At 38.2% G+C, this 144179-nt stretch overlaps 4 protein-coding genes, 3 long non-coding RNA genes and 2 other non-coding genes across 12 annotated transcripts; 5 read left to right on the forward strand and 4 right to left on the reverse strand.

The window, feature by feature from the left end:
* Positions 1-7309: 7309 nt before the first annotated feature.
* On the forward strand, positions 7310-13836 carry LOC107799798 (uncharacterized). 2 transcript variants are annotated; one of them, XM_075250852.1, is made up of 7 exons: positions 7310-7678; positions 10279-11177; positions 11471-11830; positions 11923-12141; positions 12661-12871; positions 12999-13140; positions 13219-13836. In XM_075250852.1, the coding sequence occupies exons 2-6, from the start codon at positions 11007-11009 to the stop codon at positions 13088-13090; spliced, it is 1053 nt and encodes a 350-aa protein (XP_075106953.1). In that variant the 5' UTR covers positions 7310-7678; positions 10279-11006; the 3' UTR covers positions 13091-13140; positions 13219-13836. The 2 variants fall into 2 exon arrangements, with proteins under 2 accessions (XP_075106953.1, XP_016478432.2); XM_016622946.2 differs by lacking the exon at positions 10279-11177.
* Positions 8232-8333, forward strand: LOC142165277 (small nucleolar RNA R24). The gene has a single exon (XR_012696138.1). It is a non-coding gene; the product is annotated as a small nucleolar RNA R24 (small nucleolar RNA).
* LOC142165343 (small nucleolar RNA snoR74) lies at positions 8381-8514 on the forward strand. Its single transcript, XR_012696158.1, has one exon. It is a non-coding gene; the product is annotated as a small nucleolar RNA snoR74 (small nucleolar RNA).
* A 20210-nt stretch (positions 13837-34046) lies between the features above and the next one.
* On the forward strand, positions 34047-36524 carry LOC142180550 (uncharacterized). The gene is made up of 3 exons (XR_012709183.1): positions 34047-35004; positions 35894-36048; positions 36346-36524. It is a non-coding gene; the product is annotated as an uncharacterized LOC142180550 (long non-coding RNA).
* Positions 36525-43346: 6822 nt separating this feature from the next.
* On the reverse strand, positions 43347-49580 carry LOC107799799 (serine hydroxymethyltransferase 3, chloroplastic-like). 2 transcript variants are annotated; one of them, XM_075250860.1, is made up of 12 exons: positions 49443-49580; positions 49115-49347; positions 46496-46691; positions 46221-46395; positions 46017-46134; positions 45687-45799; positions 45466-45588; positions 44704-44808; positions 44446-44532; positions 44254-44361; positions 43910-43982; positions 43347-43827 (listed from the first exon to the last, which is right to left on the reverse strand). In XM_075250860.1, exons 2-12 carry the CDS (start codon positions 49317-49319, stop codon positions 43553-43555), a joined length of 1578 nt encoding a protein of 525 aa, XP_075106961.1. In that variant the 5' UTR covers positions 49320-49347; positions 49443-49580; the 3' UTR covers positions 43347-43552. The 2 variants fall into 2 exon arrangements, with proteins under 2 accessions (XP_075106961.1, XP_075106958.1); XM_075250857.1 differs by having other exon boundaries at positions 49115-49342; positions 49443-49572.
* A 6955-nt stretch (positions 49581-56535) lies between these two features.
* Positions 56536-72914, reverse strand: LOC142179959 (uncharacterized). The gene is made up of 2 exons (XR_012708323.1): positions 72303-72914; positions 56536-56783 (listed from the first exon to the last, which is right to left on the reverse strand). It is a non-coding gene; the product is annotated as an uncharacterized LOC142179959 (long non-coding RNA).
* An 8077-nt stretch (positions 72915-80991) lies between these two features.
* LOC142179963 (uncharacterized) lies at positions 80992-84279 on the reverse strand. Its single transcript, XR_012708324.1, has 2 exons — positions 83802-84279; positions 80992-81235 (listed from the first exon to the last, which is right to left on the reverse strand). It is a non-coding gene; the product is annotated as an uncharacterized LOC142179963 (long non-coding RNA).
* A 16633-nt stretch (positions 84280-100912) lies between these two features.
* Positions 100913-105805, forward strand: LOC142162738 (uncharacterized). The gene is made up of 11 exons (XM_075219384.1): positions 100913-101341; positions 101689-101874; positions 101983-102180; positions 102521-102691; positions 102840-103054; positions 103214-103462; positions 103559-103610; positions 103986-104258; positions 104357-104616; positions 104728-105168; positions 105652-105805. The coding sequence occupies exons 1-11, from the start codon at positions 100913-100915 to the stop codon at positions 105803-105805; spliced, it is 2628 nt and encodes an 875-aa protein (XP_075075485.1).
* A 5031-nt stretch (positions 105806-110836) lies between these two features.
* LOC107781023 (uncharacterized) lies at positions 110837-117238 on the reverse strand. 2 transcript variants are annotated; one of them, XM_016601650.2, is made up of 9 exons: positions 117081-117238; positions 116127-116207; positions 114811-114860; positions 113417-113494; positions 113179-113236; positions 112981-113030; positions 112619-112727; positions 112472-112533; positions 110837-110998 (listed from the first exon to the last, which is right to left on the reverse strand). In XM_016601650.2, the coding sequence occupies exons 1-9, from the start codon at positions 117162-117164 to the stop codon at positions 110956-110958; spliced, it is 615 nt and encodes a 204-aa protein (XP_016457136.2). In that variant the 5' UTR covers positions 117165-117238; the 3' UTR covers positions 110837-110955. The 2 variants fall into 2 exon arrangements, with proteins under 2 accessions (XP_016457136.2, XP_075106977.1); XM_075250876.1 differs by lacking the exon at positions 110837-110998 and adding an exon at positions 111338-111486.
* Positions 117239-144179: the final 26941 nt, after the last annotated feature.

Raw genomic sequence — 144179 nt, forward strand, 5'->3', positions numbered from 1 at the left:
GGGACGTATTTACTTATACTGTCGATTCCCTTACCGGAATAGTGTTGTTTCTTTATTGATCCCTTGCCGGGACTCTTGTTGTGATTGGTGTTGAACTGTATATGTGGATCGGGTTGCACTCCACAACAATATTATAATTGGATCGGCTTGCACGCCGCTGTTGATACCCAATTTTTCTCTCTATATATATATATTTAATATGCAAAATACCTTCAAAACAGCATATGTATGCATATATAAGTAGGTCCAAATGTTTTATTAGTTTTTCTTACTTTTTAAAGGTTTTTAAATCAATTTATTTCCCTATTTTATCCATAAAAACTCAATAATTATTTCCAAAATTATCATTTTTGGTAATTTATTTATTGTACTTTTACATTTATGCTAAAATATAGCTAAGGAAATTTTTACATATTTTTACAAAATTATTAGTATTTTTAGAGGCTAAATTGTATAATTGCAATATTAGCCTCCTTTAGGATTTAATTGCGTTTATGAAAATTAAGTCCAGTATTTTTTTTAAATTGATAATTATATGTCATAAATCATTTTAGTACTTTTAATTTATTTCTAGAAATTAATTTGCTATTTTTATAAAATAAATAGGGAAAAATGGCTATTTAGAATCTAGCCAGATTTCATTTCAATTATAGCCCAAATTGACCCCAATTTGAACCCAATTTCCCCTGGCCCAATTCCTTTTAAATTTGACCCTTTACCCATTTAAATGACCCAACCCGGACTCCCCACCTAACCCCTTTAATTCTAGTCGTTGATCGTTTAGATCAACGGTTCCCATTATCCCTTTCTTTTTTAACCCAAACGACCCATTCACCCTACCTCATTTTCTCACCAATCGCTGCCTTTGAATCCCTCTTCTCTCTCAACTCTCTCTGAAACTCCTACAAACCCTAGCCGTTGCCATCAAGCTACACCCTAATCCACCCTAACACCTACCTGATCCATGGCCTTTCGTGGTCATTTGAGGCTTGTACTAGCCTTCCATGGCTTCTATGTGTTTGGTTTTATGGTTTCACGACCAGACTTCAAAGGAGTTTGGGTCCAGTCCTTGCTCGACTGGTGTTCATGGCTTTTCTCCGACCATCCACGACCTTTTTCGGCCATTCATGGCCTTTCGAGGCGGGTCCTTGACCTTTTCTAGTTAGATCGTTAACTTTCGAGATCTTTCTCGTTTCTTTTAGGTTTGATGAAACCCTAATCTCTAAGATCTTTCGATTTATTTCAGATCTACCTTAGATATGTGCTTACCATGAATTTTTATTTTTCTCGAAGGTTCTTTAACTTTGCTTTCAAAACGACTCTTTATATTTTCTAATTAGGTTTTTTCTTTTAAGTTATTTCAAAAATCTCTTCTCTGATTTTAACGTGTTTCTGATCTTGCTATGTTTTGCTCATGTTGTTCTTCTATCCGAGTTAGCATGTTTAAGACCCTAATTTCTTTTGGGCCTTAGTCGAGTTTTGAAGTTGTTTGTTAAATGTGTACATGTTTGTTTAAGTTCTTGCTTGACTCATCTGTTCACCATCTTTTGAACTCGTTTGTTGTTGAAAACCCTAGGTCTTTTGGGTTTGAAATTGTTGTCTGAACACTTGACTCGATTGAAAGTTCTTGTTTCAGACTCTCTTTTCTCTATGTGACTTATCTGATTTTTACTATCTTTCTAACTCAACTTTTATCGAAAACCCTAACCTCTCAAAGGGTTTCCTCACCTGCTACTGTGAAACCTTTGCATGTTTCTGATAATCTATTTTCTTCCCTGTTGATTCAATGTGACTTGACCTACTTGATTACTATGTTTCGAATGTTTGCTTTACTACTGAACCCTAACTTATTTCTGCCACTACTACATGTTTGTGATTATCTCTTTTGCCAATGTGTTTGGCCTCACATGTCTGATGACCCTGTTTACTTTATTTATATGCTGAAGCCTCCTCTTTGATTGATCTTGGTCTTGTGACTGATTTTTAAAGTTTCCCTTTTATGAACCTTGATTTCACTCGCCCGTTCAAAATTGATTGATTCTTTTCCCTTTACTGTAACATTTACCTTGCTGAATCTATTTCCAGAATAAACATATTTCTATACTTAGACTCGATTGCTTAATTTATGTTTTTACTACTTCTTTTATGGAAATAATCAGTCTGTCTCTAAACTGATTTCTTTCCTTATTTGAATCCATTACTACCCATTAAACAGCGATTCCTTAATTAAAGGGGAATCACTCGGTTAATTAATTCTGACTTGTGATTGTTTCCATGTTTGTGGTAGAACTTTACTTATTACTTTATTCCTTACCTGTTTTCAAAAGCTATAAATATCATGCACCTTTTTTTCTTTCAAACATATGAAACACTTGAGTTCAGAACATACACTTCACTCAAAACTCTCTCTCTTTTCTCTGTTACTACTTGTGTTGTTGCCTTACCTATCCGGCTCAAAGCCAAGGCTAGGCTGTGGGAAATTTGCTTACTTTTCTTTCTGCATTTGCTTCTTTACTGGTATGTTCTAATTAATTTTCCAGCATCAACAACAACATGTTTCTTTACTATTTTCTTCACTCTTTCCTGTTTCCTGCTTATGTTTAGTCAAGTTACATTACCAAGCATGCTGTAATCTGCCCCTTTCCCTTTTGAATTAATGTTGTTCCTTATGTATGAACTCTATCAGTCACTTATTATGACTTATGAATCCCAAACCCCCATGTCCCCTATGTGTTTATATTCTTTGGTTGGTTTGAGGGCATGTCAGCATTAGACATTGTTGTGCATGACCCAAACCTGACCCTCCCTGGGGTCATATGCTTTATATACCCTCTATGTGTTGTATTCTCTGGCTAGTTTATGGGCATGCCAGCACCATCTATTGTTGTGCATGTCCAAAACCTGACCCCATCCTAGGGTCATATGCTCCCTGTAATGAATTCCCAAACTCCTGACCCCTTGTATAAAAATGTTGATTCTGTGTAGTGTTAGCTTCACTACTACTATTTCAAGCTACCCTTACCCCTTACTATTCTCAACTCAGTTAAATCTCTGTTTCTACACTTCCACTATACTCTTAGACTTAGGTTCTGCCCCTCTTGTGTGAGCCTTGCCTTGGGACCCGTGAGCTCCCTCTGAACTTGGACACATAAGGGCTGGCCCTTCTACACTGCACTCATCTCTATCTGATTTTGCAAACTTAGGTGTAAGCATTGCCCGGGGTCCCTTGAGACCCATAGGGAACTTTGACACACTCAAGTCAGAGAAACCTTTGGAACAAATAGCATTTGAGGTGGTTTATTCCATAACTCAGAGAGAAAGTCAAGAATCGGGCTTCCTCTGGTTGTAACTTCTTCTTTTATACTTTTCTGATGTAATTCATCATTCAGTTTGTAATAATGTATAATGAACATTGGGGTTAGCTAGTGAAAAGGGTTGGGTAATTGTGCATGCTTAAAGGTAGATATCATGCCTATAAGATCTGTTGTTTTAAATTCTGCATGTTTAACTCTGCATTTACATGTCATGCCTATAAGATCTGTTGTTTTAAATTCTGCACGTTTAACTCTGCATTTAGATATCATGCCTATAAGATCTGTGTTCTTTAAAATTTTGCATGTTCTACATCTAGAGAATATGCCTATAGGACCTGTTTTCTGCATTTAGAGAACCTGTCTATAGGACTGGTTTAAATTCTGCATGTCTAACTCTACATTTAGATAACATGCCTATAGGGTTTGTCTTCAATTCTGCATGTTTATTACCACACTTAGACACCATGTTCTTAGGATCTAAGTGGTTACAATCCGACATCATTAAAATCAGTACCTTTATAGAAATCATACATATAGGAATTTCAAGTAAATACTGCCTGCTTCATTTCACGTTCGACTAGATATCATGTCTATAGGAATTAAAATTAGCAATAATAGATATCCCGCCTACAGGATCTGAAACCAGTCTAGTTTAAAATCAGCGTAACTCGTATTGTTCTGAATTAGTTTTAAAACAGCCTTACTCTTTTATTTAACGCGGTTTAGAAAGCATATCTATAGTATCTCAAGTCGTTTGTTTTAGAGTTGTTACTGCTTTGCCACATTCTGAGTCAGTAATAGGTATCATATTTATAGGATCTCACCCAAACACTTAGGCAACCCTTAGGTGATAACAACCAATAAAATCTGAACCCGCTTGTGTTAATCAGTAATTGCTACAACCAGCAGGCAGACCTGATTCGAACTTCTTATCTGAGTTATGTAATAAACTGGTCTGCCTCAACAATTAAAATTCTCCTTGCCTTAGTACTTTAAATTCAGACCCTAACTGTGTTTAAGTCATGCTATTTATGTGCTTTGTTTGAGGAGGTATACATGAGCCTTTTAGTTGTTTACATGTTTCTCCTAATATGCAGTCCTATGTGTTTTTGTATGTCGCCTTAGATTTTTCACCTTTTGAAACCTAAAAGTCAGCCTAATATCCCTCCTCTTTAACAATAGTAGTCCTAAGTACCTGCGGGACCGATAGGAGTGGGATGGGCAATAGCATGCAATAGTGGTCGAGATCAATCCGCGCTTTAATACCTCGACGGGGTGGGAATGGCAGATATGGATATGATGACCGATGCATTAATACCACGTGTATCCCTTATTCTGAAGAATGTCATACCGGGTATCGCATTGATGTGATCCATATTATAAATAAACCCAGGACCTCCCCTCCCCTCTCCTCTCCTTTCCTTTTATATTCCCAAGTATCTGTGAAAATGTGACTCATTTTTCCAAAGTTCGCCTTTAATTGTTCTTTCAAACTCTTACGTGTTTAAACCTAAATCTCCTACTATTTGAGCCTATATTTGTCTATTTGCTAATTGTACAAATTCACAAAACTATCTGGCCGGGAACCATACTAGTGGATCCTGGGGGATGTCTAACACCTTCTTCTTAGGATAATTTCAAGCTCTTACCCTATCTTTGGTTATCAAGCAAACTTAGAAATGAACCCTATAGGTGTCCTAATGCACCTTAAATCATTAGGTGGCGACTCTTCAAATGCAAAACCCAGTTCTCAAAAGGAATGAGTTGTCCTACACCCAGAATGTCACAAACCCGATTTTCCGATGCAAAGAGGGAAAAAGGGGGCGCGACAGCATGGCGACTCTGCTGGGGATGTTAGGTTGCACGCCGCAACAATAATATAATTGGATTGGGTTCACGCTGCAACAGTGATATATGGATCGGGTTACACGCCGCAACAGTGGTGTTATATTTTGGGATCGGGTTGTGCGCCGCAACAATTGATAATACAAAGTGGTTGTGGATTGGTTACGAGTTCCTTATTATTTGCTGTAAATTCTAGGTTGTCTATGCCTTTCTTTTAATTTATTGTTGGTATTGATATTCCCCCGCAGCATGTACCCCCTCCCATCTTTAATTGTTTATTCCTGTTTTATTTTCCGCTGCATATTATATAACTGCACATGTTTATTTGGTAGTCTTGTCCTAGTCTCGTCACTACTTCGTCGGGGTTAGGCCAGACACTTACTAGCACATGGGGTCGGTTGTGCTGATACTACACTCTGCACTATGTGCAGATCCCCGAGCGGCAGGTTTTGGACCGTAGCATTGGGTGGCTGCCTTCAGTCCAGTTAGAGATCCCGAGTTAGTCCTGCAGGCCCCGCGTTCTCTTCTATATTTATATGTATTCTGTTTTCATTTACTTCAGAGACAGATTGTACCTTTCTTTCTAGACATTTGTATGTAGTATTCGTAGTTGGTCTGTGATATTGTGACATCGGATTCCGGGTAGAGATATATGTTGGTACTATCGTATTGGTTTTGGCTAAGTTATCAGATTAAGTCTTCCGCATGTGTTTATTTATCGTTAATATTTCATTGCCAATCGCATGTTAATTTAAATTATTAAAAAGGCTAAATAAAAGAGTTAGTGATTCTATATTACACGGCTTGCCTAACTTTCACGAGTATGCGCCATCACAATTCCCGATGGTTAGAAATCCGGGTCGTGACAAATATACACAAAAAATAAGATCCTACAACATGAATTTCTAAACAAGCAGAACCCTTTGAGCAAAAGAATTAAATAAGTAAAAGAGGAGTCGGATTCACCTTCCACGAGGCAGTAAACGAGGCTTGGGTGATGGCTAATTGCTTGGTCTGAGCTATTGAACAGTGGGCTTTGACTAATCTTAATGGGATAAATCAATTGAAAGAGATCTGGTGGATTACTAATGGACTGGTTAGAGTGACATCTGGGCTAGATTTTCATGGTCTTTTTTTTTTTTTTTTTTAAAAATTAACTTAAATCGGCTTCCATGTCTCTCAATAAAAATACTTGAGCATATATAATAATACATATTAAACTAAGTGATTAACTCAATAATAGTCATAATGAAAGTATTAACAGTGATAGTAATAGTAGTAATTACTCCAATAGTTATAATTATAATAATGGTTGTAATAATAATCATAAATAATTAAGAAACTGAGTCTTAGATTATTAATAACTAGGGAGCATCAGAAAATTAATCAAAAGAAAAGTAGGATAAAATTGGATATCAGCATTACTCATATGTCCTAATTGATCTCATGATTTTAGTACAAATTATCATAACTTTGAAAAAATAGTTCACTAATCCTAACTGATCGCCACAAGGTGTGATGGACGGATCGTCATAACTTTTACATATAAAAGTTTTACCAACATGTTTTTATTTAAAATTGATTAAAATAAACTCCAAATACTTCAAAGTTGATATTCAACTTTCTATTATCAATTTCAGTATTTTCATTGGTTAGGACAAGAGGGGTTGCTCTGATGGTAAGCAACCTTCACTTCCAATCAAGAGGTTGTGAGTTCGAGTCACCCCAAGAGTAAAGTGAGGAGTTTTTGGAGGGAAGGATGCCGAAGGTCTATTTGAAAACAACCTCTCCACCCCAGGGTAGGGGTAAGATCTGCGTACACACTACTCTCCCCAGACCCCACTAGTAGAATTATACTGGATCGTTGTTGTTGTGTTTTTCATTGGTTACATTCAACCCAAAACGAAAATAATAGATCTACTTCTTCTTCGTCATATTTTTCAAGTTCACTAAAATCCAACAATGATTATCTTTAAATTTTCTCAACCAAACCAACATAAATCATTAAGGATAGATAATATAAGCACAATAAAACATTACCCGCTCAATTTCAACCACAAGCAATAACTTTTAAATTTTCTACGCACATAATTCATTCTTTTCGATTTTAAGATAATATAATTGCTCTTTAGCCCACAGAAACAATTTATTAGCAAAACTTGGAAAAGAGGAGTTCTTCGCATGAAACACTCGAGTAAAAATGAGGACTTATTCACGAACTTACAAAAGTTCAGGGTCATTTGCTCAATTTCTTCTTTCGTACGTGACCACTCCACACATAACAGCTATATCGATGTGCAAGACTTGCAAAAGTTTTGTCCTTCATTGCAATTATGAGACCTTCTCCGTATTAGGGTTTTCTCTGTAAACGCTATATATACAGTAGTAAGCCTATCTGAAATAAGCACCAGTCCACCAATGCCACCCCACTTCACTTGGCTGCTGCCGTTTCTTCTCCTTTGCTCCGCCTGAGCAACCTATCTGCTAAGTTTGCTCGTCTTCAGATTTTGATGTTGTTGGTAACTAGTTTTCCTCTTGTTCTTTATTTAGTCTTTCTGTATTTCCCCTAATTTTATATTTTTCGAATAATATTAGGTGACTAGACGAATAGAGTTTAAGAAAATCAGCTCGTACAGTTGATTTTTTCAACTAAATATATGCAAAATGAATTATATTTGTGATATTACTATATGATTTTGATTGTAATGTAAAAAAATGGCTTCACAAAAGAGTCAGCAGCAAGTACCAGTTAATGGTAACCCGTCTGCCGCATGAAGCCTAAATAAACCAATTTCCAAAATGAAGACCCATGAGAATCATTGTTTTCTCATGACACAATATTTTTTGGTATATACTAAATTTATATTCAGAAATTTCTATATAATTTAGATTGTTGGAGGAGATACAGGCATTTCTCAGACAACGGGGGTTTATTTATTTCTATAAAAAACTACCTTTTGCACGGTGCCTATAAAAAGCTGCTTATCACGATTGGAGGGTGTTCTGCTTTTTGCTAAGCATTCCTTCAAATTAATAGTAGCCAAATTATTTGTGTTAATTTTCCTCCATTATTTGGCGATGATGAGTTGCTAACACGTAAGAAGATCTAATTTAAGCTTGGATCAGCTTGGATCTTCGATGAAATTCACTTGTTACGCTTGGCTTCTGAGCTTTATCTATTAAAATTGTTATTTTTTTAGTCTGAGTTACAAAACCTGATGATAAAAGCAGGGATCAATTGACTTTATTTGTGAATTGGTCTCTCGTAAACGTCAGGGAAATCGGAATTGCATTGTTATTGGGTGAACCACTTGACCCCTCATGATGGAATGGTTCAGTAAACGATGATACATATTTTTCTGTTAGACACATTTACATTGAATAATAATTTTAGGATGATAGTGTGCAGCAATTTCCAGTTTTCCTGAAGTAATGAAGTCTTAGAGGAATGTTGACATCCTGGCGTGAGATATGAATCTTCTATGAATTCCAATTCCAAGTGTGATTACTTGCTTAAAATTTCTGCAGAAAATACTAATTGGCTTTGCGATGTGATTTTTCTAATCCTAGGCACTCTTCAAGGATATGTTATTGTGATAAAGTTAAACAGAAAAATAGCTCTAAAAAGAAAGAAAAAAGAAATCTGTTATGAATATATAAGTAGGTAATGAGAATAATAAAGAATGAGCCAAGAATAAAGATTTTCGTATAAGAATTAATTTGCTCATATAAATAAATTTGGTAATAGCAATCAAAAATCAAGCACAAATGGGAATAATGGTGAAAGCAATTACTCCCTCCGTTAGTGGTCTTAAGTTAGTCAAAAATGGGTTAGTGTATTTGTGTGGTTATAAAAATTTCTCATTAAGGTTAGAATTATAAGTTTAATTAAATTGTTTCCAAATTTGAAAAGGTATCCTTCTTTTTTGAATGGATCAAAAAGAAAATAAGGTTTACATAAGTTGGAAGGAGTATTAATTATATCATTAGTGTACATTGTACAGAATAATTATTGCAATTTGAGTTAAATTTTATTACAGATTTTTAATCATTTCTTATTTATATGCTTGTAAGTTGTAATGAATGTTGGATTATGGTTTAAAAATAGGGTATACAAACCTAGATAGTTCAATTGTTTAATTCACTTTGTTGAATAAGAGTAAGGTTCAACTTATATACGTTCCCTTGAAAATATTCATGAAACATTCAAACATCAAATTTTATATAGGCTAAAGAGAGTACTTAAAGCACTAAATGATATCTATCACAAAAAAATGGAATCAATATGTCTAATAAATTGGTGAAAGGATTGTTCTCAGATTTTAAATGAACTTATGTTACCATTTAGAGTAAAATATAATATATCCCCAAGTTCGGATTAATTATCCCAGCATTAAATAATCCCAAATGGGACTCAGATAATGATCAATTGCACCATCAAGTTGAATTTCTACTTATATTGGAACTCTATAAACACAATTTCATCACCAATCCTTCTTAGATCATCATTAATGGTAATGTCACAGCTTCACATTAACTTGATAATGCTAAAATAAACATAAGCACACTAATTTAGCTTCTAAATTAGTTACTGTAGTATTGTAGCAATCAAAGTGGGATTACAATCGTTTATGGCTGGTGGTCTTACAATAGATGTAAAATAGTGATAGGTTAAAGTGATAAAAATGAATGTGATGGTTTTGCGTGTGTTGTCTACGAGTATTGACGGGGGATGAAGTGGCGGTGCAGTAAAGGTGATCTTCAGTGGTATTTTTTGATAGTGCAGAGAATCGGTTATTATAGTGGATACAGAGAATTGTTTGATGTTGGCCGAGAAAAATGAAAGGAATTTTTACCAAAGGTTAATATTTTATTTATTTTAAATAAATATTATTTTAAAAAATTATATTCTATAGATACCTTTTAATGTTTATAATAAATATTTAATTTTGGTTACCTCCTATTCCTAAACCACTAAATACGCTATTCAGTTACGCTATTTTTTCCCCCTCTATTTTGATATATGCTATTCTCTTTTTCCATTCGCTGAAAACACGATGTTTAATCTCAAAATTCCACCCACATCACCTACCATTAGTTTACTAAATATATTTTTCAGGTACCTAACCCCACATGCGGTGGTAACAGCTGCGACTTCAACCTAACCTACGTCTTCTCTAGCATAGAAGCAAGTCTCTCACAAGACACTTTGACACTCTCCACTTACGCCATGCCTTCATATACCTTTGGTTGTGTACATAAGGTCATCGGCCGCTCCACTCCACCCTAGGGGCTATTAGGTTTGGGCCGAGGCCCATTGCAGTTTGGAACTCAAGGACGATGCCTTATTGGATGGCTTGCAAGAAGACATATTTGATTAGATTCGACGGATGACTATGTTCTTGTAGCGGCTAAATCTGTTAACTACTATGTACAGTTTGGTGAGTAGAGATGTTAATAAGGGAGTTTGCGCTTGTGACTGGACTCAAATGTGTTGGTAACGATGCTGATTTTGAGTTCAGTGAAAAAGTTCCTAACCGGCTTATTGAGACTTACTTTGGAGGTGCCAATCTTGTCAAGAAGAAACATTTGATTAAATGTTTTGCTGACAAGAATTGGGGTCACGACAACGATGGTGATGCCTTGAAGATAGCTTTGTTGTATTTCATACACACCTTTATTTTTTTATCCGAGAAGAACAACACAACCATACCAAGGCTACATTTTGACTTGGCCGAGATTGGGCGCTATTCTGAATATCCATGGGGTTTAAAAGCATTTGAAACACTGACAAAATCTATTGGCAAGAAGATGGATACTTAGAAGAAGTATTACTGGATAGTTGGGATGCCCCTAGCTATGCAAGTGTGGTTTTATGAGTGTTGTTCAAATGTTGATCCCAAAATTGCACTCCAAGTTGATAACGTGGTCCCCAGAATACTCAATTGGAGAACCACCGAAAATCAACCAAACTTTGCTTATCTGATGAACAACATGTTCAATGACAAGGGAAACATGGTAATATATAATTTGTCTCGTGTCTAGTTTACTAATCATTAATGCTGCATACAGTTGCATACAGTTGCTACATACAGCTGAATACAGTTGCTGCTGCCTTCATTAGTACTGCTGCATATTTGGTTAATTGAAACTTCAATACAGTTGTTGCTGCCTTCATTAATACAATTGAATATAGTTGCATATAATTTACTAATCATTACTACTGCCTTCATTTGAGTACAAATTACATTTTGATTCCAGATTTGCATACATCCATTGTAGTAAGACTTTGATTATATTTCGTTTTTCAGATTATTTACAAGGACATCCATCCAAATGATATAGAGCTTGCCGTTATTCAGATTCCTCTAGTAGACGTTGCTGTTGAGAATAATCCTACTCCTACTCACTCAGACAAGTCGGCAGAGGATTCATATGACTTTTCTCCTACACCTGATATCCAGTGTAAGAAGAAACATGATGCAAGTGTTGGTCCATCTTCATCACCGCCCCATAAAAAGCGCAAGGAACAGAATATTCATCCCTCAAATACAGCTCCAGTTGGTGTATCTGAAATTGCACAAAATATTTTGCATCACAATCAACTGGCAGATTTAAAAAATGATGAAGTATCTTCTTTGAGGAAAGACCTAAATTCATTCAAAGAATACGTGAGTTTTTTATCACATTAAACATTACAATTTAGTGCTTAACATTCGTATGTGTACAAATGCACCTTTATAATTATTTCTGTCTTGCTAAGGTTGTGGGCGAGTTCAAGTCTCTGAGATCATTAATCAATGATAACTTTAAGATGCTTGCTGACCATCTTCAACACAATCAGCAAAAAGAAAGCTTACACCAGAGAAAGAAAACCACAGGAAGACGTGATGATGGTATTGAAATGCCATATGAAGCCAACTTGCAAGATATTCCAAAACGTCACAGACAGATTGATACACTAGTCGGCGATAATATTAAGGTTTAACATTTTTAACCTCTTTAGTACATGTTTATATCTCCTGTTTGCTCTTGTTAGGATTAATCATATATAAAACAATTTTATAACATTGTGAAATACAAGTATATATAGAATAATTCAGTATTTTTAATTATCTTAATCCTATATGTATTTGTATTTTCCTGACTTTATTTCTACATAATTATTGTGCTCTTCGCATGTTGTACATACATAACTATATGCATCTATATTTCTGTTGTAATGTATTTATATATATTACAACATGATATTTGTATTCATTTAAGCTTCCTCTATATAGTAATGTTATAACTTCCAGTTAGACGCATTTACATTCTGCCCAGAATATATAATGTAGTTAAATGTATTCAGATGTATTCTTAAGGAGATTTATTGAACATACTTCTAACATGTATTCATATGTATTCTTAAGACATGTATTCTGATGTATTCACTGAACATAATTCTAACAATGATGCATACGACTAACATAATGCAGTGGTTAATGCTCTTTGTGTGTAGTCAAGAGTGTTGGGGAATACTACATCAGAGGTGTCGTACAACACACCACATATAGACCAAGAGGGTGTATCTACAGATTACTATGTATCTCAATTTGAGCTGGACGACAAGTTTCTTCCCAGTCAAATTCCAGAAACTAGAATTGTGATACACAACAGTGCAAAAAAAGTTGCATCAACCCCATTACCATCTCATAAGAATCGGCGACCAAGTAAATAGTTTTCTTCCCTTACGAGTCTAACTTCGACTCCGTATGTTAGTGTTTTATAAACTAATTATCTATTTCCCCATGGTTTTTATAATTAAAATTCTCTATACATGAATTCAATGAACAACAGGTACTTCAGTAAAGTTGACCCCCATTTTTGAAAAAAGACACCCATTTGAGGATGATTCAATAACGGGGCCGCACCCTACATTAATCATTTAGGAATACGACAAATGGGTTCGTGATGGTCTTCTTGTTAGACATGAGCAGAAGTGAGTTTTTTCCCGGTATGTCTATTACGTATTTATATTTTTAAAAATGGATATAACGTTTTTATATCATACTTGTAGAAGTAATTTGGAAGACCATTACAAGAAGAACAAGTCAACACTTCATATACCATTGGATTTTGAAGTTGATCAAGTCAATTAAAAAAATTGATTTTACCTTCTATTGTTTGACAGTAAACTATGGGATGACAATGTAAGTTTTACCCCTTCCAACTCCACTATAATTCATTTCTTTAGTATTGGTTTGTCTTATTGTATAATTCAAAAATTGAGTTCTAACCCAAATTTATCTTACATTACTTTGATGTACTTAATTGTATGCAGATGTTACTAATAAATCTGTTGTATTTAATTGTATTTAGATGTATTTTAACAACTTTTATTAGCTTAAAATGCAATATGTTTTTAACTGAATCTGTATGATGTATTTAATGGCATCATTATTCCTTAATAACTACCATATTTTAATGTATTCTAATGTATTTTCAAAGTTATTAGTAGTTGTAAGTAACAGATGTATTACAGTACTATGTATTTAATTGACTCATTAGTTTTGAACAACAGCATGTATTTAAATGTATTCAGATGTATTTTAACATTAATGAGTAGTTGTAAATATCAGATGTATTTAACTAAATCTCTATGATGTATTTAATTGCCTCTTTATTCTTGAATATCTGATGTAATTCAGTGTATTCAGATGTATTAATCTATAATCTGTGTGATGTATTTAACTGAGTTTTCACTTGTCATATTCTTTTTTTTCTTAGTTTGATTAATTGGACTAACACATGTAATTAAATTTGTGTATAACATATTGACGACATATTCTACTATCTCGGAAAGAAGGGAAAGTACAACCAAACAAGCAACTTCAAGTATACAACTGTTGATTGTATATTCAAGACAAGAATCGTTGAAATCTTCGCCAGATATGCTGATACAGAAAGTAATGCTAATGTAGCCAAGAAGAGGATGTGGTATGTGAGTACATAAGGGGCTATAGATTGCTAGCTAATGTAGCTTGGCATAGTTTTGACAATGTCTTCATTCTAGTCAACTTGAAGGACAAACTACACTGGATATTTGTCACGACCCTATATTCGGACCCGGTCGTGATGTCGCCTTTCGTGCAGACAAGGCCAACCAACTAGTCCCAATTAAATTTTAAAACAGTTAAACATCTATAAACAGTCTAAGCATGAGTAAATAAGCCAAAGACTAAGCAAAAGATTTTATAATGTGCGGAATACAGACCAAACACAACCCGACATGGGGGTGTCACAAGTCACGAGCATCTACTAAAGTCTAATAAACAACCAAGTTCTGAAACAGGCTAAATGGAGTCCAAGGACATCAAGAGGGAGAAAAGCAGTGTTGCGAATGCTGGTAGCTATCTTGCTAAACTCCGATAACTCTGCCTCCGATCAGCTAATACCCGCTACCGGATTCAGAAATACCTAAATCTGCACACAAGGTACAGGGAGTAAAGTGAGTACTCCAACTCATTGAGTAATAATCATAACTAAAGTCCGAATGGTAAGAAATCACGAAAAGTGTATCAACATGCTGTATAGAAGCAGTACAAAAATCAGTAAGAAAGCAATAAAGCTGAAAAATTTCTTAAAATATCTTAGCTCAGTTTAAACTTCTTTGAAAATGATTTTTCAACAGTTACGCAAATGAATGCCAAACAATTAGTGTAGATCAGCGCAGAAAATCTGCCCCTCGGGCACAAATACACAATTAAACAGTTAATGATAGGCAAATAAGAAAGATAAGAACATAATGTTCGCCCCTCGGGCATAGTGTCAACAATTCGCCCCTCGGGCAATATCTCAGAATAGTACCAGCCCCTGGGGCACAATCACATGGAATAATACCAGCCCCTCGAGCTATCACATAGAACAATATCAGTTCCTCGGGCTATATCTCACATCACAATGGGTACCCGCGCTCACTGGGGGTGTGCAGACTCTGGGAGGGGCCCCTTACGGCCCAAGTGCAATATCAAGTCACCTCATGGCATCATAAACAGGCTCTCGGTCTCATATAAATATCAACAAGCCACCTCGTGGCGTACATATCTCAGGCCCTCGGCTTCATAATCAAATCTGTGTATGTCCGCTATGGCGTGCAACCCGACCCAAAAGTATCCTCACAACACAGGCCCTCGGCCTTACTCAGTCAAAAATCACATAAGCCACTCGGGTAACAGTAAAACATGATGCTCAACCCAAAATATGATTTAAAATATCATTTCAAGTGTTAAAACAGAGTAAACATGGCTGAGTTTTGAAAACAGTGGAAAATAACATGACTGAGTTCAAGTATAAAGTCAAAACAGTGAGAAAATAGCAATGAAAATCCCCGAAGGTTTCAAATAGTTGGCACGAAGCCCAAATATGGCATTCAGCCCAAATAATGTTGATAACAAATAGTTTTCAGCCAAATACGCGGTAAAATCATCAACCAGGACAAACCAAGTCACAATCCCTAATAGTACACGACCCCACGCTCGTCATCAAGTGTGTGTCTCACCTCAACATAGCATTACGATGTGCAATCCGGGGTTTCAAACTCTCAGAACAACATTTACAATAATTACTCACCTCGATCCGGTCCAAACTCTAGCCCGCTATGCCTTGCCCGCATGAATCAACCTCCGGATGCTCCAAATCTAGCCACAATCAGTACATAATCATTAAATATGCAAAGGGAACGAAGCCCACTCGAAAATATCCAATTTACATCAAAAATCTCAAAATTGCTCAAACCCGGCCCCACATCTTGGAATCCAACGAAATTAACATCAATGGAATCCTCATCCTCATACGAGTCTATACATACCAAGAACATTAAAATCGGACCTCAAATGGCCCCTCAAATCCCAAATTTACACTCTCCAAATTCAAGCCCTAATTCCTTAATTTTAGGCTTAATTTCATGATTAATTAGGTGGAATTCACACAAGAATCGAGTTCTGAGTTCAAAAATCTTACCTCCAATGAATCTTCTTGAATTCCCTCTTCAATTAGCACTCCCAAGCTTCAAAATCGCCCAACAATGGAGGTTCATAGCCTCAAAATCGCGGAATAGCCCTTTTAAAACATTCTGCCCAGGCATAAAAATCCTTCTTCGCGAATGCGGTCAAAGCCTCGCGTTCGCGAAGCACAAAAAATCCGCTGACCAAAAATTCCCTCGTGCGAACGTGACCTACAGCTCGCGAACGCGAAGCATCCGCTTTCCAAACCATCGCGAACGCGACCTCTTTACGCGAACGCGAAGCACAAAAAGGCTGGGACCCCATCTGTTTCTACTTACTCTATGCGAACGCGACACAGGCCTCGCGAACGCGGAGAATCAAACGTCACAACATCGCGAACGCGACACTCGAAATGCGAACGTGAAGGCAAAAACTCGCGCCTCAGAAGAATACCCTTCGTGAACGCGGGTCCCTGAACGCGAACGCGAAGAACAAATTGTGTGCAACACTTCAGCTAGTTTTCTGCAATTTCACACAACATGAAATGGTCCGATAGACCACTCGAAACTCACCCGAGGCCCTCGGGACCTCAACCAAACATGCCAACATATCCCATAATCTCATTCAAACTTGTTCCAACCTTCAGAATGCTCAAAACAACATTAAAACACCAAATTTGCATCGAATTCAAGCCTAAGAATTCCAAAATCTTCCGAATTACGCTTTTGATAAAAAATCCGACCAAACCACGTCTGAATGACCTGAAATTTTGCACACACATCAAAAATGACATAACGAAGCTACTGCAACTTCTGGAATTCCATTACAACCCCTATATCAAAATCTCACCTATCAACCAGAAAATGCCGAAATCTCAATTTCGCCAATTCAAGCCTAAACCTTCCACGAACTTCCAAAATGCATTCCGATCACGCTCCTAAGTATTAAATCACCTAACGGAGCTAAATAAATCATAAAAATTCTGATCCGAGATCATACACCAACAAGTCAAATCTTGGTCAAACCTTTCAAATTTCAAGCTTCAAATGAGAATTGTTCTTCCAAATTCATCCCGATTACCCTAAAAACCAAAACCAACGATTTACATAAGTCATAATACATCACACAGGGCAAGTCATGCCCGAGAACTGGCGAGCAAAGTGCAAAAGCTCAAAACGACCGGTCAGGTCGCTACATCCTCCCCCACTTAAACATACGTTCATCCTCGAACATGCTCAGAGTTGTTCCAAAAGCCAACGAATCGCTGAATAACCTTACCATGCATATACCCGGGGGTGATCCCACGTCACCCTATCTCATATAGGTCCGATAACACAATATAACTGAAATTTCACAATCCATCCTAGCCCATAAATCTTAGAACCACATTTCCATTACCGAAATCATCCACAAGATCAAAATCTCGCATCTATACTCCCAATAAACCCGAACAAGCTGTAATAGCCCATACCTGCAACCTCGGGTGCAATTACAAGATATACCACATAACTCAAACACTGGTAGTGATAACTTCTAATCACAGTAGCTGCACACAACAATCGAATACCGATAGAAAACCTCTTATCAATTAAAGTCTCATTCCAACACTTTCATATACTGCCAATGATAAACGAACATGCAGCAAACCATAACCATTTCTCAGACCAGCCATTCATGAAGCCACTTCTCTTTTGACAAGGACCATAACAAATTTCTGAGCCGAACCTTGATGTTATCCTTCCAACATGCTGAAATCAAATCCGTTCGTATTCATTAATGATCCCAACGATCTCATCTAATCCAACACACTACTCTGTTGACATGACACATCAATACAGGCCTAAGCCACAACTTGCACAATACGCGCACTAATAAGCAACAGTCCAAACATACTCAAATCATGAAAATGACTCAAATGAAAGAGCTGTACCTCAGGCTTACTAGTACCACCACAACACAAGGCTGAGAACCCGTCTCACATCATAGGGACAGAACACACAAATCTAACCCGCAAGGTCATACCCCCACATAACTTCACTACGATGCGATACACGATCCTATCCAAACACTGCTCCACAGGAAACACCTCAGGACACTATGCTCGAAATGGACAACCACGCACAATTTGATGTCTGGAACCAAAGCAAATCATCATACCTACGACGAAGAAAATATCATACACCACACAAACCCGAAAGAGCATAACCGATACGCCATTCACCGAGCAACACCCAAATACTCTTCCCGCTCGACTTCCACTATGAAACCCCAATAGAACCGCACTATTTGTGCCTATAACCAACAAATCATAACACCTCGCAACACAGAGAGGTAACTCATAGATCTCCATAGATTACTAATAAGCTCAATAACAATCGAATCAACACATCCCTCAACAATACAAATTCGGAGCCAACCAAGACGACTCAAGTTAGAACACGCATCCATATTGACCTGCCAATGGACTCCTTATCCAGGAAATCCTGAAGCTACTCCTCCAACTCCTTTAACTCTGCCGGTGCCATACAATATGGTTCCCGACATCAAATCAATACTGAAATCAACAACCTTGCTCGGCGACATGCTCGGCCACAAGAAACACATCCGAAAAGTCCCTCACCACCAGAACTGAATCAATGGTAGGAGTCTCTACACTGACATCCATCACGAAATCCCAAATAAGAAAGACAATCCTTCCCAACCGTCCGCTGGGTCTTCGAAATATAACACCACCCCACTAGGACATAATCCGTCGAACCTCTCCACTCAATCCGTAGCATTTTCGGCATAGCCAACAGCACCGCCTTAACGCAATAGTCCAGAATGACACAACATGGAGACAACAAGTCTGAACCCAATATCACATCTAAAATCTAACATACCAAGCACGAAAGATCCGCTCGAGTCTCCAAACCCCAATAGTCACTAAACAGTGCCGATACACACGACTCACAACTACAACATAGACTGAATGTGAGAACTTCCCTATCTCCAAATTCATATGGCACACGAATCAACATACCTGATCCCAATTCCGCTGTCTGAAGGCATACCACACCTCTAATATCCAATCCTTCCACGAGAGATACCCTAAAATTCTTCTATGCCACCAAGCGAACTCAAATATCAGCAGTCGATCTATCAAGAAAGCGCCACAATACTACTGAATACCATCAACTTAATCACATTGCCTTTCCTGAAACATATATCCTCATCAAATTACTCCAATTAGCAATGCCATTTCCTTAGTCAACTGCAGATCATCCCCCTATTCATCTGGAGCTCATTTCTCTAATCATCTGAAACTGCCCCTGCTGCCTAAGAATTTTATGACTTTCCGTTCAGAACTGAACCGTAACCTTACACACGCAAATCTCAATCCTCCACAACATACCGCATATGTCATACCATCCTAGGATAACATGAGAACTTCATATCCCTTCCGAGCCACAAGCAACTATATACTCAACCAACCAACAACTTCCATTTATCCCATTCAGAAGAGAATCACTACACATCCCATGCTTCTCATACTTGAAGAAAATACGCATCTCTAATTGCAGTAGAAATCATCAAGAACTCTCCGACTCCCTTTTGCACAAGAACCAAACCTGACATGACTGAATCCTTCTCACTCAACCAAGCTACTTCGGTCACTAAAACCCAAGAGAATTGACTCTAAACGCCTGCAAAAACTCATTACCTCGTAAGCATCCAAAAAACTAATCATATCCTTACCATACTGACTCGGCCTACTACCAAGCTATCCCATCTATCCAAGTTTCCTTCTAATTTACCTTCAACTTGATTCTCCTTCTTGCTATAACATCACAATTCCTCAACCCAGACTTACCACACGAGACCCAAGCATGAAGCCACACCGTCTAATGCTCATAAGCCGCAGAATACTTCCTCAGATATTCCCACGGGCACCACGTTCAAAATGCTTTACTCTGAAGAGACTTCCTACGAATCTAAATACGTTACCTTTACCTTTCTGATACTGATACGTAGAATCCATAATTAATATAGAAGTTACCACAAGTATTGACATCTTCCAATGACAATTCAGTTTCTAGCCACATATACACTTTAAAATACCCAATTGTTACATGTAGAATCTTGAATACATTAGAACCATTCTCGAGAGTCATTCACTTTATTCAAATTGCAATCAACCTGATCAAACGAACAGAACTCCCCGTGCCTCACTAACACTCCGACACCGCAGAGTGTAACCTCATCCTAGAACAACCAAGCCACTTCTTGCTCTATGCGCCGAGCATCCATTACCAACAACAACTCAAGACATTCTGTGATTCTCATCACCTATGAAACATGACCTAACCTTTGTCAAAAAATTTCTTTACTCGAGACGTCCTCGGTCTCAATCTCCGTAAGCCATAACTGATTCACCAGTACACCTCAAACTGGAACCGACATAGCACATAACCGTGCAATCAACTAAGCAATAGCAGACTCCCCCACTTGGGCTCGAAGCCATAGATCAAAACACACTCAATAACTCATAACACATATACTCTATTGCTGCCATAATACCATAGTGAGATTCAAACTCAATCCTTCATAAGCTCGTGAAATACAGACCATCTGGTACTTTGAACCTTCTGCAATTTCGCATTCACCTCGCAACAGTCAAGCCCACTCTCTTAAGCGGCCCATATTTAAATTTCAACACATATAATTCACTTGTAACTGAGATCTTCTAACAGACAACATGAGGATCATACAACCTCAAACACTCCGCAGGGGATAACCCACCTGCTTTACCTCCAACTAACATTCTTGTATACCTTCCACTATCATAAATGTTACGCTGTCACTTAGTCCTCCTAAGTCTGAACTCATACCGCAACATAAAAGATTCTTCACATATCCATAACTCGGGGCTATACCTCAAATCAAGACAGAAATTAAGCACCTAATTGTTCTTCTATCATCCAACAGACCCTTCTCGTCGCTTCCAATCATATGGATACATCTCGCAGTACTAACATACTCATCACATAGCCATCTAGCCGTCACTTCCACTAATAGGGACAATACCAAACATATAAGTTCAAAAATACTTGCTCACACAATCAACACCTTGGTGTTCAAGCTATAGGCAAAAATCTGGCCTCAAGCCCTCCAGACTAGCCCAACATCAACTCACAGAGATCACATCTCGCCCCTCGATCAGGGAATCACAAGCCATCGATGCACATCAGATATTGAGCGTTCATGCACTCATACAAACGCATGGAAGGAATTCAAAGAGTTACATCTCAAGCTGAATCAAGGACGCACGATAAGAATTCAAGAATATGAAGTTTTTCCTAAAGGTTCTGCAGCCTCTCGGGGATAAATACAGACGTCTCTATACTGATCCGCGAGACTCTACTAAACCTGCTCATGACTCGTGAAACCTATGTAACCTAGGCTCTGATACCAACTTGTCACGACCCTATACCCGGACCTGGTTGTGATGGCGCCTCTCGTGAAGACAAGGCCATCCAACTAGACCCAATTCAATTTTTAAAACAGTTAAACATCTATAAACAGTCTAAGCATGAGTAAATAAGCCAAAGACCAAGCAAAATTTTTTATAATGTGTGGAATACAGCCCAAACACAGCCCGACATCGGGGTGTCACAAGTCACGAGCATCTACTAAGGTCTAATATACAACAAGTTCTGAAACATGCTAAATACAATCCAAGGACATCAGGAGGGAGAAAAGCAGTGCTGCGAACGCTCGCAACTACCTTGCTAAACTCCGATGACTCTGCCTCCGATCAGCCAATACCCGCTACCGGGTTCAAAAATACCTGAATCTGCACACAAGGTGCATGGAGTAAAGTAAGTACTCCAACTCAGTGAGTAATAATCATAACTAAAGTCTGAATGGTAAGAAGTCACGAAAAGTGCATCAACATGCTGTATAGAAGCAGTACAACAACCAGTAAGAAAGCAATGAAGTTGAAAAATCTCTTAAAATCTCTTAGCTCAGTTTAAACTTCTTTGAAAATGACTTTTCAATAGTTACGCAAATGAATGCCAAACAATTAGTGCAGATCAACACAGAAAGTTCACCCATCAGGCACAAATACACAATTAAACAGGTAATGACAGGCAAATAAGAAAGATAAGCATATAATGTTCGCCCCTCGGGCACAGTGTCAACAATTCGCCCCTCGGGCAATATCTCAGAACAGTACCAGCCCCTCGGGCACAATCACATGGAACAATACTAGCCCCTCGGGCTATCACATAGAACAATATCAGCCCCTCGGGCTATATCTCACATCACAATAGGTACCCGCGCTCACTGGGGGTGTGCAGACTCCGGGAGGGACACCTTACGGCCCAAGCACAATATCAAGCCACCTCGTGGCATCATAAACACGCTCTCGGCCTCATATCAATATCAACAAGCCACCTCGTGGCGTACATATCTCAGACCCTCGGCCTTATAATCAAATTCGTGTATCTCTACTGTGGCGTGAAGTCCTACCCAAAAGTATCCTCACAACACAGGCCCTCGGCCTTACTCAGTCAAAATTCACATAAGCCACTCGGGCAATAGTAAAACATAATGCTCAGCCTAAAATATGATTTAAAATATCATTTCAAGTGCTAAAACAGAGTAAACATGGATGAGTTTTGAAAATAGTGGAAAATAACATGACTGAGTTCAAGTATAAAATCAAAACAGTGAGGAAATAGCAATGAAAATCCCCGAAGGGTTCAAATAGTTGGCACGAAGCCCAAATATGGCATTCAACCCAAATAATGATGATAGCAAATAGTTTTCAGTCAAATACGAGGTAAAATCATCAATTGGGACGGACTAAGTCACAATCCCCAATAGTACACGACCCCACGCTCATCATCAAGTGTGTGTCTCACCTCAACATAGCACTACGATGTGCAATCCGAGGTTTCAAACCCTCAGAACATCATTTACAATCATTATTTACCTCGATCCGATCCAAACTCTAGCCCGCGATGCCTTGCCCGCACGAATCGACCTCTGGATGCTCCAAATATAGCCACAATCAGTACATAATCATTAAAATATGCAAATGGAACGAAGCCCACTCGAAAATATTCAATTTACATCGAAAATCTCAAAATTGCTCAAACCCGGCTCCCGGGCCCACATCTCGAAACCCGACGAAATTAAGATCAATGGAAAACTCATCTTCATACGAGTCTATACATACTAAGAACATTAAAATCGGACCTCAAATGGCCCCTCAAATCCCAAATTTACACTCTCCAAATTCAAGCTCTAATTCCTTAAGTTTAGGCTTAATTCCATGATTAATTAGGTGGAATTCACACAAGAATCGAGTTTTGAGTTCAAAAATATTACCTCCAAGAAATCTTCTTGAATTCCCTCTTCAATTAGCTCTCCCAAGCTTCAAAATCGCCCAACAATGGAGGTTCTTAGCCTTAAAATCGCGGAATAGCCCTTTTAAAACATTCTGCCCAGGCATAGAAATCCTTCTTCGTGAACGCGGTCAAAGCCTCGCGTTCGCGAAGCACAAAAAATCTGCTGACAAAAAATTCCCTTACGCGAATGGGACCTACAGCTCGCGAACGCGAAGCATCTGCTTTCCAAACCATCGCGAACGCGACCTCTTTACGCGAACGCGAAGCACAAAAAGACTGGGACCCCATCTGTTTCTACTTACTCTATGCGAACGCGACACAAGCCTCGTGAACGCGGAGAATCAAACGTCACAACATAGTGAACGCGACACTCGAAACGCGAATGCGAAGGCAAAAACTCGTGCCTCAGAAGAATACCCTTCGCGAACTCGGGTCCCTGACCGCGAACGTGAAGAACAAATTGTCTGCAACACTTCAGCTGGTTTTCTGCAGTTTCACACAACATGAAATGGTCTGATAGACCACCCGAAACTCACCCGAGGCTCTCGGGACCTCAACCAAACATGCCAACATATCTCATAATCTCATTCAAACTTGTTCCAACCTTCGGAATGCTCAAAACAACATTAAAACACCAAATTCGCATCGAATTCAAGCCTAAGAATTCCAAAATCTTCCGAATTACGCTTTTGATCAAAAACCCAATAAAACCACGTCCGAATGACTGAAAATTTTGTAAACACGTCACAAATGACATAACAAAGCTACTGCAACTTCCAGAATTCCATTCCGACCCCTATATCAAAATCTCACCTATCAACTTGAAAACGCCGAAATCTCAATTTCGCCATTTCAAGCCTAAACCTTCCACGGACTTCCAAAATGCATTCCGATCACTCTCCTAAGTCCCAAATTACCTAACGGATCTAACCAAATCATAAAAATTCCGATCCGAGATCATATACCAACAAGTCAAATCTTGGTCAAACATTTCAAATTTCAAGCTTCAAATGAGAACTGTTTTTCCAAATTCATTCTGATTACCCTGAAAACCAAAACCAACAATTTACATAAGTCATAATACATCACATGGGGCAAGTCATGCCCGAGAACTAGCAAGCAAAGTGCAAAAGCTCAAAACGATCGGTCGGGTTGTTACAATATTGGCTGTTGTCTCATTCAAGGAGAGATGTATCAAAGTGTATGACTCATACAGAAGGTCATGATGCCTATGTAGCTTTTGAGATAGATAAACTAGCTAAGCTTGTACCTCTGTATCTATCAATCAGTGGCTTTTATAGAGATAGTCAAGGCATAGATTGGTCTACTTACTCAGCATACACTGACAAGTCACATACCGATCCCTTTGAAGTTGTTTCATATCAAATCTGCCTCAACAGAAAGATGGGAGCATGCACGTATTCAATCATCATTCTTGTATCATTTTAAAAATCTAATTGTATGAATTATTTTTAATTGTTTCAATCAACATTTTTCAGGGATTGTGGGGTGCATGTTGCGGCATACGCAGAGTTTCCGAGCACTCTTGGTGAGATTTCACAAACAATATTTGATTCCAATCTACTCCGTCAAAGATATGGTGCTCTCCTCTGGGACTATGCTATGTGGAAGATAGACGCTGATGCCATAAGCGAGACTGAAGCACCCTCAAAGATTGCTAGGCAAATCACGGAGTCAGATTCAAAGTTGCAGATAGTGTTAGAGTAGCTTTAGGTGAATGTAGTTTTGGAATGTTATTTTTAGGTGAATACTGTTTTTTTGAATAGTTTTTTTGGTGAAGATGGTATTCAGTTAGAAAAAACCATGTTTTAATCACTTTATCAACAGTGTTCATGTATGACAATTACAACTTTTCAATCTATGTTTCATTGTTTTCTTCATAAGTATTCATGCTTAATCTTCAGTTTATATTCATATGAATCTTACATGATATATTCATACGTATTCAACAAGGCATATAAGTATGTATTAATATTAAGTCACTTCGCTTGTATATCAAAGTCAGAAACTGTATGCTTCTGGTTTATACATATGTACCCAACTTGATGTATTTATTTTACTTACTCAGGTTATACGTATTTATTGAAATTATTATATTATAGCTGAGTATATAGATGTATTCCGATGTATTCTAACTAGTTATGTATATTCAACTCAGACAATGTCTATAATTGTATGTCTAAGTATATGTGGACAAGGTTGTATTCGATTGTATTCAACATAATACTGCAACTAAATGTATCCAGAATCTAATCAGGTTATATGTATTTATTGAATTTGTTATATTATAGCTGAGTATATAGTTGTATTCCGATGTATTTTGACTAGTTATGTATATAAACTCAGGCACTGTCTATAATAAATTGTCAAACTATATGTGGACAAGGTTGTATTCGAATGTATCCAACACAGTACTGCAACTAAATGTATCCAGAATCTAATCAGGTTATATGTATTTATTGAATTTGTTATATTATAGCTGAGTATATAGTTGTATTCCGATGTATTTTGACTAGTTATGTATATAACTCAGGCACTGTTTATAATAAATTGTCAAAGTATATGTGGACAAGGTTGTATTCGAATGTATCTAACACAGTACTGTAACTAAATGTATCCAGAATCTATTCACGAAAGACATTTCAGAATTTATTACTTGACAATGTCATCATAAGTAATGACAAACCGTTGGAGCACTAATACATTTCAGAGTGTTAACTAAATCCTACGTGGAGCATTTCTACACGTTCACTTGTTATGTCCTCCCTGCCCACATATGCTACATGAATGTTGATTTTTCGGCTGCAACAATTCACTTAAAGGTTTATCGCACTTCTTCTTTGGCCTTCCAGGAGGTCTTTTCCATTTGGGTGGTAATAAAACCTGCTCTACAACATGTGCTGGTATATTCTAGTCATTTCTGTCCGGTAGCGGGTACACATGTACATCGTATGTCATTACAACAGAATTTGGTTTGTAATAGTTAGAGCAATATTCTTCTGGCATTAGAAACTTGCTCTTCAATACAGCCCAAGCATGTGGGAATGGTAATTTATCAACTTGGAACCTCCCACAAACACATTTTCTCTCTAACAGGCAGACGGTATAATGCCTCCCTCCATCGTTAACCGTATGTAAGTATTCAGTTGATGGTACCACCTACATTTAAACATATACCTATAAGTTTTGAGCACATATAACTGAATTACCATATGTATAATGCTGAATTATTCAGTTACATACAACTGAAATGTTTGAATACAGAAGAATACATCATATATTTAGACCGGCAGACTATGAACTATAATTACGTCTTTGCTTATGAATACAATGACATACATCAAAAATCTGCTAGACATTAGGCAACTAAAAAAAACAAAAACATTATAAGGCTACTGCATGATAATACGTCTATCTAAAAAATTATGTACAAGTTATTTCAGAAAATAATTAAGCTATATAATACAATAACATTATAAAACTTACAGTCATACGTGTAGACATTGCCTCATTCAAAGTCAGCATCTCCTGATATTTTTTTTCCAAGCGTTGTGTATGTCTATGTAGCTTCTTTGCGGTTACTACAATTCCAACATTCAAACATCTTCCTAACGTCTTCGAGGAAGTCGTATATTGGCAATTCCCTTGTTGACACTAGTGCGACATTGATTGACTCAGCAATATTTGACGTCATGGTCCATCCCTTGTTAACAGGTGCAAACAACCTAGCCCACTTTTCGTATCTAGCTAACTCCAAGTATTCTTTCACCCAAATATCTACCTTCTCCACCTTCTCCATCAGACTGTCAAATTCAGCTTGTGTGTATGCTTTTGCCATCGAGAAGTATATCTCGCTTAACTTTGCATGGCTCCTTTTGAATTTCTTATATACGTTATTCCATAGATGCCATATACAGGCAAAATACGATACATATGGATACACTCTCGATACAGATTTAATGATACTCTCATTTCTATCTATAACGATGCACATATCTTTCCTGTCACTGTATGCTATCTTGAATTGCTCAAAGAACCACGTCCAAGCAGCATCGTTCTCTGAATCAATAACACCATATGCTAGTGGCAATATATGACCTGTAAAGACAATTGAATACATATTTTTAAAACATGTATTTCAACCTTTAAAATATTAACAGATTTTATTATAATTCACGTACTCACCTGCACCATCCAACGTGCTTGCCGAAACGAATGTCTCGGTGTAGTAAAATTTTAGGTGACTTCCATCCACAATCACAATGGGTCTACAATGATCAAACCCCTTTATAAAGGCATACAAAGATATATACACGTACATGAATTCATTTTTGGGCGATTTTACCATTCTGATGTGGGAACCTGGATATGTATCAATTTTATATAAGTATCCTGGTAATTTTTTGTATGAATCAGTCGGTTCACCTCTTAAAAAATTCATTGCCTTTTCTTTAGCCCGCCATGCCAACATGTAGCTAACATCTACACCTAAATCTGATTTCACATCATCAATAATATCCTTTGGGTGTATTTCCTCTTATGAATAGTAGGTTTATGCCTAATCATACTACCTATAAGGCTGCTACTTGCCTGTCGCTGCTCATACACCTTGTCCTTCAGCGGACATGTATGGTTATCAATAAACTCTCTCACTTTGAATAGTTCTGATTTGTTAATGCTTGAAGCCTTAAACCTCTATTCACAATCTTCTGACATACATAATAATGCATAGCTGCAAAGACTTTATCATTATACATATGATTAACATAAATGTTTACAAAAAATGCACTCATAGACACATGAATACAATCTGACATGAATACATTTGACATCTATATATATAAATTATTATACAAGTGAATTCAATTATAGTTATATGCATTTAAATACAATGAATACAACTGAATACAATTATTGTTATATGCATAGACTTAAAAAGGACAGTAAACAAAACACAAAAATAATTAGAGATACTGTAATGTAATTATACTAGTGAAATACATATGAATACATGTATTTAAGGACCATAAACAAACATATGTTAAACACATCAGTGATGATCAAGTGGAAATCCACAAAATACGCATAAATACATCAACGTTTAACTTACAGCTCCAACCAATAATACAAAATACAAAAAAAAAAAAAAATTAAATACATGCAAACCTAACAGCATTAGACCTATCAACCCGGAATTGAAACCTTTGAGATATAGCATAATTCTCCATCATCTCTTTCAATGTAGCCTTATCCTTATATACTTGTCCAACAATAACCTCCATTTGATTAGTTTTTGAAATTATCAAATCCTTGTCCAGTTCAAACACTCCAATTGCTTCTCCTGAATTGACAAAATCTAGAGCAAGCGTATCATCTGTACCGGAATCATAAATTTGAAGTGATTCGTCTATTTGCACAATATTGCCTTGACTTAAACTACCACCGGATACAAGTTCTTTTTCAATCGTTGTTATGCACAAAGGATACATCCCGAATTCTCTGTTCTATTTTTTCTACTCTACATACACCCTGTAACCCATGTCATTATGTATTTCCATTGGCGTGTTATTCCCTTCTACTTTGTATTGAATTTTAATGGACTTTTTGCTCAAATCTATGCCCAGTTGATTAGAAATCGACGCAACCAAATCATTATACGACGCGTACTCCTTTATCAGTATTCTCTCAATTGAAAAAGCGACGTAATTGCTCTCATCATTCCACTTGCCAGAATGACGCAACAACACTGTTAAACTTGCCATATGTATAGTGGAATTATACCGTATTTGTATACAATTGTATCAATCATACTTTTCCGTGGATGAATTGAGAACTGGGAACAGAGAAAAGGGAGAAGTGAAATTCAAGATGTTGCTCTTGTTTTTGCTATTTTTCTCGTTGAATCGTGAATGGAAGAATACAGATTAATGGGTAATAGTTTTTGTTCGTTGAGTTAAATTAGGAGAATATCAGGTGATTTGATTTCCTTTCCGTTTTTAACAAGCTTAACCTTCCAGGTATTACGCAAATACGTTATTGTATTCACGATAAGGCCGCGTGAATACAGTCGAATACATATCAACCATAGGTGGAATTCCTTTTTTCACGCCTATTTTTGCTATTGTATCAATGAATACAATAGCTTAAATACATCAAATACATCGTATAACCATATAAAACATATCTATAACACGTAATATAGCAAAAGGTATCTATAAATAACTAATTACACCTAAAAGATAGTGCTTTGTTAAAAATTCTCTTTTTTTAACCCCAACTATTAACAAAGGCAAATTTGGACTTTTTCCTACTTATTAAGTAGACAACATAAAAAGGGGATTGGAAATGTCAAAGGGGCAAAATAGATGTCACAGAATTTGAGGAAAGAAAATATATACTAATTGTCGCGGTCATAAAAAATAAACTGATCTAAAACTTTGTTTTAAAAGGCAGAATTGGAACTCGCCCCAGATCGGAGCACTCGTAAAAGGCCTATGGGCTTATGTGTGGGGCTTAGTTCCGTGAGACTTACGCCTCGGCCTTCGGGGCTTACGCCCTGGACACGCCCAATGCCCAGCGTACTGGGCTCGCCTAATAAAACTTTATGCAATTGTGTGTAACTAACATTGTAAATCCTCAAATTTTCTTAATAAACCATTGACTATTCAAAATTACTTTTTTCTTAATTATAAATAATTAAGTTGAGAGTATTTTATGTCATAATTAAAATAAAAATTATTGTACGTTATCCACAAAGACTGTCACGATAGTAAATTTTAAATAAATCTTTCATTTAAAAAGTATTTATTTATTAAATTTTGTTATGTCTTTATTATATATATATATATATATATATATATATATATATATATATATATATATATATATATATTAGTCCATAATTTTTTTTTATAATTATTTTCCTAAATATTATTTTTTTTACGTTTACGAGATACAATACTTATTAATTTAATATCTCAGTATCAGCTAATAACTATTTACAAATAATTAGTTATCATAGTATAATATGGTGAATTATGTGTCACTTTATTAACTTGTTGAAACTTAAAAATAAATTGTGACGACCCGACCAGTCGTCTCATGAGTTACCATTCCGTTTTTCCTATTTCTACTTCTTTATGCTTCGTTATCCGTGTTTTATGGTATCGAATTGGTCGAATCGAATTCGAAATGATTTTGGTAAGGTTTGAGACACTGAGTCTCTTTTAAGGGAGTTTGAGTTGGAAAAGTCAACCGGATGTTGACTTATATGTTACAGGGCTTGGATGCGAGTTCCGATGGTTCGGTTAGCTTCGGGAGGTGATTTATGGCTTAGGACTATGATCGGAATGGGTTTTGGAGGGTTGGAGTAGTTTTAAACTTGAATTGGCAAAGTTGATATTTTGGTGATTTCCGGTTGGTAGGCGAGATTTTGATATAGGGGTCGGAATGGGATTCCGAGAGTTGCAGTAGTTCCATTGTGTGATTTGGGATTTGTGTGCAAAATTTCAGGTCATTCGGACATGATTTGGTTGGGTTTTTGATCGAAAGCGTAATTTGGAAGATTTTAGAAAGCTTGGCTTGAATCCGAGGTGGTATGATTGGAACAAGTTTATATAAGGTATTGGGTTATGTTTGTGCTTTTGGTTGAGGTCCCGGGGGCCTCGGGGTGATTTTGGATGGTTACCGGAGAGATTGGAATCTTGTTGCAGCAGCTGATATTGTTGCCGCATAAGCGGAGATTTGGTCGCAGAAGCGAGAGAGGCTTGAGGAACAGGAAACCGCAGAAGCGGCTAATGGGATCGCATCTGCGGAATCGTAGATGCGGAGGGAGGCTCGCAGATGCGGAATGGTGAGGTAGAATTAGGAACCGCAGATGCGGTAGAGGACCGCACTTGCGGAGTCGCAGATGCGGCTAGTGGACCGCATATACGGTATTTGGTCCGGTAAGTGAATTCCGCAGAAGCGGAGGATTAGACCGCATATGCAGTACCATAGAAGCATGTTTTGGACCGTAGATGCGGAAAGGCCTAGGTAGAACATATAAGTTATTTCATTTCGCGAAATTGAGCTATTCCACCATTTTTGACTTCGGCTTGAGAGCTTTTGGACGATTTGGAAGAGGGATTTCAAGGGACCTTCATTAAGGTAAGGATTTTGGACCTAAAACACATTTCTATGGTAGTATTTCATGGATTAAGGCTGTAATTAAAGGAATTAAAGGGCTAAAAATGAGGAATTAGAGCTTGAGTTAAAGTGACCTTAAAATGAGGATTTGAGGGGTCATTTGAACTCCGATTCTGGTATTCTTGATATGCATAGACTCATGGGGAGATGAGGAATCTATTGATGTAAAAATTTCTAATTTTTGAGACGTGGGCCCGGGGGTCGGGTTTTTGTAATTTTGGGAGTTGTGCCCTTTGTTGATTGTTTTCGCTTGGGCTTTGTTCGCTTAGCATATGTTGACATACTCGTTCTGATTTTGGATAGATGCGGCACGCGTGGAAGCCGATTTGAGGGGCAAAGGCGTCACGAGCTAGAGATTTAGCCGGTTCGAGGTGAGTAATGATTGTAAATGATGTCCTGAGAGTTTGAAACCTCGGATTGCACATCGTAGTGCTATATTAAGGTGAGGCACAGGCTCGATGACGAGTGTGGGGTCGTGCACTATTGGAGGATTGTGACTTGGTCCGTCCCGATTGATGATTTTACCGCGTATTTGATTGAAAACTATTTGCTATCATCTTTATTTGGGCTGAATGCCATACTTGGGCCTAGTGCCAACTATTTGAACCCTTAGGGGATTTTTATTGACATTTCCTCATTGTTTTGACTTTATACTTGAACTCAGTCATGTTAATTTCCATTGTTTTACTACTCAGCCATGTTTACTCAGTTTTAAGACTTAAGTGATATTTTAAATGATATTTTGGCTGAGAAACACTATTTTACTATAGCCCGAGAGGCTTGTGATGATTTTTGACTGAGTAAGGCCGGGGGCCTACATTGTGAGTAAACACTGATACTGATTTGGAGGCCGAGGGCCTGAGATATGTACGCCACGAGGTGGCTTGATTGATATGAGGCCGAAGGCCTAGTTTTGATGCCACGAGATGGCTTGTTATTGCGCTTGGGCCGTAAGGGGCACCTCCAGGAGTCTGCACACCTCCAGTGAGCGCGGGTACCTATTGTGATGTGAGATTGAGCCCGAGTGGCTGGTATTGTTCTGAGATGTTGCACGAGGGGCGGATTTGTTGATACTGTGCCCGAGGGGCGAACTTCTATTTGTTTACTTTACCTTAATTACCTGTCAATTACTTGTTTACTTGTTGGAAGAGGATTTTACTTGACTTTTCACTGTCTTACTGCTTTTAAATGGTTTTACTGCTTCATTATAGAATGCATTGTGCCTTACGTGTTTTCTTACTTTCAATCGTTATTTACATTTGTTACTCACTGAGTTGGAGTACTCACTTTACTCCTTGCACCCTTGTATGCAGATTCAGGCATAGCTGGTACCGCTCCCAAGTGCTGATCCTCTAGTTTTAGGCAAGCGTTCGGAGACTACGAGGTAGTTGTTGACGTCCGCAGCCCCGTGTCTCTACTCTTTTATCATTTCTATTTCCCTTCAAACATTTGTACTAGTTTATGGATTTAGCATACTTGTATTATGGCCTATAGACGCTCATGACTTGTGACACCCCGGTTAGGGTTGTGTCGGGTTGTATTTCCGCTACTTATTATCATTAAATCATGTTTTAGACTGCTTTCATATTGTTTAGCTGCTTTAACAAGTGAATTGGGTTTAGTTCTAGCCTTGTCTTCACGAGAGGTGTCATCACGACCGGGTTCGGGGTTAGGGTCGTGACATAAATGATGCTAGAGAATCATATTTTTAAATTGAGAATTATGTTTTTATATAAATTCTCTTTCAAATAGAAAGAATATTAAATAAAAGCAGTATTTTAAAAAATATATTCATTACTCCTTAAGAGGTACATATAAAATTTCGCATCGAATACATTACTTTTGATGTTTGAGTTGTAACGACATTGCAGCTAATTTGCATATTATGATATATGTCATACTTTTTCGTATTATTCATAGTTGAATTAAGATAATTTTGCTATTTTAATATAATTTTTATAGTTATTTTTATTTTATACTATCTTTAATTCCTGAAATTAGTAAAATTTAAAGATCTGTGGGACTTACTCCCCATGTCTCAAGGCTTACGCCTTGCCTCGTCAGAGGTAAAACGCCTCGCCTCACATCCCCGCCTTTTAAAACATTGATCTAAAATACTTGTTACTTTATAAAATCAAGATCTAATTGATTGTTTATTTTCTATTTTGCCTTTAGTATTAATTGTTCTTGAAAGTAAAAAATCTATATATATATAGAGAGAGAGAGTAAGGAAATGAAGGAGTGCCTAGAATACTATTTATTTATCTTTTTTGTCATTTTTGTTTTGCCTTTTTTCCTAAGTTTTTTCATTAAACTTAATACTCCTGTGAAAGTCCAAAAGTCACGACTAATTAAAACCAACGTTTCAGCCGTTCCATTCAACATCGATAACCGAAGAGCCTCATTATTTCTCTACAACGCTTCATAATTCACGCGGAAATCCACGGGTTATGAAATTTCAGGTTTGATTGTGTCAGTTGTAGGAGCAAATCTTTACAGCGTAACAAACGATGAGTCCAAGCAGATATACTGCTGAAGCTTCTCACCTTCTCCTTTTCATCTTATTTTCGTACTAACTTTTGAAATTAATTAGGGCTCTTTAGTCAATGTTGCATATTGTTTGAAAGTCGTGCCCGATAGTTTGCTTTTTATTGCATTTTGTGTTGCTAAAGTTTGCAAATATTTTAAATTATTAGAAGTAGAGTTTCCTACAAAATTATCATGATGCTCGCAGGAACCTTAGGATTTTTCTGCCATGTGTTTTAATGGTTGACTATAAAAATTTTGTGTATGGTAAATAAGGGGAGTTAGGTTATTCACAAATTCTTTATGTGTATATGGAGTTTTATTAAGATCTGTGAATACATTCATTTTTACTATATGGTTCTCCATTTGATTTTTGGATAATAATGAGTTTTTTTCACAATTTTCTGTATGAATTATTTTTTGTTTTTGGGGTAACTCTATCTGCTTATTGTTTGAGAATAATTAAAATAGTTGTTGTAGATTTTGTCGATGCAAAGCAATGGGATTCTATACAACCATGTTCCTTTTCCCATTAAATTCCATCACTTGGTTGATTTATTTCCCTATTTTTATTACTGTAAGTCTAACATAAATATCATAGATGGCAAAGGAATTCTTGAGGAGAAATAACTGATTCCCCCAACACAGAAGAGAGGCAGACCCTCCAAAGGTCAGGCAGTAAAATAACTCGCCAGTCCCAAAAATTCACAGGAAGAGTGCTGTCGAGTGAGTTTTGGTTCTCATAACGGTTAAAATAATGTCAAGAATTTGGTTCTTTTCTATATTATTCTTTACGTATCCTAATGATGTTGGCTGCAAAATAAATGTGTATACCTCTTTATTTTAATAGAATGAATAATACTCTACTTTCATACTTCGGTATGATTTTGTATATTCTTGATTTCCTCTGGTGTGCTTGTATAGTGACGTCCATTGTTTTCTTTTTCTCTTTGATTTATTTGAGGAGCTAATAAAGGAAAAGATATTTTTTGATATTTGTTTGTCAAACTTAAGAGGAGAAGTATGTTAATTTTACAGAATTAATCATAGAAGTAAGAATGGAGTTTCGACCGGCATGAAAATGGGTGTTATTTAAAAAGAAGAGTATTTTTTTTATAATTTCCTTTTTGTATTAGCTGATCATTTTGTTGAAAAAAAATGATGTGCTGATTAGGGAAAAAAATAAAAAGGAAAACATAAGAATAGATAACTGAGAAAAACAGAGATGAAACAAAAAGGGAAAAGAAGATGGATGTGTGGCCGATTGTCCATTTGCTTCTGCTTTCCATTGTTTTAAAAGTAATAAAAGTAGGAGAAATTTTACACTATCTTTTGTGGGTAGAAGATCAAATATATAAAAGTTAATTCAAACACCAATACTTGCTAACTAATGTTTATCCGAGTCCAAAGGTAAATCTTTTAAATTTGAGACTACATTGTTTTGAACCAAATCTAATATATGACGACTGGCGTAATACCATATATTATATATATGTAGATGAACATTCGAAAAGGAGCAATTGCTCAAGGAGATAAGCATATATGAAAAAGCAGAAAGTTAATAAGATTATGCTCGGTGAATGATGTTTTTTTTCATTCTAATTTCTTTTAACAGAGTCAAATTGGATCCGAGATTCGAAGAGAGTTACTTCAAATTTTACTTGGAGTTATCAACAACAAGGCACAAGAGATACACAAGACCTGTTATATAGCAACTTGCTTCCAGTTTCGGATGCCTGCACCAAAAGCATCTGATCGATTAGAATGCAGGTGCATTCCAGAAAAAACTATTTCAACCTTGCATTTGATGTGCATATTACACATTGTTTTTGGTTCTATATATATTTACGTTTCGATAGAGTCTTTGGATATGATGAGAACTCTTTCATGTTTCCTTTTCCCTGCCTTATTTATCTTGATAAATATTCTGTATTCAGTATTGAGTTAAAGAAGATCTTTTGGCATTGTGATTATTAATTGGAAGACGGACATAGAGCATATTTATATTGCAGTCTTGGGTGTTTGATACTGTAGCTTTGCAATAATACATGTATGATGTTTGTATAGGGTTACATAACACTCTAGAGCGACAACAAATTATTCAAATGTAAGGGATCGGCAAAATGAGGAAGAGTCCTACAAAAATGTTGCAGAAGATTATGAAAGATTTTCATATAGTGTGACAAGGAATGAAGGTCTTGTAAATTTTGTCCAAAAAATACTCATATATTACCATTTGAAGCAAACTCAATAGTATTACGGTGAAAAAATATTATGTGAAAAGCTTGTAAGCATCACATAGTCTAAGCAAATCTATATCCTTCTTTTTTTTATAAGTGAATGCGCATCGTTTTTTATTTAACACTCGAAAAGAATATGCAATATTCATGATATCTATTTACAGTAATCATTAATTCTATCGGCAAAGTGGGAAATTAATCATTTATATTGCTCTAAAAATGCATAATCACCAATTAGTCATTTATATTAGAAAGAAGTTCAGAGATCATATCATGTTACAGACCTATATAAAGTGTTAAGATATCATCTATGATTATACATGATATTGCAGTACCTTCCTCAATTGACCATGGTACCAGAGTTTTCATGATGTTAGATGATAAACTTAGCTCTCAATTTCAAATTTTCTGTTTTATCTTTCTGTTGAATTTTATTTCTTCTATCTCAACTATACTTACAAAAAGTTATTTATAAATTCATTGATGTTTTTAACGACCGCACAAAACGCAGGCAAATTGACTAGTCTTATTATATAGCCAAAAAAACCTAAATGTGAGAAGTAAATAAAGATATAGTAGTCAAAAGTCATTTGGAGGGGTTACTTCAAAGGTTAGAGGGAGAGCTTGATTTTAAAACGAACATTATTGGGGAAAAATAATTTTCACCCATTTAAAATATAGGCAAATCTTAAATGGGGATTCAATCCATATTCATCTAACTCGTTCCAAGAAACAAGTATCATTCTGTAGTCAAAACACTTTGTTACTTTCCTGTACACATCACGCGACAATCCTTTCGGGGTTTCCTTAGGGATCGATTTACTCTGTGTAAGAAATTGAAAGAAAAACTTGGTTGAGGAAAAACTTTCGTGTTTTCATTTCTTTCTCTTGTCCATGTTTATACTATACACTTACATATATATTTATTCCCTCATACTAACACACTAACTTTTGTCTCCTAATAATATAATCTTCTTACTAACCCTCATTAATTTATGTCCCCCACGCCCACTAATTGATGTTTCCTAACCCATTAATTTATGCACGTTGGTCTTCTTCTTCACCCTTCTTCTTCTTCACCTTCTTCTCTATCAAGTTCACTAAATCTCAATGAGTATTAGAATTAGGATATGGCTTCTTCTTCCCAACATCCCCCTCAAGTTGGAGGGTAACTTTGTGACCCCTAACTTGCTCAAAATTTTGGAGTGAGAAACCCCAGAAAGTGGTTTTGTGAAGAGATCCGCTAGTTGGTCTATAGACGGAACAAAAGAAACGGTAATTAAACCGGAAAGGAACTGTTGACGCACAAAATGACAGTCAAGTTCTACATGTTTTGTGCGCTCGTGGAAGACGGGATTACAGATGATGTGAATGGCTGCCTTGCTGTCAGAATGAAGAGGTATGGGAAGACTTATTGGTGTAGAGATATCTTCAAGGAGTCGAACTAACCATGTAAGTTCTGCAGTTACTCTTCTCATAGATCTGTATTCTGCCTCTGCAGAAGATAAAGAGATTGAAACTTGTTTCTTTGATTTCTAGGAAATGGGTGCTCCTCCTAGTGTGATGAAGAATCCACTTACGGACCTCCTAGAATCCTTGCAAGAGGCCCAATTAGCATCGCAAAATGCAAGTAAGGAGAATGAGTGTTCTGCTGAGAGAAGAATTCCTTGTCCTGGATCGCAGCTCAAATATTTGAGCACTCTTAAGGCAGCAGAGAAATGAGACTTACATGGTCTCTGCATGTATTGACTGAGGGTAAGGACTGCAAAAGAAAGGTCTGGGTGCGTGTTAGTAAGATAGTTCAACTTCCCAATCAGATAACGAAATACTGTTGGATTTTGCAAAGGGTGCCCATCATCAGCTTGAAGCTTGGAGGAAGAATCAAGAGGAGAACTGACTCGGGGCAAATGAGATATATCAAATTCCTGTAGCATATCCAAAGTAAATCTCCTTTGGCTTACAATAAAACCTTCCTTTTCTCGCAGAATTTCCATCCCTAAAAAATAATGTATGTCTCCTAGATTTTTGACCTTGAATTCACTGTTTAGAAAACTCTTAATATGTTGAATTTCTTCCAAGTCATCTCCAATAAGCAGTATGTCATCTACATAGACAGCTAGGATTGAAATCAAGTTTTTTGTCCGTTTAAAAAATAATGAGTAATCGTTTAATGATGAAGAATACCCCTTAAAACTCAAAGCTCCTGCAAGCCTAGCATACCATTGCCTGGAAGCTTACTTTAAACCATACAATGACTTCCTTAGTAAACAAATATGCTTAGGACTAGGAGGTGTTACCCCTGCTGGAAACCTCATGTACACCTCCTTTTGTAGATCACCATGCAAAAATGCATTGTTGACATCTAATTGACACACACTCCAATCTCTTTTGGCTGCAATAATGAGTAAACACCGTATGGTTGTCATTTTTACTACTCGTGAAAAAGTCTCACTATAATCTATTCCTTCTCTTTGGATATCCCCCCTAACCACCAGTCTTGCCTTCAACCTTTCAACCCTTCCATCCGATAAATGTTTTATCTTGCACACCCATTTGCAAGGTAAAGCCTTCTCTCCTTTAGGTAATTCAACCACATCCCATGTGTGGTTGTCTTCTAGAGCTTTAATCTCTGAATTCATAGCTTCTATCCAACATGGATGTTGACAAGCCTGTCCAAAATTGTTAGGTTATGTGAGAATAGAGAGGGATTGCAACACATATTGATTGTTGGGTGACAGAGAAAAGAAACAAAATTCCCTAGGCTTACTTGATTGAGTGAAACAAGTTGCTGCTACATTTGTGAATATGATATTACTGCATACATAATCCTTCAAGTAGGCTGGTTGATTGGAAATTCTTCCTGACTTTCTCAATGGTGTTGGTTGCTTGGGTATAGAAACATGTGAGGTAGTGTGTGGTGTATCTAGGATAGACTGAAAAGGAATTGGGCTAGTAGACAATTGGTGATGAGAGGGAGTGTATGAAGAACTTGGTGATGGTGAGGAGAAAGTCTCACAAACTTCAGGTTCTAAAGAGACAGGTGAGGATTGATCCTGTGATGAAGGTGAATAGGTAGGTTCTGTAGTAAATATTGAGCTAGGGAATATAGGATGTTGTGATGTGCTGGTTTTAACAAAAGCGAAATGCGATTCATGAAATTTCACATCCCTTGACACAAATACTCTTCCTGTGGAAAATTCCAATAGCTTATATCCCTTCTGATCAAGTGTATAACCAAGCAAAACACAAGCTATTGCCCTATCATCGAACTTGCCTCTTCCCTGGGCTACTGTTGAGGCATAACAGAGTCATCCAAAATTCCTTAAATGATCATACTTATGTTTCTTTTGAAATAAAACCCCATGTGGTGTCTTTCCTTTAAGAACACTAGAAGGTATCCTATTAATAAGATGTGTGGCAGTTAGGATAGATTCACCCCAATAGGACATATGTAGCTTGGATTGAAACATTAACCCTCTTGCAATCTCTAAAAGGTGTCTATACTTCCTTTCAACAATTTCATTCTGTTGAGGAGTTGCTACACAAGATAGTTGGTGTAGAATTCCTTCTGAAGCTAAGAAAGCTACCTCTTGCGTACCTTTTCCCAATTCTAATGCGTTGTCAGATCTTATCATTCTGACTTTCACATTGAATTGCCTTTCAACCATACACAGAAAAGATTTAAGCATTGGAAAAGCATTGTATTTTGCACTTAATAAAAATGTCCATATTTCTCTACTATAGTCATCTACTATAGTAAGGAAATGTCTCAATCCATTGTACGTATTTGACTTATAAGGTCCCCATGTGTCACATGTATAAGTTCAAATATATGATTGGATTTATTCTACTGACAGGAAAAGGATTTCTGGTTTGCTTAGCCTTATGACAAACATCACATATAAACTCAGATTTGGCTTACAATGAAGAAAATCTAAATGTTTCATTACTGAAAATGGGAGGTGTCCTAATCTTACATGCCAAAGTTTAACATTAGGAATACCATTAACTTGAACTGCACTAGAAAAAGAAACAAACTCTGAAACATGATTTCCTTCTTTTGGAATTGAAAGTACATTACTACTGAATAGCCCCTTAGACTTAAGGCTACTTGGTTCCAACAAGTAGAGACCCTCCCTAACTTCAACAAAAACTTGTGGACTCTTCATTAAAAGGCCCTACAATACACACCCAATAGATATGAATAGGACATCATACTTGAACTGAACACAAAACCTATTAACTAATAATAAGTTATATTTGAAATTTGGAACATGTAACACATGGTTAAGGATATGACCTGGTAGAATAGAAATACTCCATATATGAGTAACAATCACCTTGAAAGAATTAGGTAGACTGATATTCAAAGGTACAGGAAGTGGAGTTAGAAACAGGAATGAATTAGAATCAAAACACATATGCTCTGAGGCACCTGAATCAATGATCCAGGTGTCTAATTTTAGACTAGTAAACACTGAACCTGAGAATTTTAGAATAGTACCAGCAACTGCATTAGCATTGATTCCTGTATTTCCTGCATGTGCTAACTTTGCCTGCTTATACATGTGCATCATTTCTGCAATTTGTTCCTTACTGAGTTGCTGTCCAAAATTACTGTTGTTGAGCTCAGTGTTTTGTCCTGCTAAATTCTCGCGTTCCTCAAGTGCTAGGACTGCATTTCCTTTAATTTGAGTCTGACAACCTTTGTGATTGGTGAACTCAAAATCTTCTGGAAATCCAATAATTCTATAGCAGTCCTCTTGTGTATGCCTTATTTTTCCACAATAAGTACAAGACACATTTGGATTGTACTTCTTTTTCCTTTTAAACCTTTGTTGAAGTTTAACAAACTTTTGCCCTGAGTTGTTGTATTTGGGTGATATGCCTGCTCATCTTTGTATTTGGCTTCTAAGTTTCTGATAATTCTTCCTTTGTCTTGTGATTATAAAAGCTGCAAAATCAGCTAGAAGTTGTGCATTAGGCTGCTTGGCCTCTCCAGCTGCCATGAATGATACTGATTCAGAATTAAAATGTGCATTTGCATAAACTTCTCTTTGATTTTCATCCTGCAAGAGAAGTGAATAAGCAACATCTATGCTAGGCAAATGGTTCATCATGAGAATATTTCCTCTTGCTTGCGCATGGATGTCATTTAATCCCATTAGGAATTGGATCAATCTCTGATCTTCAAGAGACTTAGTCAACTTTGCCTTTGCTTCACAAACACAAACACATTAACAACATATGATAACATTTAAAGCATCTTATTCATCCCACAGTCGTTTGAGCTTAGTGAAGTATGCTGCAATGTCACTGTTTCCATGTACTAAACCTTTTAATTCCTTATACAGATGATAAAACTTGGCTCCATTTGATCTCCCAAATCTCTGCTCCAAACTGTCCCAAAGTTCTTTTGCAGTTTTGGAATATATCACAGTGTCTGCAATATCCTTTGAGAGAGCATTTAAAATCCAAGAGATGACCATGTCATTCACACAACTCCATTGTTCATGGTCTGGAGATATCAGATCTGGAGATTGACATGCTCCATTGATGAAACCAAGTTTCTTCTTGGCTAACAAAGACAAGAGAATAGATCTCCTCCAACCTAGATATCCTCTTCCATCAAACACAGTGTTGACTAGAGTCATTCCAGGTGAATCAGAGTTGTTGAGATGATAAGGGTGATTGACATCATAGCTGACTGGTTTTACAGTATTGCTCGTATCACCAGTAGAGATGATGGTTGTTTCAGACATTTTAGGTTACTGACTATGATGATGAATCTGATGTAAATGGATTTGATGATTGGATTGTTGGATCGAGCTTATTGCTCTGATACCATGTAAGAAATTGAAAGAGAAACTTGGTTGAGGAAAAACTTTCGTGTTTTCATTTCTTGCTCTTGTCCATGTTTATACTATACACTTACATATATATTTATTCCCCTATACTAACACACTAACTTTTGTCTCCTAATATTATAATCTTCTTACTAACCCCCATTAATTTATGTTCCCCATACCCACTAATTGATGTTCCCTAACCCGTTAATTTTGTTCCCCACTATCTAAGGACTTAACACGCACGACCAATTCACCCTTCTTCTTCTTTAGGTGAATCTCCATGACTGTTAGAATTAGGACATGGTTTCTTCTTCCCAACACTCTGCGTAGATTATCTAAAGTCTGCGTAGATTAACTAAACGTAAAAATTCTTTGTTGAATGGATTAGAAAGTGTCCCTTATTTACAAATGAGCATCTCGTTTTGTGCAACTTCGAGCAAACAAATTGTAGATGATTGAAGAACACAACTTTGAAATCTCAACAGGGATAACGGGTATAGCTGCTGTGTCTGAGTTATTTTACATTCAAAATATACGCTACTATTAAATAGAGATCCTTTAAATTGCGCTTCTTACTGTGTTTAATTCGCGAGTTGCGACTCACATTTTCAATCCAGACGAGTTCGTATCAACAGTGAATTCTTTAGTTATAAAATCAAACCACGTCCATGTTATTACTATAGCAATAATATTTTAATCTAGGTTATTAATCTGTCAATAAGTTTTTGCATTATTAATCTTATACAGTACCACTTATCCAGATGCATTTTTCATTAGATATATTCTGGTTGTCTCTTACTTTTGAATAATCAAAGTTTTATTTCAAGTTGAAATCAACTATGTAACTTTGATTTGTGACCACATAAGAGCGCAACTCCATAAAATATGTGCAATGGATGCAAAATTTTGATGGGCAGACCATCACAAACCGCATTTAAAATGCACTCTTATGTACGTAGGCATTAAATCAGATACGTAACACACCAACACCTATTTTTGGCTTCAACACAGATTATAAATCTACTGCATTTTTCCAGGAGAACATAGATGATTTTCAGAGCGCAAAATAGTATACGTATGAACGCATTGAATCATCCTAAACAACACATTGCAAAATTCTGGGTGTCATGAAATAGGAGCGGCAAGCTGTATTATCATCAGGCAATTCGGCCTTCCAATACCACTTCATAAACCAGGCAATGGGTACTGGCTAGTGAAAGCTTCGACCCTTTTTTGCAAGTCCAACACCCTATCAATCAAATTAAAATCCGGGGCAGTAACAAACTTCATGAAATCTTGGAGTTTGGTACTAGAGACAGACTTCTTGGCTTCAAGAGTAATTTGCACGCCCTCGTGAATGAAATCTGCAACTGCTACAAATTCCGTCTCTGTAAAACCTCGAGTGGTCATGGCCGGTGAGCCTATTCGGATGCCACCAGGTACTAGTGCACTTTTATCACCTATAGTTTCGATTTATTTGACGGTGTAAATACAAAGGGAACTTCCAAAAATGACAATTAACTGTATAAGCTTAACACTCACCAGGTACTGAATTCTTGTTGAGAGTGATTGATGCCATGTCAAGTATTTTCTCCACTCTAGCACCATCAGTTCCCTAAGTGACATATGAACACTGTTAATCTATGCAAGTTTATCAGATAAGATAGGAAGGATTCTGGTGCTTACAGCCAGCCGTGCAGAAAGATTAATAGTAACCATAATTTTTCTGAAAATTAACTTTAACCAGACTAGTATTTAAATTGCCGTTGATGTTACAAATTTAATCTGATAGTTTTTTAATTACCATCAAAATATAAGTCCATCCTAATAATTGAGTATTTATGCAAAGGAAAATGGACAAGAAAGGTATAACCCGGAAAACTCACTAGAGGCCTCAAATCCACAAGAACCAAATGATTATCACTCCCTCCTGAGACCAGCTTGTAGCCTAATTCCGTTAACCGGCTTGCAAGAGCTCTACAGTTGGAGACCACCTACAAGATAAATAAATAATAAATGGAGTGACATTTCCACTAGAGATGGAGACCGTGTTGGGTAAAGAGGCCAAAAATTCTTACCTGGTTCTGATAAGCCTTAAATTCAGGTGATTTCGCATGTTTCAAACAAACGGCTAGTCCTCCAATTGTGTGATTATGGGGACCACCCTGCAGACACAAACAATAATATTGCTAGCTCAATTCAAAGAATCCAGATAATATAATATAGAGTTCAAAGGGAAAAGTTGTTCTTATCTTTGGTAAGGTATTAGCAACCATGAAACTTATTCCAAAAGGGAAAAATAAAAGGATGGATAGTCAAAAGAAAATTGAACTTACCTGCAAACCAGGAAAAACAGCATTATTTATGGCAGATTCCAGATCCACACCAAGAACTGGATCTTTTTTGAAGAAGATCATTCCACCTCTAGGACCTCTAAGAGACTGAACAGGCAAGCCCAAGTTAGGCCATAGTTAATCAGATATTAACATATATTAGCACACAAGAAACTGTCTGTGACTACTAAAATATAGGAGTTTAAAGATGGAGTAAGTAGTCTTCCCAAAAAATTTCAATCTATAAGTTAATTTAGACTGCATGATGCAGCACACATTCCTCAGACACAACACGACTTAACATCTTTCATTTTCCTTTCCTATGCAAACCGATCTAGTTCACTGTACAATTTGGATTTTGATCATTTATTCGCAAGAAGAAACACTACAGTTCCACCAATAATAAGAGCATATTCCACACATAGACTTCTGTACACAGTTTTGTAAGCTGTAATACTCAGAGCACGCTTGTCCGGAGGGCCTAATTCTCCGCCTTATTGTATAACTTTAAAACCAGGCTAATCTCATATATCTTACTTTAAAGAATTTTTTTTATTGTTATATCTTACTTTAAGAATTGAAAAGAGAAAAACCAGACTTAACACATTTTTGGAAATCTAACAGCAGAAGTGCATTGGAGAAAGAAAGAGAGAAAAGCCAAATGAAAATATAACTGATTTAACTATTTAACATTTCTTTTAAGGAGCGGGGAAGAGAGGGATGTGCTGAGTACAAAACTATTAGCTCGGCAAGGAATCACAGTACCTTGTGAGTAGTAGTAGTAACAATGTCACAGTATTCAAATGGATTAGCAAGCACAGAGGCAGCAACAAGCCCACTGATATGAGCCATATCCATCATCAGGAAAGCTCCGACAGCATCTGCTATCTTTCAGGACATATCAGAAGCTTAATATTAGATGCCAAATAAAAAGAGAACAAGAAGTTGTTATGGATATAACAAATCCAATTATTATAGAATTGTACCTTTCTCAGACGAGGATAATCAAAATCACGCGGATACGCACTAGCACCAGCTATAATAAGTTTCGGCCGAAAAAGATTCGCCGTTTTCTCAAGCATTTCATAATCGAGAATGCCTGTTTAGAGTTGAGACATACTTCCATCAGCTAATAATTCTAGTTAACAGTCCAAATCCAATATGTTAAAGTCTATGTTGCGGGGACTCTCCAAAGTACTGCCACACCCGTGTCGGATTCTTCAAAAAATACACTGCTTTTGGAGAATTCGACACACACCACCCGACGACATTTTCGAAGAGTCCGAGCAACATAGGTTAAAGTAGCACACTGTTACCTGTAGATTCATCAAGTCGATAAGGCATGGACTCAAAGTAAACAGAGGTGGCTGAAACTCGTCGTTTAGGAGTCATAAATCCATGGGACAAGTGGCCACCATGAGGTAAGTCCAATCCCTAAGGTACAATCGCACAATATAAATGTCATTCCATGCAGCAACTAAAAACTAGTAATAAAAAACTGCTTACTATTTAAAACTAACCATAATCCGGTCATGTGGATTAAGAACAGCTGTGTAGACTGCAAAATTCGCTGGCGAACCAGATAATGGTTGAACGTTCACACCCCATTGCTTTCCATCTAAACTAAAGGCAACCAATGCTCTTTCTTGACAGAGAGTTTCCAACTCATCAATGTATTCATTCCCACCATAATATCTGACACAAATTAAGAACTAGAAATTTGTCATTAAAACAGCTACATAAAAGAAGACAAGTTTTCTGTAAGGAAGAAATGTATGATTAAAATCAGGTTCACCTTTTGCCTGGAAGCCCTTCAGAGTATTTGTTTGTAAGGCAGGAACCAACTGCTTCCATCACTGCTCGAGATGTGAAATTCTCAGATGCAATAAGTTCTAAGCTCCTAAATTGACGTTTCTTCTCTTTGTCAATTATAGCACGAACATCAGGATCAGCTTCACTCAATCCATAGTCTTCGAAGCTGCTCCCAGCACCTAAAAAATAGCAGTTGACATCCATGAGTAGATGAATAAAGTCTAAGAAAGTAAATATCATCATACAAATTCATGAGGGATATCTAACCACCGGAAATGGCTTTAGTCCCTATTAGTTTTTGCGTTCCTTGCAAAGAAATGAAAAAGCAAACTAATATGTTCAATGAAAATCTCTTCTGACACCACTAATAGTCTCTGCGTCAATTTAAGAGAGATGATAAAAAAGATGGAGAACCTATTCATATATGCCATTTGTAAACAAGAAAAAGACACTTCCAAGTCCCAACCCAAGTAAATTGGCAAGTCACCAACTACTCCAATTTCAGAAGCCTACTGAGAAAATTCAGGCCCAACAGATACCAGATTCCAGCTTTAAGTGATCTAACAAGTTCATCACATAAGGCAATTGGTGTACAAAAAATGAATTTAAGAGTCCACATCTTTTTTATGATAAATAAGAGAAGTCTACATTTATAACTTGTCATAAGAATGAAACCTCATATCAGGATTACAACAACAAACCCAGTATAATCCCACAAAGTGGGGTCTAGGAGGGTAGTGTGTACGCAGACCTTAACCCTAACTTGTGAAGATAGAGAGGCTGTTTCTGATAAACCATCAGTTCAAGGAGTGATAAAAAAAGAAGCCGAAACAACAATTAACAACATCAAGAGCCAATGTTAAAAAAAGCGTCCGCTTCCTCGCTTTAAGCGAGAAGCGAAGCGGAGCGATGGGTTGGTTGCTACCCCAACTAAAAGCGGCGCAGGTACAAAAAAGCGACTGCTTCTCTCTAAAAAGCGAGAAGCGGTGAAGCGGTGAAGCGGTGAAGCGGTCGGTAGCGGAAGAAGCGATCGCTTCTTGAATTAAAAGGCCCAAACGAGTCTTTTTCAATTAAAAGACCCAAATTGTTGAGTCTTATGATTTAGACACTTCTTCAGCAACAAACTAGGATTCTAAACCAGCCTTTTCTTCCTCAAAAAACCAGCGATTTCTTTCTCACATGAAGCAACGATTTGTTCAAGCAAACTAGGGTTCTTCTTCTTCTTCAACATTACAACAACAGCTTTCAAGTTTCAACAGGTATGTTTTTATTTTCATTTTTCTTCTTCTTCTTCTTTCTTCTTCTTTTTCTTTTTCTTTTTCTTTCTAAACGTCCAAAAAGCGCCGAAATGCTGGCGAATTTTTTCAGAAAAATTCTGCCCCGTTTCTGCCCAGATTCTACCCAATTTCTGCCCAATTGATGTTACTCTTGACAATCTTGTAGAAGAATAGGATGCTCATTTTGTGCTTTAATTGATGCTACTCTTTAGTTTTTTAATTCAAGTATTGAACATTTGCTTACAATACATGTGTTGTCTATGCCGTATTTTCGTGAAATGGGGGTTGCCGCTTTTCCTCGCTTCACGCTATTTTTAACACTGGCAAGAGATGATTAAAGAGCAAGAGGATTCTTCACTCAAATGCAAAACAATCAGCATCATATCTTAGCCAATCAAACCCCAAAATGTCAACCAAAAACAAAAACTATCAACACATGTTGCTATACACTTCCACATATATAGTTCAATGCAGAGAAGAACAATAAACCCCATAAAAGAAAGATTCAATTTTTAGGAGCCTTTGACCAAATGTGATTTAATCCAATACCAATTGATAAACAAGGAATTAAATAAATAAATTAGAGAATAAAGTAACTCAAACCAGTATGCAAGCCAAATCTCGACCTCAACCTATGATAGTCTCGAGGTGTGATAATAGGAATAGGAAATTATAAAGCAACTCTGATGAACAATAAATGAAATAGCAAGAAAGTAATGAGCATATATTTTCTTATCAGTGAACAATGTGTCCCTACAAATGGATGGATCTCCCTTTATATAATAGGTACACTTCTAATTATAATAGGAAATCATATTTGACAACTGATTAACCGCCAAAGACCAATCCATTCCAAAATTCACGCCGTGATCTCCGGCCCGTTGCAGGTATCTCGCTCTTTCTGTTACTGAGTCATACCGGCATCATCTCGAAGCATGCCTTCTTCTGACCTCGGTAAGTGATATCGACCTCAACCTTGTGAAGGAAACTTCGACCCCGAGCTCGACGTCCTGGCCTTCCGTATCACTTTTTCCATCGAAGAACGAAATGGGGTAGCCCCGATTTCCACGGTATACATTACCACATAACTAAAACCTATTGACAAATAACTCCTGAAAAAACATATCTCCTAGACACTTCACGAAAACACACAACAATGGTCCATCAAACCCCATTTGATACCTGTTAGTGAAATTCCTGGCACTGCCACTGCCCCTCCCCCCAAATAGAGATTAAATTTTATGCAAAAAAGACAAACCAAAATACTTGAACATAATTTCATATGCATACTATGTAGGAAAAACAAATAAAAATTTCAAGATTACCTACAGAAACAGAAGAAGTAGGACTTCCTGTTAGCAAGCTCCCTTCAATTGGAGATGCTCTGCAGGGTTTTACAGAGCATAATTTAACCCGACTCAAATTTACAGTAATAGCACTAGTAGCCCCTTTTGAAGGAAAAGATGACCCTTTAACCCAAACAGGCTGCTGAATAGAACCCATGATTGCAGCTCCGCAACAAGCTTCCATGTTACAATCAACCAGCAAAACCCCTTCACTTCAAAAAGCTCAAAAATTCAGTTATTATGCAAAAGAAAAAAGAGAGTTTAACTTTGAAACAGTAAGAACTAGATGAAATGTAAATAGTTTAACCTTATTAAGATTCTGTTCTGTTTTCAGCTTTGGGGTTTTTCGTGCTGTTGGAGAACTGGGAATATATATGAAGGAACACGAGAACCCTAGCTTGGAAATTTGCGCGCCGCTCATGCACTGGTCCTGTCCTAAATAAAGTCACCACTAATATTATATCCCTTGCAATTGAGTGGAATAATATTATTTTTTTCTGAAAAATAAAAACTTCACTAATATTGAATAATACTAGTATATATAAACGTGCAAATAATATACGTGATGATTTAAATATTTATTTATGTGAAGGAACAATAAAATTTAATTAATGAGAGAAATTTTATGTATAATAATACAACAATCATTTAAATGCCGAAAAATATTATTACATTAACATAATACATGAATTTAAAATAAAAGGACATCATCAAAACTTACACAAATGATCAATTTTGTCATGTTAGTTAGATAATTATGTATTATAGTTTAAAAGTATTTAATGTGATGGTATCTTAACAAACACTTCTTTATGGACAATATTTTTTTTTGTGTGTTTCCTCTTAATGCTTTGATTGCTCTACCTTAACCAAAACTCTTGTTGTCGATCTCGATATTCCTCTTGAAAATGCAATATACAGTTGTTCGTGCAAGAAAATATATTGCGGTAAAAATAGTTCAATATTTAGGATGTTTGTCCTTGTGCTTTATTTGTTATATTTGCAAAACACAAACATACTAAAAATTATTTTCACACAAATTTAAGAGGATATCCATTAGTTTCGGAAGATGAAAGTTGAATTTAGGGATAAGAATATACTTAGAAGCACATTGACCAGTATCATAATTTTTGCATGTATGACGTTATTGTCAAAACTTCTATATACCATATGTGTGCTATTACATAAGCTATTCGGTATATCTAAATTTTTCGGTAGCATGACGGGCATATTTTTTTTTCTTCAAAATTAACCTATATACAATGGAAGATCAATTTTAACTTAGTCTATTATATATATATATATATATATATATATATATATATATAGTGATACTAACATACGTAAGAAATAATAAACTTGACAACAAACATTTATGGTAGAAGGTCATTTGGTATTAAAATATTTAAGTATTCTTCTTGGTAGTAATTATTGGTATCATTTTCTACTGAGTCAAAAACTGAAAAATATTTTATTTTTTATAAAATTTTGCAATCAATCTTCTATTTAGTTGATCAACATATTCATTTTTGCTCGTTATTGTCAAAACTTCTATATACCATATGTGTGCTATTACATAAGCTATTCGGTATATCTAAATTTTTCGGTAGCATGACGGGTATATTTTTTTTTTCTTCAAAATTAACCTATATACAATGGAAGATCAATTTTAACTTAGTCTATTATATATATATAGTGATACTAACATACGTAAGAAATAATAAACTTGACAACAAACATTTATGGTAGAAGGTCATTTGGTATTAAAATATTTAAGTATTCTTCTTGGTAGTAATTATTGGTATCATTTTCTACTGAGTCAAAAACTGAAAAATATTTTATTTTTTTATAAAATTTTGCAATCAATCTTTTATTTAGTTGATCAACATATTCATTTTTGCTAGCTAATATATCTTTTTAATTCTATTATGCGATTTGTACAAATTGCATTTTAATCTAATGATAGAATTATTTCTCTAATTAAATGCACTACTATTACCATTAGGATTGATAACCAAATGTTCATGAAAAATCAAATCATCTTTTATTGGATGCTCTTCTTCGTTTTGACACGAAGCAAGAAGATACTGAATACTGGATCTGTTCTTACTTTATATTTCTTGTCAATTGAATCTTTTTTATTTGAGGCAGAAGTATAACTTTGGCAAGCTAGCTTTTACAATCTCTGTTTTGTCGATTTTGGAACTACTGGTAGTACTTAACAGAAATTATCTCTCAAACCATTAATTTTTCACCAACGGCTCATTAATAAGAACTCCAGACAATTATTTCGATCGTTTGACACTTTGCCATATATGCTTCATCTCATATTATCAATTTTCTTTCCTTATAAATTTAGTACCATTGCTCTTCTTTAATATATTTGTGATGGTTATTTAAGTTGTTTGAAGAGGTATATCAAATCTAAAGTGGGTGGTCTCACAATAAAATTGTTGTTGGTACACCACTTGCTATTATTGCTAACAATGGCATGCCTCTTGATATGATATCTGCAAGTAATTCATGACATATGGAAATATTATTTCGATTTCGTTAGAGGCGTCTACAAAGAATAAGCACTTTATACAAGGCCGACTCTTTATAATATAGTCTTGAAAGCTTATTCTTAATTAAGATTTAGCTTTGCTTGTGCTTCCTCAGTCACTTGTATAGCACTTTGATTCTTAATAATATACTAACCTTTTAACTTTGTATTCTAACACTCATTTTATGGAATAAATTTATGTATCTTAAGATTTTTTTAACTTGAATAAAACTTTTACTCATATGATGAATTAAAAAATAATTGAATTGGATTCTCTTGCTAAATAATTAATTAAAAATTTAATTATTTGGTTTTAACATAAAAAATAATTAATTCTATGTTGATTCAGATCTTAATATTAGTTCATCTCTTGTTTTGAATATTTAATCTTAATTATAATTTTATCCACTATAAATTTTATTTTCAAAGAGTAAAAGATTGATATGATATTTCACTTTTAGATCTTTATGTTTGTAGAATCATTAGTGATATTGACTCTTACCAATCATTTTTTTCTCTTTCTGACGCATTATATTCTTAAATATTTTCTTAGTTGTTGTTTAATAATTGGGTATTTTTCAATATTACACGAAAAATTGATTAAAAAAATATTATCTGAGTGGGAAAATAATTCAAATATAATATAAAAATATATTATCGTAGGGGTATTTTTTTTCTCAATTTCAACTCTTTATGCAGTCCATTTAATATATTTTTTTTTGGTATTGGACATTATAGACTCTCCTTTTTCTAAATAGATTTGGATAATATAATACATTTTTAAATTAAATTAGTGATAGGACATTATAATACGTTTTCGAATTGAATTAATAATAATAAAATTTAATAAGTATATCATAAAAGTAATACGATTACATGACTAAAAATATTTACTTGTTCAATTTTCTATGAATTAGACCGCCCGAAAGTAATTATACTAATAGAATTCCTAAATGTAATCATGTAGGATTCTTAATGTGTTGTATTATGTCCTGAAACTAATAGGATTATAAGGCTAATATCTAGAATTCCGGTTATGTCCTTTTATTATAAGTTATTATTTTTAATATATAAGGTTAATTTTGTAAACCGATTGTCAGGACCCAGATTTTCCATCCTCGGGAATGTGATGGCGCCAACTTGTGAAAGCTAGGCAAGCTGAGTATTGTAAATTCATTACCCTTTTTATTAAGTATGTTCAACAATTCAAAGTATCAAGTGATTTAAGCAGCGAAATAAACTAAATAACCAGAAATGGGGAAGACAAAAACTTAATCATTAACCGAAGATTTGCTACATAATCTGAAATACAATACTACCCAAAATTTGGTGTCACAAGTCACGGACTATCTGAGAATACTACAGATAAGGTCTGAATGGAAATACACAAATTTGTCTCTGAATAAGTAAAAACAGAAAGAGAAATGACAGAAGGAGATGCCAAGGCCCGCAGACGTCTGTAGGACTACCTCGGGTCGCTTGAGCGGACTGAAGACAGCACCCTCACTGCGGTCCAAACGCTTCGGTGTCAGTATGTTACACAGTGCAGAGTGTAGTATCAGCACAACCGACCCCATGTGCTAGTAAGTGTCTAGCCTAACCTCGGCGAAGTAATGACGAGGCTAGGACCAGACTACCAAATAAACCTGTGCAGTTAAATCATATACATCGAAAATAAAAGTAGATAATTACAGCTAAAGTTGGGCAGGGGAAACATGATGGGGGAGTAACAGATAACAATAGAATAATAGTAGAGAAATGTGAGGAATGCCATAAATCAATTACCAGCAAAAGATAAGAAAATAAGAAACAACTACACATGTAATACCGTTGCAGGCGTGTAACCCGACCCCATTTCATATATTCCCTCCGTTTCAATTTATGTGAACCCATTTGATTGGGCACGAAGTTTAAGGAAAGAGAGAAGACTTTTGAACTTGTGGTGTAGAATGAAGCATATATATTTTGTGTGGCTATAAATCATTGAATAAAGATAAATTATTTCCAAATAGGGAAAGAGGTCATTCTTTTTGGCACGGACTAAAAAGGAAATAAGTTCACATAAATTACAACAGAGGGAGTAATACCGTTGCAGGCGTGCAACCCGTTCCCATTTCATATAGTACCGTTGCATGCGTGTAACCCACTCCCATTTCATATAGTACCATTGCAGGCATGCAATCCACTCCCATTTCATATAGTACCGTTGTAGGCGTGCAACATTCTCCCATTTCATAGAGTACCGTTGCAGGCGTGCAATCTGCTCCCATTTCATATATCAACACCAATCACAAAAGAATCCCGGCAAGGGAACAATAATATAACAATAACATCCCGACAAGGGAACAATAATATGACAACAATATCCCGACAAGGGAATAATAATATCATAACAACATCCCGGCAAGGGAACAATAATGATAATCCTCATATGAAGCACGAATAAACCACAACAGAGTCACAACAATTACAATACAAGACTCACGGGCATGCTTGACACCGACGTATAGATACTCGCCACCATGCATATACGTCGTACTCCACAAATAACACATAGCAAATAAGACACAACTCTTAATCCCTCAAGCTAAGGTTAGACCAAACACTTACCTCAAACTTCCAAGGCCAACTCAAGCCTCAAACACCGCTTTTCTTTTAGAATTCACCTCCAAATAACTTGTATCTAGTCCAAATTGATTTAACAACATCAATAAATACTAAAGAATTCATACCCAATGCTTAATTATAGGTTTTCTATCATTTTTCATAAAAAGGTCAAAAATCAACCCCGAGCCCACTTGGTCAAAACTCGAGGTTCCGACCAAAACCCGATCATCTATTCACCCACAAGCCTGAATATGCAATTAGTTTCGAAATCCGACCCCAAAACGAGGTCTAAATTTCAATTAATCAAAAAGCTCTAACTCTACCCAAATTCCTAATTTCTACCATAAAAACCCTAGATTTTTGGATGAAAATTGATGAAATGCAATAGGAAATCGAAAGAAAAAGGTTTAGAATCCTATACCAATGCTTTGGGGAAGAACTTGTTCTTTGAAAATCGCCTCAATGCTCTCTAGTTTCGAAAATATGAAGTTTTGAACTAAATCCCGATTTGCTACTATTTTAATTCACTGGACAGGCCTTCTTCGCGTTCGCGAAGGGCCCGTCATGTTCGCAAAGGGTCAGGCCCATTAGCCTTCGCGTTCGCGGACCTTTGGCTCCTCAATCCTTCGCGTTCGTAGGCCAGTGGCTGCGTTTGTGTAGAACAAAATCCCATTCCCCTGCCCCAGTCCAAAGGCCTTCGCGTTCGCGATCGCAGGTCCGCGTTCGCGAAGGGTAGCACCCCCAAAGCTTCGCATTCGCGACCTGTTTCTCGCGTTCAAGTAGAAGGAAAATTCCTTCAGCCTGACTTACCCTTCACGTTCGCGAGAATCCTTCCACGAACGCGAAGAACAAAACTTCAGAATACCAGAAACTGAAAATCTGCAACTTTTCTAAGTTTAAAAACCTTCCGAAACCTAACCGAAACTCACCTGAGCCCTCGGGGCTCCAAACCAAACATGTATACTAACTCAAAAACATCATATGGACTTACCCGTGCGATCGAATCGCCAAATTACCAGCTTTAACAACGAATTTAGCATCAAAATCAAAGAAAAATATCAAGAACACTTGAGTTTCAAATTTCACAACCAAGGGTCCGATTCACGTCATTTCAAGTCCGTTTCTTATCAAATTTTACAGGCTCAACTTAAATCATATATAAGACCTGCATCGGGCTTCGGAACCAAAATACGGGCTTGATTCCATCAAATTCAATTACATTCAAATTTCCAAAAACTCTAAAAATTTTAGTTAAACAATTTTCTTCAAAAATTTATTTCTCGGGCTTGGGACCTCAGAATTTGATTCCGGCCATATGCCCAAGTGCCATATTTCCTACGGACCCTCCGGGACCGTCAAATCATGGGTCCGGGTCCCTTTACCCAAAATGTTAACCGAAGTCAACTTAAATTTATTTTAAGAGCAAAATTTATCATTTTCACAGATTTCCACATAATGGCTTTCCGGATAAACATTCGGACTGCGCACACAAATCGAGGTGAGATAAAAAGGAGGTTTTAAAGCCTCGGAACACAGAATTTAGTTCTAAAACAGGTGATGACCTTTTAGGTCATCACATCGATATTGTACATGCTTTTATAACAATATAGACAATTGTTATTATAAATATGTTGAAATGCTCAGTTTAATGTAATATTTCATAAACGATGTTTGATACTTTTTTATTTAAAGCAAAGCTTTGGATAAGTATTCAATTATATATATTAGTTAGTGTTTACCCGTAAAACGATATAGTCGGATTTGTAATGTGGTTTATAGACACATGAATTAAATTTATCCGATAAAATAAAATAATGAAGAACAAAGAAATTAAAATAAAGAGAATTGAGGAAAAGTCAAGTCCGAGCATCAGAATGTTCCCACCGGAAACAAGAATAATTAGAAAATATCGGTAATACTTGTATAAAAGCTTGAGAGAATGAATAATAGTCTTTTTCTATCCATGTTTCTTGATGTCTTACAATATAATATAACTATTTATAAGAGCTATGGGATGTATGATCTACCAATTGATTACCAATATTAATGCTACAATAAAATATCACGATCCGGATTTTCCACCCTTGGGAGTCGTGATGGCGCTTACCGGTGAAAGCTAGGCAAGCCAAATTATTCTAATTTCTAACCTTTTTCAGTTTTTAAGTCCTTATAATTTCAAAGCAACATATCAAACGACGGAAATAACAATATCAATAACAAAGCGGAAGATGAAATCTGATAATTTAACTTAATACAAACTGCGGAAGTCTAAATATAACTCTACCTAGAATTTGGTGTCATAATTTCACAGACTGTCTAAGAATACTACAAATAAGGTCTGAATAGAAACACACGAATCTGTCTCTGAATAAAAAATAGAAAAGAAATGATAGAAGGAGTCGCCAAGGCCCGCGGACGCCTGCAGGATTACCTCGGGTCACCTGTTGGACTGAAGGCAGCAACCTACCTATGGTCCAAATGCTCTGGTACCAGTATCTGCACACAGTGCAGAGTGTAGTATCAACACAACCTACCCCATGTGCTGGTAAGTGCCTAGCCTAACCTCGGCGAAGTAGTGACGAGGCTAGGACTAGACTACTACATAAACCTGTGCAGCTAAATCATATACAGCGTAAAAATAAAAGCAGATAATTACAGTTAAAGATGGGAGAGGGAAAAAACATGCTTCGAGGAGTAACAGATAACAACAGAATATCAAGAGGAAATATAAAGAAACCAAAATCCAATTACTAACAAGGATAAGGAAAACAAATGCAGAATTCACTTTCATTTCACAGCTTCTTGCAGGCGTGCAACCCGATCCCATTTCATGTATCTCGTTGCAGGTGTGCAACCCGATCCCATTTCATATATCTTGTTATAGGCGTGCAACCCGATCACATTTCATATATCTCGTTGCAGGCGTGCAACCCGCTCCCATTTCATATATCTTGTTGCAGGCGTGTAACCCGCTCCCATTTCATATATCTTGTTGCAGGCGTGCAAACCGCTACCATTTCATATATCTTGTTATAGACGTGTAACCCACTCCCATTTCATATATCTCCGTGGCGGCGTGCCACCCGATCCCATTTACAAATCAACAACAATCACAAAAGAATCCCTGTAAGGGAATAAGAGTATAACAACAACATCCCGACAATGGAAATAATATCGTAAACAATAACATACCGCCAAGAGAGACAATGTCATAACAATAACATCCCAGCAAGGGTGATAATATCATAAACAATAACATCCCAGCAAGGGAGACAATATCATAAACAATAACATCCCGGCAAAGGAACCAACAATGATAGTCAACATTTTAAGTATGAACAAATCTCAACAGAGTCACTACAATTACAACACTAGACCCACAGACATGCTTGACACCGACGTATAGATACTTATCACCATGCCTATACGTCGTACTCCAAATTAACACATAGCAAAATAAGACACAACTCATAATCCCTCAAGCTAAGGTTGGACCAAACACTTACCTCGATGCCACGAACACAATTCAAGCCTCAACTACCGGTTTTTCGTTTCCACCACCAATTCGCTTGTATCTAATGCATGAAAATAAGTTTTTCAATATTTTCCCCAAAAATTCAAAAATCGACCCCAGACCCACATGGTCAAAACCCGAGGTTCAAACCAAAACCCGATTACCCATTCACCCACGAACCCAAATATATAATTTATTTTGAAATCGAACCTCAAATCGAGGTCCAAATCCTTAATTGAAAAACCTAGGTTCTACCTAAAACACTCAATTTCCTCCATGAAAACCCTTGATTTTGAGTTGAAATCATGTGAAAAGATATTAAAGATTGAAGAAAACAAGTTAGAAATGATTTAAAATCGATTTGGAGAAGAATTTTTCTTTGGAAAATCGCCCAAGAGAGTTTATGTTTTGAAAGAGTTTGAAAAATGAAAGATTTTCGGCTAAGTTATGAATTTGCAGGTCGCAGATGTCGCAATTGCGACCAGGGTTCGCAATTGCGAACCCCTTCAGGGCCTGTTATCTTCGCAAATGCGAAGAATATGTCGCATTTGCGACTATGAAGCATTCCGGTCACCTTCGCATTTGCGAAAGAGGGGGCTTCGCAATTCCCACAAATGTTTCGCATTTGCGAAAGGGGCCTGCCCAGGTTTGGTTCGCATTTGCGAAACCTGGATCACAATTACCAAGCCTGAGAATTTCGCAATTGCGAAGCCTGATCTCGAAATTGCGAGATCAGAGGCCTGGGCAAAAATATCAGATACCAACACTTGATCCTAAGTCCAATTTCACTCCGTGGCCTATCCAAAACTCCATCGAGACCTCGGGGCTCCAAACCAAACATGCACCCCAACCTAAAAATATCATACGGACTTGCTCGTGCAATCAAATCCTCAAAATAACATCAACGACTATGAATTAAACCCCAAATTCATGAAATCATTCAAGAACACAAAATTTCCAATTTCTCAACTTTAAGTCCGTTTTATACCAAACCAATTCCGATCTTTACCAAATTTTACAGATTCAACCTAATTATTATTTTAAACTTGTACCGAGCTTCGAAACTAAAATACGGGCCTGATACCATCAATTTCAAACACCTTTTATTTCCAAAAACTCTTATATATTTCCAGAAAACAATTTTTTTTTTAAAAATTCATTTCTCAGGCTTGGGATCTCGGAATTCAATTTCGGGCATACGCCCAAGTCCCATATTTTCCTACGGACCCTCTAGGACTGTTAAATCACGGGTCCGGGTCTGTTTACCCAAAATATTGATCAAAGTCAACCTAAATTCAATTTAAATGCAAAAATCATCATTTTCCACAGATTTTCACATAATGGCTTTCCAGATACATGCCCGGACTGCACACGCAAATCGAGGTGAGACAAAAAGGAGGTTTTAAGGCCTCGAAACACGGAATTCATTTCTAAAACAAGTGATGAAAAAGGTCATCACATTCTCCACCTCTAAAATAACCGTTCGTCCTCGAACGGACATAAGAAGGAAGTACCTGAGTCAGAGAAAAGATGGGGATAATGACTCCGCATATCGGACTCGGACTCCCAGATCGATGCCTCAACATGCTGACCTCTCCACTAAACATGAACAGAGGGGAAACTCTTCGATCTCAACTGGCGAACCTGCCGGTCTAGAATAGCTACCGGCTCCTCCTCATAGGACAAGTCCTTGTCCAACTGGAGAATGCTGAAATCTAACATGTGGGATGGATTGCCGTGATATTTCCGAAGCATGGACACATGAAACACTGGATGCACGACTGATAAGCTCGGTGGCAATGCAATTTTGTAAGCTACCTCTCCCACTCGATCAATAATCTCAAACGGGCCAATGAACCTAGGGTTAAGCTTGCCCCTCTTCCCAAATCTCATCACGCCCTTCATAGGCGACACCCGAAGCAACACCCGCTTACCGACTATGAATGCCAAGTCACGAACCTTACAGTCCGCATACCTCTTTTGCATGGACTGAGCTATACGAAGCCTATCCTGAATAATCCTGACCTTGTCCAAGGCGTCCTGTACTAGATTCGTACCCAACAACCAAGCCTCTACCGGCTCAAACTATCCAATCGGAGACCGACACCGCCTACCATATAAAGCCTCATAAGGAGCCATATGGATGCTCGACTGGTAGCTGTTGTTGTAGGCAAACTCTGCTAAAGGCAAAAACTGATCCCACGAGCCTCCAAAGTCAATGACACAAGCCCAGAACATATCCTCCAAAATCTGAATAGTACGCACGAACTGCCCGTCCATTTGAGGATGAAATGTTGTACTCAACTCGACCCGTGTGCCCAACTCATGCTGAACTGCTCTCCAGAAATGTGAGGTAAACTGTGTACCTCGGTCCGAAATGATAGACACGGGCACACCATGAAGGTGAACAATCTCCCGGATATAGATCTCATCTAACCTCTCGGAAGAATAAGAGACTGCCACAAGAATGAAATGTGTTGACTTGGTCAGCCTATCAACAATAACCCACACTGCATCGAACTTCCTCTGAGTCCGTGGGAGTCCAACAACAAAGTCCATAGTGATACGCTCCCACTTCCACTCAGGAATCTCAATCTTCTGGAACAAACCACCAGGTCTCTGATGCTCGTACTTAACCTGCTGATAATTCTAACATCGAGCCAAATATGCAACAATGTCCTTCTTCATCCTCCTCCACTAATAATGCTGCAGCAAATCCTGATACATCTTAGTGGCGCCCGGATGAATAGAGTACCGTGAACTGTGGGCCTCCTCAAGAATCAATTCTCGAAGACCATCCACATTAGGCACACAAACTCTACCCAGCAGCCTCAAAACTCTATCATCTCCCAATGTAACCTGCTTGGCACCACCGTGCTACACCGTGTCCCTAAGGACACACAAATGAGGATCATCATACTGTCGATCTTGGATACACTCCAATAAGGAAGAATGAGAGACTTTGCAAGCTAACACACGGCTGGGCTCAGAAACATCCAACCTCACAAACTGATTGGCCAGAGCTTGAACATCCAAAGCAAGCGGTCTCTCACCGATCGGAATATACGCAAGACTGCGCATACTGGCTGACTTCCTACTCAAAGCATCGGCCACCGCATTGGCCTTTCTCGGATGGTATAAGATAGTGATATCATAGTCCTTTAATAGCTCCAACCACCTTCTCTGCCTCAAATTTAGCTCCTTCTGCTTGAACAAATATTGTAGACTCTTGTGATCCGTGAACACCTCGCATGACACGCCATATAGATAATGCCTCCAAATCTTCAAAGCGTGAATAATGGCTGCTAACTCCAAATCATGAACTGGATAATTCTTCTCGTGAATCTTCAACTGATGCGAAGCATATTCAATAACCTTGCCATATTGCATCAACACCGTACCAAGTCCAATACGAGATGCATCATAATAAACCGTATATGGCCCTGAACCTGTGGGCAAAACCAACACCGACGCCGTAGTCAAATCTGTCTTGAGCTTCTGAAAGCTCGCCTCACACTCATCCGACCACTTGAACTGGGCACCCTTCTGGGTCAACCTAGTCATCGGGGCTGCAATAGACGAAAACCCCTTCATAAACCGACGATAATAGCCTGCCAAACCCAAGAAACTCCGGATCTCTATAGCTGATGCTGGTCTAGGCAAGTTCTTAACTGCCTCTATCTTCTTCGGATCTACCTGAATACCCTCTGCTGATACCACATGACCCAAGAATGTAACTGAACTTAACCAGAACTCACACTTCAAAAACTTAGCATACAACTGACTATCTCTCAAAGTCTGAAGAACCACTCTCAGATGTTGCTCGTGCTCCTCTCGGCTGCGGGAATAGATCAAAATATCATCAATGAAGACTATCACGAACGAATTCAAGTAAGGCCTGAACACTCGGTTCATCAAATCCATAAAAGCTGCTGGGGCATTTGTCAACCCAAATGACATTACCAAGAACTCATAATGCCCGTACCGAGTGCGAAAAGTTGTCTTAGGGACATCAGATGCCCTAATCCTTAACTGATGGTAGCCAGATCTCAAGTCAATCTTCGAAAATACCTTGGCACCCTGAAGCTGATCAAACAAATCATCAATCCTCGACAATAGATACTTATTCTTGATTGTAACCTTGTTCAACTACCAGTAATCTATACACATTCTCATCGATCCATCCTTCTTCTTAACAAACAACACCAGCACACCCCAAGGAGAGACACTAGGTCTAATGAAGCCTTTATCAAGTAAGTCTTGCAACTACTCTTTCAACTCACTCTGACGGGGTCATATGGTATGGCGGAATAGAAATATGCTGAGTGCCCGGAGCCAAATCAATGTAGAAGTTAATATCCCTGTCGGGTGGCATACCCGACAGGTCTGAAGGAAATACCTCAGGAAACTCACGAACAACAGGCACAAAATCAATAAAAGAAACCTCAGCACTAGAATCACGAACATATGCCAAACACCCCTTCTGGACCATAAGCTGAGCCTTCATATATAAGATAATACTACGGGTAAAATGACCATGAGTCCCTCTCTACTTTAAACGACGCAACCCTGGCAAGGCTAATGTCATGATCTTGGCATGACAGTCCAAGATAGCCTGGTAAGGTGATAACCAGTATATCCCCAATATGACATCAAAATCAACCATATCCAAAAGTAACAAATCTACACGAGTCTCAAGACCCCAATCACAACTATACATGAACGATGGACACAATCTACCACAATAGAATCACCCACCGGTGTAGACATATATACAGGAACACTCAAGGAATCACTAGGCATGATCAGATACAATGCAAAATAAGATGACACATAGGAGTATGTAGACCCTGGATAAAATAGAACTGAAGCATCTCTACTACAAACTAGAATAGTACCTGTGATAACTACATCGGAAGCCTTAGCCTCAGGCTTGGCTGGAAGAGCATAACATCGGGGTTAGGCCCCACCACTCTGAACTACCTCTCTGGGACGGCCTCTTGTTGGCTGATCTCTACCTCTTGCGGCCTGAGCTCCACCTCTAATACCTCTACCCCCACCTCTAGCACCTCTACCTCCACCTCTAGCTGGCAGGGCGGGCGGCGGAACACTCAATGCCTGAACCATGGCACGGGAACCCTGGTGTTGAGAACTACTCGGTGCTCGAGGGCAATATCTAGCAATGTGCCTTGTGTCGCCACAAGTAAAACAAGCCCTCGGTTGCTGGGCTGACGACCCTGAAAACTCTAAAGCAGAGGTGCACTGATAGGAGCTGGCAATGCACTATAGGACCGCTGATCAGAATACTGCATGTGAGAACAACGACTACCATGAAAAGCCTGAAGTGCTGACTGAAACGGCTTGGGAGGATGACCCCTACCAAAAGAATCCCTGCCTCCAGACGAGGCACCACTGAACCTGCCCGAATGATGAGGCCTCTTGTCAGACCCCTGACCACCTCCTTGTGATAGAACCATCTCAACTCTCCTGGCCATATTGGCCGCCTCCTGAAAAGAAATCTCACTCCCCGTCTTCTTAGCCATCTGCGATAGAATAGGCTGAATGAGTCCCTTCATGAACCTCCTCACTCTTTCTCTTTCAGTGGGAAGTATAAAAAGAGCATGACGGGCCAAATCAATAAATCTGGTCTGTGTCACGCCCCTTTTTTCCTTCCTTTTGACGGGGAAGCCCGAGTTTCGACATTCACGGGGTGTAATGACTCCTTTTCCTTTTGGTAATTGGGTATTTAAAGAGTCGCCACCTAACGGATTATGGTGCGTTAGGGCACCTAGAGCGATTAACTCTTGGGTTGGTCTACATTACCAGAGATTAGGGTAAGGGCTCGAAGTAACCTCGAGGGGAAGGTGTTAGGCACCCCTTTTGATCCACAACTGTGGGTCCCGGCTGAACTTATATTCACAAATTAGTCCATTACAAGTAAATAGTTGAATCAAATATGTTGCAAGTAAAACACGTTAGAATAACTCAAGTAGTAAGATAAAGGGTTTGGACAAGTTGTAAAACAAAGGTTTAAATAAAGAAGGAATTTGGTAAAGAGGGGTCCTAGGTTGGTTATCCTATAGGATCACCCCACACAATGTCCGGTAAACACTCCTCAATGAGGGGCTACACGTGACATTAACGTGTAGTCATCATATCCCATATCTACCCTTCCCATCCCCTTATTGGTCATGCAAAGCGAGTGTTTGGTCAATGATTTCTATTACGTGATGCTACCCGTCCCTTCTTAATGGTCCTGGAGGGAGTTAGAACCTCTACCTATAGGTGGTTCTAGACGTACCCCTAAGGTTTTAAAAAGCAAAAATTCTAAGGCGACAATCAAAACACGTAGGACTTTCAACATACAAAAGGAGCAATTAAAGGCTCAGAGTTTCCTCCTCAAAACGAACATATAAGCAGCACAACTCAAGCACAGTTAAGGTCTTTTATTAGACAATGTCCTAAAACAAGATATCTAAGTGATATGCAGTAGACAAACAACCTCTCTTAGACTCAGAAGTTATACCCTAGCAGTTGCCTATGGACTCTTTTTTTAAAGCCTGTTAGGATCAGAAAACATTGAGCAATAGAAACAGTTTCAGGAATGCTGTTTTAAAAACACCCTAAAGGTTTGCCTATATGCAGAATACTGATGTCTATATTAATACAGAAACAAAGCAGGTTTTGAAATGGATTCCTTTAATACCTGTAGGCATGATATCTAATGAGATTGAGGCAGTTTGAAAGAACTTGTTTCAAGAAATACTTAATACTTAATAAAACCAATTCAGAAATAAACTAGGTGTGCTCAAGTTGATTATTTAGACTAAATTAGATTAACAGACAGAATTGCGAGTAGGGCTCCCTATAGGCATGATATCTAAGCGTAACACTGATTTTAACGATTTCAGGTATGGAAACATACATAAATACTCATTGTAACTGAATTTGGATCAGGTCTTATAGGCATGGCATCTATTATTAAACTAATTTTAAGACATGATTGTTTGGACCCTATAAGCATGGTTTCTAAACATGATAGAATGTAAAACCTTATAGATATGGTTTCTACTTGATGAGGCACTCGAATTTAAGCAGGAATTTCTAAGAGCATGATTTCTATTGGAAAAACAATAAGATTTAAACATGAAGTCCTAGGAGCATGATTTCTACTTAGTAGAGCAAACAGATTTAAAAGCAAAGTCCTATGAGCATGATTTCTACCCGAATTACCCCATAAAATATGTATCTACCCACCCTTTTCACTAAATACCCAAATATCTGTTCAGAAATTATTACAGGCCAATGAATGAATTGCATAAGTAAAAATAGAAAATCAAGAAGCTATTCTATATGGAGCCTTCAATCAGGCCGAGATTTCCCGAAGCCTCCAATGGCATCATATGCCTCAATTCCATAGACAAATCAGAGTCTAGGTGCATCAAAGTTCCCTAAGGATCTCAAGGATCCCGGGCAGTGCTTACACCTAGAATTAATAACCAAAGATTGAACAAGTGCAGTGTGGAAAGGCCAGCCTTAGTATGCCAGAGTTCAGAGGGTTCTCAAAGGATCTCAAGGCAGTACACATACTAGATGGGGCAGAACTTATTGACTAAGAGTATAGTGAAAAGTGATACACAAGTTGAAAGGTTTTAGTAAGAAACTGTATTTAACAAAAGTCTTTTTTGAAAATAATTTAGTGAAGCAACAGAGATTGTTTGAAAAAGAGATTGGAGTATTTAACAAAGTCCAAACACCTTAGGATAGGTTCATACACAGTCAGGGGTCATAACATCAGGGTAGGTTTGGTGGTCACAAACAGGGGTAAAGGGGGTTTGGGAATACATATGACACACATAGTTAAGCAAAGACCTGGGAATTAGTAGTCATGCCCAGAAGTAGCTAACTAGACATAGTTACAGAATCAGACATAAAGAATAAACTCACATGCAAATGGATAGGGATTTGGGAGATCCATGGTAGTAAACATATAACAAGTAAGGGATGATTAGTGTAGACATGCTTAGAGACAAACAGAAGGGGAAATATACTGATCTCAAGGGAAGGGGAAGACATGATAACATGCTAATAATGTAACCCTCAACTACAAGTTTCACAACAGAACTACAAATAGAAGCAAACCAGAAACAAGAGGAACTGAAACAATAAGAGAATCATATTGATATTATTGTTGGAACTTTGAATTGAAACTAGGACATACCAGTGAAGAGGAGAGTAAGCAGAGTGAAAGAATAAGAGAACACAAATGATTAGCCTTGGCTTGCAGCCGGCTAACTCAGAGCAGTAGCAAGTAGCACAAGTGAGAGAGCAGATATTTTTGAGTATGAGAGATAGTTTTTGAACAAAGTGTTCGTGTCTGTGTGTGTTAATGAGAGAGCCTATATATAATCTGAAACTAGGCAGAGTAATAAGGTAAGAATCAAAGTCAAGCAGTAGTTATTGAACTAGGTATCAATTAGTATAAAATTAGTAGAAGTACTCCCTTAATTAAGGGAGTTAATTTCAGATGGTAAAGACAGATAAGGAAATAGATCACATAAGACATGGAATATAACACATAAGGAAATAATTTCAGCATAGTGCAAGTATAGGACATGCAATTAAGGCTAAGTACATAATATTCCAATTAAGGAAATAATATAAGAGTCAGTTGACAACATAATCGACCATAAAATAAGGCAAGAAAAATGACTGAGAGGTTGAAAATCAGTATAGAATATCACAAAAGATTAAAAGGATATCAATCATAGGGAATCAAGGATTCCGATGGACAATAGTACTAATTTTAGGGGAAATTACCATAAATTTCTATGAACAAACAAAATAAACACACAATAGGCAAGAAGAGGTAAATCAGAAATCCTAATAGCACAGTAGGGTAAAAATCACGCAAAATCAAGGATTCGTATAGAACATAGCACTGATTAGAGGAGTTAACAGAATAAACATAGTATAGGTGGAAGAACCAGAAATTAGAAACCCCAATGGGCATAGTAGGGTAAAAATTACACAAGGCTCAAGGATTCATGAGAAACAAGCAAGCATATATATTAGACGAACAAATCGTCAAATACAAACTCAGAACCCAGGGTCAAGACCAAGAACTGAGGTTTTCAACATAGACGAGTTGAAAAAGGAGAAAAAACATAGAATCAGTCGAGATATGCAAAGAAAAGAGGTTTAAACATGAAGAATCGATTTATATAGAGTGTAGAAAAAGTTCCAAAAACCCTAACTTTAAAAGGAAAGTAAAACAACTCGCAATCGATGATTTTTGCAAAAGAGGTTTGAGAATAGTGGAAAACATAGAAAGAAACAGGCTCGAATCGCTAAAAATAGCACAGATCTAAGAGATACAAACGACAGTTAGGGTTTCAAAGGAAACCCAAATAGAAACGGAAGAACCTGCTATAAACCTCAAAGATCGTAACAAATGCAGCGTGATTTTGCTCAAAATCACACCGGAGAAGCCATGAATAGCCAAAATAGTAACCCTAGATATAAGTCAGCATGGCCCAGGGCCCTTGAAGGCCTCAAAGATGATGAGCAAAGCGATGGAGGAACCATTGGAGGCTTGGAGTTGAAAGGTGGTCACCGGAGAGGATCGTAGAAGGAGGCGACAGTTGAAGAGGGATTAGGGTTAGGTTGAGAGAATAGAGGAGACCAGAGGATTCAAAGGCGGCGGGCTGTGAAGAATGGGTAGGGTTAGGGTGGTCTTAGGAATTAAAAAAGGAAAGGGGTCGTATGGACCGTTGATCTAGGAGATCAATGGTCAGGATTTGACCGGGTAGATGGGTTCCGGTTTGGGTAGGTGTATATAGGGTCTGGGTTGGGTTAATTCGGTATGAAATTGGGCTGGGGAGTAGGTTCAATCTGGCTACAATTGAAAGCCAAATCTGGCTATAATATAAATAGCCATTTTTCCTACTTGATTTATAATAAATAATAAATAGTTTTTGAAAATAATTTTCTATACCAAAGCGATTTAAAATATGTAATTATTATTTTAAAAATATAGGGACCAATTTTACGCATATAAAATGTAACTATACTTTAAATGGGCTAGTATTGCTATTATATGCAATTTATCTTGAAAAATACTAAATGCAATTATAAAAAATGCATAAAAATATATCAACCATATTTTGGCATATGTATAGAGATTAAATGAATAATTCATCATAACAGTAATTTGGGAAATAATTATTGGGGATTTTATGAATAAAAGGGAAGTAAACAAATCAATTTAAATCCTTAAAATTATGAAAAAATTATAAAAACCTTGTGCATGCTTATATATGCATATATATGCTATTTTGAATATATTTATGCATGTTTGAAAATATATAGGAAAAAATTGGATATCAACAGCTGTCCCTCTTTACCCTGGAAGGATGAAAGAGTTTTCGGGTAAAGAAATGATGGCCAATTTTGACCGGATGGGATGTTTTGAAAGACATAGGCCAAACTCCTATTTTTGAGTTGCCTACATATCCTCGATTTTACAGGAATCAGGCCAGGTGTAGTTCTGGATTCACCCACGGAGTAGGCCGATGAAATTATTGCAAGAACGGACACGAGATGCAGAAGCGGGAGCGATTAAGGCTCGGGACGGTTGGAGGGAACTAGAGCGAGATTGATCCTTCTAGGATGGTGATTGCTTACTGGTTACCTGCAGATAAAAGATGCTACAAACATGTATTTTGCAAAAATTTAAACATGATGCAAATTCCCTTCGGACCATGAAGGTTGTCTTCGGACGGTTAAAGATGACGTCCTTGGACCATGACGTCCTGGGCCATGAATTACTTAGTGAGGGATTCGGAGGCCATGAAATGGTTTTCTCGGGCTATGAAAATGGTGCCTCCGAACCATGACGCCTTTGAATAATGATATGCAAGTTCGAGAGATCCTCAGGCCATGACATGGTGTCTTCCGGCTATGAGAATGATGCCTTTAGACTATGATGCCTTCGGATAGATTGGAGATATTTTAGCCCATGATATGCAATAATATGATGTAACAAGACAAGACTTAGTCTTGTAAAATGGAGGGCAGAGCTTAGCCCGATCGAAAAACAAATAGATAGTAGTAGAAATAGAGCAATATCTGTGCAAAGAGGGACAATGCTTAGTCTCGTGCAAGTGGGGAGGCAAGTATTAGCCTTATGCAAATGGGGAGGCAAGTATTAGCCTCGTGCAAATATTGAGTCAAGGACTAGACTCATGCAAATAGGGAGGCAAGGATTAGCCTCATGCGAATATGGAGTAAGATATTAGGCTCATGTAAATATGGAGTCAAGGATCGTGGAGTCAGAGATTAGACTCATGCAAATGGGAAGCAAGGGATTAGACTCATGCAAGATTGGAGAAAGAGCTTAGTCTTATGCAAAGAGAAGACAATGCTTAACCTTATGCAAATATGGAGGTAGAGCTTAACCTCATGCAAAGAGAAGGCAGTGCTTAGCCTTATGCAAATATGGAGTCAGGGATTAGACTCATGCAAGTATGAAGTCAAGGATTAGACTCATGCAAACGTGGAGTCAGAGATTAGACTCATGCAAATATGGAGTCAAGGACTAGACTCATGCAAGTATGGAGTCAAGGATTAGACTCATGCAAGTATGGAGTCGGAGATTAGACTCATGCAAATATGGAGTCAAGGACTAGACTCATGCAAGTATGGAGTCAAAGATTAGACTCATGCAAGCATGGAGCCAGAGATTAGACTCATGCAAATATGAAGGCAAAGATTAGCCTCATGCAAGTATGGGGGATAGGTATTAGTCCCATGCAAAGTGCGAGTAGCAGATAAGAGTAGTGTATTTCTTAGCTGGAGATGTATTCAATGTCTGACGGGCTGATGGATAGTAAATTGTCTTTGTGTACACATGTTTCACGAATACTACCGTTATGGCAAATATTGCCTGCATTCAAAGAAAAATCATAAGTTTTATGAAGGGAGGTTGGTTCGTGCTCCTGTCGGCTGGCTTTGCTTTGCTCCGATCTGAAAGCCTTTCGAGTTCCCCTGGGTGACACCTGGCTGTTATGGAAATAGAATTTTCGAAAAAAATATGCAATCATTGATACAATAGAATAGTTTTGAAAGCATTTTGATATATCGAGTAATTTTTGATGAACTAGTGACTGTGACACATTTCAAAGGCATTGCAACTCTCTTATGTTGGAATTTTGAGGGTCCTCCTCAAAATTCTACCTCAGTTTGGTAGATGATTTTTAACTGTTTGCGGATGGCGGACCCTGTTAAATCTTCTTCGAAATTTTGAGAATCCTTCTCAAAATTCTGCCCTAGTTCTTGACTGATTACTGACTTCCTGACGTGCGTCGGCATTGGCTGGACTTGCGCCAGAATTTTGAGGACCCTTCTCAAAATTCTGCCCTAGTTTCTGATTTTGGAGGAAATGAAAATTTAACTATGATATGACCAAACCCATAAGGCTGCCTACGTATCCCCTTTTAAATGGGAATCGGGTCAAGCGTAGTTCAATTACATCAGAAAAGAAATGTGAAATAATCTAGGCATAGTATCTCTTGACTGCGTCTGAATTGATTGGTTTTGGCCAAATCTCTCCATCCATTTCTGCAAGTTCTCATTGCTCCTCCTGTCAAGACCCTGTGAACCATGTACGGACCTTGCCAGTTGGGAGAGAATTTTCCTTTGGCTTCATCTTGATGCGGGTCGATTTTCTTCAATACCAGCTGCCCTGGTGCGAACTGTCTCGGTTTGACTCTTTTGTTGAAAGCTCTAGACATTCTACTCTGGTAAAGTTGGCCGTGACATACTGCGTTCATCCTCTTTCTATCGGTAAGGGCCAATTGTTCATAGCGGCTTCTTATCCATTCCGCATCGCTGAGTTCAGCTTCCTGTATGACTCTTAAAGAAGGAATCTCCACCTCAGCTGGGATGACAACCTCGGTACCATAAACCAGCATGTAGGGGGTTTCCCCGGTTGACGTGCGAACTATGGTGCTGTACCCTAACAGAGCAAAGGGTAACTTCTCATGCCACTGTTTGTGGTTCTCTACCATTTTCCTGAGTATCTGTCACACCTCCTTTTTCCTACCCCCGAAAAGGGTATAAGGGAGTTTTTTCCAATTTAAGTGACAATCGAAATGGGATTATTTATATTAAAACAGAGTCACCACTTGGGATAATTTATGGTGTCCCAAGTCACCGGTTTAAAATCCTGAATCGAAGAAGTTGACTCTATTTATGGTCTGCGAATACATAAATCCGGGCAAGGAATTCTGTTCACGTGGGAGAAAGTGTTAGGCATTCAACGAGTTCCGTAATTTTAGCACGGTCGCTTTGATCATACTTGGCTTAATCAAATTATCTAGTTACTCATTTTAGAACCTATGTGTAGTTGCCCATTTTAATTAAAAAATTATCCTAAAACGAGTCACGCATACGCGTACTCATTTCGTTTGGTGCGTCAAGAATCATGTCACGCGTACGTGTCCACAATAATCACGCATTATTAATGTTAAGAAATTTTGGCCAAAGTTGCGCGAATGCATTCTCTGTTTTTTTTAAGATCGTAATTATATCGCGTGAACGTGTACACAACCACGATGGTATGTTAAACGGGCCTAAAGCAAGCTACGAATATTCATTTAGAAACCATAATTATGTCACACGAACGTGTACATAATCACGGTAATAAATTCAAAACGTGCCTAAAGGTTCGCCCACCCAGGTGTTGACGACCTAGCATGCTCCTAGCGGTCAAAATAGTAGAACGAAACAATTAGCACTTAATGTCCAACCTCCACAACCAATTCGACAATTTTCACTATTTGTTCTTAGGCTTTCTCTTGTTTGCAATATCACATAAACTATTGATTGCGTTCCCCTAATACTTAATTAATTTACTATAAATAACTTATTAAATACAGTGATAGGAAATACAATACTTAAAGGAGAACGTTGACTTGAAATACTACAAAATCACGGAAAAGACAAAGAAAGAAAAGGCGAAAAACTAACAGTAAAGAATGCAAAGACTAAAAGAGATTTCAAACCATCTCAATAACTACTAAAGTTCTGAAAATTTAAAAGAAACACTACTGCCAATATGAACTAAAAGTAAGTCTATGAGATTAACTCCTTTTTCCAAAAAATATGACGTTTGAATTTGAAATATGAGGTTCATGGAGAGTATGTCTATTTGAGCACAAATTTTCCCTATGGCTTTCAGATTATTTCCTTCACTTTTAATTACTTGATGAGCTACTATGTTCTTATAACTCTAGACCAATCAAACTAAGCATCATGTTCACTAACTATCTAATGTAGTAGTCTAAATTCAATTCACTATGCAACTGAAAGCATGAACGAAGTATAAATAAAAATAATAAATGAGATATAAGATATGCTAACACAAAAGCAAATTAATCTAAGGCATTCACCAAACCAATAAAAAAGAAATAGATAAAAGTGAGCATGAGAAATTGGACCTTCACAGAAGAATAATTTTTCTTTAGTACTCACGAATTGCAAGCTTCCAGACTTTGAGTTACACTGCAAAAGCGTGTAAAAATTGGCTTTGAAATCATCAGCTGCAACCGGAGCTACGGAGGAAAATCGATGACTAGAAACACCTCGAATCGAACTCCAAACCTCAATTGATTCTCGTTCTGCTACTGTTCCCCTCTTTTCTATGTGTGTGTGCGTGTGGCTTTCTTTTTTGTCCGTGTGTAGCCGCTGAGTGTGGAGCTGGTTCGTTACTTGGAGTGAGGGGGATGGCTAGAGTTGCTGGCGGCGATGGTGATGTGATGGTGTCGCGACTGATTTTTTCTTAGGGGGATCAAGGTTTTTTTGTCTAGGTTCAAAGAAGAAGGTGACAAAGTTCAAAGAAGAAGGTGATGAAGTTCTGTATGTGTGTGTGTTCACGGTTGATCTTGTGTTTTAGCTGCTAGCCTAGGGTCTCGTTTTGGTTCTGCGACTGAAGTAGACGATGCAACGCTGGGGGTGGGGTGGGGTTTTGTTCAGCGGCGGATGATCCTTAGGGGTCTAGGGTCTTAGAGTCTAGGTTATTGTTTTGTGTAATTTTTTGGCTGATTCCCCCTTATGTGTATAGGTCTAGGGTTCTTTTTATAGTCTAAGTCTAGGGTTTTGGGGTATTGGTCTTGAGTTATTATGGGCTAGGTCCAAAAATTAAGCCTAAAAATGGGTGGTTTGAACCCAAATTTTATTCTTTCTCCGTGAACAAAACTAAAAATACTACATCATTTACTAATTAATCCTACTTAAGTAAAAAAATAACTATTAAAATAAGATTGACCGTTAAAACAAACCTTTTTTTGTATTTTCAAAGATCATATTAAAATAAAAATACGGTACTATTTTTTTTGTATTTTTTCGTTTTACGAAAGGTATATAAAGTAAAAGCAACTAAAAAGAAGAAATATTTTTGTAATTTTTATTTTGTGACGAAATAACGTAAAAGAGTCAAAAATTAGTTGAAATAACTATATTAGACCTAAACTAAGTATTTAAATGCTAAAATATGTAAAATCTTGGGGAGGGTCAAAAATCACATGTCTACAGTTGCCCCTCTTTGACTGGAAATACGAAGTATTTTCAAACAAAGAACGACTGGACAGGTTTTTTGACCCGACCCTTATTTAAAGAGACCAAAAGCTAAAAGAAAGGAGAATGTGACCGAGCCCTAGTATCTGAGCTGCCTACATATCCTTGGCTATAAAGGAATTAGGCCACGTGTAGTTCAGAAGTGAGTGAGATGATAGAGTATACTGAGGTGGAGAGCCGGTTGAGGTGCCGTTCCATCGAGGTTCCGGTCCGCGGTCCTGTTATTACATCAAAAATTAAAAAATGAAAAAGACTAGCTAAGCCTGCCAACTATGATTTACAAGATTCCTATCTATAAGTCTTCTGAAGTTTGATCTTGAGTCTTGAATGGCTCTTTATGCAGACTCTAGATTTGAACCTTGCCGCTTGTTAGCTGCAGGTGCTAGCTCACTCTTCTTCAGCTTTTCGGATGAAGATCGGACATGTGGTGCTTGTGACTTCAACCACGTCTTGAGCAGTTCACATCTTTCTCTGCTTCTGTATTTTAGATTCACTTCTCTTTTTTTCTTTTTCCCCTCATTTTTTATATTCTGGATTGAGACTACTTCTGTTAGTCATCTCGGACTATTGACCCGCATTCTTGCCACGAGCTTCTTTTGTTGCTGACTTGAATTACATTCTGAAGTGAATTCCCTTGTTCTTCAGATGGGCACCTGATTGCTGAACTTGAACTGTCTTCCTTCGAAACTTGAGCTCTTTTCCCTTGTTCTCCAGGTGGGCGCCTGACTGCTGAAACTCGAACTGCTTTTCCTTGAAACTTGAGATGTTTTCCCTTGTTCTCCAAGTGGGCGCCTGATTACTGAACTTGAACTGTCTTCCTTTGAAACTTGAGCTATTTTTCCTTATTCTCCAGGTGGGCGCCTGACTGCTGAAACTCGAACTGCTTTCCTTGAAACTTAAGTTGCTTTCCCTTGTTCTCCAGGTGGGCGCCTGATTGCTGAACTTCAACTGTCTTCCTTTGAAACTTGAGCTACTTTTCCTTGTTCTCCAGGTGGGCTCCTGATTGCTGAACTTGACCCGCTTTCCTTTGAAACTTGAGCTGTTTTCCCTTGTTCTCCTGGTGGGCGCCTAATTGCTGAACCTGAACCGCTTTCCTTTGAAACTGCTTTCCTTTGAAACTTGAACTGTCTTCCCTTGTTCTCTAGGTAGGCACCTGATTGCTAAACTTGACCTGCTTTCCTTTGAAACTGCTTTCCCTTGAAACTTGAACTGTCTTACCTTGTTCTCCATGTGGATGCCTGATTGCTGAAACTTGAACTGCTTTTCCCTGAAACTTGAACTGCTTTCCTTTGAAACTTGAGTTGTTTTCCTTGTTCTCCAGTGGGCGCCTGATTGCTGAAACTCGAACTGCTTTCCCTTGAAACTTGAACTGCTTTCCTTTAAAACTTGAGTTGTTTTCCCTTGTTCTCTAGGTGGGCACCTGATTGCTGAACCTGAACCGCTTTCCTTTGAAACTCTTTTCCCTTGAAACTTGAACTGTCTTCCCTTGTTCTCTAGGTGGGTGCCTGATTACAACAAAACAGACAAAACAAAAGAAATTTTTTTGCCCCAGTTTGATATTGGGAACATATGTGAGTGTTAACCAATTCTTGTTATCAAAATAAGTTCTAAGCTAAATTCCCTTATCCTGAAAAATTTCAAACCAAGTCTCATCTCAAAAGTGAAAAACTTAAATGCTAAATTATACTTCCCAAAAAGTAAAACTCTCGTCAGACCTTGTCACTTGCGAGGGTCTCAAAACTTACTAAATCCCGTTATCCAGGAGGGTCCTAGAAACTTACTGCCAAGCATGTCTGGCACTTGCTTTCCTCACGGAGGGTTTCTCCGGAACAAACAAAATCTCCTGCCCCTGTTTCAATCAAAGAAAACTTGAAAGTTTAAACATGGTGGTTGGTTTGCGGCCTTGACTTTGAGGGCGATTGATCCTTCACTTCCCATGATAACTGTGAATTCAACTCGAAAGACCTTGCCTATTTATTGACTGACCACTTTCTCTGTCACCGTTATCACGAAAAATACCTCTGATTCGTTCAAACCCAATACCATTCATTTGTTGCATTGTGCTCATACATTGACATATACTGAATCTTTGTGTTTCACATAAATACCAAAGCACGTCAATTGCCACTCACTCAATGCGCATGCTGTTCTTTCCTGACTTAAACCCCTGGCCTTGGCCTTGAGATCTATTGCTCCTTCACTTGCCATGTTACTTTTGATTTCCGCTTGGAAGACCTTGCTTGTCATTGGTTAACCACTTTCTCTGTCAACCTTATCACAGAAAATACCTTTGATCCGTTCACCCAACATCCTTGATCTGTTGCATTATTCATGAATTGACATATACCAAACCTTTGTATTTCATATGAATCCCAAAGCACGTTGATTGTTACCAACTCAATGCGCATGTTGTTCTTTCCTGACTTATGCCACTTTGATGTGCTAGCCAGATCCCGTTTTGTGCAATTGGAAAGTTGCTGGCAAATTTTGAAGTCATTTCTCACTTGTTCTGACCAAAAGACTTAGGAAGAGGAAGTAAACAAGACAAAAGGAACAAAGTAAAGGACAATGGAAAGAGATGATTCCTAATAAGAAAACTACAAAGTAGAAACTTATCAGATGTGGATACCAACTCTAATGACCATGACATGCACATGTGGCCTAATTTGTCAAGCAAATCCGATGTCCAACTCTTGTTGTACCTCTTCACCGTGAAACTGGGCTTTCATGCTCCGATTATCCTATCTGATTCGCGGTCCTTATTCGACTTGTAATGCCCGAAAGGTTTTCACCATCAAGCCTCTCTCATTTTGTTCTTTCTCTCAACTTACCGTCGCCTTATGGTGTCTGTGAAGGTTTTCACCGATAAGGCTCTCTCTCGTTTTTATTTTCTTTTTTTTTCTTTTTTTTCTTTTACTGTAGATGACAAGGCATTGACTATAGGAAAAACATTATATGTTCTTGGCATATCTAACCCGGCATTCTCAAAGATTATCTGGGAGGTCTTTTTTGGACTGTTGGCTTTTGGATAGGGTTACAAAGAAATGATATCATAAAGGCTCAAAACAACTTGAATGAGTTCAAAATTACAACTTTTGGAATTAGATCTTTTACAAAACCGCAACTTCTGCCCCAGTTTCTTTGCCTGGGGACTTTTGAATTTTTATTTTGATGGGACCGAACCGTGAGGCTACCGACGTATCCTTAAAAGGAATCAGGTTGAATGTAGTTCATGACATAGAAATTGTTTTGTTTTTTTTGTACTTTTCTCTTTTTTTGTCTTTTTTTTTCTTTTTCCCTTTGTTTCTTTATCTTTATTTTTCTCTTTTTTTTGAATTTTTTCTTTTGGAATGAACTTTCTAAAATAAACCTATGGGGACAATTTTTCGTATGACTTTAACTTGATTCCAAAAGAGGGAAGGTCAAAGAAATCAGTAAAGGCTTAAAAAGGGCACCAAAGGGTATAAAGTGTTTGGATAGTTGAAAGAGGGCCTCCCAATCTCTAAGAACACCAAGTATGACACATATAACTTGAGAATAAAAATTGAAGATCATGCATAATATTTCTTTTGCGACTTCGACATTGATATCATTGATATGCCTTCCACTTTTCTTAGTGCTTTGTCAGGTACAAAACTCTCGTTGGGTGATTCCTCTTCACAATGGATATTCTCTGTCAGTTCAGAGCAAACTCCCTCGGTTTTATCTTGTTACTTGAGGTGTACTCAAAATTGCTCGCTCCAAATTGCCTAGGATGCACTCTCTTTTAATGAATTCTTGTCATCCTATTAACTTCCCAAATTATCTGCCCCAGTTTCACATGGTCTAGGCTTCAAATGATCTCAAAATGTCCAAATATGTACCTATTTCCCTCAAGTGTCCCTATCATCTTCAAAATTGTTTCCTTTCTTCATGATTAAACTAACTTTTAAGACCATGCCTAGAATTATGCATGCATGTCATGTCACTGGAGTCAGCAGGAAAAGAACTATAGAAGGAGAAGATAACTATAACAAAAAACAAAAAAATGCATTTAGACAGACGGTGAAAGAGTTTGAACAACAAACAAGCAAAATAAACTGGGTTACAACCCTGAGACAAACCTAGATAACACTAAACGAGTTACCACGACTAAACGAACTAGGCAAATTAAAAGGATAGAAGGGTTTGAGTCACAAGACAATATCCAGATTACAACCCTGAAATAACTCGAACAACAGAAATGACAACAAAAAAAAACCCACTAGAACTCCTCCCTAACTAGCCAAGAAAGGAGCATCTTTCCAATCACCAAGCTCAACATCTTAGCCATTGAGTTTTGCATCAACAGTACTAGGACCTTCACAAGTCTCCATCACATTGACCTTAGCAAATTGCTTTTGGGTCCCTTTTGCCGGCTCGTTCTTAAGATCAACTTTCGGAACCGCGGGTGATAGCGCTGAAAGCTTTGCAGTGAGTGGACCTTCGAGGATCTCAGAAGAATTCTCATATTCCTTTTCAACACAAATCATACCCACCATATGTGTCTCATTATGAACAGGCAATGGACTTTGGCTAGTGTCTACTACATATGGATTTTGCACGACAATGTCACCTACATCAATAAGCTTCTGAACTGCTCTTTTCAGATGCCAACACTTTTCCGTGCTGTGACCCGGGGCATTAGAGCAATATGCGCACCTTTGAGAATAATCAAAATTCTTTGGACGAGGGTTCGACATTTTTATCTGAATTGGCTTCAACATGTCCAATTGCCTCAATTTTTGGAGCAAACTGGCATATGATTCTCCAAAGTGAAAGTCTTTTCTTTTTTCTGTTGCCTTTTCATTTTGTACTTTGGCCTTGGTTGGAACCTTTTGTGGGCAGTTTGTTGATATGCTTGAGGAGGCGGGTAAGATATTTGCGGAAATGGTGCAGGCCATCGGGAGTCCTGTGGATGTGGAGCATATAGTGGTGCATTGTGGATGGTGTATTGGGAAGGTGATGTACGACTTTGGGGGTTTTGTGGAGAGAAGTAGCATTGGGGAGGATTACAGGGATATCAATGGGGTCGGTATCGAGGCTAAAAGCATTGAGCAGGAATGCCCATCAGATCCTATCGTTGGCGCGACTCAACAACATCTTTTCTATTTCTCTTTCTTCCACCCAAACTTACTGAGATGTTCTAAATATCTTCTGTAGTATCTTTAAATGCCGAATAACACATGATTTTGCCTGACTTGATTCCCTCTTCTACCATCTCCCCCATTTTTACCATATCATTGAATGGTTTACCCAAGGTCGGGATCAAATGACTGAAGTAGGTTGGCCCATGGGCTTGTAGGAAAAGCTCAACCATTTCTTCTTCACCAATTGGGGGACTGACTCGAGCAGCCTGTTCCCTCCATCTGAGCCCAAACTCTCTAAAGCTTTCCTCCGGTTTCTTTTCCATCTTGGATAGGGAGGAGCGGTCTGGGATAATGTCTAGATTATACTGAAAGTGTCAAACAAAATCTTGAGCCATGTCATCCCATGCATGCCACTTATTGACATCTTGACGAGTATACCATTCCAAGGCTGCCCCAGTCAAGCTCTCACTGAAATATGCCATCAACAAATCATCTTTCCCGCCAACACTTCTCATTTCACTGCTATAACCCCTCAGATGGGTCACTAGATCTCCACGCCTATCATACAAGTTAAACTTTGGCATTTTAAACCCCGCGGGCAGATGAACATCAGGGAACATACACAAGTCATTGTAAGACATGTTAATCTTATTTCCCATCCCTTGCATGCTCCTTAAGGATTGTTCTATACCTTTCAGCTTCCTGGATATCTCATCTCGCCCTTCTTTTCCTGTGAACTTTTCATTTTCAACATGAGGCTCATTCCGAGGGTTCTGATTGTATGAGTCAGGAACCTTCTGGGCAACTTCTGATGGGTAATATTGGACATCATGAGCTTTGAGTGGGTGTTCATTGTTGGATCTATGAAGGGAAAATTGTTGAGAAGTTGTGATCATGGGGATAGTGGATATGACAGGAGGGCAATTTTGGGGAAAGGTAATTGGAGGACGAGTGATGGAGCTACTAGGTTGGTTGGGAAAGCTGTGATAAGCGGGTGGATCTGGACAGTATGGGGGATCATCTGGCACTATGACCGGAGTTTGGGTAAGGGTCGCATCTAAGAAGCTAGGTGGTGGCGGGGGTGGTGCTTTCCTAGTCATCCAAGCTTGATACATGTTTGCCATGTGTTGTCTTAACATCCTTACCTCTTCAACCAACCCATTGCCCTGTTCAACCAATTGCTTTTGGGCACCAGTATCAACCGACCCAATTCCGTTGCCGTCTGCCATTGCCTTTCGACCTTATGTTGTAGAGAAGAGTTACCACTTTAAGAACCACAAACCAACCACCCTTCTGCTCTAATGAAGATGACAAAAGGAACAAAATGAAGTCATCACGTTAGTGTTAGGGCATTTAACATAAGATAATCTCACATTATGTGCAATGCACTTAGTCACAATTAACGGTTCAAGAATGACTTCGAGGGTCACAAGGTCACTTAGCATCATCCCAATTTGTCCATTTGAATGTTCTCTTTCTTTTCTTTTCTAGCACTTCTCGGCTTGTTCATTTCCCTTCTTTTTCCCCCTAATTATCACTCTTTTCTTTCCTCTCCTTCTCACATCCCATAATTTCATCTTTTTTTTTTCTTTTTTTTCCTTTTTTTCTTTTTTTAATAATAAAAAAATAATTCGATCGAATCCTATGTAGGTTGCCTACGTATCATGACGCCGCATGAATCAGATCTTTGCGTAGTTCAGTAAAATCGAGAATAGACTAAATAAGCTAACGTTCCCCTTTTTTTTGTTTTTTTAATGACTACTTTGACGAGAAAAGGGAAATAAAAGAAGTAAATTCTTTTTTTTTTTTGAATTTTCTAGTTTTAATGTTCTATAACCTATTCTAAACTCAAGCTTAACAAGCATATTTTTTTTCCTTTTTTTAAGCAAATACTCTATGGGAAATTATTAAGGAAAAAACTCTAGAAGAGAAAAATATTTTTTTGATTTTTTAGGAAGGAAATCTAAAGAATAAACCAAAGAAAATATTTTGAATTTTCATTTGATATCCCTGAATAAATATTTCGAAACGAGAAATGAACAAGATAAAAAAATATTTTTGGATTTCAGGTTTTGATTACCTAAGGAAGAAAGTTTAAAGATGAATAAAAGATAAAGTATGTTTTTTTTCTTCTATGTACAATATCCTAAAGTTTTAATGAAAATAAAAAGAATTTTTTTCACTTTTCATTAATTTCCCAAAGAAGAAACTCAAAAGAAAATCTTTTTGGAATTTTGGAATCAATACCTTAAAGAAAACGTTTTAAAGAGGTACTAAAAGAAAATTCTTTTTTTTTTGAATTTTTAGTCTTAATGTACTAAAAGGAATTATAAAAGCAATTTTTTTATTTTGAGTTCTAGATATTAATTCAATAAAGGAAAATCACCTCAAATGATTTTTTTTATTCCTAGAATTAGTATTCTAAAGAAAACTTCTAATGGAAATATAAAAATGCAAAATTTCTTTTTTTTTTTTGGATTTTTGATTTATAACACATTTTTTCCGATACAAAATAGGAAATACAATAACGAAAGACTCGACATTACTGTAAAGCTAGAAGGTAAAAGACGACGTAAAAAAACAGACTCAAAACAAAAATAAATCTCCTTAAGCAACTCCTGAATGAACGATCCTGCCTGGATGGTCCCGAGGTGTCTATCATGCGCAAAATCCGGTAAGTAAACCCACACCTGTATGAGAAAATTAAAACCAAATAAGTTAAAGACCTAGAACGCTATGTGAGACAATAATCCTTCCCGTTGGACACATGCAAGACATGATTGTGACTATTTTTCTAAAACTAACCTATGTGGCTAAAGGTGGCTAAAAATGCAAGATTTGGCTAAGACCCCGCAAAGCGAAGAACCTAAGACTCACTAGGAAGACCAGACCCTATGTGGGTTTCCTACGTATCACGCCCCAAACGAGAATCAGGTATGCGTAGTTCGGGCAGATTGGATACGAGCGAGAATAAAAAAAAATAACTAATTTAGAGAAAAAATATATTTTTTGTCTTTTTTTTTTAAAATGATGAAACATGTAAACTCTTTTTGGATTTTTTTTTCTTTTTCCTTTTTTTGATTTTTTTTTGAAAAATGAGGGGAAAGTGCAAAATCTTTTTTGTTTTTGGATTTTCATGTTTTTTTTTTCTTAACAAAATGTGACAGAAAACATAATCGGGCCCTACTTGCTTTATTTTTCACACTTCAGCCTCTCTTTTTTTCTTTTTTCTTTTTCCTTATTTGCCCTCAGCTATCATTGGTCTGCAAAATGACCATTTTACCCTCGAAGATTGTAACATGTAGCACATAAGATGCATCAGGATGGTCTTTTTTTTTGGGGTACACCTATCCTAGACGGACCCAACCTCTGTCTGAGTCCCCAAAGTCAAATGCACATGATGCAAACAAACGTGCTTACTAGGGATCCAGCATGAGGTTATGTTATTCTAAGTTTAAACCTGGGGTTGTGTTCTTGACCTGGCTTACCCGAGCGGACTACTCGAGCCGAAGAGGGGCGAATGTACCGGGAGCACTAAAGTCTACCGGCCTTGTTGCTGGCCCAACCTCATTCTATTTAGTATAACTTCTACAGAAAAAGTGGGCCACGTGAACGTGTGCACTATTTTCAGAAGACTCAGAGGGGTGGCGTAAGAAGACAGTTATATACAATTCAAATAATACCAAAGCGGTAAATAGACAGCAATAAGCACAAAAGGTTCACAAAATACAATAATATTAACAATAAATAAAGCCAAATAAAATCATATTAACAAGCTCGAATTCTTGAACCCTGAACCAGAGATTCTGGGATCTTCACCCCAGTGGAGTCGCCAGAGCTGTCACACCTCTTTTTTCCTACCCCCGAAAAGGGTGTAAGAGACTTTTTTCCAATTTAAGTGACAATCGAAAGGTGATTATTTATATTAAAACAGAGTCGTCACTTGGGATAATTTATGGTGTCCCAAGTCACTGGTATAAAATCCCAAATCGAGGAAGTTGACTTTATTTATGGTCTGCGAACACAGAAATCAGGGTAAGAAATTCTGTTAACCCGGGAGACGGTGTTAGGCATTTCCGAGTTTCGTGATTTTAGCACGGTCACTTTGATCATACTTGGCTTAATCAAATTGTCTAGTTACTCATTTTAGAACCTATGTGTATTTGCCCTTTTCTAACTAAAAAATTATCCTAAAACGAATCACACGTACGTGTACTCATTTAGTTTGGTGCGTCAAGAATCATGTCACGCGTACGTGTCCACAATTAATCACGCTTTATTAATATTAAAAAATTTTGGCCAAAGTTGCGCGAATGCATACTTAGATTTTTTTAAGATCGTAATTATGTCGCGTGAACGTGTACACAACCACGATGGTATGTTAAACAGGCCTAAAGCAAGCTACGAATATTCATTTAGAAACCATAATTATGTCACACGAACGTGTACATAATCACGACAATAAATCCAAAACGTGCCTAAAGGTTCGCCCACCCAGGTGTTGACGGCCTAGCATGTTCCTAGTGGTCAAAATAGTAGAACGAAACAATTAGCACTTAATGTCCAACCCCACAACCAATTCGGCAATTTTCACTATTTGTTCTTAGGCTTTCTCTTGTTTGCAATATCACATAAACTATTGATTGCATTCCCCTAATAGTTAATTAATTTACTATAAATAACTAATTAAATACAGTGATAGGAAATACAATACTTAAAGGAGAACGTTGACTTGAAATACTACAAAATCACGGAAAAGACAAAGAAAGAAAAGGCAAAAAACTAACAGTAAAGAATGCAAAGACTAAAAGAGTTTTCAAACCATCTCAATAACTACTAAAGTTCTGAAAATTTAAAAGAAACACTACTGCCAATATGAACTAAAAGTAAGTCTATGAGATTAAATCCTTTTTCCAAAAAATATGACGTTTGAATTTGAAATATGAGGTTCATGGAGAGTATGTCTATTTGAGCACAAATTTTCCCTATGGCTTTTAGATTATTTTCTTCACTTTTATTACTTGATGAGCTACTATGTTCTTATAACTCTAGACCAATCAAACTAAGCATCATGTTCACTAAGTATCTAATGTAGTAGTCTAAATTCAATTCACTATGCAACTGAAAGCATGAACGAAGTATAAATAAAAATAATAAATGAGATATAAGATATGCTAACACAAAAGCAAATTAATCTAAGGCATTCACCAAACTAATAAAAAAGAAATAGATAAAAGTGAGCATGAGAAATTGGACCTTCACAGAAGAATAATTTTTCTTTAGTACTCAAGAATTGCAAGCTTCCAGACTTTGAGTTACACTGCAAAAGCGTGTAAAAATTGGCTTTGAAATCATCAGCCGCAACCGGAGCTACGGAGGAAAATCGATGACTAGAAACACCTCGAATCGAACTCCAAACCTCAATTGATTCTCGTTCCGCTACTGTTCCCCTCTTTTCTATGTGTGTGTGTGTGTGTGTGCGTGTGGCTTTCTTTTTTGTCCATGTGTGGCCGCTGAGTGTGGAGCTGGTTCGTTACTTGAAGTGAGGAGGATGGTCGGAGTTACTGGCAGCGATTGTGTTTTAGCTGCTAGCCTAGGGTCTCGTTTTAGTTCTGCGGCTGAAAAAAAGCAACATTGGGGGGGGGGGGGGGGGTTTTGTTCAGCGGCGGATGATCATTAGGGGTCTAGGGTCTTAGAGTCTAGGTTATTGTTTCGTGTAATTTTTTGGCTGATCCCCCCCTTATGTGTATAGGTCTAGGGTTCTTTTTATAGTCTAAGTCTAGGATTTTGGGGTATTAGGCTTGGGTTATTATGGGTTAGGTTCGAAAATTAAGCCTAAAAATGGGTGATTTGAACCCAAATTTTATTCTTTCTCCGTGAACAAGACTAAAAATACTACATCATTTATTAATTAATCCTACTTAAGTAAAATAACTATTAAAATAAGACTGACCGTTAAAAAAACCTTTTTTTTGGTATTTTCAAACATCATATTAAAATAAAAATACGGTACTATTTTTTTTTGTATTTTTTCGTTTTACGAAAGGTATATAAACTAAAAGCAACTAAAAAGAAGAAATATTTTTGTAATTTTTATTTTGTGACGAAATAACGTAAAAGAGTCAAAAATTAGTTGAAATAACTATATTAGACCTAAACTAAGTATTTAAATGCTAAAATATGTAAAATCTTGGAGATGGTAAAAAATCACATGTCTACAGTATCTTCTTAATGTTTTTGTTGGCGGCTTCTACAACTCTATTCATCTGAGGTCTGTAGGCGGTGGAATTCTTGTGCTTGATTTCGAAAGTTTCACATATAGCTTTTATCTGGTCACTATTGAGGTTGGCGGCATTGTCGGTAATAATGGACTCAGGAACTCCGAATCGGCAGACAATATGATCCTTGACAAAATCTGCGATGACTTTCTTGGTTACAACTTTGTAAGATGCAACTTCTACCCATTTTGTGAAGTAATCAATGGCTACCAGAATAAACTGGTGTCCGTTTGAAGCAATGGGCTCAATCATACCAATAACATCCATTCCCTAGGCGACGAATGGCCAAGGTGAGCTTATTGCATTGAGCTCATTTGGCGGCACTTTTATCATGTCGGCATGCACCTGACACTGAAAGTATTTGCGGACATACTGAATACAATCCGTCTCCATGGTCATCCAAAAGTAACATGCCCTGAGTATCTTCTTAGCCAGAACGAAGCCATTCATGTGCGGATCGCAAGTCCTAGCATGCACATCCTCAAGTAGCTTAGAAGCTTCCTTTGCGTCGATACACCTTAGTAAACCCAAATCCGGAGTTCTTCTATACAAGTTTCCTCTGCTGTGGAAGAAGTGATTTGGCAATCTCCGGAGTGTGCGTTTCTGAATGTGATTTGCATGCTCCGGGTATTCTCCTTTTGATAAGTACTCCTTGATGTCATGGAACCAAGGCTTTCCATCTACTTCTTCCTCGACATGAGCACAATATGCCGGCTGATTGTGGATCCTCACCGAAATGGGATCAATATAGTTCTTATCTGGATGCTGTATCATTGATGACAAAGTGGCTAATTCGTCGACAAACTCATTCTGAATTTTGGGCACATGTCGAAATTCTATCTTTATGAACCTCCTTTTCAATTCCTGCACGTGGTGCAGATATGACAATATCTTGGAATTCTTGGTGGCCCACTCTCCTTGTACCTGGTGCAAAAATAAATCTAAGCCACCGATCACCAACAACGTCTGAACGTTCATGTCGATTGCCATGTTGAGCCCTAGTATATAGGGTTCGTACTCTACCATGTTGTTGGTTTAGAGAAATCTGAGTTTAGCAGATACGGGATAATGCTGACCCGTTTCTGATAGCAAAACTGCTCCAATGCCTACTCCTTTGAAATTTGCGGCTCCGTCAAAGAACATCCTCCAACCGTCATATGCTTCAGTAATGTCTTCTCCTACGAATGATACTTCTTCATCAGGAAAATTCATTTTCAAGGTTTTGTATTCTCCTCCCACCAAATTTTCAGCGAGGTGATCTGCCAATGCTTGTCCCTTGACTGCCTTTTGAGTTACATAGACGATGTCGAACTCACTTAGTAGTATATGCCATTTAGCCAACTTCCCAGTAGGCATGGGCTTCTGAAATATGTACTTTAGAGGATCCATCCTAGATATGAGTTATGTAGTGTAGGCATAGAAATAATGCATCAATTTCTGGGCTGTCCAGGTCAAAACGCAGCAAGTGCGTTCAAGCAGAGAATACCGTGCTTCATAAGGTGTGAATTTCTTACTCAGGTAATATATAGCTTGCTCCTTTCTTTCTATCTCATCATGTTGTCCCAAAACACATCCGAAGGCTCCATCTAACACAGATATATAAAGTAGCAAAGGAAACTGGCGGTGTGGACAAGTATTCCTTGATCTTGTCAAAAGCTTTCTGACAATCCTCGGTCCAACTTGTCTCGGCATCTTTCCTCAGCATCTTGAAGATGGGTTCACATATTACTGTGGACTGTGCTATGAATCGACTGATGTAGTTGAGCCATCCCAGTAAGCTCATCACGTCCTTTTTGCTTTTAGGTGGTGGTAACTTTTGAATAACTTTGACTTTAGGCGGATCTAGCTCGATCCCTCAGCAACTGACAATGAATCCCAATAACTTTCCTACGGGAACTCCGAACACACACTTTGCAGGGTTCAACTTCAAATTGTACCTCTTGAGCCTGTCGAAGAACTTCCTCAAGTCTGCTATGTGATCTGCGGCCCTCTTGGATTTGATAATGACATCGTCCACATATACCTCTATTTCCTTGTGTATCATATCATGGAAGATGGTTTTCATGGCTCTCATGTAGGTGGTCCCAGCGTTCTTCAAACCAAATGGCATCATCTTACAACAATATACACCCCAAGGCGTAATAAAAGCTGTCTTCTCGGCATCTTCTTCATCCATCCAGATCTGGTGATAACCTGCGAAGCAATCTACAAAGGATTGAAGTTCATACTTGGCACAATTATCGATCAATTTGTGTATATTTGGCAGTGGAAAGTCGTCCTTGGGACTTGCTCTATTTAAATCACGATAATCAATACATACCCTGACCTTCCCGTCTTTCTTCGGAACTGGCAAAATGTTAGCTAACCATGCTGGGTACTCAACCACTCTAAGAACTTTGGCTTTGATCTACTTGGTAACTTCCTCCTTGATTTTCAGATTCATGTCTAGTTTGAATTTTCCGAGTTTCTGCTTTACTGGCGGGCACATGGGATTGGTAGGCAACTTGTGAGCCACTATGGAAGTGCTCAAACCGGTCATGTCATCATATGACCAGGCGAAAATGTCCTCATATTCTTTTAGGAAATGAATGTACTCTTCTTTCTCTGTTGGCAACAAGTGAATGCTGATGCGGGTCTCTTTGATGGTCTCGGTGTCTCCCAAATTTACTGCTTCTGTTTCGTCCAAGTTGGACTTAGGCTTGTTCTCAAAATTCTCAACTTCTCTGACAATTTCCTCGGGTATCTCATCTTCTTCCTCTGAGTCACTATTCTCATGTTGCATTGCCTCACTACATGTCATAGTCACTAGTTCATCAAGAAAAGTAATAATAACACTGTAGAAGGGAAATGTATAAAAATAGTAATGAATAATGATAAAGGATAAATGAATTTGATTAAAATTGAAAAAAATTGTTCAGACGGAGCTTGGCTCGACGAATTGAGCATTTATTTTGAAATAAGTGAATCTTTAAACAAAATTACTCGAAATCTTAAATGCCTAGAACGACTATAGATGTAAATTCTGCCAAGCTACCCAGGGACTCGGCGGGCTTGGGATGATGTGGCGGTCCAATTTCTGAGAACAACTCCCTTTGCTACAGTCTGAATGGTGAGGCCTTCTTCCTCCTCCTCCTCAATTATGGCACAACAATCCATGTCCTCGTCTTCCAAGAATAGATTCTTCAGCCCAGCTAGTGCTTCTTCTTCCGCAGTTCCCCATATTATGTAAGCCTGATGGAAAGCTTGTTCCAAACGTGGTACCGGTTGCTCAAGAGGGTAATACAATCCACGCCATGGAGGGGACCAATCATTGTACTCTTGCCATGTATACTGGTATCCGAGCCCAAAGGTGGTACCATGATTTTTCAGCCGTATCGGCTTGGTGATACCCTGGAGGTTCTTTCCCAACCCTTTGCTAGGTTCATATCCGAACCATGCTAGTATGCTTTCTATTTTGTTACTCCACCACTTATCATTCTCTACGGCATTGATCCATTCAATGTGATGATAGGTTTCCCCTCCTAGCCTCCTTCTATGTCCAATGGCTGCGATGGTTTGACTAGTGTATATGGGGTTACTCCCATCTCCATGAATGATTACCTCATGATAGTTCCATTCAAATTTTACGACTTGATGTAGTGTGGAGGGCACAGATCCAACATCATTAATCCATGGGCGGCCCAACAAAAGATTATATGAGGATGGTATGTCAAGCACTTGGAATTCAACGTCGAACCAAGTTGGTCCCATCTGCAAGCAGAGGTTGATTTCCCCGATCGTGGCCCTCTAGGACCCATCGAAAGCCTTCACATTCATGCTTCCGGTCTGTATTTCATGAAAACCTTTGTCCAACCTTTTTAGGGTATCCGGTGGACAAATATTTAGACTCGAACCTCCATCAACCCAGACCCTGGCAATGAACTTGTCTTCAAATTGTACTGTGATATGCAATGCTCGATTGTGATTTAAACCTTCGGGCGGTATCTTATCTTCGTGAAAGATAATCTTGTGGCTCTCCAATACTTGACCGACCATGTTGGCCATTTATCCACCAGTGATATTATTGGGTACATAAGCCTCACTCAGTACTTTCATTAGAGCGTTCTTGTGTGCCTCTGAATTCTGTAATAGTGATAAGATCGATATCTGAGCAGGGACTTTGTTCAGATGGATAATGACAGAATACTCTTTTGCCTGTACTTTCCTCTATAGGTCACCTGGCCCGGTCTCAATGAGAGGCTACCTGGCAGTGGTATCCTTACTTGAACCTCCCAGGTGTTCAGGTGTATAGACTCTTCCAGTTCTAGTCATTCCTTGTGCGATGTCAGATTCCTCTATCTTAGTCTTTCCTTTTCGCCGAACCTCAGCAACATAATCCCAGGGTATTACTTTTGAGTTGTATGGGGGTGTAGTGGACACTGTCACAGTAAAAGGTGCAACAACTTCTACTTTAAATGGAGTAGAGGTGGCTGCCGGCGGAGCTACTTCTACCTCGAATGGAACTGATGCAGTTACCTCAACATCAACAGGTGCCTGAGTCTGAACCACGATAGGAGTAAGTGTAACTGCAACCTCAAAGTCATCGCCTTCTCGGATAAGCCCGATTGACCCCTCAGGGCCCCATTCCTCATTTATTTCTACAACATATGCACCATCACCTCTGTGATCAGGGAGGGGATTGTTGCGGACATTAGGTGCGACTTTCTTCACTTGTATGAACTTGTTGTCAATGAGTGTCTGGATCTTATCCTTCAATGTTCGACACTCAGCAGTTGTATGCCCTTTCATACCGGAGTGGTATGCACAGGTTTTGTTCAGATTGGCCCATTGAAATGGATTTTCTAGTGCCACAACGGGAATATGAGTGACATAACCTGCGGCCTTTAACCTTTCATATAATTGGTCGATGGGCTCAACAATGGCGGTGTATTATCTGGGTGGCTTGAGGTCGAAATTGGGTTTTGGTCTAGGATAATTTTGGCGAGTTGGTGGTGATTGGAAGTGGGATGGTTGGGAATTATAGGTGTGATGGACAGTGGCTGGTTGGGAATATCTGGGAGATGAAGGTTGATATGTAGGTGGTGATGCTTGGTATGTGGGTGGAGGTTTTGATATGTGGGTGGAGGTGTTTGATATGTGAGTGGAGTTTTTGGGCCCTGGGCCACCATTACTACCCCGACATCTCTCTTCTTCGATACGCCGCCTGATTGGAGTGCCTTATTCGTGGCTTGCAGTGCCTCGAAATTTGTTACCATCCCGCTCTTGATTCCTTCCTCGATCCTTTCCCCAAGCTTGATGACATAAGAGAATTTGTGATTTTCGATGACCATCAGTCTCTTATAATATTGTGGATCATGTGCCTTGATGAAGAATTTATTCATTTGTTCTTCGTCCAAAGAAGGCCTAACCTTGGAGGCTTCCGACCTCCAACGAGTAGCATATTCACGGAAAGTCTCAGTAGGTTTCTTCTTGAGATTCTGAATGTAGAAGACATCTAGTGCATTCTCTGTGTTGAACCTGAACCGGTCCATAAAATCCGATGTCATGCTTACCCAATTAGACCATTTCTTGGGATTCTGGCTGATATACCAAGACAAAGCGTCCCCAGTAAGGCTCCTCATAAAGAGCTTCATCCGAATCTTTTCATCCTTTCCAATCCTGACAAGTTTGTCACAGTAGGTCCTTAGGTGAACCCTGGGATCACCTGTACAATCGAACATTTCGAACTTAGGAGGTTTGTACCCCTCTGGCAATTCCACATCGGGCTGTATGCACAGATCTTCATAGTTCAAACCTTCTATTCCTCTATCACCTTCAACGCCTTGAACTTGGATTGTTAACTTCTTAAGTTCTTCGGCCATGTTCTTAATGAGCAGGTCCTTTTCGGAGGGTTCTGGTGCATAAGAGATTGGTTGGGTAGAATGTGGTATAGTTTCCACGTATATGGAGTTGCTCTGATAGGTGCCAGGGACTTGGGTATAATGGTGATCATTGGTGGAGTTTTGTGGATCGGGAAGAGGTGGTGATGTATTTTGGGGAGTGTGGTAAGTGGTGGTTGGTGGGTACTGAATTGGTTGATGATGTTGTGGTGGAGTTGGTATTGACAATGGATTGATATTTTGGGGTGGAGTTGAGTATTGATTTGGTGCAGTAGGATTTTGTGGATGTTGGTTTTGTATGTTTTGAGGAGGTGTTGGGTTCTTTGTGTTCTGTTGTTGGATATCAGGGACATTGAAGGTGAGTGACAAGTTTGACAAATTGCGGTCCTACTCGAGTTTTCCTTGTAATTCTAGTATCTTTTGTTCTAGTCTTAAAACCAGGTCATTTGGGGCCAGAGTACTACGACCATCTGAAGTCTCTATGTTCTCAACATTTTCCTTTTGGATTCCACTTAAGTCGTCCATCTTTGTCTTTCCTTTTCCCTTTGTGTTGCTTGGAGGAGGAGGAGGTGGAGGGCCTCTAGATCTGGTATGATATGCTGACGAGGCCAGTATGAGTGAACCAACCTAAGGGGATGGGAATAACAATAAAAATAAGCAAAAACAAAAAAGGTAACAAGTCAGTGAGGATCCTGAAATGTTTGCAGTATTTAAACACATATTGCGAAAATGTAAATTCACGTCTTAATTTGGGAGCCTCGTTGTGCCCGAGGTAGGCCTAGCGACAAATAGATTTAGAAAACTTTAAATGCCAATAAATGCTTCATTTCATAATATATAAAAATAGACAAATCCTAAAACGACACTAAAATAATAATAAAATAAGTTACTACTGGCACTTGGCCTTATTAGATTTTAGGAAAAAACAAATAAATCTAACCTATTTGGTCCCAAAAGGTCCTTCCCTAGATTGAATGTTCTCGTTGATCAAATCCTCCAGTTCGTGTAGGTTCATTAGTAAAAATGCCTTTGTCAAATGTTCTCCTTCGTTTTCCTCAGCGTTCTAGCAGTCGGTGACTCTCTTCCTCACTTTTCCTTCCAATTCCAACAGGTTGTATTCCAGATATTCCAACTTTTCGCTAGATTTGGCGGCCCTCTCTTTCCATTCATTAATTTGGTCATCTGATGGAAGATTCCTCCACCAGTCTAGCAAGAGTGAGGGTGTGCTAACCATACCGAAGTTGGGGACCTCGTTCCTCATTTTCTGCAAAACAAAAGGGTTAGGCCTTACCCCCACCAGACTCGATTATTTATACATTTATGATCAACATGTCGGCATTTAATTCTCCAAATTAATGCACAAAACGTGGTTGCATCCGTTGTGATTATGGAAAACACGATGGACTCTGGCTAAGGCTTATCTTAAAGGATCATTATGTGGACAACATAACTGATCCGACTAAGTTTGACCATGATGCATGCACAATTTAAATAGAGTAAGGTTTCTATGGGGTTTTAGACTGATACCCTCAAGCGGACAACTTGAGGGGGAAGGCACAGAACCGTCGACTGCACCGCTGATTGACTAATTTTACCGCAAATAAACCTTTCTGAATTTAAGGATAGTAAATAGGAAGAGCGCAACCACTTATTAAAGATTTGCTATAGGACTTGATACGCACGAGTGGAATATGATGCGGAGCATGATTTATGCGGCAATTAATAACATGTAGTCAAATATTTTCACATTGGAAAAATAAATACAGTATTTAAATAATTGAAAGGCAGTTACAGGAAAAAGGAAACAAAGAGACAAGTCAGTTTTCGGGCAATAAAGAAATCATAAATGCTTGAAAAATAGATAGTTAAATTTAAATAAGGGAGCAGGGTACGGGATAAACATGCTTGGACTAATTTGTAAAAGACAATTTCGTTATGGTAAATGCCTAAAAATGTCCCCAGCAGAGTCGCCATGCTGTCGCACCCCCTTTTCCTCCCTTTTGACGGGGAAGCCCGGGTTTCGATATTCACGGGGTGTAATGACTCCTTTTCCTTTTGGAAATTGGGTATTTCAAGAGTCGCCACCTAACGAAATATGGTGCGTTAGGACACCTAGAGCGATTAACTCTTGGATTGGTTTGCATTACCAGAGATTAGGGTAAGGGCTCGAAGTAACCTCAAGGGGATGGTGTTAGGCACCCCTCTTAGTCCACAGTGGGTCCGACCGAACTTATATTCACAAATTAGTCCATTACAAGTAAACAGTTGAATCAAATAGGTTGCAAGTAAAACACGTTAGAATAACTCAAGTAGTAAGATAAAGGGTTTGGACAAGTTGTAAAACAAAGGTTTAAATAAAGAAGGAATTTGGTAAAGAGGGGTCCTAGGTTGGTTATCCTATAGGATCACCCCACACAAGTCCGGTAAACACTCCTCAATAAGGGGCTACACGTGACATTAGTGTGTAGTCATCATATCCCATATCTACCCTTCCTATTTCCTTATTGGTCATGCAAAGCGAGTGTTTGGTCAATGATTTCTATTGCGTGCTGCTACCCGTTCCTTCTTAAGGGTCCTGGAGGGAGTTAGGACCTCTACCTATAGGTGGTTCTAGACGTACCCCTAAGGTTTTAAAATGCGAAGATTCTAAGGCGACAATCAAAACACTTAGGACTTTCAACATACAAAAGGAGCAATTAAAGGCTTAGAGTTTCCTCCTCAAAATAAACATATAAGCAGCACGACTCAAGCACAGTTAAGGTCTTTTATTAGATAATGTCCTAAAGCAGGATATCTAAGTGAATATGCAGAAGACAGACAACCTCTCTTAGACTCAGAAGTTATACCCTAGCAGTTGCCTATGGACTCTTTTTTTAAAGCCTGTTGGGATCAGAAAACATTGAGCAATAGAAACAGTTTTCAGGAATGCTGTTTTGAAAATGCCCTAAAGGCTTGCCTATACGCAGAATATTGATGTCTATATTAATACAGAAACAAAACAGGTTTTGAAATAGATTTCTTTAATACCTGTAGGCATGCTATCTAATGAGATTGAGGCAATCTGAAAGAACTTGTTTCAGGAAATACTTAATACTTAATAAAACCAATTTAGAAATGAACTAGACGTTCTCAAGTTGATTATTTTGACTAAATTAGATTAATAGACAGAATTGCGAGTAGGACTCCCTATAGGCATGATATCTAAGCATAACACTGATTTTAACGATTTGCAGGTATGGAACATACATAAATACTCGTTGTAACTGAATTTGGATCAGGTCTTATAGGCATGACATCTATTGTTAAACTGATTTTAAGAAATGATTGCTTGGACCCAATAAGCATGGTTTCTAAACATGACAGAATGTAAAACCTTATAAATATGGTTCTACTTGATGAAGCACTCGAATTTAAGCAGGAAGTCCTAAGAGAATGATTTCTATTGGAAAAACAATCAGATTTAAACATGAAGTCCTAGGAGCATGATTTCTACTTAGTAGAGCAAATAGATTTAAAAGCAAAGTCCTATGAGCATGATTTCTACACGAATTATCCCATAAAACATGTATCTACCCACCCTTTTTACTAAATACCCCAATATCTGCTTACAAATTATTACAGGCCAATGAATGAATTACATAAGTCAAAACAGAAAATCAAGAAGCTATTTTATAGGGAGCCTTCAATCAGGCCCAGATTTTCCGAAGCCTCTAATGGCCTTAGGATAGGTTCATACACAGCTAGAAGTCATAGCATCAGGGCAGGTTTGGTGGTCAAAAATAGGGGTAAATAGGGTTTGAGAATACATAGGACACATATAGTTAAGCAAAGACCTGGAAATTAGTAGTCATGCATAGAAGTAACTAACTAGATATAGTCACAGAATCAGACATAAAGAACAGACTCACATGCAAGGGGATAGGGATTTGGGAGATCCATGGTAGTAAACATATAACAAGTAAGGGATGATTAGTGTAGACATGCTTAGAGACAAACAGAAGGGGAAATATACTGATCTCAAGGGAAGGGGAAGACATGATAACATGCTAATAATGTAACCCTCAACTACAAGTTTCACAACAGAACTACAAATAGAAGCAAACCAGAAACAAGAGGAACTGAAACAATAAGAGAATCATATTGATATTATTGTTGGAACTTTGAATTGAAACTAGGACATACCAGTGAAGAGGAGAGTAAGCAGAGTGAGAGTAAGCTGGTGACCCAAGTGGTCTAGCCAAACAATAATCTCTCCACCAAGTCTTGGCGGATCCAGACAAGCGAAAAGTAGCAAAGTCGACCCCATTGATCTCCACTAACCCCATGTTCCTGAGAACCTCATGACAACTGTCTAAATAATCTTGGGGATCCTCAGAAGATGCACCGCTAAAAGTGGTAGTGAAGAGCTTGGTGAACCTGTCCAATCTCCACAAGGCATCAACAGACATAGCTGCTCCATTACCGGTCTAAGCTACCACACCCGGCTGAACTACTCCAACTGGCTGAGCTGCTGGAGTCCGAAACTGGGATCCATCTGCTCTGGAGTGCGAGTGGCAAGAGTCTGGGCTCCTCCTACAGCATGATAGACGGCTAGTGCTATAGGAAGCAAGTCTGCCCGGGTGACACTCTCCATAAGGCCCACTAGACGGACCAGAGCATTCTGGAGTACTGGGGTAGCAATGAACCCCTCTGGGACCTGAGCTGGGCCCACCGGAACTGCCTGGGCCGGAACCTCATCATCAAACTCAACATGAGGCTTTGCCGCTGGTGCTGCTGCTATGGGCTAAGCTCTGCCCCTGCCTCGGCCTCGCCTTCTGCCCCTCGTGGGAGCTGCTGCTGGGGGCTTGGGCTGCTGATCAGTGGATGAGGAAGCGCGTATTCTCACCATATGCGAAAGAACAAAGTAGAAATTCAATTAGCATTGAGAAACCAAACTGCACGACAGAAAAGAATAGATGTGAGGTTTTTCCTAACTCTGTAGCCTATGGGGAATAAATACATACATCTCCGTACCAATCCCTCAGACTCTACTAAGCTTGTTCGTGAATTGTAAGACCTAAGTAACCTAGAGCTTTGATACCAACTTGTCACAACCCTGATTTTCCACCCTCGGGAGTCGTGATGTCGCATACTGGTGAAAGTTAGGCAAGCCAAATTATTCTAATTTCTAACCTTTTTCAGTCTTTAAGTCCTTATAATTTCAAAGCAACAAATCAAACGACGGAAATAACAATATCAATAACAAAGCGGAAGACGAAATCTGATAATTTAACTTAATAAAAACTATGGAAGTCTAAATACAACTCTACCCAGAATTTGGTGTCACAATTTCACAGACTGTCTAAGAATACTACAAATAAGGTCTGAATAGAAACACAAGAATCTGTCTCTGAATAAGTAAAAATAGAAAAGAAATGATAGAAGGAGACGCCAAGGCCTGCGGATGCCTGTAGGACTATCTCGGGTCGCCTGTTGGACTGAAGGCAACAACCTTACTGCGGTCCAAATGCTCCAGTACCAGTATCTGCACACAGTGCAGAGTGTAGTATCAACACAACCGACCCCATATGCTGGTAAGTGCCTAGCCTAACCTCGGCAAAGTAGTGACGAGGCTAGGACCGGACTACCATATAAACCTGTGCAGTTGTATCATATACAGCGGAACAATAAAAGCAGATAATTACAGTTAAAGATGGGAGGGGGGAAAACATGCTCCGGGGAGTAACAAATAACAACAGAATATCAAGAGAAAATATAAAGAAACCAAAATCCAATTACTAACAAGGATAAGGAAAACAAATGCAGAATTCACTTTCATTTCACATCTTGTTGCAGGCGTGCAACCCGATCCCATTTCATGTATCTCGTTGCAGGCGTGCAACCCGATCCCATTTCATATATCTCGTTGCAGGCGTCCAACTTGCTCCTATTTCATATATCTCATTGCAGGCGTGCAACCCGCTCCCATTTCATATATCTCGTTGCAGGCATGCAACCCGCTCCTATTTCATATATCTCGTTGCAGGCGTGCAACCCGCTCCTATTTTATATATTTTGTTGCAGGCGTGCAACCTGCTCCTATTTCATATATCTTGTTGCAGGCATGCAACCCGCTCCTATTTCATATATTTCCGTGGCGGCGTGCCACCAGATCCCATTTACAAATCAACAACAATCACAAAAAAATCTCGGCAAGCGAACAAGAGTATAACAACAACATCCCGACAAGGGAAATAATATCATAAACAATAACATCCCGGCAAGGGAGACAATGTTATAATAATAACATCCTGGCAAGGGAGACAATATCATAAACAATAACATCCCGACAAGAGAGACAATATCATAAACAATAACATCCCGACAAGAGAACCAACAATGATAGTCAACATTTTAAGTATGAATAAATCTCAACGGAGTCACTACAATTACAACACTAGACCCATGGGCATGCTTGACACCGACGTATAGATACTCGTCACCATGCCTATACGTCGTACACCACAATTAACACATAGCAAATAAGACACAAATCCTAATCCCTCAAGCTAAGGTTGGACCAAACACTTACCTCGATGCTACGAACACAATTCAAGCCTCAACTACCACTTTATCTCTCGTTTCCACCACCAATTCGCTTGTATCTAGCCACAAGTTACTTAATTATATCAATAAATGTTAATTGAATCAATTCTAATGCATGAAAATAAGTTTTTCAATATTTTTCCCAAAAAGTCAAAAATCGACCCCCGACCCACATGGTCAAAACCCGAGGTTCAAACCGAAACTCGATTACTCATTCACCCATGAACCCAAATATATAATTTGTTTTGAAATCGGACCTCAAATCGAGGTCCAAATCCTCAAAATTTGAAAAACCTAGGTTCTACCCAAAACACCCAATTTCCTCCACGAAAACCCTTGATTTTGAGTTGAAATCATGTGAAAAGATGTTAAAATCGAAGAAAACGAGTTAGAAATGACTTACAATCAATTTGGAGAAGAATTTTTCTTTTCAAAATCGCCTAAGAGAGTTTATGTTTTGAAAGAGTTTGAAAAATGAAAGATTTTCGGCTAAGTCATGAATTTGCAGGTCGCAGATGTCGCAATTGCAACCAGGGTTCGCATTGCGAATCCCTTCAGGGCCTGCTATTTTTGCAAATGCGAAGAATATGTCGCATTTGCGGCCATGAAGCATTCCGATCACCTTCGCATTTGCGAAAGAGGCCTGCCCAGGCTTGGTTCACATTTGCGAAACCTGGGTCGCAATTACCAAGCCTGAGAACTTCGCAATTGCGAAGCCTGATCTCGAAATTGCGAGATCAGAGGCCTGGGCAAAAATACTAGATACCAGCACTTGATCCTAAGTCCAATTTCACTCCGTGGCCTATCCAAAACTCCCCTGAGCCCTCGAGGCTCCAAACCAAACATGCACCCAACCTAAAAACATCATACGGACTTGCTCGTGCAATCAAATCCTCAAAATAACATCAACAACTATGAATTAAACCCCAAATTCATGAAAATCATTCAAGAACACCAAAATTTTTAATTTCTCAACTTTAAGTCCGTTTTATACCAAACCAATTCCGATCTTTACCAAATTTTACAGATTCAACCTAATTATTATTTCAAATTTGTACCGGGCTCCGGAACCAAAATACGGGCCCGATACCATCAATTTCAAACACCTTTCATTTCCAAAAACTCTTATATATTTCCAGAAAATAATTTTTTTAAAAATTCATTTCTCGGGCATGGGACCTCGGAATTCAATTCCGGGCATACGCCCAAGTCCCATATTTTCCTACGGATCCTCCGGGACCGTCAAATTACGGGTCCGGATCCGTTTACCCAAAATGTTGACCAAAGTCAACCTAAATTTATTTTAAATGCAAAATTCATCATTTTTCACAGATTTTCACATAATGGCTTTCTGGATACACACCCGGACTGCGCACACAAATCGAGGTGAGACAAAAGGAGATTTTAAGGACACGAAACACGGAATTTATTTCTAAAACAAGTGATGACCCAAAAGGTCATCACATAAAAGGTAATAAAAAGGCAACAAAGAATATTAAAAGGTAATAAAGCCTAATAACGGATAATCAAGATGGGAAGAATCTTGGGGTCTTCTGTAACGTTTCTGCAACAGCCATATCTTGAATTGCTTCTTATCTGGCCATAGATTTGTATCCAGTGTCAACATCTTATCCGGCCACAAGTTCATATCATTCCGGTGTGAAAATGGTTGAATAATTGCTGATTGACCCGTGTTGCTTCCTAATTCACTCATCTTCTGAGATCGGTCTTCACCGTATACAATTAGTCATACTGAAAAAATATATATTAAAGTAATGGTTGAAAATAGAACACGACATCAAAGCTAAATTATGAATAATATAATAAATTTAAATTTTTGAATGACTAGTTATATAGAAATTGAATTGTGTCACCTTTTGGATCATCCCAAAATGGAAAAGAGTTTCGCATAAAGGAGGTAGCATTTTTTTTTAACAAAAACTAGTAATAGCAATTAGTTTAATTTAATTATCACAAATTAAGTATAAAGTTCCAGATTCCAAACGAAATGATCTATAAAGTCACTTTAATATATTGCAGATTAGCATTTCAATAATCTTTAGTTCATTACTTCCTCAAATTATGTTTGAAAACCATTTGATTGCAATTATACTAGAAAAAAGTAAAGAAATACTTTTGGTGCACAAAGTTAAAATTTATATAATATATACGTACCCTCCTACTAGATCACCCGATTTCATGTCAGCGCCTGAAAAATTCTCTCATTATTAAAGGGAGAAAAGTATGAACTCACACATTCTTAAATATATAAATGTGCGGAATATTTTTTTTAAACGGAAAAAAAACGCCATTTTTTTTCAATCAGCTTTTAGTTCTTTTACCCGAGCGTGGGTAACTTTTTCTTTTTTCAGTTTTTGCATCCGGTGAGGAACAAAATCCATATTTGTTAAAAAAAAAAAAACTCTTCAGCGATCTAAGAAAAATTTACACGAGATTTCTTTATTAGTTTTTGATGGGTTTTCAATGTCTTAGCCTAATATTTTGATGATCTAACAAACTTACTGTCAAGAACCAGATAGGGAACCTGATAAACTTAGTTTACATTGCTAATAAACGGACTCCAGCTAAATGTGAACAGCTACAACTTCAGGAGATAGAGAACCAACACAAGGACCTGATACCCTTGTGGTTCCCTGACAGCAGTACGAAGTCAATTGTGTACAACTGGAAAGTGACGTGACTGCCTGCACTGTTTCTGCCTATACTGCACTGTTCCCGTGGTCACTTGTCCTTTGACAACCAAGTAATTACATCATTCAAGTGATGCCATCCAAGTTGTATTAACAAAAGTAGTACAACAAAACATCACTTGAACACTTGAGAATTCACTTCAAGCATTCAAGCCATCTGATATTCGAGCATTCAATTCTCAAGTGCATCAAGAACAAAGTTTAACACTACTACGGACCAGTTCCTAAATCTAATATTTTGTTGTCCTTAGTTGAGTTGTAACTTTGTAATTGTTCTTCATTGTAATTCCTAATTTGCTTAGCTAGAAGTGTTGCTTAGGAACCCTCTTGTAAAATCATAAACACTTAGAGTTTGTGTCGTGACTAGAGTTAGTCATGAGTTGAAGTCTTTGTAACATGTGTATTGCAAAGTGGCTTGTAATAGGTGTATTACAAGTTAGTGAGGGATTAAGAGTTTAATTCCTAGGTTACAATAGGTTGTAATCTAAAGATTGCTCAGTAGTGAAGTTGAAATCCTAACAATGTAGGTCGTGGTTGTTTATCCCCTTGAGCAGGGATTTTTTCACGTAAAATTCCCTATCTTATTTACTTACTGTTTCATTAGCATTCTCAGTGGGAACTCATAAGAGGACCTGGTCTCTCTATAGTTTGGTGGACTCACATAAATTATCATTTGGTATCAGAGCGGGTTCCTCCTATCGGGCTAACACCTAGGAAGGATCCGTATGGCTGCTCCACCAAATTTTGAAGAAGGTCAATCTACGTACAGACCACCCAGGTTCAATGGGAAATACTATGGGTAGTGGAAGACGAGAATGCATGATTTCATCATGGCTAAAGACTCTGAGTTGTGAGATGTTATATGTGATGGTCCTTTTGTCCCAACAAAGAATGTCGGAGATCTTCCATTGACGATGCCAAAGACCAGGAAAGAATACACCGATGCAGATAGGAAAGCTGTGGAGAAAATGTTTCGTGCCAAGAAAATTTTAGTGTGTGGGATAGGACCTGATGAATACAACAGGATCTCATCTTGTCAATCCGCCAAGGAGATATGGGAAGATTTGCAAATAGCACATGAGGGAACCACTCAAGTAAAGCAATCTAAGATTGATATGCTTACCACTGAGTATGAGCTCTTTAGGATGAAAGACGATGAATCTATCCAAGATATACACACAAGATTCACTTCCATCATAAATGAGTTACACTCACTTGGTGAAATCATTCCCAGGAACAAGCTAGTGAGGAAAATTCTTAGTATCCTGCCTAGTTCATGGGAGAGTAAAGTAAATGTTATTAGTGAAGCAAAGGACTTGCAGGAGCTGACCATAGACGAGCTAGTTGGAAATCTGAAGACCTACGGAATGAAGAAGAAGATAGACAGTGAAAGAAGAGAACCAAAGAAGGAGAAGAACCCGGCACTCAAAGCTGAAGGAAATGAATCAAGTGAGGAAGGCTGTGACATGGCTTACCTAACCAAAAGATTTCAGAAAATGGTCAGAAGGAATGGTAGGATACCAAAGAGAGGCAGTTCCAGCAGACCAAAGAATTATGACCTCTATCATAAATGTGGAAAGTCAGGGTACTTTATCAAAAAGTGTCCTCTCCTAAAGCAATAACACTTCAAATACAACCCTGATAAAGCAGCCAAGAGGAACCCGGTTCCTGACAAACACTTCAAAGAAAGAATGTCGTTGATAATGTCGGGAAGCAAGCTCTTGCAGCATGGGGAGATTCCTCCAGTGAGTCTGATGAAGAAACTGATATAGGTGATAGCTCTATGATGGCAGTTGAAAGTGGATCAAATGAATATGATTCAATATTTGCTTTGATGACACAATCAGACAATGATGAAGATAATGACAGTGATGAGGTAAATTTCAGGGATGTTCAGAGAAATCTGAAATCCTACTCTCCTAAAAAACTCATGTCATTAGCAAATGTATTTATTGATGTCTATCATAGTCTTATAGATGATAAGAATGCCTTGACCATAGAATTAGGAGATGTTGAGCAAACCAGAGATGACTTGGTAGTTTGTGTGGTTGATCTAAAGGAAACTATAAATAATCTGGAAAATGAAAAGAAGGCTTTAACTGAGAAAATTACTAGTGTAGAACATGAAAGAGATGATCTGGTGGTAGTAGTAGTTAACTTGAAAGAAACCATTGGAAATTCAGTAAAGAAAAGGATGCCTTAGTGGAGAAAGTGATTGTTATCGAGCAGGAGAGAGATGGCCTCTTAATAGTGATTACAGACTTAAGGGAAACAATAGAGGAACCTGGAGCTGAGTGTAGGCCTGGAAAGTCAGAAAAAGGGAAAGAGGTAGCTAGTGAGGCACACATTAAGCTTGAAAATGAATTAAAAGCTTTGAAAACTAGTTTGTGTGCTGAACTTGAGAAAACTAGGCAGCTCCAAGCTGAACTGGAAAGAGTAAAAAATGATCTTGAGAAGTCCCTTAAATGGACCTGGTCCTCGGAGGTTGTCACTACCATGTATGTTAATAATAGTGGTAACAGGCAGGGAATAGGGTTTCAAAGAGAGAGAGAACTCCTTACAACCCTCATAACAAATATGTTACTGTACCCGATAATTGGTTGTGTACCCACTGTGAGACCAATGGGCACTTCAAGGAAAATTGTCAAGCCAGGGTTAAGTCTCTGCAGAAAAATAAAGCTTTTGCTGAGAAAGTAACTACTAAAAGGGGACCAGGGGCTGCTCATAAAAAACTCATGTTACCTGCTTGGACTAAAAGAGCACTTATTTATCCTCTTGCTTACTACAAGGGACCCAAACTTGCTTGGGTTCCTAAATCTAACCAGTGATCTCCTTGTGTAGGGAATAGTGAAAGGAAGCAGTCAACAATGGTACATGGACAATGGATGCTCAAAGCACATGACTGGAAACACCATGAACTTTATTTTACTAAAAGTCATACAAGGAGAGAGTGTATCCTTTGGAAATGGGAAAAAGGGGTACATTCTTGGTGTTGGAAGAATTGGAAAGCCACTCACTCACTCAATTGAGAATGTGTACTATGTCAATTGCCTCAAGTACAGTCTCCTTAGTGTCTCCCAGATATGTGATAAGGGAAACAAGGTGGAATTCTTGTCCAAGATATGCACAGTTACAAGTCTAGTAACTGGTGAAGTAGTACTGGTGGCCAAAAGATACAAGAATATCTATGTTATTGATTTCGGGTCTCTACAAAGTGGTGATCTGAGTTGCTTGAAAGCAGTTGATGATGATGTTGAACTGTGGCGTAGAAGATTGGGGCATGCAAGCTTTTCTCTGCTGAATAAGCTGATTCAGAAGGACCTGGTTCGTGGTCTGCCTATGTCAAAGTTCAAAGAACAGAAAGTTTGTGATGCCTGTGCTAGAGGGAAGCATGTGCAGTCCTCATTTAAGTCTAAGAAAGATATCAGCACCTCAAAGCCACTTGATCTTCTTCATATGGATCTGTGTGGCCCTCTGAGAGTGCAAAGAAGGGGAGGAAAAAGATACATCTTTGTGATAGTAGATGACTACTCCAGATTCACTTGGACTCTGTTTCTTAGAACAAAAGATGAAACCTTTGAGGTATTCGTGGCCTTTGTGAAGAAAATCCAGGTGAAGATGGAGTCTAGAGTAGCATGTATTAAATCAGATCATGGAACAGAATTCGACAATGCCAAATTTGATGAGTTCAGTAATGAATATGGCATTACCCACAACTTCTCAGCACCAAGAACTCCCCAGCAAAATGGAGTTGTGGAAAGGAAAAACAGAACCCTTGAGGAAATGGCAAGAACAATGCTGATCGATAGTGGGATTGCCAAGAACTTCTAGGCTGAAGTTGTTAACACTGCTTGCTACTTGGTGAACAAGTGTATGATCTGGTATCTTCTTAACAAAACCCCCTATGAGTTGTTGAATGGAAGGAAGCCCAAGCTGACTCGCCCAAGAACATTTGGGTGCAAATGCTATGTTCTTAACAATGGAAAGGATCAGCTTGGAAAATTTGATGCTAAAAGTGATGAAGAAATCTTTTTGGGTTACTCTTCTCAAAGCAAAGCCTACAAGATATACAACAAGCGGACTCAATGTATTGAGGAAAGTATTCGTGTAATTTTTGACGACTCTTACCCCTCTTATGAGAAAAGCAACAAGGATGATCAAGATGGAGAGCCTCTGCTAGTTCCAGGTGAAGTCATTGGCATGACAAACAGAAAGGCAGACATGATGAGTCAGGTGAAGGAACCAAGTGAAGATAATGCAGTATCCTCCTTACCAGTTGGAGAGGAACCATGTAACCACAATTACAACCACTGAAGCTGAAAAAAAAGTGGTTTGATGCAGTTCAAAGTACTCCACAGGTAGCTGAGAGAAGAATGCAAGGGAACCAGTCAGACTTACCCAGCTCCTCTGCAAATGAAACTCAAGTGCCCAACTGGAAACACAAAATCTCCCATCCTCTTGACAACATAATTACCCCTCTAGATTCAGGTGCTCAAACCCGATCAAAAGCCAGAACACTTGCCTTCTCAACCTTTCTTTCCAAAATAGAACCCAAAAACATCAAAGAGGCCTTGAAGGATGCAGAATGGATTACAACCATGCAAGATGAGTTGCATCAGTTCGAAAGGAACAATGTATGATATCTGGTACCTCGACCCTCAGATCAAACCATCGTATGAACTAGGTGGGTATTCAGAAATAAGCTTGATGAACATGGAAACACTACAAGGAACAAGGTTAGGCTAGTGGTTCAAGGTTACAATCAGGAGGAGGGAATTGACTATGATGAGACATTTGCTCCGGTTGCTCGCATGGAAGCTATTAGAATCCTAATCGTTTTTGCATCACATATGGAATTCACTATGTTCCAAATGGATGTCAAAAGTGCATTTCTGAATGGATTTCTTAAGGAAGAAGTTTATGTAAAGCAACCTCTAGGGTTTGAATGTCATGAGCACCCCGAATATGCGTTCAAACTGGACAAGACATTGTATGGGTTGAAGCAGACTCCTCGAGCATGGTATGAAAAGCTGTCAAAGTTCCTCTTAGAAAATGGTTTTACAAGAGGAAAAATTGACAACACCTTATTCCTGAAGAAATGGGGGAGGAACATGCTCATTGTTCAGATATATGTTGATGATATCTTTTTTAGGGCAACAGTTGATTCATTGTGTGAAGAATTTGCAAAACTCATGGGAAGTGAGTTTGAAATGAGTATGATGGGTGAGCTGAACTTCTTCTTGGGTCTTCAAGTGAAGCAGTCCACAAAGGGTACATACATCTGCCAGCAAAAATACATCAAGGAGCTCCTGAAGAGGTTTGATATGGAAGCATCAAAAGTGATAGACACTCCCATTGCAACAACTACTCGACTGGACATGGATGAGTCTGGATCTCCTGTGAATCAGACTATGTATAGAGGCATTATTGGGTCTCTCCTCTACATCACTATCAGCAGACCTGATATTGTCTTTAGTGTGGGGCTATGTGCAAGGTTTCAATCAAATCCCAAGGAATCTCATCTGAAGGCTGCCAAAAGAATTTTGAGATATCTTAAGGGAACACAAGACATAGTTTTGTACTATCCCTCAAGTGACAGTTTTAATCTTATTGGGTATGCTGATGCTGGCTATGCATGTTATCTTATGGACAGGAAAAGTACTTCTAGAATGGCTCACTTTCTAGGATCATGTCCCATCTCATGGGGCACAAGGAAACAAAACTCAGTGCCTCTTTCAACAGCTGAAGTAGAATATGTGGCTGCAGCTTTTTGCTGTGCTCAGCTCCTATGGATCAAGAAACAATAGGAAGATTTTGGTGTATACACTAACTGTGTACCTCTCCTATGTGATAAACCCAGTGCTCTCAACATGACCAAGAATCCAGTTCAACACAAAAGAACCAAGCACATTGATGTGAGATATCATTTCCTGGGAGACAATGTGGAGAAGGGGCTTATCTGTATGAAGTTCTGCAGTACAGAAGACCAAATTGCAGATATCTTCACCAAAGTATTGAGTATGGAGCGTTTTGAAAGAAATAAGGTGAAACTTGGGCTATTGAAGCCTAATTGAGAACCTGATTCCCATTAGTTGGCTATGAAAATCACCTTCAGGTAAAATTAGCTAAAGTATTTTCTGGCCAAGTCTAACTCACTTCAATACCGTTGCAGGTAAACATGCATGATGATTATACAAACTGTAGATGCATTGCATGGGTGGTGAAAGAGGATTGAAAATTTTCAAAGACGGGTCAAGAACCTGGTTCTTGTACCAAATGTTAGTAGTCCTGTACAGTCTTTAATACACATCTTAAAAAGGTACAAATATCAATTGCCACGTCATCCACCTTTTCAGACTCTGCTGTCACGTCTTTTCGTTTTAAATCTTTTCCATCTCCATCTGAAATATTGCAACTCCCCAAGCACTACCGTCGTTTCAGAACCGGTTCCTATCTCTCTCCTCATAATTATCTTCTCTCATTAAAACACTCTATTCTCTTCACCGATCATATTACCCCATCAGACCTTCTCCAAAAAATTCTCAACTCTATCTCTTCAATGGCTGACAATCACTCCAAAATCCCTTCTTCAGTCGTCACTTACCCAGAGAAAACCCTTGAGTCCTCCGTCCATGATGAATCCTCTGTCACTCTCTCCAACCTAGATCTCCCTTCACTCTCCAGTTCTAATAAGACTATCTCAGACCTCCCTCTCTCTCCAAATGATGAGAACTCAGAAACCCCAAAAATCGATGATCCTTCGTCTTTACCGTCTGAGATTCTCACCGACCAAGGCAAAAGTGGAGAACAGGGTAAAACTCCAAAGTTTGTAGAAGTTTCAGGGGCTAGGGTTGATCAACCTTCCGCCATTGTTACTTCAGATTTTGTGGTGTCTATGGAGTCTCTAGAGGAGGAAACTGTCGCAACCATTTTTGTTGTATCTACAGATTGAATAGTGCATGAGGTAGTCTCTGGTGTACCGAAGTCTCAGAGGAATGAGACACAGGAGTCAGTGGGCGAATGGGCCATGGTGCTGGTTGAAAGCTCTACACCAGCAGAAACTATTGGGACTCCTCGTGAAGGACCTGACCCCTCTTCAGAGGAAACAGGTCAAGGATCCTTCTCCCGAGTCAGTTTTGCTCCAGCACCCTTTCCACAGCCCTTGGAGATTCTGGTTCCTGAGATGAGGTCTAGTGATGAGGAAGACCAAGATAATATTGCTCTGGATGCTTTCATCGTCAAGAGAAGGGCAGCACTCTCTCCTGAGTCCTCTACCAAGCGACCTACTACTAGGTTGAAAGCAAAAGAGGCTTATGAGTCTGCCCTCCAAAAGAGCAAAAGGAACCAGTAAGAAGAAAAAAAAGAGGTTGGTAAAAAATGGTGAGGTAGTATGTGAAAAAAATGTCCCTATGGTAGAAGTGGATGAGGAAGAAACAGAGGAACCTAGTTCCTTGGTTAACAGATCTCAGAAGAAGAAGCAATCTGCTTCATTGGAGGATGTTGCCACTCCTAGTTCAAAGGTGAAAGGTGTTGTGAAAGGAGGAAAATTAAAAGATGTTATGCGTGACTCATTAGTTTCTGATGAGGATGTTTTGGTCAAGTCGAGTGGAAAAGTCAAATCAAGTGTTGTGAAGTCTGGCAAGAGAAAGTTGGAACCTGCAAAGGAACCAGTTTCTTTAAAGAGGGTGAGAAGTGAAACTAGTTCTGCTTCAGAACGTTTGAGGCACCAAAAGGTTTTGTTGGGTCGCACTTTTGACCCAGCAATCTCTGATATGGCTGGTATGTGACAAGTAATTGAAAGGGTTGAATTTCAACGGTGCGAGCATCTGTTCCAAATAGATGAGCCCAAAATGTATGAGGATGAGGTTCGAAGCTTCTATGCTGACTTTTTCCCGTTGATACCGACCACATTTGTGCCTTAGTGAATGGGGTAGATATTGTGTTTGATGTGGCTCTGCTTGGGGATATTCTTAAAGTCCCTACTGTTGTTGTGTCTTCTGTAAAGGATGTGTGTGGTGCAAACTTCAGGAATGCAATTATAAAGGAAGGGGTGATCCAGCAAGGGGAACGGGTTCATAAGAAAGCCTTGTTGCCTATTTATCAGTTGCTGTTTGAGCTAGTGAACAAAGTTCTCCTACCCCGTGCTGAGAGGAGGTCCATGGCTTCAAAATCAGACCTGTATCTAATGGAGGCACTAGATGGATTTTCAGTTGTGAATCTGCCTGCTATCATGATTGAGCACATGCAGAAGGTAGCCACTTTCAAGGATGGAAATCATGGTCTTCCGTATGGGTTCCTCCTTACGTATGTGTTTAAGTTCTTCAAAGTGCCACTAGGACAGTTCAAAGTAGGGACCAAGAAACAGACCTTTTCTCACACAACTTTAGAGGAATGTGAGTGCATCGAGAAGAATGGGGGGGGGGGGGGGCTAGGCAGCACATCGACAATCTCTTAGCTCATCAATGCACAAACAACGCAACTGAGGAGATTCGAAGATTGAAGGCAAGGAACGCTATCCTGGAAGGTCAGCAGGCCCAAGGGGCTCCAGAGTCAAATGAGGACATAGCTCGTTTGACAAAAGAAAATGCTGATCTCAAGGCACAAGTGGAGAACCTGAAAGCAGAACTTCTCACCAAGCAAAAGTCGGCGAATGCCCGAATAGACCTAGTTCTCCAAACCCTTGCTGCAGCTTCCAAGCCCTCTACTCCTAGTACCCCCTAAGCAACCCTTTTCAGTGACCAGTTTCTGGGTTTTCTATTCTTGTTTTCATGACTTGGCAGTTGTTTTTGTTTTTTTTATTTTGATATGGATGAGATGTATCAGTACTGCTCCCGATTTCAACAGTCCAATCTTTGCCTTTGCTTTATAAGCAAAGGCATATGTTTTATATATAAAAACTATCCTCTTTTGCTATCTAAATGCTTATGTTCTCTGTTTGTCTCTTCTATCATGTTGTGTGCACATATGTGGCATGAGTTAGCTAGCTAGACTTCTTCATGTTGATTGCTTGCTTGTGTATTTTTAATGATGCCAAAAGGGGGAAGTATAATTGAAACAGGGATCTGATTAAGGGGGAAGCATAAAGTCAGGGGGAACTTGTAAAGTTCATGTTGCTTCATCTGGTTGTTTCTGCTCTAAAAAATGTGTTACCAATGTTTAAGTTTGTCATCATCAAAAAGGGGGAAATTGATGGGTTTTCAATGTCTCGGCGTTATATTTTGATGATCAAACAAACTTACTGTTAAGAACCAGATAGGGAACCCGACACACTTGGTATACATTGCTAATCAACAGACTCCAGCTAAATGTGAACCGCTACAACTTTAGGAGATAGAGAACCAACACAAGGACCTGATACCCTTGTGGTTCCCTGACAGCAGTACGAAGTCAATTATGTACAGCTAGAAAGTGATGTGACTACCTGCACTGTTTCTACCTACAATGCACTCTTCCCGCGATCACTTGTCCTTTGACCAACTAAGTGATTACATCATTCAAGTGATGTCATCCAAGTTGTATTAACAAAAGTATTACAACAAAACATCACTTGAACACTTGAGAATTCACTTCAAGCATTCAAGCCATCTGATATTTGAGCATTCAATTCTCAAGTGCATCAAGAACAAAGTTTAACACTACTATGGACCGGTTCCTAGATCCAGTATTTTGTTGTCCTTAGTTGAGTTGTAACTTTGTAATCATTTTTCATTGTAATTCTTAATTTGCTTAGCTAGAAGCATTGCTTAGGAACCCTCTTGTAAAATCATAAACCCTTAGTGTTTGTATCGTGACAAGAGTTAGTCATGAGTTGAAGTCTTTGTAATAGATGTATTGCAAAGTGACTTGTAATAGGTGTATTACAAGTTAGTGAGGGATTAAGAGTTTACTTCCTAGGTTACAATAGGTTGTAATCTAAAGATTGCTCAATAGTGAAGTTGAAATCCTACCAGTGTAAGTCGTAATTTTTTATCCCCTTGAGCAGGGATTTTTCTACGTAAAACTCCATGTCCTATTTACTTACTGTTTCATTAGTATTCTCAGTGGGAACTCATAAGAGGACCTGGTCTCTCTATAGCTTGGTGGACTCACATAAATTATCAGTTTTTTTTCTTTGCTCCACTCCTAAGTAACATCATAAATCTAAAGGTAGAATGGTGCAAAAAATTACTCTCCATACACAACATATGCATGGAGAAGCACAGGTCGGATGGAGTTTTCAGTAGAAATGACACCAGGTAGCCACTATAAATGATTGCTATTTAGGAATTAGCCAGTGCATCCTGAATTTCAGTTTTTCGGTTCAATTTTTAAATGTCCTGAAATTAAGATTTTAGTTTAAAATTTCAGAACAAAATAAATACTTGCTAATCTCTAAATAACATCCCTGAAAATGACTATTTGTGTACTTACCCTGAGTTTTCAGGGACTGAATCGCAGGAAAGATGCACCAAACAAAAAGAGGAACTCACTATACCCAGCTAGGCTCCAAAAGGTAAATAAATTTTTGCAGTGATAAAATATGAGGTTAGAGCCCACTGCCCCATAACCTTCTGCTTAAGCTACCGATTTGCAGCACGAAAGCCCAAGAATCTACTCTAATATCAGCATTTTCCTGATAGGTGCAAATGCCGACTGAAGCTTTTGTTGGCACAATCAAGAAACAGAAACTGGAAACCTTTAAAGGCAAGAATGACACCTGAAACCCATTTCTGGCATCCGATTCTGAGAAGTACGACAAATCTCAAAGCTCGAATGAGTGTAGATATGGCACCCTTCTTGTGGAAGGTGATATGTCACAAGTAATAAGTGATTATCCACTGTATCGTGTTAACAGGAAGAAGTAAATGCACTTTTCAGTAAATTATCTAATGATTCCTGGGTATATTTTGAGTACAGGTTCTATCAGTATACAGAAGAAAGAAAGCACTCTACAAAAGAGAGCTGCCTAAAGCACAACTTATTCCACACGTGAAAGGCCTCCGCCGCCCTCAGCTCGAGTCCTGCACACATATATACCATCATTTAGTTGACTAATGGACAACATAAAAATGCAAAAGGGAGCTAAAGCCAAATTAGAGGAATGTAGTAATGGGCCGGAGGGGGTGTAAGGGAGGTGCCTAATTGCACCAGAAAGGAAAGAAGCTGCAGCCTGACTTTACATGTATACATGGTGCTCCAAAGAAAAAGATCATAGCATCAAACTATTTTTTTTTTCCGGCAATAGTAGTGTATGGGCCAACTTGTGCGCACCTCGAGTATTTCACCGGTATATACTACCTCCCACTAGCACAGGTACCGGGTAACTGCGCCCACCAAGGCTGAAGGCATATGGGAAGTAATCACCTGGTGTTTTTGCCTCCGTTGGGATTTGAACCTGAGACGTCATGGTTCTCCCCCAACTCTATTGACCGCTAGGCTACATCCTTGGGTGCATAGCATCAAACATTTTTAAGCCTCAACACCTCTATGCTGGACTTACTCAGAATAGCTGGCGGAGAACTCAAAAAATCAAGTTTTCATGCAGTATTATGTACGCTCCAAGAATATATAAAAAATAGAGAAGTTCTATTAGTACGTATATACAAGTGTTTTAAACTCTTTAAATTTAACGTACATTTTTTTTGGTTTTTGAAAAGTAACATAGAAGTTCATTTGGGAGAAACTTAAGGTTAGGGGATGTGCAAGTCAAAGAAAAAACTCAAAGAGCGCAAAGCTAGTACATTTTCCATTGAAAAGCTTAAACGTCCCTGTTGTCTGCAGCCCAGCAAAATATGTAACCATCTCATGCAATTAGGATAAAGTACACTGGCACTCCCCAAGTTATTTAACACTCTTCCTATTTTGGGATTTCTCAAAATGTTTGACACCATCAACTAATAAAATTATTTTAGACAACTTTTACAAGTTTCAAGAACTAAAATTTATTTAGTGAATTATGGTTTAAATTTGATGTGATATTTTCTCCACCCAACTAGCTTTTCAACTATTACTATAGTATTTACTTGTTACTGAAATTAAAAAAACTATTATGTTATTATTTTGTTCTACTACAAACTATATATATTAAACAAGTCAAACAAATATTTCAACCTCCACGCTATCAAATAGACTTACAAAGAATGGGATGGACGGAGTATAAGATATCGGGGACCAAAAAATAGGGCAGCCGGTGCACTAAGTTCCCGCTATGCGCGGGGGGACTGCCAGAGTAAATTTCTACTGATACTCAATCTAAAAGCTAACTCGATTTGAAATTTCTCTAGTATTAGACATGAGGACTACCTGAACAATTTTGTTCTTAATCATCAATCTGCAACTTAATAATTCATATCCTACCAGAGAGTGAAGCCATTTCAGAAAATCCAAGACACAACTAACATTGATTTTGCATTTGAATTAAACTGCCAAAGTAGGAGTAACACTGCAGAAACCCAACATACAATATCTTTCTAAAAGGGCGAAGGGTAACTCACTTGTGGTCAGAGGGGTTAGGTACAACCTCATAAACAATATTTGCAACAACGTCCCTCTTCAGCTGAACAAAATTATTTCGGAAAAAAGTTATGATAAATATTTGAAACCAGTGACCATGAAATTCAAACATTTTTCACTCTGATTACCTGGGTGGCTTCTCCTTTCAAACCAATATAATGTATTTGTGTTGTATCACCGCCAAAATTATCAGGGAAATGCAAGGTGATATTTCCCACACTCTGAAACCTAGAATACCTGAATGAATATTTACAGACAGCATGAGACAACCAAAATAGACAGCCAGAATATAAGCAACCTTCTATAACAGTGATCTGAACAATTTGCTCCATGAAAATACCAGAAAATTTATATTATGTAAATTGCACTTATGAAATATAAATGCCAATGTACGTGCATGCTTGCGTGGGAACAGTGTACAAAGTTGCAATTACAAAATTGCCTGAAAGACCATGCAGCAGCAATGTTAAGGATAAAAGGAGTAATATACCTTGTCTGGTACTCTAAAACTCCTTGCAAGTTTTCGGCTAAATCCCACTCCTTACAAGTAAAAAAAGTATCAGCACAAGTGGTTGGGGTGCAGGAGGAGGTATGTTCTAGGCATCAAAACTTTCAAAAGCTAACTTGAGAAGATACCTGAACTGGACTTATCAGAAAAAAAAAAAAGGTTACTCCTATATATAAGCACCTGAACTGGTTGCATAGATTGAGCATCTGAAAAATCAATGCCATCCCGATTGATGAACCTGGATTAATCGCAAGAGTGTATTAGGGCAGATAAAACTTCTAAGATACTTGTTGAAGAAGTATATATGCCTGGGATCTCAAGAGAATTGTTATAAGTGGCAGCAGCCAGCAGCAGATTGAATGTGCTAGCTAAAAGAAAAGGGAACATACAATGCAAGAAGTGTTAATACTATACTCACGCTCTCATCTTAGCTGGACTTGTTCCATCAGCGCCACCGACAATTGCTATGCTCTTGATTTTAACATCTGCTGTGAACCTATCATGATTGAGTTCAGCCAATGAATATAAGATGACAGTAACATGGAGGTGTTAGATGGACAAGAGAACGACAATCAATATCTACAGACACAATCTTCTGTCCTCAAACCACAATGAAGATAAACCACTTCCTGCTGATATGTCTGCAACACGATCAACATGACTTGATATTACCTGATTTCTGCAATATCTAGTTGATGACTTAATTACTTTAATGGTGGAAATTACAGCAAAGAAATTTGGAAAGTTATGTTGTAATTGAATCAGATCCTAGAATTTCTTATTCAAGGGTTAGCCAAAAGAATGAAAAAAGGAGGCATCCAATCATCCATATTTTACTGGGAAGATTCAGGTTCGGAAAGAGAAACGGCAAAAATGCAGGAGAGAATCATTTGGACAGATAGGGAGGCAAAAAGAGGGGAATGGAGATAAACGTTGGTGAACAAAATGTTATGTTTCCTTTCCGAGTCCAAAATTGGGTGAAGATGCAGGAACAGAAGGATCTTCTAAATAAAATTTTATAATGCCATCATAGACCTTCAATTGTTTTGTAGGAGAAATAGTTCATCAAGGGAACTGGTATCACATGGGACTCATTCCTTCCTTTTCTTTCACAATCAATCCAAAAGAAAGGAAATATTACTCCTCTCCTCCCTCCTCCCTCTTTCCGTTTACTCTTTTTCTTTACAATAGAACAAGAAACAACCTTATAAAGGTTCATCCTCTTATAATCAACATTATATTGCCTTTGGCTTCATGTTCATCTTCCAGAACTTCTAAACTTTGCAGCAATCAAAGCCTTTTCTTACAGCTCCTACTTTATATTGACTTTGGCTTCATGTTCATCCTCTCTAAAGGATTTTTTCCTTCATTTTCCTCAAAGAGACGAGCTGCAACATGAATCGAAGTAAAACCTGTTCTTGCAGCTCCTACTTCATCAACTGGACCGGTTTATTATTTGAATGAGAACAAGTGAGAACAGTTGATTCAAACAAAGGACAGGAAGATACCTTAGGGGTGAAACAATCATCATTACGATATGTTCAACAAGAATGGAAAGGAGAATGAAAATCTTGTAAATAGGGAAACAAGTAAATTTCGGAAAAGCATCCAGAAAGTTAAATTTTTATATTCAAATTAAACAGATATTATGTCATTAGTACTGAACATTTGGGGGCGAGAGGCCCCTTTGAAGGTGTCTGAGAGACACGGAGAAAAAGGAATATCAAAATGTGAGTAGACAGGAATGCAGCCCATCAGAAACAAATCAGATAGCAGTGCAAAAGCGGAATAAATAACAAAGTTGACACTTACGGAATGAAAACAATCAGTTCAGGATCACCTTCATTGCTTTCCAAGTGGCCCTGTATCAAAGAATAAGTCAAAGTATAAATACATCCAACGAGAAAGAAAAACGGATCAAATTTCGTGAAATGATGAGGTAAGTTCATCTGTATACAACTACTTATAAAAAAGAAGTTCATATCTTTATAGAAAAAAGTTAGCACCCGGTTGTCTTTCCTTAAACATTTGAAGAAAGACAACTGCTAATATCAGAAGTAATATCACAACCCAATGGGTATTCCTGAGTAATCTCTTTTTACCAAGTTGAATGTTAGCAAAATAGTCAATGGTATCACTTTTGATGCAACAACAAGACAGTTACTTGTAACAAGTGGGTGTGTTAGCCGGTTAATTGGTCACATTTTATTCCTTAAAGAGGCTAAAATTGGTATTAGTCCGGATACAGCACATCATTCTTTTACATCTAATAATTATACTTTATCAACTCAATGAAAAACTTTAAAGTGCCCTTGCTCCAAAGAAAAACTAACAAAGAACCCTAGAAATCAGCAAAACTCTGTTCATCACAAAGCTATTAAGGTTACTTGCGAAGAGAAAAACTTTGCTACCATTTAGTTAAAGTGTCTCACAAGTACTTGAAGGAATCAATCTAAAAATCTGCTTTTGGATATTGGAGGGAGTTACATAATAGGAGTTCTCTTTTTGGGGAAGAAGAATGTTGGATAACTTAAAAGTTACAATCATCAGCTTTAATGCATATGACATTATACAACTTTTATTTATTTGCAGACAACTTGTCTTCCTTTCCTGGTAGACTTCTCCATCTTGTTGATATAACTTTATATTCTTACCAGGGTTTTATATAGAACTAAAACAAAGTAGAGTCCTTGAGTATGCAAAAAATATAATCAATCGGGATGACAATATAGATTGTATGTGAGACTATGATGCTTTTAATTACACTAACATTTGTTATTAATGTCAGAATTAATAAGGTGAAGAAAGATTTTCCATGTCAACCAAACACCAGCATCTAGCAGCAGTGCAGCACTTTACACCATAATTTTCCAAAAAATAATACTTCGTTATTTTGTTCCTTTTTTTTTCCTATGCCAAAGTAGGTTTAAGAGATATATTCAATTCCAAGAAGCACCAAGCATAACATCATGTGTGTGCTTTTGAACAAGATGACTAAGATAAGAAGACTATTGAACCTATTGAATCTTGGACAAACTGAGTAATCACCACAGACTACATAATATCATAGAGAGAAAAGGTCAAGGGATTATTTGGTCTAGATCAAGCCATTTTTGGTCTGAGATTACCTCCGAAGTATTCAAACGCTGCTCCCATGGTTTAAAAACGGATTTGACACTTCCTCTGATAGCCTCGTTCAAAGCAGACACCTTTTGGTAGCACAAAAACTAAAGTATAAGGAATTTGAAGAAGCTAATAAATATATGCATAAGTTAATCTGAGCATGTGCAATCCTAGGATCACAATTCTGAAGTTTATATACATCTCTAACATGGGAACCACAAATCAAAAAGCCCCTGGCATTCTGATTTAAGATATGCTATTGCAAAATCAATACTAACTTCTCTCACAACTTCTGCTGTCCTTAGAATTTAGCTCGATGAGTTACATATTTAGAATATGGATGATCAATTTGCCTAGCCAACAAAAGAAAATACAGTCAACAGCATATCAAATTTCTTATTGGAGCTTTAGAGACGCTATCTCTAGAACCATTCAGACTCATTACAGCGAAAATTCGCAACTACACTAAGTTTTCTAACTCCACTCGCACTGTCTTCTCAATTTTATCTAGATATAAAGGTTATCACAACAAAAGTCAGCACCTCTAACTCGAAATGGAGCAGCCCTTACTATAGAACTAACTGACAGTTAAAAGTTCCAACTTTAGATCAACATAGAAATATTTAAAAAAGGGTTCTTCATTCCAGTTACTAATACTCAAAACCGCCCACCCCAGGGCCCCACACCATTTCCAACCTGGTAACAACCTAAAGCACAGCTGATACTATAATCAAGAAACTCAAAACACTAGCAGTTTTAATTTGTTGTATAAAATAATAAAATTGCAGTTCAATCAAGAATCAACAAAACAGTCGACCCCAAGTTGCCAAAATAGTTCGCATAAGTGGGTTTATCCAGTAATTGATAAATGATATCAATCCATCAGGAATCTTTATCACTGAAGCCTAATAAACAAGAACACACACACACACACACTAAAAGAACAGAGAGAAGAGAACCTTAGAAAGGTCGATATGCTTGAAGAGAGACCAATCGGAGGAACAGTTATGGTCGGCGCAATCGTGATCGTGCAGGCAAGCCATCCTTTGAGCGCTATGTATTTCTTTGTGCTTCTCTATTTATTCCCAACTAAAGCTGAGGAATATAAGTTGCCCGGGAGAGCTTCCTTGCTTTTTGTTTCTTTTTCTTTTTCCTTTTTTGTTTGAGTTCGACATCTTAGGAAAATAGTTTTTGGCCAAAAAAGTCCCTCAAGTATACTCATAACTTAAGTTTCATAGTTAAAGTACTTTGGTGAACAAATATCATCTTGTAGTTTCTCAAAGTGAACAACTTTCATCCAAAACTAACATAACTCGAAGATCATCACGTGTTTCTCACTTGAATTCCTAAGTTATATGTCAAAACATTCTGCTTCATTGTCCAACTTGGAGGGTGTTTGACTAAACTTATAAGCTTTTGGCTTATCTACACATTTGGTAAATTAAAAGTGTTTATAAGTAAGTTCTTATAAGTCAAAAATAAACCATAAGTTGATCTCCCCCAACTTATCAAATTTCAGCTTATAAGCACTTTAGGTTTGACCAAAATATTTACTATTCTATCTCTAAAATACTTCTTTTTAAAACAAAACTACTCGTATAGTTTCACTCTCTCTCAGTTCTTCAAACCTAAACAGCCCGTGCCTCTGCAATTCTCCAGCCCGTTTCTGTCGGCAATTTGAGGTAATGAGATTCACTTGTCTTCGTATTGTTATACATATGTGACTTGTACCGTTAGCCTCAAGTAAGATTCCTACTCTTTTAGTTGTATATTTTTACGTGGATTTGGTGCAGTAAATAGTAGTATAAAAAACAAAAGAGTGCTGTACAAGATTAATTTGAATGTTTTCTCTTATTTATTTTTATTTTTTGGGGTACAATTTGAATGCTTTCTTGTGTACTTCTCTCGTTGTAAGTCATCACTATTAGGGGTGTTCAAAACCGAATCACATTGACTACAATGACGATTCATAATTATATTAGAAAGAAATGTAAGGTGGACAATGCATTCCAAGAAGCTGAGAATGAGAGATATGTGCCACGTGTTGATCTTGATGTTAGAAGATCCGCAAGAGTCAACGTTGCAAATGAAGAAAATGTAAAAAATCAAGGAGATAATAATATTTAGATGGCAATTCGTGATCTGATTGCTCAAGCTATTTATGATAGTTGAGTGTTTTAATATTATTTACTATAAATAATACATATTAAGTGTTTGCTTCTTCTCTGCAAATATTGTGTGCTTTATTTAAGGTTTTTTCTTAACTTTTGTTAATTTATACTCCATCCATTCTAATTTATGATTGTATACTTATCATAACATAAATTATATTTATATAAAAAAAAGATATTATCTAATCATTTTTATAATTACAATAACATGATAATAGGTTACTTTTGTATTTGAATCTATGTAGAATCTAAAATTTTGAAGAAAATGGCGTTTTTAGTAGTGTAAATTGTTATAAGGTCATTTAAGTCATTTTAACATAAAAATAGTTTATCAGCACTTTTTAATCAAACAATTTCAGTTGCTTATTATTAATTTCAGCATTTTTATCCAAATACGTAACTGCTTATTTATGAATTCAGCTCAAGCACTTAAAAGTGCTTTTCAATACCTAATGCTTATCGACTGCTCAAAATCAGCTAAGCCAAACAGGCTCTTGTTCCTTGCCCATCCTCACTCTGAAAATGATGTAATGAGATGAATCCTTAATGCTTCTCACAAGAAAAAAATTATTAAATTAGTTTTAACACTGAGTACTTAATTATTTACAATCATCAAATTCGCACGAGTTCTTCACACTACATAAGAAAACCACCCGTTTAGATGATCTCTTTCAGATAGGGATGTGCATCAATCGGATCGGATTTAGCACATTTCGGATTATAAATGTGGATTTGAATTTTATAAGATGCAATCCAAATTAAATTGGATCGGATCGGATTTTAAAGTTTGGATTGGGCTAATATTTCAGATTTTTGGATCGAATTGTAAGGGCTACTAACAATCTAATCGGCTACTGCACTTTCTAAGTTATTCACCATTCAATTAAATTGAAAGGCAACAAATGTTTTTCATAGCAATAGACAAAACAAAAGTTTCATAGCTAAACAAAATAAACTGAAATTCCAAACATATATCTAATAAGGGAGAGGCATCTTTGTCCGTCGATAAGAAGGAGAGACTGATAATGAGAGACAGAGTAAGACTTAAGAGAAGCAAAAAAGGAAATCTGAAGAGAGGTTAGAGAGAAAGACTTTAATATAAACTAAGAAAATAAGAGTCTAAAGAGAGGCGGATGAAATAAAAAGATTTTGCCCTAAAATGTAAGTCTCATATTTATACATGTCCATATAATTCGGATTTCGGGTCGGATTAGATTAATATTTTACCAATCTGAATCTGATTCGAATATACAAACTTTTAAAAAACCTAACCCATATCCAATCTGTCACGACCCAATCTCTCCCTCCGTGAGTTGTCGTGACGGCACCTAGTCTCTACGACTAGGTAAGCCTAACACTTTGCGGAAATAAAATAAAAGCATGAACATTAACTACTAACAGTAACAAATATCTAATAAGAAACTGAATGCCACTCGACATATACAATTATCACCTCTGAAATGTACCAAACAATTTCCAAAATCCGAAATACCGTAAGTCACAAGCTACTAAGAAGTCTTAACTGTTCTATACATCATTTCTACAGAAAGAAGGAAAAGTGAACATGTGGGATAGAGGGTGATAGGACCAAACCTATTGTTGTATGTAAAAATAGACAAAACAAAAGAAAGAAAAATCAAAAAGAGATGAAAATATGATGTAAGCGCTTACATTGACATTCTTGTGATGTAAGCGCTTACCTCGACATTCTTATAATGTAAGCGCTTACATCGGCATTCTTATGATGTAAGCTCTTACCTCGGCAGGGCATTCAAATGCCTATAAATAGGGGTCTACATATTCATTTGTAGATCATCCCAAGACTTCTTCTTTCTCTTTTTAATTAATAAAGAGCTATTCTTTGTGTGGCCGTGGAGTAGGCAAAAATTGCTGAACCACGTAAATCTTGTCTTGTCTTGTCTTGTACAATTTATTGCTTCTCTCTTAAATATCCTTTTCTTTCTATTATCTTGACACACTTCCCAATAATTGGTATCAGAGCACATACAATGTAATTCTGGTAGAAAAGTATAGTACTGGTATAGGTACTATTCACAAGAATAGTGCGACACTATTGATCATCGTACTATTCATAGGCACTATTCACATAAATTTTTTGTGAAAAATGGCATCGGAAGAAGGGAATGTTAAGATTGACAAGTTCAATGGAAAAGATTTTGGATTCTAGAAAATGCAAATAGAGGATTATTTGTACCAAAAAAAATTACACTTACCTCTGACCGAGGTGAAACCGGAGACTATGTCCAAAGCAGATTGGGATCTATTAGATCGCCAAGCTCTTGGTGTGATTTGTTTGAAGCTAACACGAAATGTGGCATTTAACATCATTGACGAGAAGACCACTGCATGCCTGATGAAGGCGTTATCAAATATGTACGAGAAGTCATCTGCTTCAAATAAAGTCTATTTGATGCGTCGATTGTTCAACTTAAAGATGACAGAAGGTGGATCAGTCACGGAACATATCAACGAGTTTAATATATTATTAACTCAGTTGAGTTATGTTAATATAACAATTGATGACGAAATCAGAGCATTGATTCTACTATCATCTCTACCGGAGAGTTGGTCTGCAACAGTAACTGTAGTTAGCAGTTCATCAGAAAGTACCAAACTCAAACTGAATGATATTAGAGACTTAGTTCTAAGCGAAGATATTCGCTGAAGAGAATCAAGTGATTCCCCAGGATCTGCTTTTAGTACAGAAAGCAGGGGGAGAATCAACCAAAGAGGACAGAGTTATGGTCGTGGCAGATCAAAGTCAAGGAGAAGATGACAATCCAAAAATTGCAAGGACATTACTTGTTGGAATTGCAATAAAAAGGGTCACTACAGTAGCCAGTGTAGAGAACCAAAGAAGAAGAAGGAAGAAAATTTAGCAAATGTAATTGCTAAACAAGTCGGTGATGCACTAATTTATTGCGCAGACAGTCCAGTCAAATCTTGGATTCTGGACTCAGGTGCATCCTTTCACTCTACATCATGCAAAGAATTATTGCATAATTATATTGCTGGAAAATTTGGGAAAGTTTATCTAGCAGACGGTGAACCTCTCGACATTGCCGGAAAATGTGAAGTTCATATAAAGACTTCACAAGGCACGCTATGAAAATTGCAAAATGTACGACATGTTCCTGGCCTCAAGAAAAATCTGATATCTGTGGGTCAGATTGACGGTGAAGGATATACAACAACATTCGGTAACGGATCGTAGAAGATAACCAAAGGGAATTTGGTTGTGGCACGAGGCTTCAGAAGGGGAATACTATATGCAACTGCAATATAAAGAGATACTATAGCAACAATTGATCATGGTCGTGATACAACATTGTGGCACCGGAGGCTCGGGCATATGAGTGAGAAGGGAATGAAGCTTTTGGAATCCAAAGAAAAGTTGCCAAACCTAAAACATGTTGAATTAGGTTTGTGCGAAGATTGCATTTATGGGAAACAAAAGAGAGTTAGTTTCTCAAAGGTGGGAAGGACGCCAAAGAAAGAGAAGCTGGAACTAGTGCATACAGATGTGTGGGGACCAGCTCTTGTAACTTCTCTAGGAGACTCACGCTATTATGTCACCTTCATTGATGATTCCATAAGAAAGGTATGGGTTTATTTTCTGAAAAATAAATCTGATGTGTTTGTTACCTTTAAAAGATAGAAAGCTGAAGTTGAAAATCAGACAAGTCTAAAGTTAAAATGTCTGAAATTTGATAATGGAGGAGAGTATGATAGCCAAGAGTTCAAAGCATTTTGCTCGGAGAATGGGATCAGAATGATCAAGACAGTTCCTGGAACACCAGAACAAAATGGCGTTGCTAAGAGGATGAACAGAACCCTGAATGAACGAGCCAGAAGTATGAGAATACATACTGGATTGCTGAAGTGTTTTTGGGCTGAGGCTGTTAACACGGCAGCTTACCTCATAATAGGGGACCCTCTGTACCACTGAATTTTGAAATTCCTGAGGAGGTATGGATAGGAAAGGAGGTAACTCTTTCACATCTGAAATTTTTTGGTTGTGTTGCTTATGTGCATGTAAACTCTAATAATAGAGATAAGCTTGATCCTAAAGCAAAAAAATGTTTCTTTATTGTCTATGGTGATGATAATTTTGGTTATCGGTTTTGGGATGATCAGAATAGAAAGATCCTAAGACACAGGAATGTCACATTTAATGAAAATGTGATGTATAAGGATAAGCTTGAAGTAGAACCAACCAACACCAGCAAATAGACAATGTCTGAAATAGTTGAGTTAGAAGAAATATCAGAAAATAAAGTGGCTAGAGGGATTACAACTAATTCTGAAATTGAAGATGAAGAACCAGAAGTCTAATTTGAAGAAGAACTAGAAGCCAAACCTAGATCAGAACCAGAACTGGAACCAGAGATAGAATCAAATGCAGAACCAAATCTTGAATCAGGACCTGAATCAAATTCGGATTCTGTTACTCATGAACCTACATTGAGGAGATCTAAAAGAGTCATGAATGCTCTAGATAGGTTAACTCTCTCTCTTCACTATTTACTTCTTAACTGATGCTGGAGAACCAGAGCATTTTGTTGAAGCAATGCAGGTGATAGACTTTGATAAGTGGAAGCTAGCCATGAAAGAAGAGATGAATTCTTTTCAAAAGAATAAAAGATGGATACTTACGGAGTTACCAAAAGGAAAGAAGGCATTGCAGAACAAGTGGGTGTACAGAGTCAAGGAAGAGCATGATGGTAAGAAGAGATACAAAGCACGATTAGTAGTAAAAGGCTTTCAGCCGAAGGAAGGAATTGACTACACCGAGATCTTCTCTCCTGTAGTCAAATTAGCTACTGTCAAGTTAGTGCTAAGTATCGTAGCTACAGAAAATTTGCATTTGGAGCAGCTAGATGTTAAAACTGCTTTCGTGCATGATGACCTTGAAGAAGACATCTACATGAAGCAACCTGAAAGTTTTCAAGTTTCTGGTAAAGAAAACCTTGTGTGTAAGTTGGATAAGAGTTTGTATGGTTTGAAACAAGCTCCCCGACAATGGTACAAGAAATTTGATGGATTCATGCATAAAAATGGTTTCACATAATGTGAGATGGACCATTGCTGTTATATCAAAAATCTTGATGAATCCTATATCATTTTATTGTTGTACGTTGATGATATGCTAATTGCAGGATCTAGCATAAATGAGATCAATTTGGTCAAGCAACAACTGGCGGAGGAGTTTGAAATGAAAGACTTAGGACCAGCTAAGCAAATGCTTGGGATGAGGATTAGCAGAAATAGGTCGGAAGGAACCTTAAAGTTGTCTCAAGAAAAGTACATACAAAAGGTACTAAGAAGGTTCAATCTTCATGATGCAAAGACCAGAAGCACTCCACTCGGAAGCCATCTAAATATATCAAAGGACCAATCACCTAAGACAGATGAAGAAAGGAAGTACATGTCCAAATTCCGTATGCTTCAGTAGTAGGAAGTTTGATGTATGTTATGGTTTGCACTAGACCTGACATAGCCCATGCAGTTGGAGTTGTCAGTAGATACATGTCAGATCCAGGAAATGAGCATTGGGAAGGTGTAAAATGGATATTGTGATATCTCAAAGGCACCTCAGGTATGGCACTTTGTTTTAAAAAGAGCAATATTATCTTACAAGGTTTTGCTGATGCAAATTTAGGCGGCAATCTGGATCGTCGAAAAAGTACCACGGGCTACGTGTTCACCTTGGGTGGTACTGCTGTTAGTTGGATGTCCAGACTTCAGAAAAGTGTTGCTCTATCTACTACTGAAGCAGAGTACATGGAAATCTCAGAAGCTGGAAAAGAGATGATTTGGCTCAAGAATTTTCTTAAAGATAGGTAAAGAGCAGGATAATTGTGAGCTTTTCAGCGATAGCCAGAGTGCAATTCATCTTGCCAAGAATCTAGTGTTTCATGCAAGATCGAAGCATATCCAGTTGAGGTATCATCATATCCGAGAGTTGATAAATGAAGGAACTCTTTCCCTGCAGAAGATACCAGGATCAAAGAACCCGTCAGACATGTTGACCAAAGTTGTCGGTGTTTACAAACTGAGGCTGTGCACTGCCTCAGTTAGCCTTCAAGACTGATAGCGTGAAGGCGCCACCAGAGAATAGCAAATCTTTTTTTTTCTTTCTTGATGTAACATAGGTTTGAGAGGGAGATTAATAGGACCAAACCTATTATTGTATGTGAAAGTAGACAAAACAAAAGAAAGAAAAATCAAAAAGAGATGAAAATATGATGCAAGCGCTTACATCGACATTCTTGTGATGTAAGCGCTTACCTCGACATTCTTATGATGTAAGCACTTACATCGGCATTCTTATGATGTAAGCGCTTACCTCGGCAGGGCATTCAAATGCCTATAAATAGGGGTCTACATTTTCATTTGTAGATCATCCCAAAACTTCCTCTTTCTCTCTTCAATTAATAAAGAGCTATTCTTTGTATGGCCGTGGAGTAGGCAAAAATTGCCGAACCACGTAAATTTTGTCTTGTCTAGTGTAATTTATTGCTTTTCTCTCTTAAATATCCTTTTCTTTCTATTATCTTGGCACACTTCACAACAGAGGGGGACTCCGAAAATCTGCGGGCGAGGGCAGATGTACCTTGAAGTCTCCAATAAGCAGCAGCGACTGCAACTAGTGATGAGGCTGGTAAGATGAACCTGGATCTGCACACAAAAAATGAGCAGGAAAGGACGTGAGTACTCCACAATAGTACCCAGTAAGTGCCAAGCCTAACCTCGGTCGAGTAGTGACGAGATCAGGTCAGGCCCTACTGGTATAAATAAAATGAACTAAGACAGAATGAAATATCACAATCGAAATAAATACAAAAATAAACATGAATAGAATCATAGAAAGACAACAGCTCAGAACACATAGATAACAAAAGGGGGTCTCCCAGGATACCGTCCCATAGTCCCAAACGTAAATGTGTAGGGGGATCTCCCGGAATACCATTTTGTAGTCCCAAAGTAAATATGCAGTGTTGGAGATCTCCCGGAATACTGTTTCGTAGTCCCAAAGTAAAAATGCAGTGCAGGGGGATCTCCCAAAATATTTTTCCATAGTCCCAAAGTAAATATGCAGCTCACCAATAGAATTATAACTATAACACGGAAATCCTACAATTTAGACTAAGTACAAGTCAATGAAGAAGCAGAATTTCCACTAAGCATGCTGCACAAAGTTCAGGTAAGCAATTAAGACACGTAGACATGTTGTTCTAAACTAAACATGATAATTACATATGCTAGTGTAGCTCAGTTAAAGGAAAACAGATATTTTACTTAATGGAAATGGAGTTTTTCAATAATTAGCCCGTGTTCGCACTCGTCACCTCATGTACACGATGCTCATATATATCAAACAGTACCAAATCCTAAAGGGAGTTCCCCCCCACAAGGTTAGGCAAGCCACTTACCTCGAACCAAGCTCAAATCAATCCGTCACAATGCTCTTTCCACAAATATCCGACTCCGAATGGCCCAAATCTAGCCAAAACCAATTACATGACATAAATATAACTACAAGAAACTAATCTAGCTAATGAAATCAAAGCTAAGGCAAGAAATTGGAAAATTGCCCAAAAAGCCTCCATGGGCCCACGTCTCGAAATCGGGTAAAAAACACAAATTTTGAACACTCATTCACTCACGAGTTCACTCGTACCAAAATTATCCAAATCCGATGTCAAAATTCCAATCAAAACTCGAATTTTTTGTTGAAGAACTTCTTCCCATTTTCTCTAATTTTTCACCCCAAATTTGAAATTAAATGACAAAATTAAAGATAGATTAGTGGGATATAACCAAAATCAAGTTAATAATCATTACCCAATTGATACCTCTGAAAATCCCTCAAAATCTCGTCCAAATCCGAGCTCCCAAACTCAAGTTTTGATAAAAATGGCTAACCCTCGTTTTTGAAATGTTTAAGTACTGCCTAGTGATTCCTTCTTCGCGAACGCAGTCACAGCCTCGCGTTTGCGAAGCACAAGCTGCTTCAGTCCAAAAATTACTCATCATGAATGCGGTGCACTGATTGCGGACGCGAAGCTCAACTAGTCTGACCCTGCGCGAATGCGGGACCCTCATCGTGAACGAGTATGCTATTATGCCTGGAACCCATATGACCGTTGACTCTACGCGAACGTGAGGTCCTTATCACGAACGCGTAGCCTTAGTGTTCCATACCTTCGTGAATGCAAAAACAACTTCTCGATTGCGAAGATCAAACTCAGCTGATCTCTCAGATGACCTACGCGAATGCGAGACCTCTCTCGCAAACGCAATGAAGAAGAGGTCTGCAACAAAATACCAAAAATCTGCCAACTCCCAAAGTCCAAAAATGACCCGTTAACCACCCGAAACTCACCCGAGGCCCTGGGGACCTCAACCAAACATATCAACCAATCCTAAAATACCATACAAACTTAGTTGAACCCTAAAACCACATCAAACAACGCTAAAAACACAAATCATCCTCCGATTCAAACTTAAAGAACTTGAAACTTCCAAATTCGACAACTGATGCCGAAACCAACCAAACCACGTCTGATTGACCCCAAATTTTGCACACAAGTCATATTCAACACTACAGACCTACTCCAACCTCCGAAATTAGAATCTGACCCCGATATCAAAAATTTCACTACCGGTCCAAATCTCCAAAAAATTGACTTTTGCGATTTCAAGCCTAAATGAACTACAGACCTCCAAAACTCAACCTGGAACGCCCCTAAGCCCAAAATCACCAACAGAGCTAACTGAATTGACGAAATTCTATTCTGGAGTCGTCTTTACACAGTTCCAACTACGATCCAAATTTTAAGACTTAAGCCTCCGTTTATGGACTAAGTGTCCCAAAACACTCCAAAAATCAAAAAGAAACCTCCCGGCAAGTCACAATAGCAGAAATAGATACGGGGAAAGCAGTTAATAGGGGATCAGAGCTATAACTCTCAAAGCCGGCTAGGTCGTTACTTCCACCCCCTCTTAAAATAATTGTTCGTCCTTGAACGAGCATAGAGACATATCTGAAGTGGTAAAAAGGTGAGGATAACGGCTACACATATCTGCTTGGTCTCCCAAGTTGCCTTCTCGACTGGATGACCACGCCACTAAACCTTTACTGATGCAATGTTCTTTGACCTCAGCTTTCGAACCTGCTTGTCCAAAATAGCCACTGGCTCCTCAACATAAGATAGATCCTTGTCCAACTGGACTAAGCTGAAATCCAACACATGAGACAGATCATCGTGATACTTCTGGAGTATGGAAACATGCAATACCGGATGAACTCCTGCTAGACTGGGAGGCAAGGCAAGCTCATAAGCAACCTTCCCAATTTGCTGCAACACCTCAAATGGACCAATGAACCTTGGGCTCAGCTTGCCCTTATTTCTGAACCTCATGACGCCTTTTATAGGTGAAACCCGGAGCAAGACCCACTCTCCAATCATGAATGCAACATCGCAAACCTTTCGATCCACATAACTCTTTTGTCTGGACTGGGCTATGCGAAGTCTATCCTGAATCACCTTAACCTTCTCCAAGGCATCCTGAACCAAGTCCGTGCCCAATAATTTGGCCGCACCCGGCTCGAACCAACCCACTGGGGACCGACACCGCCTACCATACAAAGCCTCATACGATGCCATCTGAATGTTGGACTGATAACTGTTATTGTAGGCAAACTTCGCAAGTGGCAAGAACTGATCCCAAGAATCTCTAAACTCCATCACACACGCACAGAGCATATCCTCAAGAATCTAAATAGTGCGCTCAGACTATCTGTCCGTCTGAGGGTGAAATGTCGTGCTCAACTCCACCCGAGTACCCAACTCATGTTGTACAACTCTCCAAAATCGTGATGTAAACTACGTACCCCGGTCAGAGATAATAGATACCGGCACACCATGAAGTCTGACAATCTCACGGATATAAACTCGAGCCTACTGCTTGGAAAAATAGGTAGTCATCACGCCATGATCAGCCTATCCACAATTACCCATACTACATCAAACATCCGCTGAGTCCGTGAGAGTCCAACAACGAAATCCATAGTGACCCGCTCCCATTTCCACTCCGGAATCTCTAACTTGTAAAGCAATCTACCCGGTCGTTGATGCTAATACTTCACCTGCTGGCAATTTAGGCACCGAGTAACATACTCCACTATGTCTTTCTTCATCCTCTTCCACTAGTAATGCTGCCTCAAGTCCTGATACATCTTCGCGGCACCAGAATGAATAGAGTACCGCGAGCTATGAGCCTCCTTAAGAATCAACTCACGAAAATCGTCCACATTAGGCATACATAGTATGCCTTGCATCCTTAATGCACCATCATCCCCAATAGCAACCTCCTTAGCATCACCGTGCTGGACTGTGTCCTTAAGGATGAGAAGATGGGGTTCATCACACCGACGCTCCCTAATACGATCATAAAGAGAAGACCGAGAGACCACACAAACCAATACTCAACTCGGCTTAGAAATATCCAATCTCACAAACTGACTGGCTAAGGCCTGAACATCCAATGCCATGGGCCTCTCTGCTGCTAGTAGATATGCTAAACTCCCCAAACTCTCTACCCAGCAACTCAAAGCATCAACCACCATATTGGCCTTCCTAGGGTAGTACAAAATGGTGATGTCATAATCCTTAAGCAACTCTAACCACCTCCTCTGATGCAAATTAAGATCCTTCTACTTGAACAAATGTTGTAAACTCCGGTGATCAGTGTAGATCTCACAAGGTACACCATACAAATAGTTCCTCCAAATCTTCAAGGCATGAACAATAGCAGCTAACTCAAGGTCGTGGACAGGATAGTTCTTGTAACGACCCGAACAATCACTTTGCTTTATAGAACCCTGTTCCCCTAAATAAGACTTTTTTGTACTTGCTTTTACTGATTTATGACTTGCAAGGATGATTAGTTTGGGATTTGGAAGAGTTCGTGTTGAAATCAGAACACTTGGTTCCTTGAGGTTAACTTAAAAGGTCAAATTTTGACTTTGATCAACATTTTGAGTAAACGACCTCAAAATCGGGATTTGACGGTTCCATTAGGTTTGTATGATGATTTTAGACTTGGGCATATGTTCGAATCAGGTTTTGGATGACCCGAGAGCATTTTGGCGCCTAATATCGAAAGTTGGTTTTGAAGGTTTTAGAAGTTCTTTAAAATTTGATTTGGAGCGGGTTTTGGTGATATCGAGGTCTAAATAGAATTTCAAGACTGAGAATAGTTACATAATGTCATTTAAGACTTTCACACAAAATTTGGTGTCATTTCGAGTAGTATAAGTACTTTTCGGCACATTGGGAGTAAATTGAAGAACTTGAAGTTCATAAGTTTGATTCAATTGGTTTTAGGGTGTGATTCTTAGTTTAATCGTTGTTTCGGGCATTTCGAGAGTTCAAGCGACCTGTTTTATGATTCCAAACTTGTTGGCATATTTGGGCGGGGCCCTGAGAGCCCTAAGTGTCAATCGGACGAGGCTCAGACCAAGTTAGAAACTTGGAGGAAGAGCTGAAGCTCCCCAGTTCTGTCATAATCGCACCTGCGTTTGTCCAGCCGCAGGTGCGGGCTTGCAGGTGTGAGCCACGAGCTGCAGAAGTGAAGAAAGGAGGATAGCCCCGGGCACCGCATGTGCAGAGGTTTTGGCGCACCAGCGGGACCGCAAGTGGGAGGTAAGAGGTCGCAGGTGCGGGCATGGGCGCAGATGCGGTCCCTTGAGCTCGCAGGTGCGGAGCTTGGCCAGTGGAGGAAAATGTGTACCTGTGATGACTTCTCCGCAGGTGCGGGACCGCAGGTGCGAAAAAGCTGAAGGCAGTGAGGTTTATTTAATACGGGACTTAAACCATTTTTCACACATTTCACTCACTCCTTGGGTGATTTTGGAGCTTCTTGAGGGGAATTTTCACCTTGCTTTTGGAGGTAAGTAATTTATATATAATGTAAGTTAAATGCATAGTTTGTGGGTAGATTATAACATGTAAGTTAGTGAAAATCATGGGTTTAGATAAAAACTTATGGTTTGATAAAAATGGGATTCTACCACGAAAATAATTATGAAACTTAGTGAAAATCATATATTATGTTCCTAAGGTTATGGGTAACAACTTTCTTCAAATATTTCCAGAATCCGGGCATGTGGGCCCGGGGGTAAATTTTAGGAATCTTGCATTTAGAGTTGGGAAATTACTTTAATAGTTAGAATAAGAACTCTTGTGCATATATTGATTAGTTTTTACACTATTTGAATAGTTTTGGATCGTTCGGCTCCGATTTGAGGGTTTGAGCACATTCTTGAGTTTGGAAGTAGGCCTTGGGACGAGGTAAGTCTCTTTTCTAACCTCTTAAGAGGGAAATTTCCCCATAGGTGAACTTAATTAATATGTGATTATTTGTGGGGGCTATGTACACATGAAATGACGAGGGTCCATACGTAGCTACTATTCCTGTTATGTCCGGGTAGTTTTAGGTTTACTCCATGCTTTGTGGACACCGTTATTTGATTATACGTGCTAATTATAACAAATGGAATTAAGATGAGGATTTCTATGGATTTAAAGGCTTCAAGTTGAATTGTCTTTATTTTTAAAAAGAATCAAGTAAGGGTTATAATTTAAATGATAAAATTATATTTGACTGCGTCGTACGTATGATCCACGAGCAGAGTAATCATTTAAATTTACATTTGACCGCATCGCATGTATGATTCGCGAGCGGGGTGAATATGTGCATCTATGGTTCGCGTCGTTCGACCCTCGGCAGTGCACAGTTTACATTTATGTTGGATCAGGCCAAACGTCCTCGGTGGAATTTGTGTATGATAGTAGAACTGGAAGTCCCTTTTATAACTTGTATAAATTCATCGTTTAGAGATCAATTGTTTTAATATGAAGGAAGTGTTTTGGGTTCTTAAATATGATGAAAGAATTGTTCGACGAAGTCCTCCACTATGTCCGTGAATATTATCATCATACACCGCTGAAAAGTGGCCGGTGCATTACATAAACCAAACGGCATCCTTGAGAATGCAAATGTGCCATATAGACAAGTGAAGGTTGTCTTTTCTTGGTCTTAATGTGCAATAAGAATCTTGTTGTATCCAGAATACCCATCCAAGAAGCAATAATAAGCACTTCTGGATAGCCTATCCAACATTTGATCAAGAAATGGAAGCGGAAAATGATCTTTCCGAGTCACTTTGTTGAGCTTCCTATAATACATGCATACTCTCCAACCGGTGACAGTTCTTATGGGGATCAACTCATTGTTGTCATTTATAATCACAGTCATCCCCCCTCTTTGGGACACATTGTACCGGTGAAGTCCATGAACTATCAGAAATGGGGTAGACAACCCCAACGTCCAACCACTTGATGATCTCTTTCTTGACTACCTCTTGCCTGGCCTCATTCAACCTTTTTTGATGTTCCACGGAGGATTTGGCATCCTCCTCCAATATGATTTTGTGCATGCAAAAGGCAGGGCTTATACCCCAAATGTCCGCCAATGTCCAACCTATTGCCTTCTTCCTCCTTTGGAGCATCGCAAGGGTGGAATCTACCTGCACGTTAGTTAAGCATGAGAAAAGAATAACAGTTAAAGTGGAACAAGGGCCTAAAAACTCATACCTGAGGTGTGAAGGCAAGGGTTTCAACTCTAATGTGGGAGGCTCCTCGATTGAGGGCTTTGTTGGTGGAGTCTTCCGGTTCTCAAGATCCAAGGAAAGTCTTCGAGGCTCATATGTATATGAACTCATTCCTTACAAAGCATTGACACATTCTACCAATCCTTCCTTCTCATCCTCATCATGATTCAATAACACAGCTTCCAATAGGTCTTTAACATTCATCACAACACTTATGTCATCAACAATTACTTTAGTCACAAGATCCACAAACGAACACACTTCGTTGCTATTAGACTGCCTCATTGACTTGCAAACATAGAACACAACGTTTTCATCGCCCACCCGGAAGCTAAGCTCCCCAGCTTCTACATCAACTAAGTCCTTCTCTGTAGCTATGAAAGGTATTCCCAATATGATTGGCACCCGCAGTCAACCTCATAGTCAAGTATCACAAAATCTGCGGGAAAGATGAACTTGTCGAACCTGAACTAGCACATCATCAATTATCCCCAATGGCCTCTTCATTGTCTCGTCTACCATTTGCAACCTCATATATGTGGGTCTTGGTTGCCCAATCCCCAATTTTTTGAACACAGAATATGGCATCAAGTTAATGCTTGCCCCCAAGTCACACAAAGCTTTGGTGAAATCGGCACTACCAATAGTGCATGGGATTGTAAAGGCACCCGATTCTTCTAACTTTGGAGCCATGGAGTGCTCAATGGCACTCACTTGATGTGTCATTTTGATCGTTTCACATTTCATTGATTTCTTCTTTGTTACCAAGTCCTTCATGAACTTTGCATATCCCAGCATTTGTTCTAACGCTTCAACCAATGGCACATTTATGGAAAAACTTTTCATTATATCAATAAATTTCTTAAATTGATTCTCATTGTTTTTCGTTGCAAGCCTTTGAGGATATGGTGGAGGAGGACTTGGCAAAGGATCCTTGGCTTTGGGCACTACCAGATCCGGTATGTCTATCACATGTCCCCTAGACAGGTTCACATTATCTTGTGTCTCCTCCTTATTTTCATCAATATCTATCCTCACTTCATCATTCACTTGAACCTCATTGCTTGGCTCATTATCATCTTTCATCACCACATCATTATTCACAATCTTTCTTCAGTTTGAGGTATTAGCAATTCCACCTTTCCCACTTCTTGTAGTCACCGTCATAGCATGTCCCATATTATTCCCACCCTTCAGGTTTACTACCGTATCACTTGGTAGTGCCCCCTTAGGGCGAGTATTCAAAGCTTGAGAAATTTGGCCAAGTTGGACTTCCAAGTTGCGGATAGAAGTGTTGTATGAGGCTAATTGGGCATCAGAGTCGGCATTTTTCTTCATCATTTGCTCGAACATGGTTTCAATCCGTCCCATCTTATTGTTGTAAGAACTAGGACCTTGTGACGGATATGGAGGAGGGTTATTTGGTTTTTGATATATTGGGGGCCTTTGAAAGCCCAACCCCCAATTCCCTTGATTATTGTTGTTCCAACCCCCTTGATTGTTATTGCCTCCCCAATTACTATTATTGTTGCCACCCCAGTTGCCTTGATTTTCTTGATTACCCCAATTTTGATTGTTGTTCCCCCAATTTCATTGGTTGTTGTTGTTGACACTATTCCAATTTCCTTGTTGACCTTGATTGCCCCAATTTCCTTGGTTTCCCCGTGATCTCCACTGTTGTTGATTCAGAGCATTGCCCCGTTGACCTTGATAATTGTTGACATATTGAACCTCTTCACTTTGATCATCATATGAATCATCTTGATTGTACCCACTACCACTTTGCTCAAATTGATCCGGATTGTTTTGAACTTGTTGACCTCGTTTCCTTCTCTTGTTGACCATCATGTTCACTCCTTCTATGGCATTCACTTGTTTTGCCCCTTGAACTTATTGAAGCTGAGCTTTGGCCAATTGGTTCATGGTAGTTGTCAACTCGGCTATAGCTTGGTCGTGGTCATGTAGCTCCTTATGTAGGTGAATAACATTAGGTCACCTTATGGCACATTGGATCTACTTTGCCACGCCGAAGAGGTATCCGCCATCTCATCAAGTATTTCACAAGCTTCGACATATGGCATGTTCATGAAGTTCCCCCGGTGAGTTGGTTAACCACATATTGGTTTGTTGTGTTGATCCGCCTGTAGAGGGTCTGTTGGATCATGGACTCAGTCATATCATTGTTCGAGCACTCTTTTACCGCTGTCCGGTACCTCTACCAAATCTCATGTAACGGTTCATTTGGCTCTTGTTTAAAAGCAAGGATCTCATATCTTAGCATTGCTATATGTCCCGAAGAAAAGAACTTTGCAATGAATTTCTCGGCCAACTCATCTCAAGTGGTAATGGAATGGTTGGTAACCTTTCTAGCCAATCCAAATCATTCCCCCTCAGAGAAAATGGGAAAAGCCTTAACTTCAATGCGTCCTCGAAGACATTAGTTTGCTTGCTCTCCCAGCACGTGTCAACAAAACCTTTAAGATGCTTATAAGCGTTTTGGTGTGGAGCTCCGGTGAAGAAACCCCTCTATTCCAATAGTGTAAGCATGACGTTGGTTATTTGAAAGTTTCCCGCCCTAATCCAGGGCGGGACTATTGCACTCGCTAGCCTTCATTTGGTAACACCCTGTGTGCTGCCCTTGAAGGAGGTGGGGGAGAGTTCAGGATGTTGTCATTAGGCGGGCGACCTCTCCTTTGTACTTGAGGTTCGAGTTGAATCTCAACCACATGATCATCATATACCTCCTCCCCCAATGGCAAATTTTCGAGGGCTTCATTGTTAAGATCCATTTGGTACCTAAAACCAATTCATACACAAAATTAGAAAAACAGAAGGAAAGAAAAACAAAACACACAAATACATAGATGTAGACATGTGATTTTTGACCCTCCCCAAGATTTTTCAAATTTTAGCGTAAATATTCAGTTTAGGTTTAGTATCGCTCTCTTTACTTTATTTTATCTAAAAAAAGACACTACAAAAATATTTTCCTTTATTCTAGCTAGTTGATATTTTGTCTAGTTAGTTTTATTTTTGAAAAAATACAAAAATAGTTTTGGCATTTTATTTTCAAAAAATAATAAGAAGAAAAGTTCAAAAATATTTTACATTTTAGTATATATTGAGTAGTTTAAATTTCATTAATATGGTAATTATATATCTTCTCTAAACATTTTTATTATCTTAAATATACTAGTATCTTTATAAAGTTATTTTTAATTCATTTTTAAAATCAAAGGAAAAGAAAAATGAAAAAAAAAAGATTTTGATTTAGTCTTCCTACCCCAAAGTTAATTAGCCCAAATTCATGAACTAAATCCCTTCAAGCCCAAAACATTGAGCCCATACCCCATTCCCCATTTGACCTAACCTAATTCTTACCCCTATAAAAAAAACCACACACACTCATAGAAAAAAAAAGAGGAAAAAACATACAAAAGAAGAAAGAACGGCAAAAATGAAAAAAGGAAGCTTTCATGACTCTTTGATTTTGGAAAAGAGACACACGCACACATAGATTATGAGAGAGACGACCGAAAGAATAATTTCAGCCGCTACTCCTCCTTCTGTTTTGAACGAGCAGCCGACCCCTAAGAGACCTCATCATCATCCCTCTCAATTATAAAGAGAATGCGACATGTGTGCGATTTACTGATTCTCGCCGGAATTTCAGATCCATCTTGTTTTTATTTTTTTAACTTTTTCCGGCGAGTTTCGAGTTTGTCCGGCGAGGTCTTGTTCGAGGTTCCGGTTTAAAAGACAATCGTAGATTTTGCTTTCTAGTACAATTTCAAGCGGAATCACCGATGTTGAATTCATTTGTACAAGGTTCTTCGTATAATTACAAATCTGAAATTGCTTCACTCAAGGTCAACTTCTACTCTAAATTCTTAGTTCGTGCGTATATTGTTTTAGGTTTAATGTGCTGACCTTTATACTTGTTCATTGTTTTTATGTTTATGCGGTGAATCATCCTTAGTTTTAGATTTCTTGTGATCCTATACTGATTTTCAGTTTTGGTTTGTTAGCTTTACAGTTACAATTTAGTAGTAACAATTAGGACTTTTAGATTCTATTTGTTTGTTGAGCTACATGCTAGACTAGTTGACTGAATTTAATTTATTGTAATTGAATTTGGTTTAGAAATAGGGAATGAGAAGAATTAATGTTATGCTCGTGTGTCAGTGTTGGATCTTGCAAAATCAAAATGAGTTGTGTGGCTTAATTTGAAGTTGGACCGTTTAAGTTGCTGGTACAAGTCTTAAAACCAGATTTTTACCTCAAGAATATTTTCTTGGTCTCGAAAGCACTTGGGCCGAACAAGTTTAATCTGTCAGGCCTCATTGATTTTAGTCAATAGATTAATAGTTAGCCCACTCTTCCATAATCGATAATTATCTCATAATTTCAAGAATAGAGTATTAATTTGTAAATATCTCTAAATGAGGATAACTTGTCAATACCTTCAATTGCCATTTTTCTTGACTTCCAAAATAACTCCCTTCGTAATTCATGACTTTACAACAATCTCGAATTAGTTAAGGAAAATCATTTTTGAATATTCGTAGTTTGTTTTAGGCGCGACTTAATCTATCATCGTGATTGTGTACACATTCGCGTGACATAATTATGATTTCTAAAAACCAAACCAAAGTATGTGTTCGCGCAACTTTGGCCAAACCATCTTAATAATAATAAGGCGTGATTAATTGTGGATACGTACGCGTGACACGATTTTTGATGCGCCAAATGAAATGAGTACACATATGTGTGACTCGTTTTTTTTAAAGATAATTCCATAATTAATAGTAATTGAGCAAATAAAAGCGGTTAAGGGGGTAGATGCGCATAGGTTTGAAAATAAGTAATTAGACAATTTAGTAAGCCAAGTATAATCAAAGCGACCGTTCTAGAACCACGAAACTCGGGAGTGCCTAACACCTTCTCCCGGGTTAACAGAATTCCTTACCCGGATTTTTGTGTTCGTGGACCGATAATAGAGTCAAACTTCCTCGATTCGGGATTTTAAACCGGTGACTTGGGACACCATAGATTATCCCAAGTGGCGACTCTAAATTTAATATAAATAATCCCGTTTCGATTGTCACTTAAATTGAAAAAACTCCCTTATACCCCTCTCGGGGTAGAAAAAAGGAGGTGTGACAGCTCTGGCGACTCTGCTGGGGATAAGAACCCAGAACTTCTGGTTCAGGGTTCAAGAATTCGAGCTTGTTAATGCGATTTTTATTTGGCTTTATTGTTGATATTACTGTATTTTGCAGACTTAATGTGCTAATTGTCATTTACCGTTTTGATATTGTTTGAATTGTATATAACTGTCTTCTTACGCTACCCCTTTGAGTCTTTTTGTAATGGTGCACACATTCGCATGGCCCTTTTTTTCTGTAGAAATTATACCAAATAGAATGAGGCTGGGCAAGCGACAAGGCCGGGTAGACTTCAGCGCTCCCGGTACGTCGCCCTCTCTTCGGCCCTAGTTGTCCGCTTGGGTACCCCAAGTCTAGACCAAAAACCCAGGAGTTAAACCTAGAAAAATACAGCTTCATGCCGGATCCCTAGTAGTAACGTTTGTTTACATCATGTGCATTTGATTAGGGGACTCAACATAGGGGTTGGGTCCGTTTAGGACAGGTGTGCCCGAAATAACAGATCATCCTGATGCATTCTATGTGCTATGTGAACATTTATTTGTTTTGGCTTGCATGCTGGCCGGCTAGGGAAAATAAAGCAAAGAGAAAAATCAAGAGTGATATAGGGAAGAAATAAAGCCTGGTTCTGAAAATCCCGGTATTCGAAAATGCCTCGAAACTCTGCCCAAATTGTTTGAAAAAAAAGAAAAGGAAAATGTATTTCAAAAATGAAAGGGAGTCAATATCATGTTTTTCCAATTATGTCAAAACTGGCGAACTATGCGTGTCTGATTCTCACCGGATGTGAGATACGTAGACAAACCTCATCGGTTCCGGCCCATAATTTTCAAAAATCCAAAAATATTTTCCTTTACTTCCTCTCTAGAAAAGTCTTTTTTTTAGACTCCAATTTTCAAATATCCAAAATATTTTCCATTACTTGCTTCTTTAGAAAGTCTTTCTTTTAGACCCTAATTGTTTTAAAAAAAAATATATACAAAAATATTTTCTTTTAGTTTCTTCTCAAAATCCAAAAATATTTGTCATTTTTCTTTCAAAATTTGAAAAGAAAATTCAAGATTCAAAATATATTTCTTTTTTCTTTAGGAGCATTTCTTGCATAAATTCAAAATAAAATTCCAAAAAAAAATATGTTCTTTCTTCTTTAGAGTTTCTTTAAAAAAAATAATACAGACAAAAAACCGAAATCCAAAAATATTTTTCTTCTTCTTTTTAAGTCTTTCTTCCGAAAAAGTCCAAAAAAAAAAGGGTTAGTTTATTTACTTTATTCTTGATCTTCCCGAACTACGCAAGATCTGATTCATGTTCCCACATGATACGTAGGCAACACACATCAGGTTCGATCAAATAATTTTGAAAGAGAAAAAAAAGAAAGAAAAGAAGGTGAAAAAAAATGAAGAAATGAAATAATATTGATAATAATAAGGACCGACTGAGTCCATTCTAACATGTTTTGTTTTGAATTGTGAAGAAAGTTGAGGTGGTCGGTTTGTGGTAAGCTGAAAACACAAGATCCAAGGAAAAATGATAACTGACATCAAAGTTGTTACAAGTGCTCAAGAGACTCAGGGTCAGAGGGTTCAACAAGAGTCTAATGTGTTTGAGAAAAATAGAATGCTGAAATAACAAATGACCGAAATGTGTCAAGCATGAGCCAGTGGTCAAGGACAACCTCGTCATGAGTCACAATTTGCTACACAGCAAGAGCAATACCACTCTCCTGAGTACCACTCGTATTCGTTTGATCTTCTTGCAAACATTGAGAAGCCTGCCAGAAAGATGGTACAGGAAGAAATGACCCAAAGAGTGAAAATCTTAGAACAACGGTTGAAAAGCATGCAAGGTTTGGTAGGTCAAAAGAGTGTTGCCTTCAAAGATCTATGTATGTTTCCCGATGTCCACTTGACGCCTGGTTTCAAGACTCCCAAATTTGAAAAGTATGATGGACATGGAGATCCCATAGCCCACCTGAAAAGGTATTGCAATCAACTAAGAGGTGCGGGAAGAAATGAAGAATTGTTGATGGCTTATTTTGGGGAACGCCTTACGGGAGTAGCTTCCGAATGGTTTATGGATCAAGACACGCCTCACTGGTATGTCTGGGATGACATGGCATAGGCATTTGTCAAACAGTTCCAATACAACATCGACATTCCTCCAGACCGCATTTCCTTTTCAAGCCTAAAGAAGAAATCAACTGAAAGTTTCAGGGAATATGCCATTAAATAGAGAGAGCAAGCAGCTAGAGTTAAGCCACCCATGGACGACCACGAGCTAATCACTGTCTTCCTTAATGCTCAAGAGCCAGATTATTTTCAAAACATGATGTCCACAGTGGGCAAATCCTTCTCGGAAGCAATCAAAATGGGAGAAATAGTAGAGAATGGTCTTAAGACAAGAAAAATTATAAGTCAAGCAGTTCTTAAAGCCGCAACTCAGGTTGTCCAGGTTGAATCTGATAATTTCAGTGGCACGAATAAGAAGGATGAAGAAATCATGATGACATCAGGGTCGAGAAGAGATCCTAGGAGAGCATCTCGAAGGTATGAGCAACCTCATCAGGTTTCCCATGATTCCCATGAATACTATTATCCACTTTAGAACCCTCAATACTCTATTGTTGCACCTCAGTATGTTTCCCGACCACCAAGACACCCTAGAAGGCGAGCACCAGCACCGCAAAATCTCCACCAGCCTCCACAAAATTTTCAAATGCCCTATAACCCACATCCAAGCCAGGCGTATAGAAGGGAACAAAGGCTGAAAGATAATTTTACACCAATATGAGAGTCCTATGCAAGTTTGTTTGAGAAGTTAAAGCATCATGACATGATTGCACCCATTCCTCCAAATCATGTGGACCCACATGCAAAAAGCTTTGACCCTTCTAAAAGGTGTGAATACCATTCCAATGCCCAAGGGCACAATGTTGAAAGTTGTCAGGATTTGAAAAGAGAAATAGAAAGGATGATCCAAGAAAACCTGATTGTGATCCAAGACAGTGACACCCAGAATATCGTGCAGAATCCTTTACTTGCACATGATGATACACACTTTGTGGGAATGATGCATGGTGACAGGGAGTATAAGAATTCTCTTGGGAATTTGCTAACTCAAGTTAATGATTTTGAAATTGGAGAAGGCTCTGCTGATCCTGATGAGCAAATTTGTGGCTAAATGTCAAGCTTAGCAATTGAAAAGTCATTCCCTCCTCACTAGGAAGGAATCTTGGTAGTTTGTTTTGATGTTTTTTCTATTATCTGGGTTATTTCAGGGTTGTGATCCAGATCTTATTTATTTTATTGAGTCAAACCCTTCTATCCCTCTATTCTGTTTGTGTGAGTCTTGTCTTTCTGTTCCGTTGCTATTTTCATTAGCCGGGTTATTTAGGGTTGTAACTCGGATTTTAGGTTGTTTATCTTGTTGTTTACTCAATGAAATACAGTTTGTCCTTTTGCGTCATTCCATGCTTAGTTCTTTTCCCGCCAGTCTTAATGATATGACATACATGCGGAATTTTTGGCCAGATCTTAGAAAATTGATTTAAGTTTGAATTGGACAACTGAGGAAAAGGCCTTTTTGAGTATGAATAAAGAGTTGAAATACTTTGGAATTAAGATCGAATAAAATTCACCTTCAAATCATTGTGAAGATTGGGCTTGAGGATGTTTAATCAATTGAAGTTTGTTAGAAATTTCGACATTAAGGGACGGAAAGTGTCTTGTGACCACGACACACCAAGAAGACAGACATGTTCGTCAATATTGGGATCGCGAAAAGATAACATGATTGGCATTCTCGAGGCTAGGAGGCCCTTTTTCTGCTATCCAAACACTTTATATCCTTCGATACCCCTTTTGAGCCTGTGTTATTTTCTTTGACTACCCTCTTTTGGAATCAAGTTTAGAGTCAAAAAAAAGGAGAAAAAATCCATGTCCCAAGAGTACAAACTGGGGCAATTCTTATAAAGTTCAAAAAAAAAAAAAAGAACTGTCGAAGGTCCATGCCCTCAAAAATAGAAGCTGGGACAAACAAAAAAAAGAGAAAAAAGAAAAGGAAAAAAAAAGAGAAACAGAAAGAAAGATGAAAAATAATTTAGGTCAGATGTTTGAACTACGTTAGACTTGATTCCTTTAAAATAAAGATACATAGGCAGCCTCACGGTTCGGTCCAACCAAATAAGAATTTAGAAGAAAAAGGAAAAAAAAAATAGAAAAAATAGAAAAATCCAAAAATCCCGAACATCTGAAACTGGGGCAGAGATCTTATTTCACTTTTGAAAGAGTCGATTCCAAGAGTTGTAAGTCCACAACCCCCTTTATTTTGAGTTTATTTTGAGCCTTCATGACGTCATTTCTTACCAACCCTATCCAAAATCCTTCCAAATAAAGACCTCCTGATATGTCTTCAAGAATGTCAAGAGAAGCATGCAATGAGCAACGGTTGTCACATGACGTAGAACACCGTCGAGTTTCTCACAAAAAGGGAAAGAAAAAGAAAAGAAAAATGAGAGTCTTATTAGTGAAAACCCTCACGGGCATTGTAAGATGACGGTAAGCAGAGATGAATAAATGAGAGAGACTTGTTGGTGAAAACCCCTCGGGGCACCACTAGTCGAAAGTGAGTCGCGAAGCTGATGCAAAGAATTGGCACGAACAAGCCCGACTTCAAAGCTCATAAGAATGGCAAAAGGGAAGATTGGATTAGTTTGATAGATCAGGCCGTTGAGTCCAAAATGCATGTCATGACCATTAAGGCTAGTTATTGAAAAGAAAAAACTCTTCCTTTTATCCTTCCGACAGGGGGCATTTCTTGTTAATATTGTTTCTTTATAGCATTGTGTCCTTCCCTCTGAGTCAGTCCTTGTCAAAACAAGCAAGAAAAGATTTCAAAATCTGCTACCAGCTTTTCAATTGCACAAAGTAAATTTGGCCAGCACACTCGATTGTTACTGTTAACATGCCTTGAGGATTCATGCAAAGGCTCCCCCCAAAAGACTCTCGTTAGCCTACTTGGCACAAGCAAAGACACCTCGTGATTCTCTCTGACGGACAAATTGCTCAAAAGCAGAAAGTCGTTTCAAGATATCAGAAAAGGTCACCTAAGAAAAGATCCTCAGTTGGGATAAGGCTGATTGAGCCGCAAATACAAATGGTACTGGGTGTGAAACAATCAGGTTTAATGCAGAGAAAAAGTCTCTTGAGACCGACTCGAGCAAAAGCCAAGCTGCCCAAGACTCAAGGCCACAAACTGACCACCATTTTCAAAACTGACAAATTTTTCTTTGAGTGAAACAGGAACAAAGCAGTGCAAGAAAAAAAGAGAAAAAAAAAGAAAATAAGAAAAAAAAGAAAAAAAAAGAAAGAGAAGAAAAAGAAAAGAAGAGAAGAGACTACAAAGGGAAGTTTCTCAAATCTTTGCCTTTATTTGTCTTGCTATGTGCATAAAATCTTGCCATTGATCTTTAAATTTTTCTCCTAGGATAAAAACTCCTAGTCTGATGGATTTTCCTCCCAATATAAATCTTAGTCTGATGAATCTTTCTCCTAAGATAACAAAAAAGAAGACCTAGTCTGATGAATTTTCTCCTATGATCGAAATCTTAGTCTGATGAATCTTTCTCCTAAGATAGAAGACCTAGTCTGATGAACTTTCTCCTAGGATAAACATCTTAGTTTGATGAATTTTTCTCCTAAGATAGAAAACCTAGTCTGATGAACTTTCTCCTAGGATAAAATCTTAGTATGATGAATTTTTCTCCTAAGATAGAAAACCTAGTCTGATAAATTTTCTCCTAGGATCAAAATCTTAGTCTGATGAATTTTTCTCTTAAGATAGAAAACCTAGTCTGATGAATTTTCTCCTAGGATAAACGTCTTAATCGGATGAATCTTTCTCCTAATATACCAAAAACAAAAAAAGAGAGAAAAAAGGATATAGTCTGACGAATTTTCTCCTAGGATTAACGTCTTAGTCTGATGAATCTTTCTCCTAAGATAGAAAACCTAATCTGACGAATTTTCTCCTACAATATTTTGAAAAAAAAGGGAAGTCTAGATTTGAAAAAAAAGGGTCAATTTTTAGTTTTCTTGAGTTATCAATGTTTAGTTTTCTTGAGTTATCAATGTTTAATTTTCTTGAAATCAGGGGCCCCGCCTGGAGAATAGGGTCAGTCTTTACTTTAATCAAGCTTAGTTTATTGTTTTTCGCAAGCTCAATCACATTTAGGAGACGTACATCCTAGTCTAGTCTTTAGTTTACTCATTATTGCATCAATAATATAAGTGGTTTACAATATTGCTAACAACTCACAAATCTTCCTAGTGCAAACTGGGGCAGAAAATTTCGTTTGTTTTGTTGGTTTTGATTGCAGGCACCCACAAGGGAACACAGAAAGTTTCAACAATCAGGCCCCCACCTGGAGAACAAGGGAAAACGATTCAAGTTTCGAAGGAAGACAGGTCAAGTTCAGCAATCAGGCGCCCACCTGGAGAACAAGGGAAGACAACTCAAGTTTCCAGGAAAAACAGTTTCGAAGGAAGACAACTGAAGTTTTAAGGGAAAGTGGTTTCGAAGGAAGACAACTCAAGTTTCAAGGGAAAACAGTTTCGAATGAAGACAGTTCAAGTTTCAAGGGAAAATGGTTCAAGGTGCAAGGAAAAACAGTGTCAAGTAACAAGAGAAGACGGTTCAAGTTCAGCAATCAGGCGCCCGCCTGAAAAATAAGAGAATTCAATTCAGAATGCAATTCAGGTCAGTAACAAAAGAAGCTCGCATCAAGAAAGCGAGTCAGCAGTCCGAGATGATCAACAGAAGTGAGTCACAATCCAAAATAAAAAGAAAAAAAACAAAAGAAAGACAAGAAGTGAATCCAAATACAGAAGTTAATGAAAGATGTGAGCTGCTCAAGACATGGCTGAGGTCACAAGCTCTGCATGTCCCGTCTTGATTTGAAAAAGCTGAAGAAGATTGAACCAACACCTGCAGCTAACAAGCATCAAGATTCAGATC

Source organism: Nicotiana tabacum, chromosome 1, assembly GCF_000715075.1.
Source record: "Nicotiana tabacum cultivar K326 chromosome 1, ASM71507v2, whole genome shotgun sequence".
NCBI classification, from domain to species: domain Eukaryota; kingdom Viridiplantae; phylum Streptophyta; class Magnoliopsida; order Solanales; family Solanaceae; genus Nicotiana; species Nicotiana tabacum.

Coding starts and splice junctions, on each gene's coding strand:
- LOC107799798 (XM_075250852.1), top strand. CDS start 11,007: ATGCCCCTAGCTATGCAAGTGTGGTTTTATGAGTGTTGTTCAAATGTT. Junction 11,178..11,470: donor TCAATGACAAGGGAAACATG/GTAATATATAAT, acceptor TTCGTTTTTCAG/ATTATTTACAAGGACATCCA. Junction 11,831..11,922: donor TAAATTCATTCAAAGAATAC/GTGAGTTTTTTA, acceptor TGTCTTGCTAAG/GTTGTGGGCGAGTTCAAGTC.
- LOC107799799 (XM_075250860.1), bottom strand. CDS start 49,319: ATGGAAGCTTGTTGCGGAGCTGCAATCATGGGTTCTATTCAGCAGCCT. Junction 45,589..45,686: donor ATTATCCTCGTCTGAGAAAG/GTACAATTCTAT, acceptor ATGTCCTGAAAG/ATAGCAGATGCTGTCGGAGC. Junction 44,362..44,445: donor TTAAGGCTTATCAGAACCAG/GTAAGAATTTTT, acceptor TTTATCTTGTAG/GTGGTCTCCAACTGTAGAGC.
- LOC142162738 (XM_075219384.1), top strand. CDS start 100,913: ATGCCAAAGACCAGGAAAGAATACACCGATGCAGATAGGAAAGCTGTG. Junction 104,259..104,356: donor AACCAAGTGAAGATAATGCA/GTATCCTCCTTA, acceptor AGTACTCCACAG/GTAGCTGAGAGAAGAATGCA. Junction 105,169..105,651: donor AGGGCAACAGTTGATTCATT/GTGTGAAGAATT, acceptor TCTTATGGACAG/GAAAAGTACTTCTAGAATGG.
- LOC107781023 (XM_016601650.2), bottom strand. CDS start 117,164: ATGGCTTGCCTGCACGATCACGATTGCGCCGACCATAACTGTTCCTCC. Junction 112,728..112,980: donor GTTTTAGAGTACCAGACAAG/GTATATTACTCC, acceptor ATATTCATTCAG/GTATTCTAGGTTTCAGAGTG. Junction 112,534..112,618: donor TGAAAGGAGAAGCCACCCAG/GTAATCAGAGTG, acceptor AATTTTGTTCAG/CTGAAGAGGGACGTTGTTGC.